The sequence below is a fragment of the Lynx canadensis genome, chromosome B3 (genome assembly GCF_007474595.2).
Source record: "Lynx canadensis isolate LIC74 chromosome B3, mLynCan4.pri.v2, whole genome shotgun sequence".
Classification (NCBI taxonomy): domain Eukaryota; kingdom Metazoa; phylum Chordata; class Mammalia; order Carnivora; family Felidae; genus Lynx; species Lynx canadensis.
The window spans coordinates 114518307-114659434 of record NC_044308.2 but is presented as its reverse complement, the minus strand read 5'-3'; the positions used below and the strand labels follow the sequence as shown (position 1 = coordinate 114659434).

Sequence of the window (141128 nt, the reverse complement as noted above, 5' to 3'; positions counted from 1 at the left end):
TAAAAATGATGTTCCATGAAAAAGGTGGCTAATTTAGCTTGTAACTCAAAAATACAAGTACTTTTCCTTGAGACAGTCATTGCACTTTGGAAGGCGATTGAAGTGCTTTCTGTGTACTTCCCATTTTGTCACACACAATAGTCAAAAGACAGTACTTAGGGGGAGATTTAATAAGATAATAATTCTTGCTGCTTCATCAAGTGAAACTTCATCCTTCAGTGAAACTGGAATCCGCAAATGTATGGTGGTGAGGAAAACAATGAGCATTAGTACAGTTTGGTGCCGCTGTCTTGATTCATGCTAACACATCAACATCTTGGCCCACCATTGCTTTTGTGCATTGATGCAAATGTCAACATAGTGAAGAAGGCAAATAACATCTTAATATTATGAAAATAGTTCTAACCTTGAGGGATCTGCTGCAAGGGTCTTGGGGATCCCCAGGGGCCAGCAAACTACACTCAAGAACCACTGCTATAGGGTTGTTGTAAGGATTAGACAAAATAATATACGTCAAGCAGTTGGCATGGTGCCTGGCACATTCTAAGTGCTTAATAAATGCAAGCAATTCTATTTATTATTCAAAATGATTTCACATATTTTATCTCACAATGACCTCTCTGTCCCCCAACCCGTATCTAGCCCAGACTGCTTCATAGTATGAGTTCACTGGATTATACTTATCTATGAGCTTCCCAAGGGCATGTATCTGTAAGCCAGAGGTTTGCCTAGTGTCCAGCTTATTTAAATGAATAAATTGGTTTGTTAAGGTCTATATGCCAGTTTGCATTTTATAGATGAAAAGTGCTGAGTGTCTGAGATAGAGTGAGTTTTCAGCTAGTCACTGTACCGGTAAGGTCAATGCTGAGGAGCAGGGGAGAGTGTCAGGCAGCAAACCCACTGGAATCCACTGGGAGTCAGCAGTGGAGAAAGGGCAAGGAAAACCCTGCCTCGCATAAAGATTATAAACAGACTGCCCAAAGGCCAAGTTTGCCCACTGATCCCTGCATGGTGCTTTACATCTCAAATAGATCTCCAGGAAAATGATGAAAGAGTATAAATGAGGGATTTGCAAAAGAGGAAGTCCAAAGGCTAAAAAGCATCTGAAGAGATGTTCAAACTCATGAGTAATCAGAGAAATGCAAATGAGAACAATGATACCTCCCTTCACACCTAATAAACTGGCAATACTAAAAAGCTAGGTGGTGCCCAGCTTTGGTGTGGATGTGGGTAAACATCCCAGGAATTCCCATGAACATCTGGTGAACAGGTCAGCTGCTATTCTGAAGCATATTCAGACAGTGCCTAGGCAAATGAGGCATAGCCTTTATAGGACATAGTTCTGGGCAAGTATCCTAAATAAATTCTCAAACTAGTGCATAAGTTTATATAAAGCTGCATGAAACTGCTGAGTGTAGTAGTGTTTAAGGGTGGTGGAGAACCAGAGGCATCTGAGGGTCCATCTCAATTGAGTGAATAGGTAAAATGTGGTGGATGTACACCATGAATTATTGTACCAATTGGGTCCTCGAAGGAAATAGATGCAGGCTCAAAAGGAGTGAATGAGGATAGTTTAAAGAAAAGACTGTTTACAAGGTATGGGCATGGTTCAGAGAAACCAATAAGGAATGGTAAAGCACCAAGATCTAACAAGAGGGACAAGTGGAGAAAGCCACCTGAACCAACCAGACCTGTAGCTTTAAGGGAGGGTCACATGACAAAGGCTGTGACCTTAGGTAGAAGAACGCAGTTACTGACAAACTACTAGCAAGGTGGGAGCCAAGAGACTAATCCAACATCTCTCTTCCCGCCCTCTGACCTCTTGATCGTGCCCCCTGTTGGCCAATCCAATAGGAAGTCAGAGGGCAAGGGAGCCCAAGGCGTGGAGCAGGAAGGAGGAAGGTGGAGAGTAACTCTGAAGAGGCAAACGCAGAATTTCGGTCAGAAATGTAATGCGGTGGTTGCAAATAATGAGCTACCTGTAGACAGAGCAACATGGCTGGATCTTAAAATATAGGACTGAGAGTAAAATTAAGAAGCAGAATGAAATCCACAACACGATGCCATTTAATGTCATCTTAAAAATGCATACAGTCTGGGGCACCTAGCTGGCTCAGTCCGTAGAGCATGTGACTCAAGATTTCAGGGTTGTGAATTCGAGCCCCACGTTGGGCACAGAGATTACTTAAAAAAATGCATCCATCTAATATATAGAATTATATATATTGTATGTTAATACAATTGTATATAATAGCATAGAATACCTGGGAATAATTTAAATGAAAGATGTGCATGACCCGTACACTAGAAATGACAGCACATTTGCTGAGAGAAATTAAAGAACAAAATAAATAGAGTGATATGCCCCGTTCATGGGTTGAAAGAATCAATATTGTAAAGACATCAGTGTTCCTCAAATTCAACGCCATAGATTCAATGCAATCCTAAGCAAAGTCCCCTCAGGACAAGCTGATGCTAAAATTTTTTTAGAAATGCAACGGATCTATGATAGCCAAAATAATCTTGAAAAAGAAGAAAATAATTGTAGAACTCCACACTACCTGATGTGAAGACTTGGGATGAGAACGATGATGATCAAGACAGTGTGGTACTGGCAAAAGCGAAACAAATACGTCAGTGGAACGGAAGGGTCCAGAAACAGATCCATACAACATACAGTTCATTGAGTTTGAAAAAGACATCAAGGCAATTCGGTGGGTGAAATGAAGTTATATCAGCAAACTGCTCTGGAACAACAAGTCATTCATATAGAGAAAAATGAACCTTGACCCCTATCTCATACCAAACACAAAAGTTAGTGTCATATGTATCACAGACCTAAACTTAAAAGCCAAAACTCTAAAGCTTCTGGATGAAAACATAGGAGACTGTCTTCACAAGCTTGGAGTAGGCAACTATTTTTTTTTTTAGAATGGGCACAGAAAGCAGTAACCATAAAAGAGAAAAACTGATACGTTTCCTTTTCCATCTAGAAGATTCCCTGAGTCTCCCTCCATACCTGCCGTGCCTCTTCTGCACCTTGAGGGGCTAACACTCCCCACATGCTCTGTGCAGCACCCCCGGCCCTCCACGGCCACTGCTACCGTGTTTTTCTAACTTTGCCCCAGTTTACTCAACATTTTCCTTTAAAGCAACTCATTCCCTTTTACTGAAATCTTGCCCTACCTTCTTCAGCTTTTTTTTTTTTTTTTAATTTTTTTTTCAACGTTTTTTATTTACTTTTGGGACAGAGAGAGACAGAGCATGAACGGGTGAGGGGCAGAGAGAGAGGGAGACACAGAATCAGAAACAGGCTCCAGGCTCCGAGCCATCAGCCCAGAGCCTGACGCGGGGCTCGAACTCACAGACCGCGAGATCGTGACCTGGCTGAAGTCGGACGCTTAACCGACTGCGCCACCCAGGCGCCCCCCTTCTTCAGCTTTGTCATAAAGTATTGCTGTGAAATCCCTAGGTTGATAGTCTTGTCATTTTTTTCTATTACATATTAATATAAATCTCTATTAAAATTTTTTGAAAATGTGTGAACAACCTCAAGTTAGTTCATGTGCTGCATTTTTTACATGTTCTTGGGAGTACGTGAGTGGGTATGTATGTGTGCATCCAAAGGTGGGGGGGGGAGGGGTGTACGTGTGAGTGCGTGTGAACATGCAAGTGTGTGTCTGAGTGTGTTGATGGGTTCCCGAGTGTGCCTGAAGGTGTGGTGTCTGTGAGTGTTAGATGGGATGGGCTGGAGAAGGACTAGACAGTCTACGTGATGATGAGTCTTTGTGGGGGGTGACCACCCCCCCCCCGCCCCCACCCCCAGCAATGAGCCCCCTCACCAGGAACCATGCAGGGCAGAGAAAAGGCATGTGGCCAGTGCCCCTCCAGTCACTTCCCTGCTTATAATCCACAGGCCTTTTAAGGAGGAGGGAAGTCCCTCCTCGGCCAAGGGAGCACCTGGTTACACCCAGCATCCTGGTAACCATCACCAGGGACTGAGAGTACTTCTGGGAACAGCAGGAGCCAGCAGGCGGGGGCAGATCCTCTGTTGCTATATTTATAGGTCTGGATTTAGCACAGGACCTTGAGACAAGGGACTGAGTTCCCAAGTTTTTCAATGTGCTCAGCCCCCTGGCAACCTTGTGCAAGGGATTATTTTTTAGGAGTTCAGAGAGGTGAGGTAAATTGCCTACGATCGCACAGCAAGGATATTCAGAACCAGAGCAGGACCCAAGTCTTCTGGCTCGAAGGTCAAGGATTTTTCCACAACAGCACAGGCAGCGTGACATACCCAAAAGCCCCGTGCAGCCACTCCCTGGATGGGAGAACCCCGGGCCAGAATGCCAAATGTCACCTGATGTCACTCTGCCTGTGAAATCATATAGGTCAGCCCCTGTGGTCTTAGCTAAATGGTCCCATTCGGGTACAGAAGTGTCACGAGTGGGGGGGGGGGGGATACTCCACATAGCAGCTGGCACACAAGGGCAGTGACCAAACAGAACTAACTTCAGCTTGAGGGGCTGAGGCAGGGTCGAGGGTGAAGGTCTCCAGGAAAGGGCAGCAGCAGCCAGAGCGTTGGGGACACTGAAGGCGGGGGGAGACTCGGGGCTGTGACTAATAACCAACCAGAATGGAAGCGTGTCAGTGTTTAAATAATTCTGGCACATTGTGGCTGCATGCCAGCCTTGTGCCAAAGGATTTCTGTATTTTCACTGTTCTCGGAGGTAGAAGATGAGGACGTTCCTCTCTCTTTCCCTTCCTCCGTGCCCAGTCCCCTGCATCGTGGACTGAGCCCTTTAGTGCCAGGCGCTGTGCTAGAAACTAAAGATATTAAAATTTGCATCTCTGCTTGCAACCCAGGAGCTCCTGCTCCACTTTTCTAAGAGACACTCTCTCAGAAATCCAGCCCCAATCCTAGACTGTAGAGGTGCCAGGTTGGTATTGGGTGTCATGTGTCACCACCACATGGGTTCCAGGACAGATGTGTTATATACACAGGGCAATCCGGCTGGCTCTAGAACTCAGTCCCCCATGGTCTACTTTAGACCTCATAGCAGCAAACATACCCATGAACTCTTCGGGCTAAGGTGGAGAGGCTTCATATTAAAGAGAGTGGAATGGGGCTCCTGGGTGGCTCAGATGGTTAAGCAACCGACTCTAGATTTCAGCTCAGGTCGTGATCTCACGGTTCATGAGATTGAGCCCCATGTTGGGCTCTGTGCTGACAGTGTCGAACCTGCTTGGATTCTTTCTCTCTCCCTCTCTCTGTCCCTCCCCCTGAGGGCAGGTGCACTCTCTCTCTCTCTCTCTCTCTCTCTCTCTCTCTCAAAGTAAATAAACATTTTTTTTAAAGGGAGAGAGTGGAATAAATGCTGCAGCAAACAAGATCATGGCCAACTCAGGGTGGATGGCCCAGACTCCTGCATGGGCACCTGCCATACTCTCGCTTCGTGGTTCTCAGACTTGACTGAACACAGAATCACTCTAGGGGGTTAATAGTTAGGGATTTATGTTAAAATGAAATGGAGAGAAATGACACATTTATCGATCCAGAGATCTTTACAGTGGAAATTCAGGTAGGAGTTATGTTGCAGTCCTGAGTCCAAAATCCACGGGGTAGCAGGTTGGGTTTCTGTGTTGTAGATTTGAGGCAGAATTCCTTCTTCTGAGACCTCAGCCTTTGCTCCTAAGGCCTTCAACTGACTGGATGAGACCCACCCACCTTGTGGAGGGTTGTCTGCTCTACTTAAAATCCGCTGATTGTAAATGTTAATCACATCTAAAATAAATACCTTCAGGAGCGCCTGTCAGCTCAGTCAGTTAAGCGTCTGACTTCGGCTCGGGTCATGATGTCATGGCTCATGAGTTCGAGCACCGTGTGGGGCTCTGTGCTGACAGCTCACAGCCTGGAGCCTGCTTCGGATTCTGTGTCTCCCTCTCTCTCTCTGCCCCTCTCTCGCTTGTGTGCTATCTCAAAAATAAATAAACTTAAAAAAAAAATTTTTAATAATAAATTAAAAATTAAAAATGACCTTCACAGCAATATAACTGGGTACCACAGCCTAGCCAAGTTGACATGTAAAATTAATCATGACATTTTCCTTGACCTCTAGGGAAGATGAGCACCCCCTTTCTCCCCCACTCTGTACTTACATGTTATTCTCAAACTGTGTACTTCTCCTTCATAGAACTACAACACTTTCGGATACTACCTGCTTGGCTTTGCTGTTCTCCAGATTTTCCACCCTGTGCCTAAGGTATGAATATGTGTTGTTTATTTTCTCCAGACTCTTGGGTGGTTTTCAATCTGAAGATTGAGATTTTTCTTCAATTTTGATCAATTTCTAGCCATTTTCTCCATTCTTCTGGCTATGTTCACTAAGGTATGCTAGATCTTGTCATTTCTTTCTCTGTATCTCTTAGCCACGGTTGCGCCCATATTTTTCTTCTCTTCATTTTCTCGCTGTGTGCCAGCAGAGTGATTTGTTTTCTAGAGGTACTTACTAACTTGCTAAATGTCCTATTCTGTTGTTCAAACTATCAGTTTTAAATCAATAATTTATTAAAACTATTTTTTCATTTCTACAACTTCTTTTTGGCTTGTTTCCCATCAAGTTTTTCATATTATTCTATTCTTTATTACTGTGTCTTATCTTTCTTTCTTTTTTAAGATTTTATTTTTAAGCAATCTCTATACCCAACGTGGGGCTTGAACCCACAGCCCCAAGATCAAGAGTTGCACACTCCACCAACTGAGCTAGCCGGGCATCCTTTCTTTTAAAATGGCTGATGCCTGAGTGGCTCATTCAGTTAAGCATCCAACTTTGGCTCAGGTCATGATCTCCCAGTTCCTGAGTTCGAGCCCTGTGTTGGGCTCTGTGCTGACAGCTTGGAGCCTGGACCCTGCTTCAAATTCTGTGTCTCCCTCTCTCTCTCTGCCCCTCCCCCACTCGTGCTCTGTCTCTGTCTCTCTGTCTCTCAAAAAATGAATAAACATTAATTTTTTTTTTTAATTCTTTATAATGGGGGCGCCTAGGTGGCTCAGTTGGTTAAGCATCCAGCTGTTGATTTTGGCTCACATCATGATCTCATGGTCTGTGAGTTTGAGCCCTGCATCTGGCTCTATGCTGACAGTGCAGAACCTGCTTGGGATTCACTCTCTCTCCCTGTCTCTCTCTCTGCCCTTCCTGCTCTCTCTCTCTCTCTCTCTCTCCCAAAATAAATAAATTTTAAAAAAATTCTTTACAAGCACATAAAATGTTTATTTTATTTTCAGATTTTTCTATAATTTCTACTTCTGCGAGGGTGAATTCTTCTGTATTTTGTCTTGTTGTGTTTTTGTGTTTACTGATTATCTCTTATGATAGTTTTTTTCCCTGTGTGGTTTGTAATTTTGATTGGGAACTCATCTTCATCAGGAGTTGTTTTCGCTGTGGGATGTTTGTGAGCCCTACGTTGCAAAATGTTCTTACATAGGACTTTGGGGTTTGCTTCTGTCGGGGCCCTAAGTTCTGAACTAATTTTTATGTTAACTTTTTGGCACAAGAGTCCTGGGACCAGTAGCACAACAAGAGATAGGGATACAGCAGTCTACCTCTTTCTTCCATACGGTTCAGGCCTGGACCCTCCACTTTTCACGGAAACTTTTCTCCCATCCTGGCTCAGGATGGTGAGAAAGTTTTGCTGCGCCTTCTGCAGGCCTGGTTGGTAGAGTTTGCCCAGCCTTCTTTTTCCCTGACTAGGACTCCTTTTAAGGCTTCAAGCCTTAAAAGGATAGGTTTGGAGGAATTCGTTCCAGCTCTCCTGCCTCAGACAGCCTGGGGCTACCTCCTGTCTTTGAAAGGGCCTTAGACTCCAGGCTCCAGGTCTTAGGGCCTTTGTCTAGTCAAAACTCCATGAATCATCGGCTGAGCTCCCCTTCCTTATCCTGGCTTTGAGTTCTTGCACTATCTCTGGAATCTGAGGATTTCTTTTCTTTCTTTTGAGCTCAACTGTGTATTTTCAAGCGTTTTCTTATGCCTTATGCAACATTTCTATATGGTAGCAAGAGAAAGGCTACCTGAAATAGCTCAATCTGACACGTTGCCAAAAGTATTCTGATACATCGATCTGTGTGTTATATAAGTAGTATCCATCTCCCTCACTAGACTGTGACACCATGGGGCAGGGACTGCCATGGCGTTTGCTCCCCAAAAAGGCTGAGCATATGGTGAGAGCCCAATAAATATTTTTGAATGAAGGAAGGAAGGAAGAAACTCTCTCTGGGGCCATTAGTGTCTAATTCATGGTTGGTAGAACTTAGCAAGAGAAAGTCAGATGTTTGATATGTAGTGGGAGCACAGAGATGTCATCTATTACACTAATCATGTCTATTAAGGCAAAGCCTCTACCATGATGGGTGCCCTGTAATTCAGCTCCCACCGCTCATCTCAGACATTAGATCTGGCCTACGATGGCAGTTCTGTGGGTGTGGCCTCCTCACTCTTCCTCACTCTTCCTCAGAATACAAAGATGAGCCCTTCCTGCCAGAACAGCATCTTGTTTTCACCTGAGCCCCAAGGCAGGACTATGAAATGGCTAGAGTTGTCCCACCACTACATCCTGATTGCTCCTGTCCTGTCCAAGGGTCCCTGACCATGCCATTACCAACGATCCCTCCTTTGGCCAGGATTTTTTTCTAGAAATCTTCATGTTTGAGAAGTTTGTGGAGGAAGTATGCATTTAATGGGTAATCATTGATCTATTTTTATATTTTCCTTATTTTTTTTTAAGTTTATTTATTTATTTTGAAAGAGAGGACATGGGGCAGAGAGAGAGAGAGGGAGAGAGAGAGAATCCCAAGCAGGCTCCACACCATCAGTCCAGAGCCCAACACAGGACTCCAACCCATGAACAGGTGATGTCCTGATCCAAAACCCAGAGTCAGAAGCTCAATGAACTGAGCCACTAGGTGCCCCTATTTTTGCATTTTAATTAATCAAGGGTATCTAACTGCCAGGACTTCCAATCGGTATGAGGTAAGATACTTTTAGCCCAAAGCAAGGAAACAACATTTCAGTCAGGCTCTGCAGCTTTTCCTGGGTGAATGACTGCATGGGGGACCCTCTCCCCATTCCTAACTCAGGTATTTGAAGACTCCAAATGATTAAGTCCTGTCCCATGGAGACCCACTAGAAACAGCAGTGCCTTGCAAATCAGACCCAAGGAGGACACAAAGAAGCTTCTAAGATGGGACCCAGGAGCAATCTTATAAGCATTACAATAATCCCAAGAAATTAGTTGGCAATGGTGTGAGGCAAGAGTGGAACAGACAAGGCTTACAAGTGGATTCATGCGGCCTCAGGAGAAAGAATTTAAAATTTTTGGCGGGGGGGGGGCAGGCTGCGGTTGGTGTGAGAAGTGAAATGATTCATTTTCAGAAATACCAAATAAAAGCTGTGCTGTCTAGTTAACAATAGGTTTACAACCTATTGGAAATATGTACAACCCTCCCCCCACCCACACACACACACCCAACAGTGGACTCCCAAATCCTTAGACACTTCACTTCCTGGTTCTTCTTCTCCTTTCCATTTCGTGGGCTTAGTTTTTTGCAGGCTTATTTTTTTCACAGGCTTTGCAATGAGCATGCACCAAAGAACTCAAGTCTCTGCATCGCCTCAAGGAATGGACATTTGTTCCAGTCAGACTACTTTTTGCCTCACGTGGGCATAGGCACTTCCGGGTAAGGCTGTGACCTCTGTAGTACTCAGCCAATGAGGAACCGGGGGAGGGGCTTGAATGCTAGGAGATAAATTGTCTGCTGTAACTGCCGGGAGTGTGTCTGTCCATCATACGCCCACTCGTGCAAGAACATTGATTAAAGCCTCACTTTACTGTGCTCAAGGTCTCCACGACCCTCCTTTGATTGGGTCGCTGGGCTTATTCCTCACAAGTGGATAATATCTTCTTGAGCATGTTAGAAGGTATACCCAACCATTGAGGGGAGCGTTGAGTTATGGACTAGAAATAATAACACATATTAAATTCCTGGGACACATGGGTGGTTCAGTTGGGTAAGCGTCAGACTCTTGATTTGGGCTCAGGTCATGATCTCACAGTTTGTGAATCTGAGCCCCACACTGGGCTCTGTGCTGACAGCGCAGAGCCTGCTTGGGGATTTTCTGTCTCCCTCTCTCTTTGCCCCTTCCCTGCTTGCTCTCTAACTCTCTCTGAAAATAAATAAAAATAAACTTTAAAAAATACATGTTAAATTCCTATTATGTATCAGGCACCCTATTTAACTTCAGGCTATGCCTCAAAACCCAACCGTGAGGTTGCTACGGCCTCCATTTTATCAATAAGGAAATTGAGTCAGAGGATTCTTAAGTAACTTGCCCAAGGTCATGTGGCTAGTAGGTCAAGAGCCACTTGTCTGGCTCTCCAGCCAGTCTCTGGCCACCAGAGTACTGCCTCTCCCGTGCGTGAGAAATGAGCGTTAAGCACTAGATCTCAATGTTGGCTGCTGGTTGGAATCTCCTGGAGAGCTTTAAAAAATATTGATGCCTGGGTCTTACCACGAGAGATTTTTATTTTAATGGGGCATCAGGATTTTTAAAAGTTCCCCAGGTGATTCTAACATGCAGCCACAGCTGAGTGCCACTGGTCTTGTCGATACCAAGTCCACCAAGGTCATTGGCTCTAAATGTGACCTGGTCTGACCAGCCCCAGGATTAAGAAAAAGGCCAGAGAAGCCCACGGCAGTGGCCCAAGTTCAGAGTCCAAAATCTGTAACCGGGGCTGGCCCAGAGCCAAATCGGGAAATAGGCATCAACAATAATAATATGATATCAATAATAGCGACAGTTGGAACAATAATTTATTGTGCTGTACAGGTGCTCTCCATGCTTTCTCTCACACCAGCATTCCTCACAGCAATGCTGTGAATGTCTTCATTTTATAACTGAGGACACTGAGGTTAAGTCCACCATCACTCAGCTGGGATGGTTTGGTTCTTGACCCCTGGCTTCTCTATGCCACCTCTCCAATCCAAGGCCCGCCGGGCCCACTCAGAACTCTTGTGCCCCTGATAGCCGCCTGGTACCTGATTTGCTGGGTGTCTGCTCTGCACCGGAGAGGTGGGGTGGGCAATAAGGGTGGGTAATGGGGAATCCTGTCCTCCACCATTGGTGGGTCCCACAGTCTGGTAGGGGAGGTAAGACCAGAGTACCCAGGCTCTTAGAGCAAGCAGAGTGAGCCAGGGCCTTGGGTGGATGGGGTCATGTGGACACAGAGGACCTGAGGGGGTTGGGGCTCTTCTTGACCCCCAGCTGATGCAGGGATCCTAACCTCCGGGCGGCAAGCATCTAAGCACCCCTCCAACCCTCAGGGGCAAATGTCAGAGGCTGTCTCTCTGGGCTGTCTTTGTGCCCGCACATAGCATCTGGACAGAGACAGAAGCTGGGTTCTGGGCCAGTCCTTCAACTCTGTGGCCCTTGCTTCCTCTCCCATAACACGCCCTCCCTGCAGGTTTGCAGGGGAGGAATGAGCCAGCTGGCAGATAGCCGGCACCAGAGCCAGCCTGGCACTGGTCACTGCCCCCTCCCCGGCAGCCATTTCCTCCCCTTACCCTGCACTTCATCGCCAGAGCCCAGCGTGGCTGTGGAGCCACTTCCTGAGCTCTGACTTTCCATGGTGAATGGAAACTCTGAGAGGGACCACATCTCTTAGCATTTCCCCAGCAACAGGCAGGGCCTGGCACCAGGCTTCTTCAGAAACGCTCGCCAGGCTGAATTGTTCACGGCTGGCGGTGCGGCTGAGTGACTCAGCCCATCCAGAGAGATGCCCACGTATCCAGGGCCTTCGTTCCAGTCAACGCCTATTAGCCAGCCCGGAAAGTCAGTGGCCCTCGGCCCTGACTGCACAGGAGAGTCCGTGGGGGGTGGCAGGGGGGCGGGGGGCAGAGAGCATTCAAGTCCTGAGACCCAGGGCGCCCCAGACGAGGCAGATCAGGGTCCCCGGGGGCAGAGGCCCAGGCAGCAGCCTCTCTTACAGTGTCACCTGAGGGTCTCTGTGTAAGGAGACCAGAGTGTTTGCTTGGACTACAGCCTCCAAGCATAGGCTCCAAACCAGATGAATCTACACCTTTCATCCATTCCTGAGGGATCGCTTTTTTCTAATGATGGTATTTGCACAGTAAGGTATGGAAACTTCTGGAAGACGTGTGAGGAATAAGCAGCCTGGGTCCCTGGGCCTACCTGGCCACCATGAAGAGGCCCAGGTGGTGAGGCCTGGGAGAGAGAGGAGGCACTTTTGCTGAGGGAGGGCTGGGGGGCGGGGCAGGGGGACAGCAGGGGTGTGGGCTGGGAGACTTCTTGCTGCATTCCTCTCATTTCTTGAGAATTTCTTTCTTGGGGCACCTGGGTGGCCAGTTGGTTGAGCGTCTGACTGTGGCTGAGGTCATGATCTCGCAGTTTGTGAGTTCAAGCCTTGTGTTGGGCTCTGTACTGACAGCTCAGAGCCTGAAGCCTGCTTCAGATTCTGTGTCTCCCTCTCTCTCTGCCCCTTCCCCGCTCATGCTCTGTCTCTCTCTGTCTCTCAACAATGAATAAACATTAAAAAAAAAATTTCTTTTTCTTTCTTTCTTTCTTTCTTTCTTTCTTTCTTTCTTTCTTTCTTTCTTTCTCTTTCTCTCTCCCTTCCTCCCTCCCTCCCTTCCTCCTTCCCTCTCTTTCTCTCTTTTTTTCTTTCTTTCTTTCTTTCTTTCTTTCTTTCTTTTCTTCCTTCTTTTTTGGAACTAAAAGAGGAAGTTGTTTACTGAGGGAAGGAGGGTGCAGGCAGTATAAAAATCAAAAGTTTGTTTGGCTTTCACTGACTTTTCTTCGTCTGCTTCTCAAATGGGGGTTGGATTTTATTGTACATTTTCCGAGGGCCCTGATCTGCTCACAGAATCCTTTATCCAGTGGGAAGCAGTGGGGCGGATTCATTAGGCGACCCTCCGAGGGAGCTCTCACTGGGCACAGGGTTGCTCAGTGTTGCCTCCTGTTTCCCTTCTGCTTCGTGGGTACTACAAAGTAGTCATTCACTGCAGGAGATGGTGAGCCCAGTAGTTAGTGAACAGAGTTCTGGAAGCCCGCTTTGCCATCTTGGCATGGGTCCACGTCCTTCACTATTTTGTCCACAGCCAGAGGGTCTTTTCCTTTCCTTTTCTTTCTTTTCTTTTCTTTTCTTTTCTTTTCTTTTCTTTTCTTTTCTTTCTTTCTTCTTTCTTTCTTTCTTTCTTTCTTTCTTTCTTTCTTTCTTTCTTTCTTTCTTTTATGTTTAGTTATTTATTTGAGAGAGAGAGAGAGAGAGAGAGAAAGCATACTTGTGTATGCATGCAAGCCAGGGAAGGGCAAAGAGAGAGAGGGAGGGAAAATCCCAAGCAGGTTCTGTGCTGACAGCACAGAGCCTGATTCGGGACTCGAACTCATGAGCTGTGAGATCATGACCTGAGCCAAAGTTGGATGCTGAACTGACTGAGCCACCCTAAGAATGAGTTTCTAAGGGTAGAATTTCAAGGATAGTAAATAGAGAGGCAAGAGGAGCTGTTATTTATCCATCCATCCATCCATCCATCCATTTATCTGTTTATTTCCTCTGAAGCACTTCTGGGAGAGGGGCACCTGGTGGCTCAGTGGGTTGAGCGTCCGACGTCAGCTCAGGTCATGATCTCGAGGTTTGTGACTTCGAGCCCCACATCGGGCTCTGTGCTGACAGCTAAAAGCCTGGAGCCTGCTTCACATGCTATGTCTCTCTTTCTCTCTCTCTGCACCTTCCCCACTTGTGCTCTCTCTCTCTCTCAAAAATAAATGAATATATATATATATATATATATATATATATATATATATATATATATAAAATTCCTGGGGCTAATCAGTTCACCCTAGGGCAGCCTCCAAGGTAGTCTTCTCTAACCTGTCCGCCTGGGCTGAAAGGACTCACACTATCCTCCAGGGAAGCTAGATGCAGGACAGAGAGGGTGTGGGGGTGGCTTTCAGTCCCAGAAGAGCTCCTGCTCCTAGTCCACAGCTCTGATCTAGGCCTGTGGAGACCCAGGACTGGCAATGAAAGAAACCAGGGTCCAAATGGCCCCCAGGGCTGGCTGAGCGACCCCTGGGAGGCAGACACAGGGGTGGCGGCCATGGCTCTGGGGACCACAGGACATGGGAACAGTCCCGGCATCTTCTCTCGAAGCAGCTCTGAGGCAGACATGTGGTCTCTTAGGTGGATTAGCCTGAGCCAAGGCACCTTCCTCACAGCATGTGTCAAGTGCCCGAGGCAACACAGGCCCATTCATTCATTCATTCATTCCACACTTGCTACGTGCCAGGCACGGAGCTTGGCTCTGCAAGTTAGCTGTGAAGGAAGCAAACAACGCCCTGCTCTCATGGAGTTTACATACCAGAAGGGGAACAGACAACAGAACAATAAACAAACCAATATGGAACCTAGTCCAGCCGAATGGTGTCAGGAAGAAAGATGAATCGGGATAACGGGAGAGAGAGTGACTGGAGTGGAAAGGTGAGCTATTTCTACTTGTGGGCTGGGGAGGCCTCTGAAGAGAAGACCCTGACCTGAGCAGAGGCCTGAGGGAAGGGAGTGGGACAAGGAGATTTGGGGGAAGGAACAGAGGTCCTGCTGTGAGAAGGAACTTGAGGCATGATGAGGAGGTCAACGCGGCTGCAGCTTTGGAAAGGAGAGTGTGGTGGCACCTGGGGGTGCAGAGGTAGGCAGGGCCGCAGCTCTGGGCCCGTGGAACCCAGCTTTCTCTATGTGACCGACAGGAGGCCAGGGACTGGCTTCGGAGGCGCCCAGAGCAAGGGATTCGAAAGCTGCTGACATACTATGGAAGTTGAGCTGACGGGATTTGATGATGGAATGGAGGCAGGTGTGAGGAATGAGGAGGCAAGGCGGATTCCTAGGCTTCCCTCATGAGCTTCCAGGTCAACGGTGCTGGTAAGGGGACGTTGAGAATTCCGCTCGGGACACGTGACGTTTGAGGTGCCCGTGGGCCACCCCTGTGGAGATATTAGTATGCACCTGAAGCCGTGAGGCTCGTGTCTGGGGTTGGGCATGGCTTGCGGGTGGGGCTGACAGTTACAGGAGAGATGGGATCCCTGGAGAAATTTAGAAGGGAAGGGGAGGGAAGTGAGCACTGAACCCTGGGCCTCTACCAGGGAGAGGAGGTGGAACCAGCCCAGGAGACTGAAAGAGAGGAGGCAGAGAGGAAAGATGAGCTGTACTGACCAAAGGAAGGCACACCGGCAGGACAGGGGAGGCTCAACTGTGCCAAAAACCGCTGGCAGTCTGGACTGGCACGTTGGAGGTCACGGGTGAGCTGGACAAGAGAGCTTCAGCGGGGCGGTGGGGACCGAGGCCTCAGAAGAGTGAGCACAGGTTGAATAGGACAGCAGGGGACCGAGATGCTAGGGCAGACGAATCTCCTCGAGGGACGTTGCTACACAAGGGAACAGGGAAATGGAACCGTAGACGAGCCGTTTGGACCTGCGAGCAGAAGATGGAGAAGCTGGGTGGTCACTGATGACCTTGCCGAGGGACTTCAGAGCTGCAGAGGTGGATAGGGGACCACGGTGTTAGTTGGGAGGCTGGCACGTCCTCCCTGAGACTGGAAGGGAAGAGGGAAGGAAGGATAAATACTCAGGCAACCCTGAAGGGGTTGGAGGGCCTCGGCCGGTGCTCTTCCTCTCTGGCCTGAAATTTCACCTTGACTGTTTCTGGAAGCCTGACTGTTAGCAACCAAAGAGAAAGATGCTACCTTAAGCGCCACCCACTCACTATCAGCTAAGAGCAGAGCCGATATGGAGGCTGGTGGAGGAAGGCCCCAAAATGAAGGGTGAGCTCTAGTTAGAGCCCTTTGGTCAAGACTGCTTATGCCTGGGTGGGTCTGGTCGGAAAAGCTGGCTTGGCAGGGGATGGGACATCAGCAGTCTACAGCCTTGCAGCCCAGGAGTTCGCTTGCTACTGGATGAGCATTCACTTAGGAGCCCATCAGCTCCGGCTGGGGGCCTGGTGACACAGAGGGGCTAACAGGCCTCTGGCAGGGTGAAGGCCCTCCTGCTGTCTCCCCCTTCCCAAAGGGCCGCCTCCTCCCACACCAGTGAAATGAGGATGACTTCGACATCTAGAAAAAGGATGTACCAGTTAGGATGCCTTAGGCCAATGGGACAGTGATGCTTGCTACTCAAAAGTATGGTCCCTGAACCAGCAACATCAACATCAACTAGGATCTTGCTAAGGCTATAGAAGCTAAGACCTACCGAATCAGTCTTAGTTTAGTGAAATTCCCGGATGATTCATAAGCACATTAAAGTCTGAGAAGCACTGGCTTATGCTACAGGTTCTCAAATTTGCTACACCTTGGAATCAGCAGATTTTTAAAAGTTCTGATGCCTGAGTACCACCTACCTTCCCCACTCCTCCCAGGGATGCTGACTTTACTGGTATGAGCTATGGCTTGGGTATCAGGAATTGTAAACCTTCCCAGGTGATCCTAACATGCTAACTTAGCCACAAACTTTGAGAACCCTAACTTAAACCGTAAAGATATTTATTTTGGGAGTTAGATTCCAGGGTAGGCTCAGCAACCCCCTGATGTAATTGAAGACAAATGATTATTAGAGTTTTTTGTTTTTTGTTTTTATCCTTAGGCTTGTCGCCTCATGGTTATAAGATGGCTGCCACAGCTCCTGGAATCATTCACCCACATGACAGCGTTCAGAGGTTGGGAATGAGGTGCAGGGCCAATGCACTAAGAGTTTGCTTTTTGACTTCTTTTGTCAAGCGGGGAAAAAGCTTTCTTAGATCCTTGCAACAGATGTCCCCTTGGTTCTCACAGGGCAAAGATGGGTCACCCTTAACTGCTGGGGAGACTCGGAAAGTGAGTTTTGGGGTTTTTCATTGTCCATGGGGGGAAGCAGAAAGTGGAGAAGAGGACTGAAAAGGATTACTGGGCAGGTAGTCAGCGGTGTCTGCCCTAAAAGACACATCTGAAGTACAAATGCACATGTGGAAACTTAACACATAAAATAACTAAGTAATTAGTTAACTAATTATTTAACACAAGCAAACAGGAAAGGTCCGGGTCTTCTATTAGCTTTCTGTTTTTAATTTACTTGACCAATTAGTTAATCATTCTTTCTGTTTAATTGATTTGCTTTAGGTTTGCCCGGATCAGAAATCAAAAAGGTTTTCTTTAAAACACAAGCTCCTTGGAAGGCAGAAATTCCCATCTGAATGTAAACTGTGCGTTGTTCCTCGCTCGGTGTCACTACACTCAGTAAAAGTGTAGGTGGAGAAAACAAGTATTAAGGTAGCAGACCACACCGATCAATGCTCCTCAAACTAACAAATGTGCTGTCCACAGCAGGTGCATAGAAAAACCCTTAGAATTTTATGTACACAGAAATTCCACTTCTGGGAATTAGTCCTAGGGAAATAATCATGTATGCATTTCAGAAATAGTCATTGATAAATTGCTTATAAAAGTCAGGAACAACTGGGGTGCCTGGGTGGCTCAGTTGATTAAGCATCTGGCTTCAGCTCAGGGCATGATCTCCTGGTTTGTAGGTTCAAGTCCCACATCAGGCTCTCTGCTGTCAGCGCGGAGCCCGCTTCGGGTCTTCTGTCTCCCTCTCTCTCTCTCTGCCTCTCCCGCACACTCTGTCTCTCAAAAATAAGTAAACATTAAAAAAAAAAATCAGGAACTTACATTTTCAATGAGAGGGCATTGCTTATATGACACAGCCATACAATGAGATACTATACAGCCATAAAAAAAAAAATGACAATGTTGGGTGGTATTTAATGGCATGGGAAAATGTTCACAATATGTTATTAAGTTAAAAAAAAGCACTTTATAGAGCAGTGTATAGTATAATCACATTAAAAAATTTAAAAGGAGTGCCTGGCTAAGAGTGTGTGACACTTGATCTCAGGCTCTTGCGTTCAAGCCCTACATTGGGCCTAGAGCTTACTTAACAAAACAAAATTAAAATAAAATAAATAAATAAAATTATTTTTTTTTAATTTAAAGTATATGTGTGCTAAGAAAATAACCACTGTAAGAAGACATTACATAAATATTGCCTTTCTGAGTGGTAGGATTATGTGAGGTTTTGATTTTTCTTTTGACTCCTCTGTAGTAAACATATTTTATTTTGCTATAAGGAGAAAAGTTAGAGTTCTTCAGCCCAAACAACTTAGCATGTGTTTGTGGAACTCTGATCCAGGCTTCCCTTTCTCCCATCTTCTCCCTAACCCCCACTCCCCATCCCCCTGCACCCCAAACCCCCCACCGTCCTTCCCCACCCCCCATCCCTAAGCAAGAAACCTCTCCCCCACTCCCCCAACTGGGAATTTTCATGGAAACTTCTGGAGACCCCGCCCACTTGGCCCAGTTTATGTTTTGGTGGAAACTCTTAATGTTTCCATTGTCTGCCTTGAGAGTGTTGAAATTATTCATCTTAATTAAGTGTTGCCTAGGTGTTATTTTGACAGACTCTCACCTATTGAATTTTCTTTACCTCTTCTTTGTTTTAGAAGCCAAGAAGGAAAATGCTTTAGTGGGAGGGTAACTCTCCCGTTTGCAGTCATTGCATCTGAAAGATTGCTGGAAGAAACGACAGTCAGGTTGGCCCCAGGCTGGCCTGACTTCCCACTCAGCCGGTTTTTTGGAGTCTTGAAAGCCAGCAAGAACTCTTTCTTTGCAGAAGTACCTGCCAGGGTTCCAAGGTGAGTCAAATAACATCCCTTACCTAAGTAACCCAGGTGCTGTTTTCACGAGTGGATGTTTATCCTCTAAACTAAAATGTGCATTCCTACTGCGTGCCACAAGGTTCCATGGGGAGAGGGAGCAGGTCTAGACAGGTGACCATGGGCAGCCTCTCAGAGGTGGTGGCATTTGAGCTGAGACTTAAGTGGACATCCAACCATAAGCAAATCTGGGGAAACAGAGTTCCAGAGGAAAACAACAAGGGCAAAGACTCGTTTGGGAATGAGCTTGGCCATTTCTAGGAAAAGACAGAAGCCTGCGGGGTCTTTTCCTGGGATAAATTCCCACACTAGGGTGACAGGACCAAAAGTTAGAGACATTTTTATGACTTTTGATTACCACCCCCCACATATATGACTGGCTTGTTTTCCAAAATGAACATATACAGGATCATGTGTCCAATTGTCAATGGTTGTTATTCCAGGGGCGTGGGATTCAGAGGTTGACACGATGAGAAAAGGGACTTTAAAGTTCCCATCGTCTGCATGATTTAACTTTTGGCTATATATATATTGGTATACATAATTTTATTTTACATTTAAATTGGTTTTAATGTTTATTTTTGAGAGGGAGAGAGAGCGTGCAAGGGGGAGAGGGGCAGAAGAAGAGGGAGACACAGAATCTGAAGCAGGCTTCAGGGTGCGAGCTGTCAGCACGGAGTCCCACACGTGAATTGAACTCACCAGCCACGAGACCGTGACCTGAGCCGAAGTCAGACGCTCAACTGACTGAACCACCCAGGTTCCCCAGTATATATCATTTCTTTTTTAAGTTTATTCATTTGTTCTGAGAGAGAGAGAAAGTGCAAGTCGGGGAAGGGCAGAGAGAGAGAGGGAAAGAGAGAGAATCCCAAGCAGGCTCTGTGCTGTCAGCACAGAGCTTGATGAGTGGCTGGAACCCAGGAACCATGAGAGATCATGACTTGAGCTGAAGTCAAACACTCAACCAACTGAGCCATCCAAGTGCCCCTGGTGTATATCATTTTTAAAATTTAAAGTGACCTAATGTTTTAGAACCCTAGTAATAAGAGGGTGGTAGATAACAGTGTTTTATTATTCTAAATATCATACATGCATTATATGAATTCCATTGTATCTCTGAAATATTTCATATCAAGCACTTGATTTTTGTAACATGTATTAATTGAGGGGTCCCTGGGTGGCTCAGTTGGTTAGGTGGCTGACTCTGATTTTGGGTCAGGTTAGGATCTCATTTGTGAGTTCGAGCCTCATGTTGGGCTCTGCTCTGACAATGCAGAGCCTGCTTGGGATTGTGTCTCCTTCTGTCTGCCCCTCCTCTGCTCTCTGTCTCTCAAAATAAATAAATAAACTTTAAAAAGTATTAATTTATACACACAAGGATTGCTGATTATTTCTTTTTAACATTTTTGCTTCTTTATTTGGTTTGCTTTGCTCTGATGTTAGATAAACCACTTTATACTATGTCAGTTTCAGTTTTTTGTCAAATGGGAAGAAATATCTGACTAACCTCTCAATTCCCTAACAGAATTGTTCGGAAAGTTAAATAGAATAGTAAATGGAAGGCACTCTACAAATTTTTAAATGCAGTAAAAATAGAACAGAGGAAAGAAAATTAGGAATGAATTTTCATCTGGAATGGATTTCTCCTTTTTCCACATCTCACCAAGGCCAGTGGCTTCTCAGTGCACCTTTCCCAGACTCTCCCATTCACCCTGATCTCTCCATCCTCTCAAGTGTTCTTTTTTCTTTCTTCTTTTTTTTTTTTTAAATTTAATGTTTTTATTTTATTTTTGAGAGAGAGAGAGAGTCAGAGTCTGAGTTGGGGAGGGGCAGAGAGAGAGGGAGACACAGGATCCGAAGCAGCCTCCAGGCTCTGAGCTGTCAGCACAGAGCCTGACGTGGGGCTAAACTCATGAACCACGAGATCGTGACCTGAGCCAAATTGGGACGCTCAACCGACTGAGCCACCCAGGTCCCCCTCCATTCTCTCAAGTGTTCTTAAACCTAAGGCTACGCGATGTGGCACTTTAATGGTTTTGTATGTATTGATGATGACACAATATCCTGCTGGTGGGATTTGAGGCATTGGTGAGTAGGTAGAGGAGAGGAGATAATTTGGGGAAAAGGGTGTTTTTTCACGGAGAGTTGTGTGTGTCAGGAAGGGCTTCGAGTTTGGAAGAACCAAGTCCTGGTGTGAGTATTTCAGTGACTAGCTCTGAGCAAGTCAAGTCTTTTCACCTTCCTGGTTTCAGTTTCTTGAGTTGTGGAACACCTTCGCTCTGCCATTTACTACTTGGAGGTCGTTAAATGTCCTGTGGTCACCGTCCTCTACGCTCACCACTGTCCAGTCCTTGTAGCCCTCCCGGAACATGGGAGGCTTGGCGCTCTTGTGCTTGGGCGGGGTCGTGGGACTAGTTGCTGGCACATGAAATGACAGAGGAAGCACACTTCCAGGCGGTGAGAAAGGCACGCCTGCGTCTCTAGGCTCCCTCTTGCCCCGCCATGCTGTGGAGGAGGCCCGGTGGCGACATGCTGTGCCAGAAACTTGTGCTGACGCGGTGTGCCAAAAGGTCAAAGCAGCCGGGGTCCCCGAGTCACTGCACGGAAGGCTGCTGGTGAGTGGGAAATATTCTGTAACCGCATAAAACCGCTGACATTCTTGACACTGTTACCACAGCACAGCCTAGCCTATCCTAGCTAACACACAAACTGAGTCTGAGTTTCCCCTCCTCTGGGAGAAAGACGCCTCGTTCACATGGTTGTGGTGCAGATGTGACGAGAGGACGTATGGCAGGTTCTGAGCCCAATGTGGTTCACGGAAAGAGCTCACTAAACGTTCGCTTCTTGCCCTCCCCTATCAAGATGGTCATTCTTGGCAAAGGCAGACAAGGCCACCGGACCAGACCTTCCCGTGGATCTCTGGGGCATAACAATGAGGTCAATAGCTCCCTATGGAAGTAGGCAGCAAGTATTATGAGTTCTGTCTCTCCACACTCCCCGGCTCCTTCCATGTAGATCCTGGGGCAGTAATTTGGGGTTGTTGAGAGATGTGGTACTGACGGCTTCTGGCATCCACCTTCCATTTGCCACAAGCTGTGGCAGCCACACTTTCTCCCCACCACTGCCACCACTGCCACTGCCACCAGCTGCCTCCATCTTGTGGTGGGGGGTGGGGGTGGGGAGGGTGCCTTCCTCATTTACCACGAATTGTCCCCCTTGGTGCCATGCGACAGGAAAGAAACATTTGGGAATATCGGCATCTGGTAGGGCCCCTCCCTTAGTCTATGCCTTGACTCTAATACAAAATAATAAAAGTAAATAAGTAACATGAAAACAAACCTCTGGGCTGTAAGTGCCTTTTTTTTGGAAAGAGGCAAGTTTAGTGAGGTGGTGGTGGTACGAGGAGGAGGACGCGAATATGGGAGTTCAATGGGGAGAAACAACCCCCCAAGGGAAAGCACCTGGCCCTTGTTAAAGATGGCTGCCTCCACTCTGGAAAACAGTGTGGAGGTTCCTCACAAAATTAAAAATAGACCTACCCTATGACCCAGCAGTAGCACTGCTAGGAATTTACCCAAGGGATACAGGACTACTGATGCATAGGGGCACTTGTACCCCAATGTTTATAGCAGCACTCTCAACAATGGCCAAATTGTGGAAAAAGCCTAAATGTCCATCAACTGGTGAACGGATAAAGAAATTGTGGTTTATATACACAATGGAGTACTACGTGGCAATGAGAAAGAATGAAATATGGCCCTTTGTAGCGATGTGGGTGGAACTGGAGAGTGTGATGCTAAGTGAAATAAGCCATACAGAGAAAGACAGATACCATATGTTTTCACTCTTATGTGGATCCTGAGAAACTTAACAGAAACCCATGGGGGAGGGGAAGGAAAGAAAAATTGAGGTTAGAGTGGGAGAGAGCCAAAGCGTAAGAGACTCTTAAAAACTGAGAACAAACCGAGGGTTGATGGGGGGTGGGAGGGAGGGAAGGGTAGGTGATGGGCATTGAAGAGGGCATCTTTTGGGATGAGCACTGGGTGTTGTATGGAAACCAATTTGACAATAAATTTCATATATTAAAAAAAAAAAAAAAAGATGGCTGCCTCTGTCTGAGGCATGGCTCTACACAGCACTTTCTGCAGCCAGGCTGATGCTTTCCGCGGCCCCAGGAGAGCAATTTCTTGAATCCCACAGTGAGGGACCCGAGAGGTTAAAGCCTTCTTAGGAATTTAAATCAGTGCTATGGCAGGATCTTCCAGGACCAGTGACTCAGGACTGCTCACCTGGATACCTTCCCCACCGACCCCCCCCCCCCCCCAATCTAGCTACGGAGGAGAGGATGCGAGCCATTTGCAACTGCTTTTAGCAAAAACTTTAAAGACTCAAAAGAAATTCAAGTCCATTTGCAAAGTCTAGGCCTGGCTGTGGTGGGGCCCGGTCCTACTTCAGCCACTCTCCTGGCCCACAGGAGCTGTGGCCAGACTAGTAATGAGCTATCCTAGAGAGTTCAGAAAAATGGATTCTGCTGCCTGCACTCCATCTTATGAGAAACAGATGACTCCTTGCTCTGAAATGGCGAACGCCTCCAGAAATCCATCCTTGTCCCTTCTTTGTTCCAAAGCAAACACTTGCCTTGGCTTCTGTTCTCACGCCCAGGCGCGCTCTACGGGAGCGGAGCTCCTGAGCCAAGGACCTGAGACTTGATTTTGAATGGAAGTCAACAAACGTATCCATGAGCTGTAACCACAGAGTAGTGGGATGGCTTTCATAATGAACATTCCAGACTTACACATCCAAGTAAGCGTTGTCCCCTTCAACACGGTCACCTGGGCGGGCTTCAGATCGACATCCAAGGTGATAATAATAGTAAGGTGTCAACATTTATGGAGCATTTACAAATGTTAGGCTCTGTGCTAAGAGCCTTATGGGTATTTCTCATTTGACCCTCACAGTCCCATTAACAGATGAGAAAACTGAGGTTTAGAGAGATGAAGTCATGTGACTACTAGGTGATAAAGCTGGGATTCAAACCCTGGCCCAAAGCTCCCCACTCCAGAGTTAGAATGATGTTCAGAAGTTGGAATAAATGCTGTCCTTTCAGGTCCTCACTGATGGTATGAGGATTCGCTGTCATTCAGGTTCAGCCACAGGAATCAAAAACTTTCACATGCCTTCGTGATGCTCTTGAAATCTCCCCACAGCAAGGTGTGTGGACAACCATCCCAACCGTCCTTGGGAGGAAGGCAGTGACACTCAGAGAGGTTAAGGAACTTGTAGTAAGTGGCCCTGCAATAACTCTTGGGAATGAACTTGGTTTTTTGAAACAGCCAAAAGCTATTTGGAGCAAAGTCTACTAATCTGGGTAATTCATCCAACTTGGCAAAATTAGGCATGTTCAGCATAAATTTGCACAAGACTGATCATCTTGTGGGGTTCATAGTCTGGTCATGAAGGCAATTTCAGAAGAGGTTAGAAATTTCTTTCTTGTCTGGACTAAAATTTGCCTCCTTGTAATTTGCTTCTGTGGCTCCAGTGTGAATGCTGGAACCACAAAGACTCAGCCTCATCACCACCACTCTCCACACCCCACTACATCCTCACATACTTGGTTATCTGGTTGTAACCCAGGCAGATTAGAAAAGATGGACACACACTTTAGAATCACCGGGGACATCTCTAACCTACAATGCCCAGAGAGTCTGGTTTTATCCATCAGTCCGATGGATAAAAGCATAGTTGGTTTTTTTTGAAGTTTCTCAAGTGACTTGTACACAGGGTTGAGAACCACTGTGAGAGGAGGAGGATTTAAACCCAGAGAAGCTCAGTAACTAGCCCAAGGTGTCACATGTCCCGGAGCTGGACTTCAAGCCACTGCCCAACTGCTTCTTGCTTCCTCTGGACACGGCCACTCTCCTTGACTCACAAGGGTTCCTTGAGCTTGGGGTCCCAGCAGAGACAACAAGGGAGCAGCAGTCTTTGCAGTATGCCCCGTTTGGAAGGTGTTACCTGTCGCCCCCAACAATGCTGAATTCGTTGTGTCAAAGGTATCTGTGTGGGATGTGCTGTCTGCAATGCCGGAAAGCTGGGTGTGGAAAATACTCGGGTACTCCCGGGTTCTGACTCTGCTTAGCCCCCATGTGAGGACATGGCCCTGGTGACACAGATTGGTTCAGAACCAGGAGAGGCCCATATCTGTAAATATTCTCTCTTGATTGCCCTGGATTGTTAGAAGTGCATTCTTCTAGCACTGTGATGTATGCTCTCTTGTAATAGGGTAAGAAATCCAACTTTCCAGTGAGATCTTACCTCCCAGGGGTTAAGGCAGGCATCCTCCTCACCTCTTCCAGAATTCTGCAGTGCCAAAGGAAGCTGGTGGAGCGATGCTGCCTCTGTTGCTACCTTTCTTCTTGTAAGATTTTGAATTCTTGTCTAATTTAATTTAACCTAGCCTTACAGGGATTGCATGTAGCCTCAGCGCCCATAGCCTTTAGCTGGGGACATGAGGAAGGGCTGGCCTCCTGGCCCTGGCCCTCAGCCGGAGAGGAATAACAGGCTGAAAGGAACCAAAAGCAGGAATGAGCTGGGATTGCCTCGACCACAGCTCCTCAGGGAGAGTCTGCCCTCTAGGCAGGCCTTACCTGCTTGGTCCCTCTCTGTTGGCTTTCTGCGGCTAACAGAGACCTTTTTCTGGCTTCTACTCCCCTTCCGTTTCTCTTCCATGGCTGTCCCCACACCCTTCCCTCAAGTCAAGGGCATACTTGGAAACAATAGGAGGGAATGTCAGGCCAAGAACAAGGCACAGTTGTAGTGATGAACTGAACTGAGGACCATCTATTTACGTGAATACAAATGGTACTGCTTCCACAGTTGGTCTGCCATCAAAATAGCCTTGTGTGATATTTAATTTTATGGGTCTACTTGACTGAGCCACAGGTGCCCAGATGTTTGGTCACATTTTATGCTGGGTGTTTCTATGAGACGTTTCTGGATGCGATTAACACTTAAATGAGTAGACCGAATGAAGCAGATTGCTTTCCTTAATGTGGATGGGCCTCATCCAATCAGTTGAAGGTCTGAATAGAACAAAACGGCTGACCCTACCCAGAGTAAGGGAATATTCTTCTTGTCTGATGGCCTTTGAACTGGGATGTTGGCTTTTTCCCTGACTTTGACTTGAACTGAACTGAAACACTGGTTCTTCCTGGGTCTTGAGCCTGTTGGCCTTAGCACTGGCACTACAGTTATCAGCTCTCCTGATTCTCAGATATTCAGATTCAGACTAGAACTAACCATCAGGCTCTCGTGAGTCTCCAGCTTACCAACTTGCCCTGAGGATCTTGGGACTTGCCCGCCTCTACAATCAGGTGAGACAGTTCCTTATAATAAATCTCTTTCTCTCTGTATACATCCTATTGGTTCTCTTTCTCTGGAGACCCTGGCCAATGTCCTTGCCTTCCAGATACTACTAATATCCCCATTTCACAGACGGAGAAAAGTTTCAGAGTCACGACCACCAGCACCCAGTCAGGTGCCCTGCCCTCTCTAGCAGCACCGTCTGGATCCCACTCACTCCAGCTCTGCCCGCCTCCTTCCCTCCTCTCTCCACGTCTGTGCAGGCTTCAGCTCACCCCGCCTCCGTGGAAGCCCCGCCTCCATTTCCCTGCCCCATTTGGGCCAGCAAGTATCTGGAACTGGATCCAGGATCTGCGTGGTATCTGCTTCTTTCACAGGCGAGTCGATATTCCTGGGGGAGTTAAAACACACTTGCTGGCCTTCGCTGTCACTTCCTTTTTAAACAGTTGGAAATATTTCAGAACCCACATGATCCCATTTGGTTGTCAAGCCACATCATTGTTTTGGAGAGAAGGCTGTATTTCCCGGAGACTGTGTCTTTCTAATCTCCATTTCTTTCCCCGCCTCTTTACACATTCCTTTCTCACTCCAGATAATCTCCTCGGGCCTGCAGGTTTATTTCCAAAACAACTGAGGGAAAGGTGTTTGATGGGGGCCCATCCATTTTGACCTGCTGTGTTTTCCCAAAGTCTAGGGGGTAGATTAACTTCTTCTTGGCCACAGGCTGGGTAATTCTTGTGCTACAGCAAATGCATTCTGACTTTTAGATGGTGGAAAGAAAGGAAGAACAAAGGAGAGGAAAGAAACCAATAGCAACACCCAACAGCCAAATTTATATGCACATTATGGTAATAATTCTGCAAGAACAGCTTGTACTTGCAGATAACTTAGCCTCTGGCCAACCAGGAACAGGGGGTTACCAACAACCACAGCAAAGCCGCATACCAACTACAAGATTGTATTTTTGGTTTTTTGGGTTTTTTCCCATCCCTATCCGAAAACACTTCGACACATCGATTTTTCTTCCTTCTGAGCAGACAGAGGAACAGGTCAGTGAAGGGGAATATGTCCAGGATGGTGCCCCGAGGTGGGCGACAAGAAGAGCTTTGAGGCCTGGACTGTGTTCTCCACGAGGCTTCTCCTCAAGGCCGGAACCCGGGAGCAGGGGCATAAGCTGTACCGCAATGAAGTTAGGGAATGTGGAGGAAGGCTTTCCAGAGGTGGGAGCATGAAAGAGGGATTGAAGAAAAGGCTTGTGGGAGGCATGCCAAGAGGGCCATGAAGTAATGTTCCCAGAGCCCTCCAGCCCTCTGGTTAAAGGACCATTAACCACGAATTATTATCCTGGCTATTATTTCTGTCTACAATAACAGCCACGACAATGGATGCTGCAAAGGTCAACCCTGGGGCTCCTGTTGCCTAATCCATTTAGTGAGGGTTGGAGGCGGAAACGAGCTGATGAAGTTTGTTGTGGATCCAGACACGTTTCAGCTGGCTGGGCGGGCGGCGGGGGGCCTGTGAGAAACTCCAGATGGAGTTAATCTCCTCTGTGCGCCAGGCAAGGATGGCAGCTAAAATTTAACCTGAGCACATTCGAGGTAAGGCACACGGAGTGAAAGCTCATCTCTGCTTCTTTGGTGAGGACTCGGGGTAGAGTCCTGGCAGGGAGTGGGGTGCTTGCCCGGTTCAGGGCAGAGGCCCCCCGTGGTCACTAGAACTAGGGCCCCCGGACCCCAGGGTTCCAGCCTCCTGAGGAGCTCCTGGATCCACAGGGGCCTGGGCTGCCCCTTTTATCTGGAGTCATCTCAAATGCTACCTGGCATTGCAGACCCGCCCAAGGTCACCCAGTTAGATGGAGGCTGAGCCAGGACCAGAAGCTGGGGCCCTTGGCTTCTGGTTGGAGTATTTCCACTCTACCTGCCTGCAGCTCCTTCCCCTGCTCCCAACCTGGAAGTAAACAGCAGCCTTGAAGCCTCCAGCCGGACACGGACACGGACACGGTGGGGGATGGGGAAGCTGGGGCCACCCAGTTCTCATTCACTCCAGTCAGGCCTTCCAACATGCATACTGAGCACCTACCTAGTACATCTCAAGTACTGTCGCATGTAGGGGATGAGGGCGTGGAGTCCGGCCTCAGACCTTGGTCCTTTAATCCTTCTGAGCCTTGATTTCCTCATCTGGAAAATGGGCAACATTAACCATGCAACATTAATGCAGTGAGTGCTCCATGAAAGGTGGCTATACACGATGAGGGCCAGGCCCCCAGGAAGTTCTTGATCTGTCAGGGGAGCCGGATTCGTGGATAACTATACACAGTATACACGACCACAGTGTTTAGGAGCGGAAGAGGAAGGAATAACTAACTAACAGGGTGTGCCAACATGTGCTGTGTTGCTCACCGGCCCGATGCCTGCAAGGAAGCTCCTCACCCTTTTTAGAGGACCCCGGATCTGTATACTGGGCCCTCATTTGTATATGGGGATAATATAAATAGCACATAAATTCAGGGTTATGGATTTGGACACAATAAATATGAAGGGCCTGAAGCTCAGTAGTATCATCAGTTTTGGGGTGAAGTCAGAGAAGTCTTCACAGAAGAGGTGACATATGAATCGGGTTTTGAGGAGAGCTTTACATGGAGAAGCTAGAACAGCATGGACAAGGGCACGGAGATGTGGAAATATGGCATATTCAGAGAAAAGCAAGCAGCTAGGAGGGTCTGAAGCAGGGAGGTTTTAGGAGGGTGGTAGGGAGGGCACAGGGAGCAAGCTGTGGTGGCTATGTGCCCGATGTAAAGAAATCTGAACTTTATTTTTAAGATTTTTTTTTAAGTAATCTCTACACCCAACATGGGGCTCGAACCCACAACCCTGAGATTAAGAGTCTCATGCTCTACCGACTGAGCCAGTTGGACCCCCTCAAGAAATTTGAACTTTTGGACCACGACGGCCATTGGAGGTTTTTGAGCTTACCTAGGACAGGATCGAATTGGCATCTATAAGATGTACGTTGTTAGCACGTTATAGGCGGCTGGGGTTTTTTTGTTGTTGTTGCTTTTGCCAAGAGCCATGTTGTAACAGCCATAATACAATTGTGATAAACTCCTGAATAACTGTCAGAACTCTAGTGGTTGCGAGTGACAGAACATCAAGGTTAAGCCAGGTGTGGTGGTTTTCAGATATGTCCACAAATTCTTTGATCTTCCTCCCTTCAAGAGGAGGGGTCTGCTTCCCTCCCCTTGAGCGTGGGCTTGAGGTAGTAACACTTCAGAGTTACTTCAGGGACGAGCTTATAAAGGGCACGCCTCACTTGCTCTCTTGGATGTCTCTTCCTCAGGGGATGTCAGCAGCCATGTTGTGAGGACACTCACCCAGCCTATGCAGAACCCGCGTGACAGGGAACTGAGGGCTCCTGCCAACAGCCATGGGGTGAACCACTGTGAAAGCACATCCTTCAGGCCCAGCCAGGCCTTCAGAGTCCTTGCTACCACCCCGCCTGAAAGCCTAAGAGAGACCCTGAACCAGGATCACGCAGCTTCGAGCACTCCCAAATCCCTGACCTAAAGAAACTGTGAGGTAATAGATGTTCTTTTCAGTGACCACGTCTTGCAGCAAATTACTGTGCAGCAATAGATAACTGACACACCAGCTTATGCAGCAAAACAGGGAATTAGTTGGTGCACATAAACTGGGAAGTCCAGAAGTAGATACAGCTTGATACAGGGGATCAAAATATGTCTCCAGGATTCATCCCTGTGATCTTCCTCTGCACTGGCTTTTTTCTCAGGTTCCAAGCGGGTGGCTCCGGAAAGCACCAGGCTCCTATCATCTTTACTGCTTGGATCTCCAGGGGGAAAAGACTGTGGCTCTCTCCCAAGGGTGCCCGCAATGCCATTGTGTGTTATTCATTCTGATTGGGTCCCACGCCGAGGCCTAAACCAATTGTTTTGTTCTGATTGGTCGGGCCCATCATTTGCCCAGCCCTGGTGGTTAGGGGTGGGGTCATCCTACCAGCAGGGGAGACCAGGGACAGGGGAGGTGCCTCCCCAGAGGAATATCACCACAGAGTTGCCAGGAGGGGAAATGGTTGCTGGGCAGTGAAACAATGGTATCTACTATATATCCAGGTTTGCATTGTGCTTTTCCGTGTGTGTGGGCACGCGCGTGCGCACACACACACACACACACACACACACACACTCGCGCTGCTGTGTGTTATTCCAAAATAGACACCTGACCTCCTGGCTGTTCCTCAAATGCTTTAGCTTCCTCCAACTCGCTTAGGTCTTAAATGTTACCTACTCTATGAAGCCTCCCCAGAACATGCCATTTTAAAAATGTAACTTCCCTCTACTTCTCCCCTGAGATATTGTGATTTATAAGAACAAATATATATTTGGTCTTTGTCCCCATTTCTGGCACAAAGCTCTTCATACCCTTGGAACTTCCTATGTGATAAGAGCAAGGAAGGTGTCTTGATATTCACAACGAACCCTTTTCAATAACACCAGAGTTTGTGTTAATGGGGTGCCTTTTATTTATTTATTTTTTATTTTTATTTTTTAACGTTTATTTATTTTTGAGACAGAGAGAGACAGAGCATGAACGGGGGAGGGTCAGAGAAAGAAGGAGACACAGAATCTGAAACAGGTTCCAGGCTCTGAGCTGTCAGCACAGAGCCCGACGCGGGGCTCGAACTCACGGACCGCGAGATCATGACCTGGGCTGAAGTCGGCTGTTTAACCGACTGAGCCACCCAGGCGCCCCATGGGGTGCCTTTTAGAAAGCACCTAGGAGTGGGGGCTGGTTGCCAGGAGAGCCAACCATGTGGTGGAAGGCTTAGAACCTTCAGTCCCACCTCCCTGACCTTCTGAGAGAGAAGGGTTGGGGATTGGATCAATTGCCAGCAGGCAATGATTTAATCAGTCATGTAATGAATCCTCCATAAAAGACCCCAAAAAAGATGGTGTTTGGAAAGCTTCTGGGTTAGTGAACATGTGGAGAACCTAGGAGAGTGGCACACTGTCCCCATACCTTGCCCTAGGCATCTCTTCCATCTGGCTCTTCCTGGATTATATCCTTTTATAATAAGCCAGTCATCTAATACGTAAAACATTTCTCTGAACTTTGTGAGCCACTCTGGCAAATCAGTCAACCCCATGGAGGGAGCTGTGGGAACCGGGGATCTATAGCCAGTCAGCCTGAAGCAGAGGTGCGATTGGCATCTGAAATCTTGCAGGCCTGGGCACTTAACCGGGGGACCTGATGCTGTCACCAGGTAGACATTGTCAGAATGGAGTTGAATTGCTGGGCACCCAGTTGGTATCAGAGAATTGCTTGGTGATGTCAGAAAACCCATATATTGGATCCCCATACTCTGTTCCCATCCCTGCTTAATTTTTTCCTTAATATTATCCTATTATTTTCCTCATTTCTCCTATTATCAGTCTCTCCTATTGGAATGGCAGCTCCACAGGGAAGGAGCTTGTCCATTCTGGTCACTGCTACACCCTCTGTACTAGATAAATGATGATAGGATGAATGAATGAATGTTCACAGTCATCCTGTGAAGTAGGTAGAATCAAGGTGATTCTCCTTCTCTTGAAGGTAAGGACAGTGAGATTTTGTTTTAAAGATATTTTAATTTTTTTTAAATGTTTACTTATTTTTGAGAGAGAGAGAGAGAGAGCGAGCGCTAGAGCAGGGGAGGGGCAGAGAGAAGAGAGGGAGACACAGAATCTGAAGCAGGGTCCAGATTCCACACTGTCAGCCCAGAGCCCGATGTGGGGCTCAAACTCATGAACCTTGAGATCATGACTTGAGCAGAAGTTAGATGCCTAACTGACTGAGCCACCAGGCACCCTGAAATTTTTAAATTAAAAAAAAATTTTTTTAAGTAAATTCTACCCCCAACGTGGGGCTCAAACTCATGACCCCTGAGATCAAGAGTCACATGCTCGGGGTGGGGAAAAAAAACAAAAACAAAAACAAGAAAACAAGAGTCACATGCCCTACTGACTGAGCCAGCCAGGTGCCCCAAAATTAAAAAAAAATTAATTGAAGTATAGTTTACATATAATATTATGCTCATTTCAGGTATACAACATAGCATTTCAACAATTATATATATTACTATATACTTAACCATAAGTGTAGTTACTGTCACCACACAAAGTTATTATAGTATTATTGACTATATTCCCTATGCTGTACTTTTCGTCCCTGTGATTTGTTTATTTTATAACTAGAAGCGTGTACTTCTTAATTCCTATTTTGCCCACCCCCCACCCCAGGACATTGAAACTTGAGAGAAGGATCCTGTTGACAAAAAGATTAAAAAGAACTTAAAAAAAAAAAAAAAAGGAAACACCTTTAATTGTGGAATGCTAATGAGAACACAGGAGAAGGGAACTGAACGCATAACGGTGTGTTCCCTCCAAGGGTTAAGTGATGCCCTGATGCAGCAGTTCAGAGACAGTAGAACAGAGTCACGGGAAGGCACGCGGGAAGACAGGCGTCCTGAAGGCAAACGGGCCACCTACTCTGTCACCGCCAGAACTTCAGTCATGCTGGGAGGAGCAGTTTCATTTGGGCAAATAGCAACAGTCAAATTTAAATTAAAGCGGCTAAGGTGAGTCTTACTGCTTTTATAGTTTCTTTTAGATGGGAATGTGTAAGCTTGTTTTTATTCTATGTTAATTGTAAACCTAAAACCTTAACAAGTGTGTACCTAGTTTTCCGTTGGTATATATTTAAGGAACATTAAAACAAAAATTAAGTAACTTTGTGAGACGCTGTATCTCTTATAGAGGAACTTGCTTATTTTTTTTGTCAATGTTTATTCATTTATTTTGAAAGAAAGAGAGAGAGGGAGAGTGAGCAGGAGAGGGGCAGAGGGAGAGGGAGAAGGAGAATCCCAAGCCGGCTCCACACTCAGTGCGCAGACCGACGCGGGGGCTCAGTCGATGGATCCCACAACCGTGAGACCATGACCTGAGCCAAAATCAAGAGTCAGACGCTTAACCAATTGAGCCACCCAGGCGCCCCTAGAGGAATTTGTTTATATTCAAGATTGGACTCAAACCCACTTGTCATCGCAATATAGAGAAGGAGCCTGAGAAAGATGTTCTTAGGGTAGGGCTCAGGGCTTAACCACCATCTGGTGAGTCCAGCCCTCTTACTTTGCAGGTGAATAAACCAAAGCCCGGGGGGCACAGGTCTCCTGGCCCCGAGTCTTCTTCTGAGGTTACCTTGCTGCCAGAAGATTTTTCTCTCATTTCTAGGAAGCGCCCTGGGCAGGCCTCTGGGGCTCAGCTTCTGTGGGAGACCAGTGGGACCCAGTAGCGAAGAAAGGGAAGCTGAGGTTAATCAGACTTCCCTGCAACGCGTTCCCCCGGCCTGGATTCTGCCTGCCAGCTCCTAAAACGGGGCAGGGGCGTGTGTTACTCAACAGGAATTTCCCAGCTGTGATTTGCTGGGAGCTAGAGGTAGCTGGGGGAGCTCGCGGCCCTCCTTGGAGGACTCAGGTTTGGCAGCTAGCAGGCATGACTATCTCTTGCTCACAGAACCCATCTCAGGGTAATAATCGGAAGTGAAGACTTCTGAGGGTCCTGCCTGGATTTCCTCTGGAATTTGGGGTAAAGATTTATGCCAAAAGATGAAAAAGAGGGCACCAGAGAGGCCAGATGTTCCATCACTTGGCACCTAAGACCCGAGAACGAGGCAGAGCATGGAAACAAACTGCTGCGTGCTCTAGGCCTGTCCTTTACTAGAGATTCTGCTAGAGGGAAACTGTGTTCTCTCCTCCCCTGAGCCGCGTGTAGTGGGAGGGGCAGGAGCTGGCCTAGAGGCAAACAACCTTTCCCTGGTGGTGAAGAGGTAGGCCTGGTGAGGGCTGGGAGCTGCTGGCTGAGGCATGTGAGCTAGATGGCCACGTCCGTGTCTCCAGCACTGGCTCCTTGGGTGGTCAGAAGACTTAGGAAAGGCTTACGTAGGCTATGGCAAAGGACTGGACTTCCAGGGCCTCCTACAGGTTGATGAGGGAAACTGAGGCACCGAGATGGAATTTGCCTAACGCATTGTTTCATTCAGCAAAGATTGAACTGGAGCACCTATGGTGTTCTAGGCCCCGTGTGGGGGAAGGAAGAGGGATGAAACCACAGTGTGACAATAGGAAATAACATGGGGACAAAGAAGCACAATAGAGAACGCTATAGTATATGATATATATTAGAGAGACAACCATAAATGGTGTCTATGGGAATTCAGTGACAAAGGCGTGCATAAATTAGACTGCTGTTGGGACCGGCAATGCAACTGAGATCTCTGACCTATGGAGCCAGAAACCCAAGAAACCATGGTGAGTTCCCTCCCTCCTTTTAGCCTTCTGCAAATACTACTGTCCTTAGTTCTCTTAGGAAGAGCCAATAAAGAACCCATGACCATTAGGGTGTAAGGTTAGAGATTTGGGACACGCTGAAGGAAATCCCCGGAACTCTGGGCTGGGAGGTCCACAGAGCTTTTACTTTCCAGAATCTTGCAGATGCTGCTTTTTTTGTTTCCTCATGGGGACTTGCACGGCCAATGAATGACACATAGTGGGGTAAGAAAAAGAAACTGCTGAGCATCTAGGTGGCCTGGTGCATGTCAGGCACTGGGCTGGTACTCTACATTGTTTATGTCACCTCATGTGGCAGTCCAATTCGTTTCTATTCTCTCAGCCTGTCAGTAAGTATCTGATGGATTCTTGGATGATGAATTCTAGAGGCGGAAGCCCATTGTTTGGTCGCAGCTAGTCCAGAAGGTTTGGGAGGAATAGGGCTCTTCTATGGGTCTCCTAGAATTCTGCCTGGCACAGAGTAGGTGCCCAATAAGTACTCCCAGAACTCATAGACATGATTTCTTCTTTCCAAGGAAATTGGGTCATCTACTCCAGACCTAGGTTCTTTCAATAGCAAAGCACTTACGGCTTTCTGGGTGACTCATTACCGACTAGATTGGGGCAGAAACAGTTGTCTGCAGTGCTGGTGGTGGATTCGGCTAGTCTCAGAGCCTGTTACTGCTGAGTCAGGAGATCTCCCATCCAGGGAAAGGCCTGACTGGTGCCTGAAGGGACATCAATGTTGTCTGCCCTGCCATGACTTGAGCAAACTTCTTGAGCCTCAGTTCATGGCCACTGGCCATGGCAGAGAATGGCAAGAATGGCAAGAATTCTGCCCTCGATCTCGGTTCCTTTGTCATCGCACCTAGAGAAATGCAGAGAATGAATGGAAAAGGGGTAAAAGAGGCTGAGCCTCTGGAAAGAGAGGAGTCAGGACTGCTTCCCAGATAAATCCTCCAATTTTCCTTCATGATCTTACCTCACTCCATTTTGGCTGCCCACATGACCCCAGGGATTTTGTTTTGTTTTTAAAGAGCTGTTTGGGGGGCACCTGGGTGACTTAGTCGGTTAAGCGTCCAACTTTTGATTTTGGCTCAGGTCATGATCTCACAGTTGGTGAGTTTGAGCCCCGAGTCGGGCTCTGGGCTGACAGCACGGAGCCTGCTTGGGATTCTTTCTCTCCCTTTGCCCCTCCCCTGCTCCCTCTCTCTCTCTCTGTCTCTCCCATTCTCTCTCTCTCTCTCTCAAAAAAAAAAATCTGTTTTTTTTCTTAAACTTTTAATTGAAAAGTCACATGAAATGGCCATGGCTTCCCACCAAAACAAGTCCAAAACAAAACAGCTCCTACTAGGGGCTGAATAGCCTCGAAAAACAATTATTCATGGAATATTTATTAAGCATCTACTGTCTATTCTAAGAGGGACATGACCATTCTTGCATCTTTATTCTCCAGCACGGTGCAGGTCATAGAGCAATTGCTTGCTAAATATTTGCTGAATGAATTAAATTTGGTGAAATCGATACAATACACATACCATTGTCTCCTTATCTCAAGGAGCTAATACATTAAGAATCAATTGCTATTAATGGCAGCAAGAATGGAAGTTTTTTATTCAAAAGGTTGATAAGCCTATGGCAAGATTAAACCCATAAAAAGAGACCACTCTTCACCCACCATAATGGCTAAAATTAAAACAAAAATTGACAATAGCTTGTAGTCAGAGGATGTGGAATGACTGAATTCCTCAGACCTTGCTGCTGGAAAGTCAACTGTTACCGTCAATTTGAAAAAGTGTTTTGGCAATAGCTACTATAATGAAATAGAGACCCACCCTATGACCCAATCCATTCCTAGGTGTATACCCAAGAGAATGAATGCATATGGTCACCAAAAACACACATAGAAATGTTCATGGCACTTACGTATGGTAGCTCCAAACTATAAACGAGGCAAGTGCCCGTCAATAAGAGAGTGGATACATTACTTGGGATATACTTATACAGTGAAATACTACACAGCAAAACCAGAAAAAAACAAAAACAAATGAGCTATGGATACAATACACAACACACACACAAATCTCATAGACATGAAATCGCGTGAAAAATCCAGAAACCAAAGCATACACACTGTATGATTCCATGTATATGAAGTGCAAAAACGAGTGAGAACAATCACTGGGGGTAGGAAGTCAGAATAATGGCTTCCTACGTGGATCAGGGGTATAGATTGGGAAGGGGCATGAGAAAACCTGAGGTGCTGAGAATGTTTTATCTCGAGCTGGGTAGTAGTTTCATGGGTGTAGACCCAGGAGACATTTCACTGAGCTGTACGCTGAAGATTAGCACCCTTGGGGAATGCATTTTACTGTACATTATACCCTGACTGAAGGAAAAGAATGGATGTTAGAAACACGCATATACCTTAGTATCTGTAAAAAATCAGCATGTTTAGTAATTCTGTTTTCTCTGTGGGAGATGGCGTTATATGGAACTAGTATCACAGTGTGATGGCCACCAGTGAGTCCTGGATGGAAAGACCGGTCAATTCCACACCTTCAGTCCATCCTGCGGGGCCTCTTCCCTATTGAGAAGACCAAGATCATCAGTTATTGCTTCAACCCACTCCCGTACTCTCTTGAGATTCACTTCTGGACACCCTCGCCCATCCTCATCCCCCACCCCCCTTCTCAGAGCACCAGGGCCTTTTCCTCTTTTTTTTTTTTTTAAAGATTTTATTTAAAAAAATTGTAATGTGTATTCATTTTTGAGAGAGAGAGAGAGAGAGAGGGAGGGAGAGAGAGAGAGAGAATGAGCAGGGGAGGGGCAGAGAGGGAGACACAGAATCTGAAGCAGGCTCCAGGCTCTGAGCCATCAGCACAGAGCCCAACGCGGGGCTCAAACTCACAAACTGCGAGATCATGACCTGAGCTGAAGTCGGGCGCTTAAGCAACTGAGCCACCCAGGTGCCCCAAGATTTTAGTTTTAAGTAATCTGTCCTCCCAATGTGGGGCTTGAGCTCATAACCCCAAGATCAAGAGTCATGTGGTCTACTGACTGAGCCAGACAGGCACACCCCCTTTGCCCTTTTTATGGGCCCATCTTTTCAGCCTGCACCCTTGAACCCACATGGTCTTGTCTCCTCAAAACTGTGCCACCTCTCACCTTTCACTTGCTTGCCTTTTCAGTTCTTTCCTCTCAATGGAATCCTTCCTCAAGTTTCTCCTATTCAAAGAAAAAAATTCCTCCTTTGGACCCCCCTCTGGGACTTCTATATTCACTGTTGTCCTTTATTCCTGGCTAGTGTCTCTTAAAGTCACAGCTTTGGCCACATTATTGAAATTCCACAGGCAAAGGACACCAGTGAATTTTCAATGATCACATGCAAAGAATACTTCGTTAAGCCTTATTTTCCTGATATATCTGATGTTGCTGACTCCCCTCACTTTGAAACTTCACACCTTTGACTTTTATGACACAGAGTGGGCCAGGCTGTCTGTGTTCCTGCTGACCCCTTCCTCTCTGTCTCCATCAGGGGACCTTGTTCTTTATACTTCCTTCCAAGTGCTGCTTCTCCTGGTTCAGCCGTGGTCCCTTCCCAGTCCCTCTTAGGCATTCGTTATTCTTCATGGGTGGTCACATAGGGTCAATACCACCTGTACACAGATGACTCTCAGATCTGTTTCCTCTGAGGTCAGGGCCATGCGGTCACCTGCTTGCCGGACCACCGAATCTGAACATTCTCCGAGCCCTTCAAGCTCCGTGCGTTCAATCCAGGATTCCATTCCCAAATCTGAAATTCTTTGTCAGTTGGTCGTACTGCCACCATTCACCAGATCATCCAAACTAGAAACCAATAATTAAGGCAGGGGTTCTCAACCCTAGTACTGTTGATATTTTGGGCTGGATCATTCTTTGTTGTGGGGAGACTGTCCTGTCCTGCTTGTTAACAGATGTTTAGCTTCTGTCCACTGCATGCCAGTAGGGATCCGCCAGTTGTGACAACTAGAAAGTGTCTCCAGATATTGCCAAATATCCCCTGGGAAGGAGGGTGTCAAACTATCCTAGGGTTGAGAAACACTGGGGCCAAAGCATGGGTTTAGGTGTCACATGTATGTGTGTTACGTGTATATGGGGCTAGTTAGCTACCTCACTGAGCTTTGGTTGGTTTTCTCTGTAAGGCAGAGACAGCCCTCATCTCATAATAGAACTTACCTAAGATAATATAGATAAATTGCATGGTCTATTCCATATGGGACATGGGTCGAGAGCAGCAAAGACTCCTCTGTTCTCACACTGAAACTCTGAGGCTGCTCAGTTTTATTTTCTAGGTATTTCTCGTCTATCCACTCTTCTGCATTTGCAAGAGACTGAAGTTCATGTCCCGCCCAAATTCACATGTTGAAATCCTGCCCCCCCCCCCCAGAGCGACGGTATTAGGAGGATGAGTGGGTGTCATGAGGGCAGAGCTCCTACCACCGCATGAGGACACAGAAGATGGCTGTCTAGGAGCCAGGATGTGGGCTCTCACCACACCGAATCTGACCTTGGACTTCCCAGCCTCCAGAACCCTGAGAAATAAACGTTCTTGTCGAAGCCACCCAGTCTATGGGATTCTGTTACAGCGGCCCAAATGGACTAAGGGGCCATTCCTACCCGGATTATTGCAATTGCTTTGCACCTGGTTCTCAAAGCTTCTGTACAGCCTCATTCCCCTCAGATCCACACTTCACACGGTACACCGGGCCTACGTGGTCTGGCCGCTGCCCATCTCCACAGCCCCATCTCTTGCCCCTCCTGGCCTTGGATTTCTAGTCTAGCCGCAGTGAAATGTTAGGCATTCCTTTTATACCCTGCAGTTTCCTGCCCCCATGTACTAACTCACACCGCTCCTTCTGCCTGGAATAACTTCCCACACTCTTCATCTGGCTGACTCTTGTTTTCAAGGCTCCCTTGAATTTCACCTACTCCAAAAAGTTCCACCTGGAGCCTCCCTTCCCCTGCTGGGCTCAGTGGTCAGAGCTGTCTCCTTGCAGTATATTTTTGTTTCTGTATCTGTCTCGGCTGGGCTGCATGGGGAAGGAATTGTGTCTTTTTCATCTGTATATACATAACATCTAGCACATCCCCTGACACACAGACGGTGCTCAGCAAATATTTATTGAGTGAATGGATGGCTACAGCACGATATTACCCTCTATGTTAGGTTTAGAGCCATAGTTCAGAAATGGTTATAAAATAGTCTATAAATCTACCCTCTCTGGCTCCAAGGCAGTGCTTCCTCAGCCAGGGGCTGGTGGCAGGCACAGTGCTGGCCGCTGACCGGTAACACTTGCAGAAACATGAGGTTGACTAATGATACAGGGAGTGACAGCGCAACAGATAGCGGCTTACAGCAGCATCAGCTAGCTGTTCTGAGAGTCGGAGGCACTTCACCTTTTCCCTCTGTGGCCTCTCACGTATCCTAATTCATGGCCCTACCTGGCAATGCACTCTTCTAACTCCTTCACTCCCCTCTGGGGTGACACGCTGGAGTCCCTGAGTTGGCTCAGCTAATCCTCAGGGCACCAATATAAAAGCCCCACCATGCCCATGACCTGTCGGAGGTCTGCTTGCTCCTACTGTTCTTCGGTCTGGGATCCCTCAGAGGAACCCACCAGGAGGTCAGGGCTGCCTCTTCCCAGTATCTGTCACAGCTGGGGCAGTGTGTTTAGGCCCTCCTTACTAGGCCTGGGGAAGGAAGCCCAGGCAGGCACCAAGAAGTGAGAGGTGTTTAGCCAATCCCGCCCTCTTTCTTCCTCCAATAACAATAAGGCTTTGTTTATCAGGCCTAAGGTTACAGGTCAGTCTGTGGAGTCCTGAAAACCTGCTAAATACCTTTTCGAACCCAACTCTTTGAGCCTCAGTCTCCCCTTTTGTCAGGTGTGTGTGTTGGCGGCGGGGCGTGGAGTGGGTAAACCACTCAGGGCCCTCCGTCCCAGTTTTCAGGGTGCTGCCCAGGTGTATACGAGGGTAGATCCGGCCCGTCCGCCCGCGGGGACCGACAGAGGATCACAGAAAGTTGGGGGACGTAAGCGCTGCCCGGGAAGCCCCTAGGCAGAGCGGTCCCCTGAGACCGAGATCGGGCCAGAAAGGAGCCGGTGGCGAGGCGGGAAAGCTCTGAGGCTCCCGAGTGCCATTCAGTGGCAAGATACGGGCTCTCTCTCGTAGGGCAGGGGTCTGCCCGGTCGCGACGGGCGGGGCCGGGCGGAGGCGGGAGGGATGGTCAAGAAATTCCCGGGAAATTCCTTTCCATTCCAGCATTCCCTGCCCCCTTTCCTTGGGTGCTGACCTCTCCGGACCCTGGGAAGGAGAAATGAAACGCTTTCCGGGTTTCCTCGCGTCCCTTCTCCAGCCGCGGGCCGCCTGGGGTTTGGAGCGCGTCCGGGGAGCAGTAAGGCCGGCGCGCCGGAGTTCGCCGCCTTCCCGCGGGCGGGGAGCGTGTCCAGTCCCAGGCGGCGACTGGGGCTCCGGGGCGCGCTGCCGCTCGGTCCCACAGCTCGGGGAGGCGTCCCCCGGCTTCGGTCCCGTTCGGCTTAAGCCGGTGTCACATGAGCGGCGGGGGAGTGGGAACCCGGGGAGTGGGCGGGGGCGTGCGCGCCGGGAGGGGGCCGCCCAGTCCACCTATATGCGCCGCGGCCCGGCTGACGGATGCCAGGAATTCCCAATGAAAGGCGATGGGGGGAAGTTTGGGCAACTCGGCCTGGCCAATGGAGAACCTCGGGAGGGCTCTGCCCCTTCCCCCCGCCCCCGCCCGCCTCTGCTCCCGCAGCGCGAGTGTGTCCGCCTCGCTCACTGTGCGTGGAGATTAGGTCCCAGGCAGGCAGTCCGCGAGCTCCAGCAGCCGGCCGCCGCCACCGCCGCCAGCAGCAGCTACCGCGAGCAGCGCCGCGGCGGAACCGGGCGCAGGGGAGCGAGCCCGGCCCCGCCAGCCCAGCCCAGTCCGGCCCGACTCCCTCCCCACGCCGGGGCAGGAGCAGCAGCCGCCACCGCCGCCCCGAGAGAAGGTGGAGGAAGAAATCCAGCTTGTAGCACGCGCGCACCATCATGGACCATTATGATTCCCAGCAAACCAACGACTACATGCAGCCCGAAGAGGACTGGGATCGAGACCTGCTCCTGGACCCGGCCTGGGAGAAGCAGCAGAGAAAGGTCAGCAGCAGCCCCAGCACGCCGTAGCACCCCGGCCCGGCCCGCTCCGCTAGCCGCGCTCCCGGCTCGGAACGGATTCCAGGCTCGCACGAGCGGGGGCGGGGGATGCGCGGCCGCCGCGAGGTGGGGTGTTGGGTTACAGGCGCGGGCGGAAGCGGGAGAGCCCCTTTCCCAGAGCCCGCGAACGCCGGAGCCCGAACGCGGGGAGGTGGGGCCGCCGGCGGGCAGGTCGCCTTGGGGTCCGCGATTCAGGCCACCCGGCTGCAGCCGCACCGTCCCCGCGTGGGCAGGGGGTGGAGGGAGGTGCTTGGGAGGCTGGGGCTGAGCCGTGGCGCGGTGGCTGCTTGCTCCGGATCGATTTTCCCTTCCCTTCCCCGCCCCCTGGCCGCCTCTCCATCTGGCGTGCGGTGGCAGCGCGCTTCCTGGGCCACCCTGGGCTCCGTACCTGCAGGAGGCGAGCTGCACGCGACTCTGCACCTCCCAACCCCAGCCCGCAGGCCGAGGGGAAAGCGGGCGCCGCAGGGGTTGGCAGCCGCCTCCGGGTCTGCCTGGAGGTGGACCTGCTGGAGTGGGTTGGGGCTGAGGAAACTGGGGGGGCATAAGCGGGTTCTCCAGCTGGCCCTGTGGGGGCGGGGTCAGGACGACCAACCGTTTTATTGCTTAACTCAGCTGCCGGCGGAGATGGGGGTTTTGCGTCTGCGTCCTGCCAGTCCGACCCCCGCTTATTCTCGGGAGAAGGCGAATTTGGGCAACTTGATCTGAGTTGAAGGGCTCCAGGGCAAGAGGTTGTTTACTGAGATATTTGGGGTCAGTCAATGGGGAACCCCTGCTCAGGCACCTTCCCCAAGAGTCCCAGACGAGGTGTGCCGGGTGCGCACCCTCCACGGGGGCTGGGCTCAGAGCTGGTGATGGGACCTGGGCACAGTGGCCGGCGGCAGGAAGAGGTCAGAAACCACTCTTGTGGGGAGGGGGAGGAGGGTGCCCCAACCCTGCCTCTGCTTCCTGCCCGCGCTGTGAGCTCTTGCCCCAGGCGGCCACGTACCCTGAACACCCTCCTCTCCCCCCTCCCCCGCTGTCCGCTCCCATCCGGTCCCTCCTCATTTCATCCCCCCCCCCCCGCAGATCTGGGAATGGGGGGGACAGGATGGCGCGTCCCTTTGGATAGTGCGGTTAGGGCTGGGCTTGAGGGAGAACGCTCATGTCCAAAAATGGTAACATTCATTCCCTTTTTTAAACTTAAAAGGGGGGGAGTTTAGGGAGCCGACTGAAGTTTTTTTTTTTTCAGCCAAAGGCATCCTGTATTAGCTCACTCAGGAATCCTAAGCCCTGAATCGGCGCCCTTTTTACTCACTTCATCAGACAAGCAGAGGTAATTTAAAACACACGCACAAAGGGCTTCCTCAAAGCCCGGCGACCTGAGACCCAGGCCGAGGCTTCTGCTGGGCCCAACCCTATAGGGCAACGGCAGAAGGTCCCCGGCTTCCAGCTGACTTATTTGCAGTGTGGCAGTTGCTTAAACACCCCTCCCCCTCTTCCTGTTGGCCCTCCAGGGGGAGCTGCGGGGAGAGGCTGTGACAGCCCCCCACTCTGGGGGCTTATTTCCTGGGGCATTCGGGCTGTTGGTGGAGCTGAGAAATGGAGTGGTAATTTGGAGATTATCAAGAGGCCAAGGCAGGGGGCCCTTTTTAAATTTCAGGGTGAGGCCTTCATGAGACTAGATTTTAAATTGGACAGGAGGGGGAGGGAGTAGGGGGGTGGATGTCTTGGGATCTTCCATGGGAGTAGAAGAGACATTCCTGTTTACTGAGCACCTACTGTATGCCTAGTTGGGGCAGGAGTGACAAGACTGTGGGATGAAGTTCCTGGGGGGCAGAAATTCCTGTCTCCTCAGCGTTGCCACTGGACCTGCTCACAGTATTCCGTGGTATCGAATGAATGAATACATTAGATATAGTTGGGGAGGAAAATTGTATTGTTTCTATTTGTCTGTGTGTATGTATACACATATAGACTCACAAACCCCTGATCAGGGTGGTGGGGGTGTGCACCAGGCCTCTGGGTAGCCAGGTGGGATCAGGGTCATCTGGGAAATGTGGTTATCTGGAGGGCAGACTCAACAGTTCTAAGAGCTGGCTCTGGCTGATGTGAGCCTGGCACACCTGAGGTTGAGGAAATGAGGGGCAGAGGGAGAAGTGACCAGCCCCGAGGCCCAAATGGTGCATGATGGGACTGGAATGCAGCCATGTCAGGGGCAGGAAGCTTCCCCTCACTTGTCCCTTGGTGGGGAGGAAGGCAGGAAAGCTGGGCTTGGCATCCAGAGCCTACAAGGATCTCTGGACCAAGGGGAGTCAACCCGTGCTTTGGTGGGTTGATGGGATGGGGGTCGGGGGGGCGTGGCACAAGCTCCGGGCCTCGCTTTGAAAATCCAAGGGGTTTTTTTTTTGGCCTGCCATTGATTCTGTTACCTTGCATGGGCCTCAGTGAACTTGTCTGAAAATTTCACCTCGTTTTCAGCGGGGTGGTAGGTATATAAGGAAGTGGTATTAGGTGTGGGGGATCGGATCTGAAGTAACTGGCTGCTTTTGACAGCCTCCCTGCTGATCGTGGGAGGTCAGAGTTGAGTGGGATCAGAGCAGACGGGTGGACAGAGGAGGCTGACCATTGCAGATGGAGGCAGCAGAGTGAGTGTATGTGGGTGGGTGGGTGGGAGGACCCAGTGCGGTAGGATACGAAGGCCTCTGGGTGGGAGGCAGAAGGCCCTGTTTTTAGCCCTGGTGTGTTCACAACAAGAGAGACTTTGGTCCAGTCGTTTCACTTCTCTGAGCTTTTATTAGACTATTCAACACATAACTTTGAGCAGCTACTCTGTCAGGCCCAGTTCCAAGGGCTGAGGATACAGCGCTGAATGGTACAGACAGGTGCTTCCGATCTGTTTCCTCCTCGGTAAACGGGCCACATTCCCGTCCTGCCCTGCCCTGCCCTGCCCTGCCCTGCTGATCCCCAGGGCTCTTACGGGCATCAGATTAAGTGATGTGGTAGGAAGCACTTCCTTGGTGAATGGTTAGGCCTGATGCAGATGCAGGTAGAAGTCTGTGCAGGCAGGAGGCATGACTCAAAAACCTGCATTGGTTGGCCGTGGCTTGTCCCTTCTTCAAAGAATGCTTTCTTGCAGCGTTCCTGGGGCTTGACTCCCTGCCTCCAGACATAAAATGCAGTGGATTAGGGAGTTTGCTGGCTTTCACAATCTTCCTGACCTTTGAGGCTGAGCTCTAAAGCCACCTTTTAGAAGGTAGCAGGTCTGAACGCCCGTCTTTTTGAGATGACCATAGCCCCCAGTTTTTTCCCTCACCCACACCCTCATGTGAGGCCTGCTGGATGCCAGGCAAGCTGGAAAGAGCATGGACTTTGAGTAGCATCCTGGCTCTACACTTTCAGGCTTGTGACCTTGGGCAAGTTACTGTAACCTCTCAGCCTCCGATTCCTTATTCATAAAAAGGAGCTAATACCCCCACCTGCTGGGTTGACGAAGATTTGTAAAATGGCAGCTTTTGGTTGTTAAATTTTATTTTCTCTCTTAAATCTTGGAGGCTCTGGTTTAATGTGGATTTCCACAGGTGCCAGTCCTGGTTGTTTTTTTTTTTGTTTTTTTTTTGTTTTTTTAACATATGTAACTTAATCAATATTTGTTGAGCTAATGGTGTTGAAACAGAGAAGCATTCACCTGGCAGGTAAATGAAGGTGGTTGTAAATAGTTCCTGCTCCAGAGTCTGTACCCACATCATTCCAGGTCACAGGAATATGTACCACCTTGTTTTTTGTTTTTTGTTTTAAATGTTTTTTCAATGTGTATTATTTTTGAGAGAGAGAGAATAAGCAGGGGCAGAATGAGAGGGAGACACAGAACTGAAAGCAGGCTCCAGGCTCTGAGCTGTCAGCACAGAGCGCAATGCAGGGCTCGAACTCACAGACCACGAGATCGTGACCTGAGCTGAAGTCGGCCGCCAAACCGACTGAGCCACCCAGGTGGCCCTGTACCACCTTGTTTGTACTCACTGCTGGTCTGCAGGACCATCACAGGAGCTAGCCAAGGCCACTGATGAAGGTGGAGGCCTGCAGAGAGGGGGGGCCTGTTTTGGAGGGGTTTACATGGGGAGGAACAGGACATCCACCTGCCTTGGAGGTTAGGACTGCAAAAACCAAACTGATGCCTGGTGGAAGTAAAATGTCCAGGAGGAGAGAATTGGCTCTCATTCCCATCCTCCTACCCCTCACTCTTGTGCTCTCCTGCCTGCTTCACTCCGTGCCCGTGGCCATGGGCCCAGCGCTCAGCCTGTCCTTTTCTCTGCTGAATCCCTAGTGTCTCCTGCGGGGTTAGGCCTGTAGGTGGTCAAGAAATAACACTGAATAAATAATTGACATCATCCTGGGGCTGTATCTAGACATGCTCTGGGCACACTGGGTTCAAATCTCAGCCCCTCCACTGACTACCTATGTGATCCTCGGGGGATCGCTTACCTGCTCTGTGCCTGATGATGCCAATGGGGAAATGAGTCTAATAATCGCTCCTGCCTGATTTAGTTGAGTGGAGGTTTAAACCAAGTAATGTGTGTAGGGAATTTAATATAGCACCTGACAGCACGTGCTCAATAAAAATGCATGTTAACTATTTTGAGGAGCCAGAGTTTCTGTGGCCTTTACCCTGTATTCTTTGAGATAAGGTGTAGTATATAAACCCATCTTAGAAGGAGCCCACTCCTAGTTGGCTAGGAGTGTATGGAGTTGTGTTCTCCTTGACCTCGGACCCTGACGTCATCTCTGGCTCATTCGGTGTCACTTGACCCTTCTGATTGCTCAGTCCCTTCACTATAGAATGGTGTAGAATCCCTTGCTTACCCTTTGCCTACATTTTGGGTATCCAGGAGAAACAAATGAATGTGACGTGCTCAAAAGCTTTGTAAGTCGGTCACAGTACAGGTAAAATGACCTCAAAGTATGAGCGTCTTCTAAAGGAGACAGCCTGGGGGCCCCTGGGTGGCTCAGTCGGTTAAGCGACTGACTCTTGATTTCAGCTCAGGTGATGATCTCACGTTTCATGAGTTTGAGCCCGGAGTTGGGCTCTGTGCTGACAGCGTGGGGCCTGCTTGGGGTTCTCTCTCTCCCTCTCTCTGCCCCTCCCTGGCTCATGCTTGCTGTCTCTCTCAAAATAAATAGGTAAACTTAAAAAATACACTAAACTAAAATAAAGGAAATACACTAAACTAAACTAAAATAAAGCCTAGAGTGTCTTCAGGCCCTACAGTCAAATAGCTGAGGGCATTCTTTAGGCCCTGCGCAAACCTCCCGGTAGCCTACCAGCCCTGCTTTGCCCCAGGGAGCTGTCTCTGGCTGCCACCCAGCCTACCCTGGGACAGATGTGAGAAGGCCTGGAGCTTCCTGAGAACCAGCTTGTCCAGTTTTGAGGAATGATGAGATCTCCAGGAGCTGTTGGTCACTGAAGATGGGCTTGTAGGAGTGACAGGCTAGCAGGCTCCTGCAAGGTCCCTGGTCACCAGCCTTTTCAAACAAAAAAGGAGCAAACTTGTTTCCTGAAGCTCCTTTCTTGAGAAGGGGCTGCTAAGGCTGTGCTCTGTGGAGTGGGGGTGGGGTGGGAGGAGGCCTGGGCCCCCGGGCCCTTCCTTGTGGGGCGGTTTTAAGTGTGAAGAGGTCAAACCAAAGGGGTGTCTTGTAGTTTGTTGTTTGTGGTTGGGATTTGGGTCTCCCCTTTCCTTCTCCAGGAAGGCCTGGGGCTGGGCGCCTGGCCAGTGGCCACAAACCGTAAGCCTGGCTTGAGGACTTGTCACACAAGACCTGGTGCCTCCTGTGGGTCTGGAACCAGGGCGGGGCAGCCCAAGTCTGAGACTTGAGATCTGCTGCTGGGTGTCTCTAGAGAAGAGCCGATGTCTCTGCTCGTCTACCTTCTAGTCCCTTCTTAGTGTGAGAACATTAGTAATTTCTCTTGGTAGACTCAGTCAGTGAGCACTGGTTGAATCCCTGTTGGGTATCTGATGTTCCACCCACCTGGGGTCGTGGAAAACCCACGGTTTAGATGGAGAGGGAACTGGAAAGGTAGAAGTCACACTGGGCAGTGCCACAAATGGCCAGAGATGTGGTGTTGGTCTCTGTGGGGCAGGAACCAGCACTGCTGCCTGGGCTGATGGCATTTGAGTTGCATCTAGAAGGACAGGCAGGATTCGAAGGTGCTGCTGGGAAGCCTCCCCTTTCCCTGACATCTGGGCTGTGTGTGCGTGCGTGTGCATGCGTGCGCGCGCGCGCGCGCGTGTGTGTGTGTGTGTGTGTGTGTGTGTGTGTAAAGGAGGGTAGGGAAGTAGGAGAAAGGAGAAGGCTGGAAGGGCAGACCAGAGGGCAATGATGTGTAAGCTGCTGCAGGCTAGGGAACACCCCCTCCCATTGTTCTCATCCTTTGTCCTTCTTTCCCGGTCAGCTTTGTCCCTCCCAGAGCTGAACTCTCACCTTTCTGAGAGGCCAGTCTCTTTGTACAGCTCGAGAGCCCCACACCTGTGCAGGTGTTGTTGGGACTGTCCCAGCCAGTTAACCCCACCTGAGCTGCCCCAACGTGTAACCTACCCAAGCTTTTTCTAGGACGGGATGTGCAGCCAAGGGGCTGTGGTCTCAGGGCACCTTCCCCACCAGCCCTACTTTTCTCCCCTTTGTGTTTGCTCCTTGGGCACACAGCTCTGCAAGGGCCCAGGGAGCTGGGCTCAGTTACTCACCAATGACCCTGGAGAGGTCCTGGAGCCCACCAGCTGGTTTAGACAGTTTAGTCTGTAGCTCCCCAAAGGGGTCATGGCTGAGTTCCTTAGTCCTGGCCACTCTGGGTCAGCCCGATTGGACTCCTTTTTTTTTTTTCTTAAAGATTTTATTTTCAAATAATCTCTGTACCCAATAATCTCAGGTTTGAACTCACAACCCTGAGATTAAGAGTCATATGCTCCACTGACTGAGTCAGCCAGGCGCCCCCTGAGTGGACTCTTGATTCAGCCCAGGGTTTTGTCTCACTGCTGAGGCACTGGTATCCTGCTAAGCACCACTACCTGCCCAAACCTGGCCCTGATGGAGGCTCAGGGGACCTTGGGAGCGGTGGGGGCAGGAGACCCAGCAAACCAGGGCTCAGAGTCACCCTGGAAGCCCACCTTCCTTTTTTTTTTTTTTAAATAGATTTTTTAAAAGTAATCTCTATACCCAGCATGGGGTTCGAACTCACAACCCTGCGATCAAGAGTTGCATGTTCCACCAGCTGAGCCAGCCACCTTCTTCTGAACCATCAAGTTTTCTCACTGGGTCCCAGGTTAGGCATCAAGTCCCAGCTCCCAGAAGCCTTCCTTCTCAGTGGGTAGGGGGTACATTTACAGAGAGGGCTAGTTAGATGCTGTCTTCTCTGCCTTGCCTAGCCCCTGCTCCCATTTCCTGGCTGGGGATTATCCGGCAGATTCTCAACACAGTGGGCCCCTTAGGTCTGGTGTAGTGATGCCCAGAGCCACCTAGGCGATAGTCATGACTCCAGCCTACCCACTCTGGGTGCCCCATTCAGCCCTCCCAGACAAATAAGCAAAACTGATGGCAGTCCCCAATAGCCTGGGTATGGTCATCTTCCCGGGGACCGGAGCTGGGAGCAGAGCTGTACTTAAAAAGAAAAAAATTCTTTTTCTCATGATCTCCATAGTGGCTCACCTTTTCTGAGCACAGGCTAAGTATCGGGCACTGTGTCAGGGACTCTGTGTTGTGTTAGCACGTCTAGTCCTGTGAGGTGGGCACTTTATCCACATTTTATGGATGAGGGAGCTGGCTCAGAGCAGCTGCATAACTTCCAAGATCACAGAGCCCGTGAGAGGTGGGCAGTGTGGCTCCGGCATTTCCCTCCTCACCACTTTGCTGCTTATAAAAGAGATGCTTGCGTGTCTGGAACACTGACCAGAGAAGACATATACAAAAAACAAAACCCAGTGATGAAAACATTCTGGAATTAGATAGTGGTGATGGTGGCACAGCCTTGTGAATACACTAAAAACTATATACTAAGTAAACTAAAACTTCCTCTAAATATGTATACACTAAAATATATGTAAATATAATCTAAATGTATCTAAATATACTAAAACCCACTCAAACGGATGACTTTTATGGTATAATTCCATCTTAATTTAAAAATTTAATTTAAAAAGCCCCAGAAAATGCTAAGTAATACAGAGAAGAAAATGACAATTACCCATCCTCCCACCTCCGAAGCTAAGGGACCTCACGGGAGCTTCTGGTGCTCTCTGCCTCCTTGTCCCTCTTCCTCATTCGTGTCTGTCCACCTGTTCTCTCCTGCTGACCGTTTACTCTAAGGTCGGGGATCCAGGTTCATGGTGCGTGAGTGGGAGAGCCGCCGAAGAGGTAACTAATCAAGAGGGCAGCTTTCATAAAAAGCTTGATGTGACCCTGTGCTTGGAGACTGCTTAAGAATGGATCACAGATAAGCCCAGGCAAGTAGAAGGCTGGGGTGGGGAAGGAGGGGGTGGCTTTCCTCATTTCCCCCAGGTGGAGTCCCCACTGCACCTGCACCTATAGACCCTGTTGCTCTGGGAGTGCTTCTCACCTTCTGCCATTCCCAGGGTTAATGGGGTCCACGTGGGGCAGCTTTCCCCAGTCCCGAGAAGTGGGGGGGGGGGGGGGGGGCGCGGTCCTCCCCCAGGAGGCAGCTGCACTGTGCTCAGGGTTGCCTAGCAATAGTGGGAAGAGGTGACTTAGCCCACTACAGAGGCGGGAAGAGAATTAAAAGCAGCTGGGGATGGAAATCCGGAGTAGGTGCAGAGGATGCTGTTGCCCTGGAAACTGCCTGCTTGGTCCTTGGCTGTAGCGGGCTACTTTTGGGCTAGTGTCTGCTCTTTATTGAGAGGTTTTGGGGTCGTGTCCAGGCCTGTCATCTCTCACAATGGGGGGGGGCACCACAGAGAAGCCCCCGTTGCACGTGGCTTGTATGGTAGATGTGTTCTGTCGATGGGCCCCGTTTAACATTCACAACAGCCTTGTAAGGGATGTGGGATGCTCACACCTGATAGACGAAAATCCTGAGCTTGGAGACATAACATGCTCAATGACTGCAGAGCAAGAAGGGCCTGGGAATGAAGGTACCCTCGGTCCTTAAGGGGAACCTTACGTTTTGGTTTAAAGCATTGCCTGGGGCGCCTGGGTGGCTCAGTCGGTTGAGCAGCCGACTTCAGCTCAGGTCATGATCTCGCGGTCCGTGAGTTCGAGCCCCGCGTTGGGCTCTGTGCTGACAGCTCGGAGCCTGGAGCCTGCTTCGGATTCTATGTCTCCCTCTCTCTCTACTCATGCTCTGTCTCTCTCTGTCTCAAAAATAATAAAAACATTAAAAAAAATTAAAGCATTTCCAAACCCATGATAGGAGATAATGTAAACACTGTCCACCTCCCAGAAAGGAAAGAGAAGGTGAGAGAAGGACGACTAGAAAGGAGAGTTAACTGTTTTGTACCAACCAACCAGTATTTGGTAAGAATGTTCCCCAAATAATAATAGTTCATACTGTTTGAGGGTTGCATGGTTTGGATTACCTCCATCCGTCAACCCTTTGAGGAAGGTACTGTTACTTTCCTTTTTGCAGACAGGGAAACTGAGACTCAGTGAGGTCAAGTGTCTTGCCCCAGATCAAACAGCTAGTAAGCCAGGTTATGCATGAACCCAGGCACACTGACCTTGGAACTCGACCCTTCACTAGAAACGGACAAACCTTTTGCTATTCCGTAGTTTATGTTTTGAGGGACAAGGCTTATATAAATGAAATCGTAAGGAACGATTAAAGGTGCTATATAATCAAGTACTCATTACATGATTCATGATGTTTTAAAAATAAACTCCACCCCCAATGTGGGGCTCAAACTCACGACCCTAAGAACAAGAGTCATGCGCTGTACCCACCGAGCCAGGCAGGCACCCCATGATTCATGATTTTTAATATTTATGCTTTCACACGTGGTTTTCTCTTCGTTAATCATGATGAGCAAACTTGTCAGGCCTTCTCCCCATTTTGTAGACAGGGCAAATAAGGCTCAGAAAGGTTCAGTGACTTTACCAGGGTCTCCCCTGCAACCTGAATGGAGGGGTAGAGTTGGTTTTGAATCCAGGTCTTTGACTGGAGGGTCTGTAGTCTAAGCGAGGTGAGCAGGACCTTTCTTAAGTTACTTTTCTCGGTTGAAAAGGTAGGGGAGCGTTCTAGTCGTATTTCTACACGTCTAAAGAATAACTGACAGGAATACACTCAGGTCCCCTGCACCTGGAGGGCCCTAGGTGTCCCTGGTGGCCCCTGTAAGAGCTGACTCCAGCTTTTGGGGACTGGCTTCCCTGCTTTCAGATTCAACCATGTCCCTCCTCTGTTCCTTCAGCCTCACCTGTTCATCTTCCCTTTGTTTGGTCACCAGGGGAACAACAGGCTTTGAACCAGGTAGCTGAGGTGTTTGTTTTGCTTTTGAAAGCTTGTGCACATGGAACGTGAAGTTGGAGGTTCTTGTTTAAGCCTTGAGGCTGGTAAAAAGTTGGTGAGGGAAAGTTGGCGAGGCTTAGGTTGTTGGGAGTGAGCCGTTCTGGCTTTTCCGCACTGTGGACCAGGCCAGAGGACGGCACAGGGTAGGACAGTGTCCTTCCTGGCCCCCGGGGTTGAACCTTTCGTCTCAGGGTCTAAATCAGAGGCCCCGGGGGGGTTCAGCTGATGGTGGAAAAGCGATCCTTGGGGGAAGGGAGCTTTTGACAAGCTGCCTCCTCTCTACCTTGTTTTTCCTGTTTCTTGGTGGTTGATACTATGGGGTTGTTCCGAGCCCAGTCACAGGCCTGTGATTTGAGGCCAGGCCGGGGCTTGCAGGGGAGCATTTTTATGGGCCCAAAGATTTATTTTTTAAAAGCCATCTGTAAAGCTGATTATAAACGGATGGGAACAGAATGGAGTGATGCTGAGCTCTATTTTCAGATCGTCTGTAGGTGAACCGACAGGAGGTGGGGGGGCACGTCAAGGTGGGTGGCCTGCTTCAGGCAGGTCTCCTCATGGAACTTGGCTTTGCATCTTGGAGGACAGGCCGCAAGCCTTGTGCTCGGGTGGGTGGGGGCTTGTTCCAGCCAGACTCTCTTTTCTCCTTGTGTCCAGCGTGGGAATGGCCACACAGCCTGTGGCTTGGGAACGGACGGAAGTGGGGCTTTTACTTCTTCTAAGTGCCAACACCAGGAAATAGGGTCCCCGCCTGCCCCCCAGTGCAGCGTCTGCAGGGGGGTGCAACTTTATGGAGGTTCTGTGGTCCCGACAGCAGTGTCTGTCCGGCTGTGTGAGCACGGCTGTGCATGTCGGTGTGAGTGCAGGCACACGTGTGTGCCTCTTTGGCTCTGAGAAGCCCCCCTGTTGATTTTGGCCACTGATTTGACTTTGGCAGAGGAGTGGCTCCCTTTCAAACGCCGCAGACATCCTCCAGATAATACATAATGGCACTTTCCAGTAGAGCTCCCCGTTTTTCGGAAAGGCCTTTCTTTCCAGGAACCCGAAGTGCTTTTCCAGGCTTGGCTCTGGGAACCAGGAGGAGGCGGCTCATGAATCCTGCATTCCCGGAGCAGGGGAAGCGGGGCCAGACCCCCGGTTTCCTGCCCTTTATCCTGGATCCTGGCTGGGACTGTTGGGAGGTAGCTTTGCCTGCATGAAGCCCGGAGGCCTCTTTTTAATTTAGATGTTTCCCCAAACTTTCGTCTCAGGTGAAAGCCACTTTGTTGTTGTGGTTGTTGTTTGTCTTAAGCTATAGTTAATTGAGAGGTTCATTCTATAATTAACTTTCAAAAAATTAAGGAGTGCCACTCTGGGGTTTCAGTTCAGTGGGCCTGTCTGGAGCTCCTCTACTAGGGGTGCTTGGCACAAGGATTAAGGCCACAGCGGGTGCAGGGGGGTCAGGCTCGGGACCGGCCCCTGATTACCTTTTCATGGAAGCCCCTGGTTCAGAAGGCCCCAGCTTAGGCCCCAGGCCCAGGGAAAGCGGAGCTGAGCACCCACCCCCAGCCCGCCCCCAGCACGTGCCAGCCCAGTTCTGTGCCGTGGGCCACGCACACTCTGTTTCCCAGATATTAATTCATTTAGTCTTTGCAACACCTTATGCGATGGCTTAGCTGGAGGTAACGAAATTTAGAAAGGTTTGCAAAGGCTCAGTTGGTTACAGCTGTTTTTCTAGGTTTTCTGCTTTGGAGGCCAGTTCACAAAGGCCTTATAGGCAGAGGTAGGGTTCTGGTGTTCCTGTCCCCAATGCTGTTCCCTTCCTCACTGGAATTAACCGCTGTCCCGCATTTGGTGTTTTCTTTCCTCAACGTTGGTTTATACAGTTCCTGCCTGTGTAGTTGTCTGTATCTTTGTGCCTGTTGAAAACTACATAAATGGGGGCGCCTGGGTGGCTCAGTCGGTTGAGCGTCCGACTTTGGCTTAGGTCACGATCTCGCGGTCCGTGAGTTCGAGCCCTGCGTCAGGCTCTGTGCTGACAGCTTGGAGCCTGGAGCCTGCTTCGGATTCTGTGTCTCCTCTCTCTGCCCCTCCCCAGCTCATTCTCTCTCTCTCTCTCTCCCCCCCCCTCAAAAATAAATAAACATTAAAAAAAAAAAACTACATAAATGGTGTCATACCCAACGTAGCAGCGTGCTCACATGCTGTTCTTTCTGCTCACACGGTTCCTGTGGCCTGGAGCTGTGGAGGTTGGCCTGGCTCCGCCCTGTTTTGTGGATGAGACAACGGTTGAGGCCCAGAGGGGCTGGGACTTGAGGGACTTGTCCGAGTTGCACAGTGGCTTACAGATGGCAGGTGGGACCGGAGGCTGCAGGTGGCTCTCTGTGTTATACCTGCTGCCATGAGCCCCCTCGGGGTTCGGAGACTCCCTGGTATTTGAGGAGGGAGGGCAGAAGCAGCCAGCCTCAGTTTCTTCTTTTCTTTCTTCCCACATGTGTTTTTGGCACCTGGCTCCCATTTCCTGGGTGGGGGGGGGACCTACACCCTTGCCCGCTGCCCTCTTCCTGGGGCTCCAAGAGTCAGCTTCTTAGGGGCTCACTGCTTTGCCAGTTTTTCTCCTCCCAGGATAGCAGTTGTCCTTTTATTGCTTCTTGATGAAGCAAATATGTAATGACAGAAAGCTACTGTGAATTTGGGAATGCTTCTAAATGAGTTTGCATTTTATGTCTCACAGTGGTATCTTGCAACATTTGGAAGTCAGTCGTTCTCTGCACATAGAGTTTTGGAAGAGGCAGAGGTGGGGAGCCACAGCTGAGCCCTTCTTGGCCGGGGCCGGGGGGCAGCCAGTGGGATTCCAGTTATGTCTCCCTGTCCATGCCTGGTTTCCTGGCTCTGGCCTTTTCTTCCTTCTCTGCTGGCTCTTGGCTGCTCAGCCCTTGCCTCGCTCACTTAGCGCCTGGGTAGAGGATGGGCAGGAGGGAGCTGGAAAGGACAGGCGAGTTGGCAGCCTCTTGGCAGTCCTCATCAGAGTCGCTTTGGGCATTGTTGTGAAACTCTTGGCCCTGAGGACATTTGGAGAGTTCTCAGGGGATATCACTGATCTGTGAATGACTTGGGGCTCCTTGGATGATTGGAGGTGGGTCTGGGGGTCTCGTGGGAGCCTCCCTAGTAGGGGGCTCCTGGAAGGCTGTGCCACCGGGATCCAGACACATTCAGGCCACCTCATCTCAGAGCCTTGAAGCCTAGAAGGGTGGTTCTCAAACTTGACCGTGCATCAGAATCACCCAGAAGGCTGCTTAAAATACAGATGCTGGACCCCATCCTCAGGGTTTATATAGGTCTGGGGTGGGGCCTGAGAATTTGTATTTTTTTTTTTTTTAATTTTTTTTTTTTCCAACGTTTATTTATTTTTGGGACAGAGAGAGACAGAGCATGAACGGGGGAGGGGCAGAGAGAGAGGGAGTCACAGAGTCGGAAACAGGCTCCAGGCTCTGAGCCATCAGCCCAGAGCCCGACGCGGGGCTCGAACTCACGGACCGCGAGATCGTGACCTGGCTGAAGTCGGACGCTTAACCGACTGCGCCACCCAGGCGCCCCTTGAGAATTTGTATTTTTAACAAGTGTGAGGGCACTGCAAAGCTACTCGCAAAGAAGATAGATACAGGCAAGGGAAAGCATTGGGGCTACTTTTGCAATCTGCCCTAGAGGTCTTTATGTAGATGGTGACTTTGCTGGTATTTAGTACCTAGTGCCTCCTCCCTCTTCCCCCCCAAATAAGGGGAAGTTGTGTTCTTTCTCTGTGGGGGGTGGGGGGGCCTGGACCTGGGGTGGGAGATGTGCTCCTGTACCCCGCGAGGGTGACTCCTCAGGAGCCTCCTGCTGGCACACAGTAGGTGCTCACCAAATATTAGATATGCTGAGCGGTGACCGTGGGTGCCTTAGAGGGGGTGGGGCAGCCACAGTGCAGCCGGAAATGTCTGGCGGATGCTGAGGTGTTGGGTGGCGATAGTCCAAGGCATCAAGGGCCGCTTTGGTGATGGGGCTGAATTGAGGTCCCAGAGGGAGCCCAGGCTGGCCTCGCAGCCTCAGAAGTGTGCCCCGGAGTCCAGAGGAGGCCGGGGAAGCTGGCCTTATGCTTGAGCTGGGGTCCGAGCTCAGGATGACCTCAGCCCTGCCATGCTGCTCGACACCCCCTCCCAGGTGTCTGACCGAAGCAGGGTGGCTGGGAGCCAGTGCACCCACCCCCCTCCCCGGCTCCCTGGCAGGCACTCCAGCTGTGTGTTTTCTTCTTTTGGCCAGCGGCCCACTTCAGATTCCTCTCCTGAGGTACTGGCCATGCTGACACGTCCTTCTGTTCCCTGCCCTTGTTGGATTTGGCTACGGCCCCTACTTCAGAAAATCTTAGGGAGTTTCTGGTCCTCTTATGTGGGCTTGGGGGCCTCAAAGGAAATAAAACCTTCCAGCCCCAGCACTGAGGGTTCTCTCTTCGGCGGTGGACGTCAGCAGCCTGCTGTCTTTAGCCACAGCAGCCGGGGGGGCATGGAACCAGACAGAACCTTCAGACCCCCCAGCTCCCCAGCATGTGGGGCCCAGCAGGACCCTGGTCCACCTGCCTCCTGCTCCCTTCCTGTTGGGACCCTGGTGGGTGGCATTTAGGAAAGGACTAGATATGGAAAAACTGCCCTCTTTGAACTGTCAGTCCAGAGAGCTGCCTGGGAGGACCCTGTTCTGTCCCTTCGGAACAAGAACAGCAGTTGTGCCTCAGGTACCAGGGCCACAGGAGACCCGAGGTCTGGTTTTAGAGCTGCTTATGGCTGCTGTGTGATGCTGGACAAGCCACACCTGATCCTTACCTATAAAATGAGAGGACTGGGTTGCGGGGAGTGTGGTGTTGGAAATGCCTTGCCTGGATTAGCACATGGAGATGATCTCTAAGGTCTGGGGCCAACGCCAGCTTTCTGTGTTTCTGTCCCCTTGATGGGGGTTGCTCAGTAGAGCCAAGGGCTTCTGGAGGTGATCTTGAGGTTGATTCCTGGGCTTCCCAGCCTGGCCCTGAAACTAACTATTCTGCTCATACACGGACTCTTATCTTTAGGAGTCTTCTGTGTCCTCAGCTGTCAGGAATTTGTTCCTACCCTCTAGGGAGGGTGTGGGTGGGGCCCGGTGAATGAGCTTCCCTTACGGGATCCGGTGGTGCTCTGTGTCTTGGGATCTGCATGCACTCTCTTATTCTGGAAATGCCTGCTTAGGGTGTGGCCATGTGGGAAGCCAGGTGCCTGTGGAGGGTAGGGAGCCTTATTTGGGATTGGTGAAGGGTCTCTTAGCTCTGCCTTCTAGCCTGGGTGCTCCAGGTGTGGTCCTGGGGTGGGGAGAGTATCTGGGCCCACTGCAAGGTGGGCTGCTCATCATCGATCCGTCTTTGGTGTAGGCTTCTCTGGGTCACAGGATCGGTGTGAGGTAGGAGAGACTGCAGGCTGAGCGGAGCCAGGGAGCAAGGATTTCAGCCTGGAATCTGCCCAAGGGACTGGTGTCAATAGGCAGCCTTGTCTTCCACTTTGTTTACTCCCAGGACCCAGCTCTAGCCCTTCTTTCTTCTGGAGCAGTTTGAAGAAATCGAGTCACAGAATGCCAGAGCCCGAAGGGAACTATACCGTCACCTGGTCCTCGCCACTTAGGTGAAGAGACTGAGGTCCACGATGGTGATCTGACTTGTCCAAGGATGCTCTGCCATGAGTTCATTCCTTGTGGGGCTGGTTTTGGTAAGGACTGTTTATTCCAGGCACATATAAACCCTCTTCTGAGGTCATACTTGTGGGTGGGCTCCAAACACCTGCTGACAGACAGGCAGCGTGAGCCTCTGTGCTCTGAAGGCAGATGGATGGAGCCGCTGGGGTTCTGGCTAGTGTGTGGGTGGTCGAGTTCAGGTGAGTTTCACACATGATGGCAGCTGTCCTCTGCCAGGTTGGAGGTGGTGAATGACAGGTGGGTCCTTTGCATGGCTGCCCTTGTACCCAGATGTTCCCGGGACTGGCTCCTGAGATTACAGCTGAGGAGGGGAGAGAGAAACGAGCCAAAGGGACAGGTGCAGGTGGCGCTGGTGGCATGAGCGGTGCCGGTCCTCACATTAACAGCTAACGCTTACTACATGCCCAGCCCTGTGCTAATTCCGTAACGTGCATTATATCAGTCATCCTAACCGCACTGTCAAGTGCAAGTACTATTTCATTTTCATCTCCACTTTGCAGAAGAAATGGAGCTTTGGTGAGATTAAACCGTTTGCCCCAAGCCACACAGCTCTTGAGTGGTGTTCCAGACTTTGAAATCAGGGCTGCCTGGCCAGAGCGCACGGTCCTCGCCAACTGCCCTGGCTGTCCCCTCCCTGCCAGGTTCCCTCTGCTCGGCAGCGAGCACCAGCTGTCTTCCCTGACTGCAGACCGGAAGCCCCTCACTAGAGATAGAACTGGGTCTCCACCCTCCTTGGGCCCCAAATACCTCTCTTCTGACACACACATTCCTGCACTTGCCTGTGGAACCCGGAAGTGGTCCGTTCATAAGAGCTGTGCCTGTGGCTGCTGTGCGATGCTGGACAAGCCACACCTGATCCTCACCTGTAAGATGAGGGGACTGCGTTCCAGGATGGTGGGCACGCTCTGTTGTAAACGCTGCGGGTTCTGGTCCCTGACACCGCAAGCCCCGGTGCCATGCCAAGCAGTGGAGGTGGGGCAGCCCAGGGCTAGATGGGGGCTGCTCCTTCGCCTCTTCCTTTCTTCCCCGTGTCTCTTCTCTTTCCTTCTTGCCTTGCGTAGCACCCCAGGCACTGGCCACCCCCAAGGAGGGTCTTGGGAATGAGGCTGTACTGGGGAGGGGCAGATTTCCTCGCCCTCCTGGGAGCACGGGGGTGCTGGTCATGCCTTTGCTGGCTGCCCCCGAGTATGGCACCTTCTTGGCCATGGCAGGGTTGGGCCGGTTCTGTGGCTGTGGGGGTGTTCCAGGCTCCACCCTCTGACATAGTCACGGTGGTTGTAGGCCCTGTGCCAGCTGTTTGTTTGTTTCACATCACACTATTATTTCATCCTCAGAGCAAGGTAGGAGGCATTAGCTCTGTTTACAGGCGAGGGGCTCAAAACCCTGAGAAGTCAAATAACACGCTGAGGCTGGCATACTGCAGGCTGAGATCCGCACCCAGGTCTGTGGGGGCTCAAGTGCTCCTACCACCTAATGCCCAGGGTGAGCAGAAATTGACAGCTGGCTGAAAAAGACAAAAGCCCTGAACAGCAAGGACATAGTGCTCAGCCGCGCTATGGCACCCTGGGTGTGGGCAGGCTGGGGGTGATGAAGGGGCATTGCTGGCTTCCTCTGAGAGAAGAGGCCAGATGGAAAGCATTTGCAGGCTCGTGGGCACCATTCACCCATTAGGCTGTGGCTGCGGCATTGCTCGGAAAAGCTCAGGCAGACGAACATAATGGTGCAAAGACAATTGGAGCCAGTCTGTGCCTGTCTCTTGAATCTGGCCTTGCCTCTGTGATTCCTTCTTTGCATTTCAAGCTCCACTGTCACCTCTGCCTGTTAATAGGCCGTGGGGGCCTGGTGAATAATACTAATACAGGAGTCATACGAAGTAGCTCTTCTAATGCTGCGTGCCTGGCACCGTGCTTAGCTTTTTGCATCTAAGCACCGGGATGCGAATTTCCCATGCACTGACCCATGAGATCCTCACAACAACCCCGTGAGGCGGGCACTATGTCCCCATTTTACAGATGGGGAAACCGAGGCCCAGAGAGGTTTAGTAATTTACCCAGCATCCTGCAGCTGGTAAGTGACAGGGCTAGGATCTGAATCCTGGGATTTCCAGTCACTAGAACCATGATTCCCTTAAGTCAGGGATGTCTGTGTGGCCTTTATTTCTATCTCCAAAGCCGGTCTCGCACCTGATACTGAGAGGGCTTTAGGAGAAGTTGTAATGACAGAATGAAGGGTGTTTGGATCCTGCCCTTTGAGGGGAAAGCTGTCTTTTGCAGGCTTCCTGGGGGCTTGTGAGATCTGCAGCAGCTCTGAGGCCCAACCTTGGTGCCCTGCGGCTACTTTCTGAATGGGGGGCTGCCGCAGTACAGGGGGAGACCCTGTAGGTGGAGGAGGCAGGGCTGGGGAGACAAGCCCAGGGGACACAGTTCCCAAAGCCCCTTATTGGTCTTCTTCCCTCCAGGGAGATCAGCATCATCTTGTCACAAGTGCGGTTAGATGTTAATTTTCAGGGAGGGTTAAGATAGTAATTTAGAATTAAAAAAAAAAATGTTTATTGATTTTCGAGAGAAAGAGAGCCAGTGCAAGCAAGTGGGGGAGGGGCAGAGAGAGAGAGAGAGAGGGAGACAGAGGATCCCAAGTGGGCTCCACGCTGAGCGCCGAGAGCCCAATGTGGGGCTGGAACTCACGAACCATGAGATCATGACCCGAGCCGAAGTCGGACGCTTAACCAATTGAGCCACCCAGGCGCCCCAGTAATTTAGAATTTAATAAAGTTTCAATTCATGGCAGGGACGGGGGAGGGTTGTTTCTTATTTCTCTCTTTAGCCATGATGTCTGAAATGTGGGAGGCACTTGGGGGATATTAGTTGTGTGAATAAGTTAAAAAAACAAAACAAAACCTAATTATCATGGAGAATTCAAGTGCAGGAGTAGAGGATAGTATAACGAATCCAGATTTCCCCTTTCCCCAGCTTCAGCGCTTAGCCACAAAACCTCCCTGTCCTGTTTAGCCATCTGGGCTAGCATGCAGTGAGATTAGCTGGGGTGAACTGTGTTCTCGCGAATGAAAAGGACAAGCGGAGGTGAAACGATATGCCAGTACCAACGCAACCTCGCCCGTGGGGTCACCACTGTGCCGAGCACGATGCAGACGTTCCAGAAGGTTTGAACGGACTACTTGGCAACTGGCCAAGTGGCATTCCTCCAGCCCCAGGGTGGGGGGAAAAGTTCCTGAAGGATGAGTTCAGCCAGATATTTGGGGTGGGCAGACATAACCCGCACCAAAGGCACAGCTGCCGACGATGGTCTACCCTCTCAATTCACATTTACTGTGGATCATTTTATTTTTTTAAATGACATTTGAAATGTAAGAAAAAGTGTAGAGAACACCACGACAAAGACCTATGTGCTCACCACCCAGGTTTAATAAATATGAAGCACTTGCTCTTTCCAGGTCAGGGCAAGGTGCTCGAGAGGCCAGTGGGTGACAGACCTATGAACCGCATTTCCTTGTCACAAAGATGTGACGTGCAGTATGGTGAAGCGAGCCCAAGGAAGGCCCCATCCCACCTTGGAGGAGATAGGGAAGGCTTCCTGGAGGAGGTGATAAAAGTGAGCTAAAAATCAAATCTGGAGTATGTCTGGGTGAGTCAGGCAAGGGGGGTGGTGGCAAAGGGCGGGGGAGGTGGGCCAGGCAGAATGTGACCAAAGGCATGAACAGTGAGTATGAAGCTCTGGGAAGGGTGGGGCAGGGGATGAGTGAGAAGGAGTGGGCTGGGAGCAGCTGGAGAGAAAGAGGCCTGGGGGTGGGTGACAGCGGACCCGGTGAGTCAGCGGACGAGCTCGGCCGTCTTCGGGGCAGCGGCGGGCTCTAGACTTGTCCTGAGTCCTGCTCAGTGCTCGGCTGTCTGAACTGGACCCTGGACACTGGACACTGCCCGGTGGGGTGGGTGGGAGCCGTGTCAGGAGTAGTGGAAGGAGCCTGGCTGTGTAGACAAGGCTGCAGACCACGTTGGGAGGCCCAAGGGGGCAAAATAGTACTTGTGGGGGTTGTGTGGGAGATGGGAGTCTAGCTCAGAGCTTCTAACTGTCACACTTTCCAAAGAAGGAATGAACTGTGGGGTCATGAGTTTCCTGGTCTCGAGTGTGTTGGGTGGACTTGTCGAAGCCGGTGGGGGCGGTGGAGGGGGGAGGGCTCTGCCGTGCCTGGCCCCCAGGGCCCGGGCTCGCTCTGTGCTCTCGGGATTCGGGCGGCGGAGGGCGGGCTAAGTGACCCTTGGCACAGGGCACAGGGCGCAGGCGCTCCAGGGAAGGCGGCTGTGGAGGAGGTGCTGGCCGGTTGCCATGGGAACCACCTCTGCTGTGGGTTTCTGGTTCGAGGATGCCCTGGAAGGGAATGAGCTCACTCCACCTGCAAGGTGGTGAGTCAGCCTCCGAAGACCTACTTGCTCTTCAGGGCTAGGCTCCCCTGCCCCACGTGGGCTGCTGTCACTGGAAAAGAGATGGGTGCAATAGAGACAGCGGCCAGCCACTCTGGCAGCCCCGGGGATCCTGAGTCCAGTGGAGGGAGGAGGAAGCCTCTAGTCCAGTCGCCCAAACCTTGGTCCTCAGCAGAGGCTGAGCCATCCTGTCTGCCGGCCATGTGGCTCATGTGGCCCGGGTGCCATCTGCAACTGCGCCGGCCTTGGGCTCGCAGTCCCCTGGGCTGGATGCACCGAGGACGGGGTTTCAGGTGTGTCAAGGGTTTCGAAGGAGACGTGCAGGCTGTGTGTGAATGCCCATCAGTCAGGTGCGAGGGTCGTTTCTGGGGATGGAGGAGGAAAGCTTCCCGGAGGGAGCGCGTTTGATCTGACATGGGAAGGCTGAGGGGTCACTAGTTTGCCCATCGAGTCCTAGGCATGTAGAGGTCAGAGGTCGTGGCTTATGGCTCCTGCCCCTCCCCACAACCACGTGTGCAGGTGTCTAGTTTGTTGTTCTTATGAGGGTGTGTTCGGAACATGCCCGCTGACGGGTAGTGAGGACAAGAATTTCAAACCGCTGTGATTTCAGGGCACCGGGCATCTTTTGCAAGACCCTAAGAAGTCCAGCCCACCACCTACTGGGTTCCAGTCTCTAAGGAGCCACCTGTAGGCTTGTAGCCTGTCTCCACCCCCAATGTGGCAGCCTTGGGGATGACATGGGAAAGGCCAGGGAACACTGGCTTTTGCTTGCCTTACTTGATACATCTACCTGGGCCTCTGTTGCCATTGGAGAAGAGAAAGCACTTCAGAGGGGGCAAAAAAGATGACATTTTAACCCTCTCACCTACACACCACAATTTATCGTTTCAGAAACCTATTTTTATTTTTGTCCTCATACGTGCGTGGTAACCGTAGCGTGTATGCAGTTCAGTTCCGTTTTTTTATTTCTCCACGTGGCTTTTTATTAAAGATTTGTTTTTTCATATATAGCAACACAGCCTTTGCGTTCCTTCCCTGATGAAAGTGAGATCCAGGGATAGAGTTTGTTTCATGAATATTTTTTTATTTGTGCTTTTCTGCCTCTTTCCAAAAAGCATTTGAGGAGAGCACATCCAAAGGCTCATGTATGGCTAAGTTTTAAAGTCGGAAGATCTGAGCTTTGTCAGGGTGAGGATGAGGTGACTGTTAAAAGAGGTTAGTTTTTCTTAGTTTGCCCTGACCCTCATTCCAAGCTTCCTGGTAGCCACAGCAAAAGGGGAAATTGGAATTATCATAACATTTATTTCCTAATGAAAGGAAGCATATCAGTTCATGGGAAAGAGACACTTATAGTAATTACTGACCACCAGGGACTTTTCCATTTTAGAGTCGTGTTGTGCTTAATGCTGTCGGTCGTAGTTTCACGGAACACACAGAGACCTTTTTTGCATATTGGTTCTTTCTTTCTTTTTTTTTTTTAAGGTTTTTATTTTTAGGGACACCTGGGTGGCTCAGTCAGTTAAACATCCGACCTCAGCTCAGGTCACGATCTCACGGTTTGTGGGTTCGAGCCAGGTGTCGGGCTCTGTGCTGACAGCTCAGAACGTGGAGCTTGCTTTGGATTCTGTGTCCCCCCCCCCCCCCCCGCCCCTCCCCTGCTTGTGCTCTGTCTCTTTCTCTCTCTCTCTCCGTCGAAAATGAATAGACACTAAAAAATAAAAATTAAAAAAAAGATTTTTAGTTTTAAGTATCTTTACACCCAGCATGGGGCTCAAACTTACGACCCCAAGATCAAGAGTTGCATGCTCCGCTGACTGAGCCAGCCAGGCGCCCCTGCATATTGGTTCTTAAATCAACCCTCAGTAGAGCCAAAGGCATGGTGTTAAATCACACTTGTGTGAAGGCATTTCTGTGAGAAGCTGAATAATGAAATCTTGTCCTACTGCTTCGAGAGGTCCACCTGAGGCGAGGCCTCACCCCTTGCTTGTCACTGGAGACCCTCCCTCCTGGTTGTTTGCCCAGGGCTGGGCTCCTGGGCCCTGCGTCTGTTAGAGGTTTTCCGAGGCCTGCGCAGAGAAGAGAACTGTTTGAGGTACCAGGCATGTGAGGACCAAAGCTGCTATTTTGTTAGGAAAATGAGAGGTCAGGGCTGGGCCTGGCATCTACCTTTTCAGAACGAAGATGGTGGAGGCCAAGGCTGTCTTCTGGAAGCACATTTGGATTTGCTCCGAGCCTCAGCAAGGTGCTTCTGGCCTCAGGCTCTTGGCCACAGAGCAGGGATGAGGTCCCCCCGGGAAGGAAATGGCTTACCTGTCGGGGCTGGGCCTGGCATGTCACCTTTACTGGCTGCCTCTCTCCTCAGTGAGGTGTTACTCCTCTCTTCATTCTCCCGGCATTGGACATCTCCATGGTTTCCAGTTTTTGGCTATCCTAGGTAATGCCTCTATAAGTAGTCCTTTCCTGTGGACGTTTTCTTGCCTTTTAGGTTCATATCTGGGATCTGAGTTAATTGGTCAAGAGAGATGACCATTTTACGTATTCATCAGTTGCCTAAGACGGACTGACTTAATATGCCACCGGCAATACACAAACCTGTTTCTTTAATTAAGAAGGAATGTAATGTTTATTGTGAAAAATACAGCACAGTACAAGGAAGAAAATAGAGATTGCCTGGAATTCTCCCACGCTGAGAGCATGGAGGTGTCGGTTTGGGGTGCTACTGTAGTGACCTCCTGCCTCTTGTCAGGCAGGAGTGGGAGCTGTGGCGGTCCCCTGTTAGTCCTACGTGCCCTCCTGCTTGGCAGGGAGGGCACCCGATTTTCCTCTGACCCAGAATAGCTTAGCCACTGGCCTGCCTGGCTGTGGGCTTAACATTTCTAACCTGAAGTCCCTGTTAATATTTCAACCTAGTGCTAGATATGTAGAAGGTGGTTCAGAAAACTGTCAGGACTTAAATATTTGGGAGGAAAATGTGAAATATGATCCTCCGCTGGCAACTTAGTAGATTCTTCAGTAGCTACCACTTGCCAGGCGCTACCTCAGGGGCAGGGCACAAGGCTCATGAGCCTCCGTGTCTGGGAAAGTTCCCCCTCCCCCCGGACCTGGCTGTTGACCACATTGTTGCAAGTTCCTGTCTGTCTGTGAGGCTTGTCAGAAGAGCCAGGGTTCTTGGTAAAGCTGAAGGGAAGTGGGAGAAGTCCTAGAACAGAACCTAAACCTGCCGGCTCTGCGCCCGGCTCTCACTTCCCCCCTTCACTTCTCTGAACCAAATATTCCACGGCCCAGGCGATCTTCTCCCATACTTCCATCTGCAGGAGGAAGCCTCAGGGTGGAAGAGACCGCTTCCTGCTCCGGCTGGGCCCTTGATGAACTCTCGACTGGGGTTGCCAGCACTCCTCAATCCGGCAGAGTTACTTCTGTCCCCGGGCAGCTCCACCGTCCCCTGAGCAGTGATGTGTCTGATGAAATGCCCCTGATGCTGGGCTGGGAAGAGGAAGCTGGACTGTTCATGAAATGGCTTGACCTGAAGTAGGGAACGAGGCCTCAGTCCCTGGGAACTCTTAAGAGCCAGCTGAAGATTTCTCAGGTGGCTTCAAATGCCAACATGGGTGAATGCATGGGGGCACCTGGTGCTGTGCCCACACTAGTGACACACTTGGATGTTTGTGTCATTTTCAATATGGATGCGCAGAAGCTTCCTTTCTCCTGCAGCTGTGGCTCTCCCCTTGTTTCATTTTAACCTAGTGCTAGACGTATGGAGTCAGGTGCGCTTCGGTTGGGGATCATACCTGGAGGTCCACAGGTGTTTCTTGGGGAAAGACGAGATGGAGCTGCAATGGTGGCTTCTTCGAGCCACCCCAGCCTCCGTACCCACGTGTGGGACTCTCAGGCTGTCTTGGAGGTGCACCTAGAGCACGCTTGATGTCCCTAATGCTGAGTGTACTACTGCTGGCCCCTCCGACACAGTGGCAGACTGTTTTCCAATGTCCAGGGGCTGTGGATGATCAGAACTTTGGAGCCGTGGGATTCACCGGAGGGATTTCTCGGTGTTGGGGGCACCGAAGGGGGAAGCCACTGGAATGTCTCAGCTGCTGTTTAAGTTGGTTAGGTCAAGAGCTCCCTGTCAGGGCCTCATGGTACTCCAGCTTGTGGCCATGTGGACAGGCTGGGATTGATTTGTTCTGTCTGGTTTGTTAGACACTCTACCCTCTCTGTCTCTCCCTACCCAGAAACCACAATGAACTGTAAAGGCTGGTCCAATTAAGACTCTTGGTCGTTGGGAGGGCGAGAGGGACTCCTGAGGAGACAACAACATGTACTTAACTTTGCTCTGTGAAGGAGAGGTTCCTTTGCTCTGAGGAGGGGAGGTGGGCAACAGCAAAGGGTGTCCTGCCCACAGTGTATTAATTGAGCACCCGCTTCAGGTGACTACATCTTCCAGTTCTGGTTCCAGTGGGCATGTCCACTCTCTACCACCCAAGTGGAGAATTTCACTCCGATGCCATATTTACTAAAGGGTGGTCCACGGCCCACTGAGGCTTCGTGTATGAACTGTAGCCTCCTGAGCCTTGCCCAGACCTGCCGAACCAAATGCTCTGGGCTCAGAGCCCAGGAATCTGCATTTCTAGCAAGCCCCCTACTTAATTTTTAGAGAACATCTAGGAAGGCTTACGTGGAGAGTATCGTTGCTCTAGTCTGAGTGGTAGGAGTATCCCCAAAATGTGAACCAAGTGTCTCTTCTGGACCCTGAACCCATATTATTACTTAGAGGGAAAGTAAATAAGGAAAGGAAAGAAAATCTGTTCTTGCTTCCCTGACCGTAAATTGTTTTTGGCTTTGGAGCAAGAGGGCCAATAAGGCTGCTTTAAAGCAATATTGCAGTGCTAATGGTGGAGGCCATGCTTTTCTCACCCTGGGCATTCTGAGGGGCCACTTCTATCAGACAGGTGGCCCTCCCTGCTCACCCAGCACAAACATCTGTGTCCTTTAGTGACTGTCCAGCTCTGTTTGGTTTCCTGTGGAGACAGGGCTTTTCAGCGCCCCATATGCTGCCTCGCCCTGTCCCACCTTAGTGACCTCTGACCCTGTAGTCTCAGTTGAGGCTTTGGCTCAGTTGAGCCAAATTCTGACTGTGTACTGTTGTGTGGGTTCTAGCTTTCATCCAGACAGCGTGACAACAGGGGTTTGGGTTGGCTCTAGACTGTGGACGCCTCCTCATTGCCATGCTCCTGGGTCTTTTCAGTCCGGGGGTCTGCCAGCGGCAGTGTGTTTTGTTGGCATAGACTCCAACTGGCCCAGGGAGACAGGCCCAGGCAACAGGGAGCTGAGAAAGCACGTGAGACTCAGTTTAACAGGGCAGTTCCACATCCCTGGGTGTCATTTTGGGGGCTGTAAGTCAAGAACCACCCCCTCTGCCTCTCTGACTATCCGCAGTTTCTCAGGGGGGATGTGGTACCGTGGGAGGAGGGGCACAGTGTAGAAGGGAACCACGACTCTCAGAAGTTGAGGGGGGAGATTGAGTTTGGTAGAGCAGGCCTCAGGGGGCCACAGCATGCCTCTGACATCAGAAAGGACTAGGGTTACAAGGGTTGGTATAGAGAAGGTGGGCCTGAGAGCTAAGGTATAAGAAAAAGGACCCTCAGAGCACTTATTCTGGAGTCCCAGAGGTGATGAACTCTTCCAGGCAATACGTGTCACTGAGACACAGTTTTGCAAAGACAAAAAATACAATCAAGGCAAGGTTTTAGATGAACAGGTGGATGGACTCCTTTCTGAAGGCTCTAGGGATTGTTGCAACTTGTGGGTTAGCATCGTGGCTCATTTATGTAGCAAAAGCTGTGAAAATGTTCATATCCTTTGGCCTGGTAATTCCACTGCCCCCCCCCCCCGCCCCCTCCCCCGCTCCACTGGCCTCCAGGATTTTGTCTGAAGAAAACTGTCCAACTGAGACAGAAACGCCTAAGAATATGCTCTGTGCCATCTGGGGAAAAAAAAAAAGCTTCCGTGTCTAAGCAACATTAGGGGAGGAGTTTAACAAACCTTCCTGATACATGGTAGTGGTGGGACATTTTTTTTCAGCCTTTAGAGTGACATTTATACAGATTATACAGGAATAGAATATCCAATAGACTGTTGAATGTTAGAGTAACACTATATGCTATATGCATTTATAATCAGTTGCAACCATAAAAACCAGTGTAAACAGGTAATACGCAGAAACGAAAAAGACTATGTTGAGGTTGTAGGATGAACTACTTTTTAAGAAAAAATAGTATTCAATTTAATAGCAAGTCAGGGAATTTCTATCTGAAGCACCATCTCTCTCCAAATTTTATTTATTTATTTATGTATGTATGTATGTATGTATGTATTTATTTATTTATTGCTGTAACCTGTCCTTTGCTTGAGTAATGGCAGCTGCATGAGATTTAACCGTCTGTTCTGAGCACGCTCAGTGTGTTATGTGCTGCTAGGCGCTGTGGAGTGCATAGAAGGTGTAAGATGTGGTCCCCTGAGCTTAAGGGCAGGGGATGGATGTGTCCCCTTGCTGTAGAGACAGGATGTGCCTCTGTAGGGCCAACTGATTAGTGCTGGGTGCTGAGGCCTGGCCCTAGCTTAGGGGGCATGGGCAGGTGGGGGGGCAGTTAGGTGGATGGTGGATGGGATGGTCTGGGATTTTGGCTGGGGTTGGAAGGATCTGTAGGACCCAGGTGAGCTTTTAGGACAGGGGAGCGACCAGCCTGGCAGCCCAGCAGAGTCCAGGTCTCTTGAGGTGGGCTCTGTCCGCACCGGCACAGCCTTGAATGAGATCAGAGATAAATCAGATACCTGTTATTCATCCCATTTCTAGAGACTGCAAACTCGAGTCCTAGAAATGGACTCTTCCAGGAATCTCCAGAGTCCCCTAGGACAGGAGTGATGCTCCCTGTGAGCTGAGTGCCCCTGCATGTGCAAACCCTCTCTGTGCCGTCCCCAGGGGCAAATCCCCAGGCACGGGAACCACTCCTGGAAGGTACCTTTGGTACCTTCTGGGCCAGTGATAGAGGATCAGCATTTCTTCTCCAGTGACCTTTCCTTTTAAATCTGTCCCTGGCCTGCATGGGTGCCAGGCACTCCTGGGGGGCCGCCCCATCCACACTTGCCATTTGGGTACTTTGACATTTTGTTTAAGCGGGGATGTGATTGAGAATGTGTGAGGGTGAGAACCGGAGGTGCTGGCTCTTTAAGGCTCGGCCTTCAAGTGAATTTTGGCAGAGGAGACACTGAATGTTTAATTTTAGGGCCAGGAGGGGGTGGGGGAAAGTCCCTACCACATCTGGTTTGTGTTAAGCCCTTCCCTTCAGAAAAGGGCTGTGTTTATGGTTCAAATCCGGCAGAGATGGGGCGGGAGGGGCGCCACTTTCCCCTACTAGGCAGTGCGGCACTGAGAATGCACGAAGCTTCCTTCTGGTCTTCTGACCCCGTCCCGAGCTAAACAGTTCCAACTCTGAGAAAGCCGAGACACCCATTTGATCCTAAAGTTACAGCAGACGTTTGCCTTCAGACGGCCTCTGGCAGCTGGGCTTTGCAGGGCTGAGCCTCTGTCCCTGGTGCCGCATGACTCTCCGGAGCTGGCCGACCATCAGCTCTGCTTGTCTGGAGTCCACAGGGCCCAGATCGTCGGGGTCAGTGGTGCTGCTGGGATCCCGGGATCCCAGAGACGCCCAGGCTGTCTGATCTGGAAGGTCGTGCAGAGACCAGTCCCAGGCCTCTCTTGACAGATCAGGAAACTGAGTCCCAGCGGGCTGAAGAAGCTAGTCCAAGGTCACGCAGCAAATTGGCAGCCGGTGCGGGATTCAAACCACGCTTTCCCTGGCTCTCAGTTTGGTTTGGTGCACTTCTCAGGGCCACGCTTTCCCTGGCTCTCAGTTTGGTTTGGTGCACTTCTCAGGGCCACGCTTTCCCTGGCTCTCAGTTTGGTTTGGTGCACTTCTCAGGCCCCCGTATGGCTTCCCCTTCTGCCTACTGTTCGGATGACTGTTCCAGGCTCTGCTTCCTCAGAGGGCTGGCCTTGGGTCCAGGGGGTGGGGTGGACACAGTCACGAGGCTGTGAGTGCCTCGAAGGCTGGGCTGTTCGCCACTGTTTCCCAGTGCTGGCTCGGCCCCTGGCCCAGGGTGAGAGCTCAAAAAATATGAAATGAATGGCAGGGCGGTGTGGTCTGAGGGTGGGGGTGCTGGTGCTCCGGTTAGAAGCGCTGCGTCCAGGAGGGAGACCAGGCATGGGTCCCTGGAGGAGACTCTCCTTGCTCCAAGGCCATGTCTTGTCTTCCCCAGCCCTTTCCTGGTTCGGGGACATCACCAAGCTCAGATGGAAGCCTTCAGTTTCAGAGCTGAAAGGAAGGAGCCACTGAAAACAAGCATTCCATCCGTTTCAAGTTACAGATGAGGAAACTGAGGCAAGGCCACATGGCCAGTCAGTGGGAACATCAGGACTGGAGCCTGAGTCTGCATCCCTCCTGGTGTCTTCATGGCAAGATTGAGGGTAGAAATTGGAAAGGCCCCTCTTGTCCTTTGTGCCTCCCCCATCCTGCGCCTTCCTCCATCAGGTGGACATTTCTCCATCTCCCTCTTTGCTGCAGCTTCCTGCCCCCCTGCGGTGGAGGATGGGAGGTGATTTCACCAGAGTCCCGTGGGGGAGAAGGCCAGGCATGTAGGGACTGGGCTCAGTCATTCCCTTGTGCCTTCCTCGAAGGGGAAATAGGGCAGGGTGGCTCATTTCCTTCCAAAGCCAGAGTCACCTTGGAGTCAGAGCCTAGGGAGGGGCACACCAGAACCCATCGTCTCTGGCCCTGGGGGCATTTCCCTACTCCTGTTTTCATGAAGTGGGGAGGGCTGGGGAGGCCCCGTGCGTCATTGCTGGCCCCCACCCCAAGTCCTCCTTCACTGCTTTCAAGGGGGGTGATGCTCATCCCTGTCCGGCCCGGCAGGCTGTCGCTGGTGGCAGAGAGGAGTCAGGTGACGGCATTGCCTGCAACATTGTGTAGAGTGGGCAGTTCTCAGACACCGAAATGGGTCACGATTCGAAACGGTTTTGTTGAGAAGTCTCCAGGGTCTCTTTTGGTTTTATTAGGAAAGTGTAACATGTTCATGGTAAAAACAAACAACCCAAAAAATGCTTCCCCACAGGTAATAGGGTTATTTTCCGATGCCCACATGCAAGTTTATGTTTAACTTGCATCTCTCTATATTTATATTTATATTTGTATTTATATTTATATTTATATTTATATTTATATTTATATTTATATTTATATTTAGAGAGAGAGAGAGAGAGAGAGAGAGGGAGAGGTAGTTTGTGGTAAAATATATATAACGTGAAATTTATCATTTTTGCCATTTTTAAGTATGCAGGTCAGTGACATTAAGCGCATTCCCACTGTTGTGCAGCCATCACCACCGTCCGTCTCCAGAACTCTTGGCATCTGGCCAAACTGAAACTCTGTAATCATTAAACACTCACTCCCCATCCCTTCCTCCCCCAGCCCCGACAACCAGCATCTACCGTCTTTGAGAATTTGACGGCTTTAGGTACTTCATCAAAGGGGAGTCAGACAGTATTTGTCCTTTTGTGTCTGGCTCATTCTCTTAGCATAATGTCCTCAAGGTTCATCCATGTGATAGCATGTGTCAGAATTCCCTTCCTTTTTATGGCCGACTAATATTCCATTGTGTGTATACACCACGTTTTGTTTATCCCCTCTTATTTATTTATTTATTTAGAGGGTGTGAGCGGGGGAGGGGCAGGAAGCGAGGAAGACAGGGAATCCCAAGCAGGCTCCATATGGTCAGCGCACAGAGCCAGATGTGGGGCTCAAACTCATGACACCCTAAGATCATATAACCTGAGCCAAAAATTGAGTCGGACGCTTAACTGACTGAGCCATCCAGGCGCCCAGCTGTTCGCTTATTTTTGAGAGAGAGCAAGTGAGCAAGGGAGGGGCAGAGAGAAGGGGGACAGAAGATCTGAAGTGGGCTCTGCCCGACGGCAGCGAACCTGCCGGACCCTCGGGGAGCCCGAGCCCCTCACTTCTGTGCCAGGCATTCTGGCTCAGAACTCTCCCCCAGTTAAGTTGCTGTGTGACTGTGCCCTAGGTGGGTCCCCCTACCTTCCTAGTTTGCAGACTCCAGGATCCCTGTCTCCTTCCTATTTGGGGACAGGAAATAGCAGCCTCCACGTCCAGGCAGTGGAGCCCCCCTTTCTCCTGCAGGATAGAGTGGTGGGGACCAGCCACGCACGGGTCACGTCCAGGCTCGGAGGCGGGGAGGGGGGCAGTCCTGCCTGCAGCTGTCTCCTTTCTAACCCCTCCTCCCCTGCCCCCCTTCCCCGCAGCAGAGTCCATCTTGTGGGGGCCACAGGGTGTTGAGCAGACTCAGCTTCGGTGTTGGCACTTCTGGGGTGAAGAGAAGCCCTCTGCCGTCTTAGTCTTGTGACCTTGAGCAGGTCCTTACTCTGAGCCTTGGCTTCTTTTTCAATCTATCCTGTAGGGTCATTGCCAGGACTAAATGGGATGAGGGATGTAAACCACCCAGGTTAGTGTCCTGTGCCTGGTGGGCTCCCCGAGTGTGGGCAGGGTGGTGATTTTATGTGTGCACAAAGCCAAGGAAGGCTTTCCGCAAACTCCTCTTGTCCTTCTCTACACGGGAGGGGAGGTGATAGAGACTTCCTCCATGTTTCTCCAGCCGAGAGTTGCCCAAACTTGCTCGATTATAGGATTCACTTGGAGTGCTTGTTACTTGTTAAAATTCTGATTCATGGGTCCCACCCAGAACTTGGGAACCAGAGTGCCCGTTGTTGGGGTGGAATCTGCATTTTCAGCATGTTTTATAATTAGGTCAATTTGGGAAATTCACATTTGCTGCTCTCAGAGTCCTCTCCCAGTGGTGGTATCATCTGATTTGACAAGAGCCCATTAGGGCAGCTGGGAGGCAGGTATGGCCCCACATAAAGTGGGAGACTTTGAAGTGAGAGTGTGAGGCTTAAGGGGCAGACCCGAGGCCCTGCGCTCCCTTGTGGTGGAACAGAATTAGAACTCAGATCTTCCAGTGCCTGTGTCCATTGTGTCTGCAAACATTCTACTAAGGCATGGAAAAGGTGGGGGATGAAGAGAGGTGGGGTGACAGGAAGGAGGTGAGTAATATGCCCCAGTGGTGGCAGAGGGGGAACAGGGGCATCCTTCTGCCCCTCGAGGGAGGCCTGCAGAGACCAGCCATGGTGCACAGGTGGTGGGGTGGGGGGGCACCCACCAGGACGCTTCCCCAGATGTGCCTTCTGAAAGCCAGGGCCCACGTGAGCAGGGTGAGCCATGGGCTTTGTCCCAGGGCCACTGGGATCCACAGATAGAAGGAGGGTGGGGAGGCGGCACGGGCCAGGTGGACTGGGCTCAAACACCTTCTCAGGGACATTGGGGGAATCCTGGAACTCCTGAGGGTAGGTAGTGACCATTTCTCCTGCCCTTCCCCCATTACGGTTCTGTCCAGAAAGACTTCTAGAAGCACAGGCAGGGCCGGCCCCCTGGCTCAGATGGTGGAAGCAAAGTGTGCAGGAAGTGAGGAGTGGTATTGCCAGGGTCAGCCAGCCACTCAAGGTACAAGGGCTACACGGCCTCTCCTGCTTCCTTATTCCCCAGGCTGGCTTGGTCCGTTAAAGGAAGACCAGTTTAGGTCCTTGGCGTTCCCCCCAGTTTCCAGTTTCCTCTTTAGAGGCTCTTAATGATTTCAGCCTGATTTTCTCTGGGTTTTGATGGAGAGGCTTCCAGGGGAGAGGGAGGCCCTGGACTTGTTCCCTTCAGGCTGTTCTAAGGCCAAGGTTGTCCGTCCTGACCACATAGTAAGATCACCTCTAGCTGGGAGCTTCAGGCACTGCCTGTGCTGGGCCCACTCCAGGAGGGTGATCTGCCTGGGTTGGGGTGAGGTGGGCTGGGGGTGGGGGGCAGTGAGAGGGGAGGAGCCTCACTCTGGGCTTGTGCACGTGGCCTGTTGCTGGGCTGGCAGGGGAGTCGAGGGAGCGGAGGTCCAGGCTGACTGAGCTTGTGGTTAGAAGCAGGGGCTCTGCAGCCTGAATTCTGGCTCCTCTGTGTACTGTTCGATGTGACCTTGAATGACTTTGTGAGCTTTCTCATTTGTAAAATGGGATTAATGATGCTACCTACCTCATAGGGAGGTTGGGAGGATTGAATTGTGCTGCTACTGACAGAGCCCTCGACAGTGGGCTTGGGAGGGCGTTCTGCTCTCTCAGATCCTTCCATTCTGACCTTCAACTTAGACTGTCCGGCTGAGGGCTGTGGACCCTCTTTTGTAGCCGTGGTGAGCGGCTTGCGGTGTCTGGGTGGGCAGGGGAGTGTGGTGGAGAGCTGGGCTTTAGTGGATGACATCTTCGCCCATCCATCCATCCTTCCATCCATCCATGCATCTTTTGGCTCAGGTGCGAAATCTGGCGGTGAGGTCCCTAACCCTCAAGTGTACTTGTCCGCCTGCTTCTCTGTCTTCACCCTCCCCACGCCCCACCCCAAGTCACCTTTATCTCTTGCCTGGACATTCGTATGGTCTCCTGATTGGTGTGTGCTGACATTCTTGTCCGCCTCTGATCTGTTGTTCACGCCAAAACTAGGAGTCTCTTTCCAAGGTGCGGGCGTAGTATTTGTAAACCAACACCTGATTCCTGGACCCACCTCATTCTCACCCCCGACCCTTGGCTGAAATCAAACAGGGCTCTCCAGTGGCTTCCATTGTTCTCAGGAGAAACCGTCGTAACATCATGCATGAGTGTCAGGCCCCTGCGGCCTGCTGACCACCAGCCTCTGGCCTTCCTCTCCCCTCCTCCTGCACCAGCCCCATGGCCATTTTCTAGTGGTTTGAGCCGGTGTCGTCCCTGAGGACTTTGCCCTTTGATTTCCTCTGCTTGGGCGGCATCACCCTCCTGACCATGCCCGACCCCACACATGTGCGTAGGGACACCATATGTCTTGGTTTGCACCTGTTACCCTGATGTAATTATTAACAGCCCCTCCTTTTGTTTTTAAGTGCCCTGGTTTGGATGATAAATTATATGATCTCTCTTCACATTTACAGTCTTTTCATCTAATTAAAATTCCTCGGCTTTAAAAATTCACTGACTTCCGGGGCGCCTGGGTGGCGCAGTCGGTTAAGCGTCCGACTTCAGCCAGGTCACGATCTCGCGGTCCGTGAGTTTGAGTCCCGCGTCAGGCTCTGGGCTGATGGCTCAGAGCCTGGAGCCTGTTTCCGATTCTGTGTCTCCCTCTCTCTCTGCCCCTCCCCCGTTCATGCTCTGTCTCTCTCTGTCCCAAAAATAAATAAAAAGCGTTGGAAAAAAAAAATTAAAAAAAAAAAATTCACTGACTTCCTCAGGGCAGCAGTTGGGTGTGGGTACACACACCTGCTCACACACACATACGCACGACCGGGTTAGGGCCCTGTTTTAGCCTTACACCTTCTGAAACTTTTCCCGTATGCCTTTAAACTCAGTTTGCAAATATACAGTCATTGATACGAGGTTGTTTTTTTTTTTTTAATGTTTATTTTTGAGAGAGAGAGAGAGTGCACGAGCTGGGGAGGGGCAGAGAAAGAGGGAGTTAGAATCTGAAGCAGGTTCCAAGCTCTGAGCTGTCAGCACAGAGCCCGACCCGGGGCTTGAACTTGTGAACTGTGAGATTATGACCTGAGCCAAAGTCAGATGCTTAACCAACTGAGCCACCCAGGCGCCCCCATTGATACGACTTTTTGATTAGCATTTGGCATCCCCGGCAGACTAAAGCCTCCTTGAATTAGGAGCTCATCGTGTGACCCCCATGCGAATCTGGCTCCCGGCTCACAGGCCAGGGGATCCTAGAGCCTGCGCGAGTCAGGAGCACCCACAGTGGACCGCTGTAGGGGAGGCTGCTGACATCAGGCCAGTCCAAGCCCCAACAAGCCAGTTGCCCACACTCTGGCATACACACCCCCGCCTTGGCTGTCCTTTTAATTATATTCCTGGTCTCTCTCAATGGGCTTTGTGTTCAGAAAGCCAAAAGAGACAGGAGTTCAAACCTCTTTCCACCTCCCTAAAACTGAGACTTAGAAGAAAAACTTGCCCAGCCCATTCTGCATCCCTTGGGAGCCACCAGGTCCAGGACCTTCTCTCTGGCTGGATGAGCACTGGGGGGGGGTGGAGGTGGTGATTCTTAGCCTGGTGTCCTGGGCTGCCCTTTAGCTACCTCCCTGATCCAGGCCCAGGGACTGCCTAAGGACAGCTGCACAGGTCCCCGAGTGGCACTGAGCAGACCCGGGACTGGTGCAGGATGGTGGGCAAAGCTGGGTGGTGGGGGCAGGTGGTGCTGTCAGATCCCTCATTACTTGCCACTCTGAAGGTAGAAGGCTTGCCTGGAAGCCTCAGCACCAGCATAGTGGACAGGGCTCAGGCTTGGGTGTCCTATAGACCCCGGTTCAAATATCAGTTCTGCCTCTGCCTAGCTGTGTCTCAGGGAAGGTTGTGTAACCCCTCTGACCGTCAGTCTCCTCTAGCATAGGATTGTTGAGCAGATTTGCTGAGGTGGTAAATGCCTCTCTGAGTGATAATAATAGCCACATCTTTGATCTCCTTCCCTCTCTCCTCCCCTCTGGACCAGAGGTCCACTTTGCTTCATGGCCCCCATCGTGAGGGCTGGACACTGTTTTTCTCTGGACCGAGGTTTGGGGGCAGCTGTGGTGCCCACTGGCTGTCCCTGCTCCCTGCAGCTTTTTTCTCCCATTGCACAGTTTCTGAGGGTAAGTCCTATGCTGGGGGACAGAGGGTTGTGGATCTCACAGCTTCAAGGAAGGCTCTGAATACATTCACTCAGAAGCCCCCGTGTCCTGCCCTGTCCCAGCAGAGTTGGAGGGTCCTGGTCAGATCTACCTGCAGCGGCCCTTTCTCACCCTTCTGGAAATGTGGACTTCTCTGCAGACACATTCCTGTTCCCCAGCCTCCTGCTTCCTGCTTCCTGCTGCTGAACCCCTGGCTGCCCTGTCCCTCGAGCCGGGCTGGCCACGCTGACTTGTTGGCTGGCTACCTGGCCAACAGGCCTGCTGTGCTGGCTGCCGGTTCCCACACTTCTGACGGGTCTAGTGGACAGGCTGCGGGGACAGTGACGGCAGTAGGCCACACAGTCTGGGCCTGGGTGGGGTTTTCCTTGGCTCACGTGTTGTCTTTGGCCCCTTAATAAAGGGGTTTTGGGATTTCTGTGTTGCTTTATGATGTGCTGATCTGTGTTTGGGTTTGGGGAGAAGAAACTATTTTCTTGGACTTCAAGTAAAGAGAACGGACTTAATTAGGCCCTCGGCTGATGGCCCACTGTCATTGCAGGTCTGTGCAAGGTCACATGAGTCACATTTTTACCCCACGGTCTTCCTACAATGAACACGGAAATCATCCCCGACCCCTCCCCTGCCAGCACAGCTAATGGAATGATGAACATTCTCCTACATACCCAGCATTCCCCACAGGAGGATTTCTTGGAGGGGGACAGATTTCCTGGCAGGAATTGTGGGTAGTGGGGTAGGTGCACATCCTATTTCACAATACAGTGCTGGACTGAGCTCTAGAATGGCTGCAGTGTGCCCTCCAGCAGGGCGTGAGGGCTCCTGGGTCCCTCCACCCCAGTGACATCCTAACTGCTTACCAGTCTGTTCAGTGTAGAGAGATAAATTATTGTTTTATATGCAACTCAGGAGGAACTCAAAGTGCCACGCCTCTTGTTCCCTTCCTCCATTCAGTGCTTCAGGAACCAGAAACTTCCTCTTAGGCAGAGGGTAATTGCTGTCATGGATGAGAATTATGGAGGTCTTCTGTCACAGGGAGTGGCAGGGTATAGACACGGTCTGTTGATGCCTCTTAGGAAGTCTGTGCTCCACCCCGCCTGCCAGGCCACCAGTCACTGGGGTGATTCCTTGTGGCTTGTCACACTTCCATACTTGTGGGGCTCTGAGCTTGTGCCCCCAACCCTGCTTTCTTCTCGGGGTGTCTCTGCCTTCCTGAGGGCTCTGGATTCCCCCGGAGCTTTGAGCTTTCCCTTGGGAGGCCATGTTTCTACCTGTGTTTGGTGTGAGGTCCTGTGGCTGCTGGGTGGCAGGTCCTGAGGAGGGAGGTGGGTAACACTGTGGCATTGGCTTAAGTCTGGGGTCCTATTGGTCATGTGCCCTTGACTGGGTCAAGGAGTCTGGGGCCGGGAGGAGCTGGGGCACAGTGCCTGCTAGATCCTGCTGGCCCAGACTCAGGAACACTCCAGGCACCGAGGTGACCTTTTGGCCAGCTGACCATTTCGAAGACAGTTTGCTTCCTTCCTCTTGCAGGACCATTTCTGCTGAGCGTGCTTTCACAGATCGAGGCTCTGAGATATGAAGTCGAGGGGTCACCCCTCAGCTACGCAGAGGAGTCCAGTTAGGGTCCACTCAGTCAGACCACAGATCCCCATATTTTCTGAATGCCAGGCTGGGCCAAATCCTTTGTCATCCGGGAAGTTTTCTGTGGAACCGAGTGGCCCATAGTTGTCAACATCTGAGCCAGAAAAACCAAATGACCTCACTTTTGGGTGGCTTTTCCTTCTTTGGGAAAGGAATGCGTGGGCTACTTCTGTGAGCTATGGCCTGCCGAGGCCTGTGCGTTATCAGACCTGCAAGGGCTCCAGACGTTGGACTCCAGACATGGGGGAGGTGTTACAGGCGGGACCAAGCCCAGGGGCAGCGGTGGGGGCAGGTTAGGTTGTTCTCACGGTGGCCTCCAGAGCACGGTGTCGCCCTGCTGTGGACTGGTGTGAAGTGTGGCCCGAAGGAGGAGATGCCCCGGGCTGTGACCTGCCCTTCAGAGTAGTTCCTCCTTGGGGAGGCTTGGTCAAGGCCAGTGGTACGTCAGGCTCACAGTTCAGGCCTGGCTCAAGTGCTCCATGTGGCCAAAGATGAGAACAGCCCCTCTCACCTTGGAATCTTCATCCTCGCTTGCTTTTGGGCCACTGTCAGTAGCTGGGTAGTCCCATCAGTGACCTCAGTGCCTGGAGAGGGGGATGGTCCAGGGCCTGCCTTTTTGGCTGGTTTCTTGCCAGTGGGACTAATGGGTAAAGAACAACAACAACATCTTGGTAAAAGGCTTAGTGGGGTCTGGATATTTTATTTTATTTTATTTTATTTTATTTTATTTTATTTTTTATTTTTTTATTTTTTTATTTTATTTTATTTATAACTTTTTTGAGATATAATTTACATACGGTTCACCCATTTGGAGAGTATGGTTGAATGGTTGTTAGCATATTCATAGCTTTGCAACCAGCACCACTGTTCGTTTGAGAACATTTTCATCACCTCAAAAAGAGACCCCGTGCCCCTTAGCTGCACCCCCTTTCTCCCCTGCTTCCAGCCCTAAGCAACCAGTACTCTGCTTTCTGTGGATTTCAACATTTAGTGAGCACTTCATCTGTGTCCAGCACCGGGCTAAGACCATTGCAGTAGCTCACACAACACTCCCTCACAACAACCAAGTAGAAGAGACACTCAGATGTGTCTTTATCTTACTGATGTGGAAACTGAGACTCAGTGAATCCGGCTTACAAAGGCCATAGTTGACAGAGCCTGCTGATGGCTAGATGGTCGTCGTTTGGTCTCTGGAAGAAGCCAGGCCAGGCTGTGGAGGTGGTAGATTGGCGGGGGCAGCCGACTCTTACTGGCTACGAGCTAAGAGGACGGTCCTTGCTGCTTCACTGAGATCATGTGCCACCTGACTTTTTTTTTTTTTTTTTTGAAATGTTTATTCATTTTTGAGAGAGACAGAACACAAGTGGGGGAGGGGCAGAGAGAGACGGAGACACAGAATTTGAAACAGGCTTCAGGCTCTGGGCTGTCAGCACAGAGCCCAATGCGGGGCTCAAACCCACGAACCGCCAGATCATGACCTGAGCCGAAGTCGGACACTTAACCTACCGAGCCACCCAGGTGCCCCACCACCTGACTTTTAAAACGGCTCCAGATTATCTCAGGAGCCTGCAGGTTCCATCCACACTGGCGGAAAGGTGCTGAGCTATCCAGGCCACGATCTACTTTCTGGGGTCCTTGTCAGGAAGGGGGTGCCTGGGCTCTCTAACCAGGGCGTGTTCATTAGGTCAAACCACTTTGCAGGATGAGCCATGTGGCCCCCTTACTCCGTGGTGACCCTTTTGTCTCCGGACCTGGGCTGCAGGTGGACATAAACCAGGAAACAGATAGGTTCCTGCTCCCCTCTCTAGTCTCCCCACTCCGGCTGGGAGGCTGGTCTCGAGGTTTCCCCGTCAGTGGTGAAATAAATAACAGGACCTCTTTCCTTCGGCCTGTGGAGCTCTGTGAATGATTAACCTTGATTAAACAGAAAGGGATGGGAAGTGAGAGCCGTGTGACCGCGGACATTTCTGGGCTCTGGCTCTGTTCTGTTTTGCTTCCATTGCCCTCATTTTGACAACAATCTGCAAAGTAGGGATATTATGTGTCCCCATTTGTCAGGTGAAGCGACTGAGGCCTCGACAGGTTAATTAAAGTCACGTTGCCAGCGAGTGACAGAGGCCAGCTGGATGAAGATTTTTTTTTAATTGTATTTAAATCCAAGTTAGTTAACATATAGGGTAAAAATGGTTTCAGGAGTAGAATTTAGTGATTCATCACTTGCATTTAACACCCAGTGCCCATCCTAACAAGTGCCCTCTTTAATGCCCATCCCCCATCTAGCCCATTCCCTACCCCCTACGCCCCAGCAACCCTCAGTTTGTTCTCTGTATTTAAGAGTTTCTTATGGTTTGCCTCTAGATTAAACATTTTTTTAAGTGCCTGCTGTGAACACAGCACCAGGATGTCTTTAATTGAGCATGTGAGATATAATTTGGTCCTTTCTGATGCTGGGCTGTGTAGGTCTTGTTATTCCCATTTTACAGGTGGGCATCTTGAGGCTGAGACTGAGAATCCTGTCCAAAGAGAGCTAGTGAGAGGTGAACCAGCTCCGCCCAGTTCCAAAGTCTAGCTAGCTCCCTTGGATGTCCCCGCCGCTCTGAGTTTCCAGGACCCCAGCACTTACATGACCTGGGGTGGGGGGTGGGGGGGCCAAGCTATTAAAGGTACCCTTTCCAAACAGAGGAAACTGCCTGGTGGTTCTCAACTTCGTCAGCAACCACTCCCAGGTGGGGAGAAAGTAAATAGATCTGGGTGGAGATGTTCTTGAAGACTCTGCTTTTCATCTTTGAGCGAGCCAGCTGACAGCTTGCTTTGAAAGGCTGGCAGCGTGCCCTTGATCAGTTAACCAGATACTCCTGTTTATGTTACCAGAACAGTGGGCATCTGAGATCACTTCCGGGCAGCTTTTCGCCTAGAAACACCGACCAGTGCCCACGCCCTGGCGCACTGGCAGCGTGTGGGGACCAGAGGGTCTCCAGGGTGGCCCGAGGGAGAGAAGGTACCCTGGCTGTGCCGGCAGCTGCTGCAGAGAACTGAGCCCTGTGCACGCGTGCTGGCCTGGCCCTTTCAGGGGGGCCCTGGCCTGACGCTCTCCCACTGCGGCCAGCGGCGGCAGAGGAGGGGTGGACCCTGGCTGGCATCTGGGCACCTGCGGGGCGGGGGGGTGGGGGTCTCGGGGTTGAAGACCTGACGTTTTACTTAGAGCCTAGATCAGGTTCCTGGTTGTTCTACTGCAGGGAGGGGGATGGAGAAGGAGAAGCCATGTTCCGTCTTTAAGACGCTTAGATCCTAGATGGGGGGTTTTCTGGGGCCACTTGGCCAGGGGCGTTTTGCCCTTCATCTTCCTCCACAGTTAACGGGTACTGACTATCGGGGTGGATGGTTTATCCTCGTCTTCGCCCCTGACGATGACTTTCTTGGTAATAGTGGACCCTGATGAAGCACTTGAAAGTTTTTCACATCCCTTTCTCTATGTAATATTTGATTGTCTTGCTCATTCTTTTAAGTAGATGGGATACTCTTTTCCTTTTTTTTTTTTATCTTTTTTATTGTTCTTTTTCGTTTTGGAAATTTCTGTGTTTCCCTCCCCCCCGCCCCCCCCGATAATACATGAGCACTGATCCCTCTCCCCGACAAAAAAAAAAAAAAAATTCCCAGAGAAATGGGAAGTTCCCTATATCCTACCCCAGAGGTCTGACTTAGATAAATGTACATGTTTTCAGGCAGACTTTTTTTTTTTAATTTTTTTTTTTTTAACGTTTATTTATTTTTGAGACAGAGAGAGACACAGAGCATGAACGGGGGAGGGTCAGAGAGAGGGAGACACAGAATCCAAAACAGGCTCCAGGCTCCGAGCTGTCAGCACAGAGCCCGACGCGGGGCTCGAACTCACGGACTGAGAGATCATGACCTGAGCCGAAGTCGGCCGCTTAACCGACTGAGCCACCCAGGCGCCCCGCAGCCAGACTTTTTAAAAAAAAATTTTTTTTTTTTTTTTTTTTTTTTTAGCATTTATTTATTTTTGAGAGACAGAGAGAGATAGAGCATGAGCAGGGGAGGGGCAGAGAGAGAGGGAGACACAGAATCCGAAGCAGGCTCCAGGCCCTGAGCTGTCAGCACGGAGCCTGACGCAGGGCTGGAACTCACAAACTGTTAAGATCATGACCTGAATTGAAGTCGGATGCTCAACCGGCTGAGCCACCCAGGCGCCACCTCCCCTAGGCACACTTTTCTAATATTTGCAGAGCTCTTTTTTTTTTTTTTAAATAGGTAATGACTGTGTATGGTATAAAATTCAAAAGAAACAAAAGGGTATTCTGTGAAAAGCAAATGTCCTTCCCTCCTCAGCCAGGAGGCCCCAGATCCCTTCCCTGGAGGGAGCCACTGTTGCAGGTCCTTGTGTGTCCTTCCAGGGATACTCTGGCATAAAGCCTTTGTGGATGATCCTGTAAACTACTGACAGTATCTGCTTGTGAGGGTAGGAGCTCGCGGTCTTGAGACGGAAACACCGATCATACTTTGAGTCCTTTGAGATGAGACTATCCCTATGGAATTTATTGGCCTCTTTTGATAAGCAGTGGAGCCCGCCCATCAGAATCAGCCCTACACAGGAACAAAAGATTGTCCCTGGTGCTCTATTTGGCTGTGCTGTCTTTTATTGTTTAATTGAAGTCTAGTTGACACACAGCATTCCATTAGTTTCAGGTGTCAAATAGCGATTCTTGATAATTCTATACATTATGCTGTCTATACATCACAGTGTAGCTCCCATTTGTGCTGCTTTTATTTTTTTATTTTTATTTTTACATTAAAAAAATTTTTTTTAACGTTTATTTATTTTTGAGACAGAGAGAGACAGAGCATGAATGGGGGAGGGGCAGAGAGAGAGGGAGACACAGAATCTGAAACAGGCTCCAGGCTCTGAGCTGTCCGCACAGAGCCCGACGTGGGGCTGGAACTCACGGACCGCGAGATCATGACCTGATCCGAAGTCGGCCGCTTAACCGACTGAGCCACCCATGCGCCCCTATTTTTATTTTTAATTTTTAAAAATGTTTATATATATAGAGAGAGAGAGAGAACGAGAGACAGAGCACAAGCTGGGGAGGGACAGAGAGAGAGAGAGACAGAGACAGAATCCAAAACAGGCTCCAGGCTCTGAGCTGTCAGCACAGAGCCCGACGCAGGGCTCGAACTCACAAGCCGTGAGATCATGACCTGAGCTGAAGTCGGACGCTTAACTGACCAAGCCACCCAGGTGCCCCTGTGCTTCTGTCTTTTAATTAGGCATGTTATGCTGGGGAAAGTTGCTGGATTCCAGCCTGCAAGGTGTGAGGGACTTATTTGGGGTCACATAAAGGGGTGGAGGTGACTTATCCGGGATGGCACGCACACCTGGCTGACCAGGTTTCCTGACCCCTGTCCTCTGAACAATAGCTCCCCCAGAATGATCCCAGGAGAGGAGGAGGATGTGCCTGGGAGAGGCGTGGTCAGCACGTGAGCCTGGGCCCTGGTGGCTCAGTGAGGCGGTGCTGCTCTCCCCCCACCGCCGCCACGCCAGCCTTATTTGGCTGCAGGTGGGTTATCTTGTTTACTCTGTTGCGCCACCAGTAGAAAAGGCACCTTTGTCAACGGAGGCTTCTCTGGTGAGGTCAGCCAAGAGTGGACGGCCTGGATTGTGCACAGAGGTGAGTAAACATCAGAAAGGAAAGTGCTAGCAGGGGGAAGCAGATCGTTAACAACCAGCGACGTTTGCGGACGCCTGGACAAGGGAAGCAGACAAAGTCACGGACATTAGTTACTTGAGTGCCAGCACTGTGCACGTTCGGATGTGTTTTGTTTCAGGTGCTTTTCCTGCTTGTGTGATCCCTCACGTAGTTTCAAACCCGCAGCACACACAGTTCTGTATCCCGCTTTTTGTTAATTATATCTAAGGTTTTTGGTTTTTTTTTTCCCATAATAGTCTATGATTTCAGAACCCCTCATTTTGGCTGTATAGTGTTCCACTGAGTGGATGAATCATAATGTACTTTACTGATACTTTATTAATATAATTTGGGGCCATTTCTGATCTCTTCCTCTCCAGTAATGCTGGCAAAAACATTTTCACACGCGTGGTCTTTTCTGTCTTCAGTGTCATTTGCCCAGAATAGTGCCTCCGCCCTGGGCATGAGCCCATTGTAGTTCTTTCCCCGGGGGTTGTACCCAGTCGGCCCACTGTGACGTGTTGAGGCCTCGTCACTGTACCCGCCCTGCGGTGGGAATTAGCAGAAACTGATTTTTGCAAATGTAGTAAATGAACATTGGTTCCTTTGTTTCAGTTCACAAAGTGTGGCGGTGTGCGTGGCACATCTAATTGTCATCCCTAGTGACAGGGATCAGTCCTTGATCAGGCCCAAATGAGGGGAGCCCCTGCTACCTCTGACAGGAAGTCCCGTCAGCCTCTACTGCCAGATCCCTAGATGGCTGGTGTCAGCTGTGGTGTGAGAAGGGGACTGTGCTAAGAAGCACTGCTGTGTTCTTATGGTCAACACACTGGATGTTCCTGCGTGTGCTGCTTCTATTGTTAGGAGACTTACAGAGATTTCATGGTTTCCCACTGTGGAGCCAGAGTCCCTGAGTCTTTTCTTTTTCTTTTTTTTTTTTATCAAAAAAAATTTTTTAATGTTTATTTTTGAGAAAGAGAGACAGAGCACCAGCAGGGGAGGAGCAGAGAGAGAGGGAGACACAGAATCCCAAGCAGACTCCAGGCTCTGAGCTGTCAGCACAGAGCCCGATGCAGGGCTCAAACCCACGGACCGCAAGATCATGACCTGAGCCTTTTAAAAGGCCCTCCCCCCCCCGCCTTTTAAAAAAACATTTTATTTTTAAGTAATCTCTACATCCAACATGGGTCTTGAACTCACAACCCCAGGGTCAAGAGTCGCATGCTCTGTCGACTAAGCCAGCCAGATGCCGTGGGACCCTATGAGTCTGAATTCAGACTTATCCTGGTGACAGCTTTTTGGGGGCTTGTGGGATGTCTTATTTTTAAATGGTATGAGCATTTAAAAACTAGGGGATTCATATAAAAGGGCCGGATTTCTAGCTCCCCTTCATTGGAGAGCTGGCAACCGAGGGCCCATGTTCCCATGTGAAATGGGGCAGAGGCTGCTCCTGTCCCCTCGTCACCCCCACTCTCATACTGAAGCTGGGTTCCAGTTGTCACCTGCCGTCTTGTACCCTGGCAACCTCTTGTCTGTGCCCGTGTTGCTGTCCCCAAGAGGGCCAGTGTTTTTTGTTTTTGTTTTTTTTTTTTTGTTTTTTTTTTCAACGTTTATTTATTTTTGGGACAGAGAGAGACAGAGCATGAACGGGGGAGGGGCAGAGAGAGAGGGAGACACAGAATCGGAAACAGGCTCCAGGCTCTGAGCCATCAGCCCAGAGCCCGACGCGGGGCTCGAACTCACGGACCGCGAGATCGTGACCTGGCTGAAGTCGGACGCTTAGCCGACTGCGCCACCCAGGTGCCCCAAGAGGGCCAGTGTTTTAAGAAAGATGCGTGAGGGGCGCCTGGGTGGCGCAGTCGGTTAAGCGTCCGACTTCAGCCAGGTCACGATCTCGCGGTCCGTGGGTTCGAGCCCCGCGTCGGGCTCTGGGCTGATGGCTCAGAGCCTGGAGCCTGTTTCCGATTCTGTGTCTCCCTCTCTCTCTGCCCCTCCCCCGTTCATGCTCTGTCTCTCTCTGTCCCCAAAATAAATAAACATTGAAAAAAAAAAAAAAAAAAAAAGCAAAGTATATTCAAAAAAAGAAAGATGCGTGAGCATACATGGCGGTGAGGACTAGCCGGTCCTACTTTTCTTACATTTGGCCCTTTTGCTCATGCATTCAACCTCCTTGAGCCTTAGTTTCCTCATCTGTAAAATGGCAAAGAATAACAGGACCTGCTTCACAGTGTTGCTGTGAAGATACAGGATTTGAAGGGGGTACAATACCCAGAAGTAAGTGCTTAGGCGACGTTAGCTGCTAATCTTATTATTTAGGGCATATGTTTGTCTCCTGTAGGTTCTCAGCTAGGGGTGAGTTTTGGTTGTCACAACTTGACATGGGGAGATGTTGCTGGAGTCTCACAGGAGGGGCTAGGGATGTTGCTGAACATCCTGTGATGCATAGAACAGGTCCCCCACCCCTAACAAAGAAGTCACCAGCCCCAAATGTCAATAGTACGGAGGCTGAGAAGCCCTGTTTAGACATTTAAGTGTGACTCTTGGTAACTGAGCTCCTTAAACATATCTCTAAGGGAACAAGGACTGCCTTGGTCTCTCAAAGAATCAGAATTATAAGGGACCTTACTTAGTACGGCCTCCAGGGGTACTTGGATCCTTTCCTAGCACCCTCACCAAGCACATACCTTTGGCAGATAGCACACTGTACATCCAACATTAGGTCTGTTTATTACATTGAACTCCAGCCTTCCCGGAAGCTTCCTGTCCTCCACCTAGTAACGGTGGCCACCATTCATTGAACCTGATGTGTGCGTGGTTGTCCTCCACCTAGTAACGGTGGCCACCATTCATTGAACCTGATGTGTGCGTGGTTGTACTTAGCAGTTGCCATGTGTTGCTGTATTGATCCTCACCATCCTTCAAGGTGGGTTCTCTTCTTATACCCATTTTACAGATGTGGAGATTGAGGGTGGGAGAAGTGACGTCCCTTGTTCAGGATCACTCAGGGGCAGAGCTGGGACTAGATGCAGGTCAGGCTTGCTCTTTGCTTCTGCCTTGTCCCGCCTGGGGCTGCACCCAGCAAGCTGATTTGCTCATCCACAGGAAGATCTTTCAGCTATTTGGGGTGGCCTCTGAGCCCTCTCTTCTGTCCTCCTGGTCAAAGAGCCCCAGTTCCCAGAGTTCCCTGCAAAGACGTGTTTCTGATCCGCTCACCATCCAGAACGCTCTCCCATGTCTTGGTGGTCACCTGCCTGTGTTGTGGCTCTGCTCCCCTCACCTCTCTCCACCACACTGCCCCCGGCCCCCGGAGAGGCTGCCCACCCCACGCCAGCTCTGTTGACGTTTCGTCAGCTCAGACTCTGTGCCAGTGCTGACCAGAGTCATCCAGATCCTGTCTAGTTGGTATTTTCACTTCATAGTGACCCATTTTCAATGATACTCCACAAGATTCAGCCCATCTGTACCTGAATCTGAAATCTACGATGTCCTGGTGGAACAGAAAGTGTGTGGGGTGGGGAGTCAGGAGGCTGGCTGGTTTGTGAACACACCCAACTTTGTGGCCTGGGAAAAGCCACTCGCCTTCTCTGGTCGTGTGTCCTCCATTGTGAAGTGAGGCTTTGACTTGGGTGATGTTAGCGTCTTTCCCAGCTCTAACATTCTTTGGTGAAATATGTTGGGCAGCAGGAGCTTGCAATAACTCTAATTAGTGTGGTAGCAGTAATGATAGGTAATTATTAAGCAGTCACTCTCTTCCAGGCTCTTTTCAGTGTTTTGAACAGATCGTCTTACTGGCCCCTCCAACCCCATGCTCTTATTACCCCCATCATATTACCCCCCATTCTACAGATGAGTGCCTTGAGGCAGAGCCCTGTTGTGTCACTGGCCCAAGGTGCCCACCTGACCAGAAGTGGTTGCATTGTCTTCTTTAGAATGAACCCTTCCAGGCTCTTAGATGCTCACTCTGTAGAGTGACCTTCCTGTGCTTCAGCATCTCGTGTTTTGCACTCCCTTCTCCCACCAAGATCAAGGCTATGAACGCCGCTGGACTTTAAAGGTTCAGCCTCCAAGTCATGCCTATGGGGTAATCCAGATGCGATACGGGTAGATAATTCAAGGTCAATGAGAGGTTGAACAGGGTCCAGGTTCTCCGCTAGCCCCCCTCTCTCTGTCCAGCGCCCTCAGAACTTGCCGCAGGGCTGGAGGAGGGTGAAATGGGAAAGGGAACCTGTGAGCACTTCCAGCATGGTGCCCCAAGCATGTTTCCCGAGCCCATTTCTGCAACTGCATGCATCCACAGAAAGCCCACTGGTTCCCTCTATCTCTTTAGGCTGTGAGCTAAAGATGGACCCAGTGATGATGCAGTTGGAGCAAGGGGAAGGTCCAATGGGGCCTGGCCTGGCGGGGACTAAGGCAATAAAATGGCCCTCTGCCCTTCGTTTGAATGAGACTGGACCATAGCCCTGCTGGGATAGCACTGCTCCCCGCACTGGGGGTCAAGGGGCCCTGGGTCTCTAGCCATGGACTTCCATTGTGGCTGCTGGTTTTTCCTCCTTGCTGGACCCCTGGGGCACTGCTAAGGGGCAGGTGTCCTCCTCGGTCATAATGTTGGAGCTTGAGCATCAAGACCAAGGTCTGTTCATGCGTCTTCACCAGCAATTGAGACACCTCCACCCTTCGTGTTTCTTGTGGAAATTACTTGAGCTCTGGGCTTGGAAACCACAGTTTAATAAATCCTTTACTAAGGAGCTCCTGAAGCACTGCCCTGGCCAGGGAAGCGTGAATCTTCAGTGTCTCAGACACAACAGGTGGGGCCATACGCTGGAGGAAAGAATATCACTGCGTGGTGTGCCTGGATGCCCACGTTGCTGGTGCTGTACTTCCCCCCCCCCCACCCCGCGCTCCCCCCCACACACTCTTTACCCTATTAGTCTCTCCTCTGTCGAGGAGTCACAAGGCCACTGTCAAAGTCACATGCTTTCTGCACCCCACACAATGGTAGTCCTTTCCCGTAACACATCCGCGTTCTCAGACACACTAAGTGTCTTCTTGGGAACCCAGGGCCGCACTTTTGGGGTGGGCCCCAGGTGCAGGCTGGGGACACAGAGTGATGGGTCCACTGGGAGGTTTCAGGGGAGCTACCCTTTCTCCTCCTTTGCCATGGATTGTGCACTTTTCTAAGTGACAGGCACTTTCTAAGTGTTTTCTAGTGAATCCTCCTGACTTAAAGCATGCCGTCACTGTCTCTCTTTTACTGTTCAGGAAACTAAAGTTTAGGGAGGGTAGTCTGAAGGTCACGCAGCTTGGAGAGAGTAGATCTAACCACTGAATCCAGATCTGGTATATCTCGAAGGCACGTTCTCGGTCACCAAGTTACCTCCGCCATTTCCTACGTAAGCCTGAGTAGCGTGATGGGTGCTGCTTGTTGGTGGAACTGTCTTATTTGGGAGGTGCTCAGACGCCCCTTCAAGGCATCATCAGTGGGGCCCGGGATGCAAGACTGAGGGTTTTAGCGAAGCGCAGTCCCGGAGGCCTCAGAAGCAGGGTTTTGTGTGGGAGACGTGAGCAAACACAGGTGCATTTCTGTCTCCCAGGGCTCTGAGCCTGGCTTCCCCAGGAAATGGGGCTGGCTGCTTTCAACAGCATTTTCCTCTTGCAAAAGCAGTGTCTTTTTTCAAAACCAGCCTCTTCCTCTCATCCCCAACCCCTCTCCACAACTGGGTGATAAACCGTGAGATTTCACAAGCCCCAGCTGTGCTGGTGATTCCCACCAGGACTCTGGCCGCATTAGGACTGAAACTGTCCCCTGCTTGGGGGGGTGGGAGGGGTGTGGATCCACTTACCCTCCGGTCTGTAGAAAACTCCAGGCAGTGGCAGAGTGTGGGCCTGGAAGGGAGATGAGAACAAGGCGCTGTGGAAATCCAAGATGGTGGTAAATGAAGAAAGACTCCCCCCCCCCCCCCCCCCACTAACTACACAGTGTGGTGACATCCGGGCAGTAGTATATGGACAGGTGCAGCTGGGGGAGAATATGGAACCACAAAATAAATTATCTTCAAGATAAAAAATTTCTCTAACACTCTAATATTTTTTACAACAACCAAAATAGTCTTAACAAAATGAAGATAAAGGCTAAGTGCCCTCTCATTTCCTGCCAGGTTGTAGCACCAACACAAAGGAAGGGCACCCAGTAAATATTCCTTCTTGCCCTTTCCTCTGAGCTGTCGTCTCACACTTCCGGAGGGTCCCTGAGGGCACTGTGTGGCCCCCCTGCTCTGATACCATCCGGCATCACCCACAGGCGCAGTGGGATCATCTAGGCCCCCTCACTTCACATCAGCTTCTCACTGGCTCCTTCCCCAGTTGCCCAATTTTCCACTAGAATGTCCGTTGTACAGGGCAGGGGTTTTTGCTCTTTTGGTCACTGCTGTGTCCCTGACTCTGTGCCTGGGACTCTGGGGAGAGCATTGAGTCCACACCTTCAGGAGCTCCCATTCTGTCAGGTGGCCAGGCAAGGAACATGCAGTGGGATATGGGCAAGGATGGAGTGGGTGTGGGGTGCTTTGGGCTCTGTGCCCCAACCCAGATGTGGCAGTTGGCTGTCAGGAAGGCTTCCCGGAGGAGGTGATATCTTAGCCTGATCTTGGGAGATGAGCATGAGCTAGCCAAGCGTGACCTAGAGGATATTCCAGGCTGAGGATTCGTCTATGCCCCCTGCCCACCCTTAGCCTATGCGCCAACCTTCACAAAGCTTTTGGAGAGCACATACGCGCCTCTTCTCTCTCACGGGAGCAGACTGGCCTACAGAGTGGAGGTGTGTTTGCAGGGACAGAGAAGTAGCCCATGTTGGTAAATTCCTAGTGAGGCATTGTTTAAAGGTAAGGTCAGAACTGGGGGTGTCATAATACTGCCTCTTCTCCCCACCTACGTGAACGGTTATCCCTTCTTCCTGCTCACAGGCTCTGTAATTCTTCCTTATAAACCTAAGCAACCATTTCTTTTCCCCTGATGGTCACCGGTGTGGCGATCTTCCCTTCTGCCAGTTCATTGCCACTTAACTGTTCCTCCGGGGCAAGAGGAAGTGGTGGGGGAGAGGGGGTCATGAGTCTGGTGACCTTGCTGAGGAGGAGGGTAGTTCTGGGGCAGCTGCTGCTGCTGAGTAACACACTGCTCACTGTTGCAACTTCGCAGGGCAGGTGGGAAGAATGCTGACTGGCCCTGCTGTGGGGGGCTGGACGTTGGCTCTTGAGCCCCCATGTAGTTGAGTGCCGTTTGGTTGATGCATAGAAGTGTGGCGTTGCCAAAAGTGGATTGGATCTGAAGCAAGAGAGTTCCTCTCTCTGTTTCCCGTGGAATGTGGCAGCTGGGGAGAGACCCCTGCCCAGATTTTAGGCGGGCGTGGGAAATTGAAGCACGTGCTTTTTTTTTTTTCTCTGCTTGTTGAGTCACCCTGTTCCTTGTTTGAGCCACAAGGTGGTGCTGTTGGCACAGGACTGCTTGGTTGCTACAGAAGAGGCTTCAGTGTTGCTGCTCTGTCCCCACCGGCTAGAAAATTACAATATAGACGGTCTTTCATTTTCTCTCCTTAGATTCCCTTCCTGGAATTCTTCCTCACGCTCTTGCAGCTTGAGGTGGCTCCACATCCCTACCCCAAACATACACACACGCGGGCATCGGAATGCTCACCGTTTTCTCCTTTATCCTGATCCCGGGCCTCTGAACTCTGATCCCGACAAGACTTACTAAGTCTTTCCCTTGTCCCTGCCAAGTGGACAAGGATTTAACGAACTGTTTTGCCCTAATTAATTAGTGAGGCTTAATGTGTTACCTCTGGGGTAATCTGCCTTGTAACTGTGAAGATCGAAACTAAGCCTTATACCCCAAGAGATAAGTTGCTGGCCCTTCTGCTGTGGACGGGGTGGTGTTTTTGGAAGAAGGTTGGTTGGGGAGGCGTTAAAGGACGTGTTACTTTGTCCATCCCACTGGTGCCAACACAGCAGCTGGAAAGGGCATGAGGCACGTGGGTCCTGGGGACCCCCGGAGGCCCCTGTGAGGGCTTCAGAGACCATGGGACCTGTGGGGAGCCTGACCGCCTGCTCGTCTTTCCTTTGCCCAGACGTTCACGGCATGGTGCAACTCCCACCTTCGCAAGGCGGGGACGCAGATCGAGAACATCGAGGAGGACTTCCGGGACGGACTAAAGCTCATGCTGCTGCTGGAGGTCATCTCAGGTGAGGTGGGCCGCCCTGGCCAAGACGGGGTGCTGCCTGCTGGGCTCGGCCGCTTTGGGAGCATTGTCTGCCACCTGCTTCTGCTGTGCCTTTGGTCGTGGTGAGCTGTGGGTCTCTTGAAAGAAGTCAGGGGCGACCTGTGTGAATTAAGACGAGGAGACCGGGTTTGCTTCCGGCTCTGCTGCGGCCAGCCGTCCATGTGTCCTTGGACATGTCACTGCCTTTCTGCCTTAGCACCCTCATTTGCAAAACGAGGGAGTATGGAGGGTGGTCTTGGAGGTCCCTTCCCCTCCAGAGTGCTTGGACTTTGGGGTCATTATATAACCATCTCCAAACCTCAGCTCCACTAGAACCCATCTGCCTATATCCAGATGATCCCACTCGCTTATCTGGCCCCCCGTGTAGAATTTGGATGTCCAGAAATCTGGAGGGGCAGCTCCCTTTGAATGCACATTTCCACTTTCTTATGAGTACCTTTCCTCCACGATGCCTTAGGGGTCAGTGGTTCCAACATTCTCACCTTGGTTCATACACTGGGTAATCACAGCTACTCTCTTCACTTTACCTTCTACCTTGACCCTAGTGAGTCCCAGACCTGGTCTCAGTCCAGCCTTTTCTCTCAAACCCCATCTCCACCCACATGCCCCCCAGGGTCCCCTCAGCATGTCCCAAACTGCGCTGACCAGCCCTGGCCCCGGCAGACCTCTTTCCTCTCATCATCTCCATCTTGTCCTTCTGAACCTAATGTAGGAATCAAAGACCGCTCTTCCTCTGTCTCCAACTGGGCATTCGAGTTCTGTCCGTTCTGTTATCCTTTTTTTTTTTTTTTTTTTAATGTTTATTCATTTTTGAGAGAGAAAGAGCGGGGCAGGGGCAGAGAGTGAGGAGAACAGAAGATCCAAAGCGGGCTCCGTGCTGACAGGAGCAAGCCCAGTGTGGGGCTCGAACTCACGAATCGTGAGATCATGACCTGAGCTGAAGTCGGACGGTCAGCTGAGCCACCCAGGCGCCCCTTTCTGTTATCCTTTTAACCTCTGCTACCGTGGTATCAGTGTGGCCCTGGGTCAGCTCTCACCTAGGTGGTCCACAGAGGCCTGCAACCCCCACCTGGCTCCTTCCCCGCCGCTGCAGTCCATCACCCACAGCGTAGCCAGAGGGACCATCTGACGGCCCAAATATGGTCTCCCTGTTCCCTGCTCAGAGCCCTTCAGTGCCTCCCCAGGGCTCGAAGCCTGTGGCCCGCATTCCTTAGCATAGCTTGAAGGATCCTTTGTGAGCTGGCACCTGTTTTGTTTTCAACTAACTTCCCAAAAAGGTATCAGACCTCAGACCCTCTGCCACCCCAAGAGACATGCAGTCCTCACCAATGACATGCTTTCTGGAAACCCTCTGGGCTTTTGCATAAGCTCCAACTGACTTTTTCCCCCCAATACTTCTAAATAACCTCTTGCAGGTGAAATCTGTGCATTGGGGGTGGGGTGGGGAATGTGTGTGTGTGTGTGTGTGTGTGTGTGTGTGTGTGGTAAAATCTGCATAACATAAAATTTAGTATTTTGAACATTTTTAAAGTATTTATTTATTTATTTATTTTTAATTTTTTTTTTTCAACGTTTATTTATTTTTGGGACAGAGAGAGACAGAGCATGAACGGGGGAGGGGCAGAGAGAGAGGGAGACGCAGAATCGGAAACAGGCTCCAGGCTCCGAGCCATCCGCCCAGAGCCTGACGTGGGGCTCGAACTCACGGACCGCGAGATCGTGACCTGGCTGAAGTCGGACGCTTAACCGACTGCGCCACCCAGGCGCCCCAAAGTATTTATTTATTTTGAGAGAGACAGCATGAATGGGGGAGGGGTAGAGAGAATGGGAGAGAGAGGGGGGGAGAGAGAGAGAATCCCAAGCAGTCTCTGCACCATCAGCATGGAGCCTGATGCGGGTCTCGAACTCACGAAACTGTGAGATCATGACCTGAGCTGAAAGCTTAACCAGCTGAGCCACCCATGCCCCCATCATTTTGAACATTTTTAATTGTACCCAGAAGTAGTCAGTATGTTCCCAGTGTTGTGCTGCCATCACCACCATCCATCTCTAGACTTTTCCATCATCCCATGCAGACTCCAAGCCCATTAAACACTAACTCCCCCATCCCTTCTCCCTCGAGCCCCTGGAAGCCACCATTCTTTTAGTCTCGGTGTGTTTGCCTGTTCTCAGCACCTCATAACAGTGGAATCATACAGGACACGTGTCCTTTTGCGGCTGTCTTATTTCATCGTGACGTCTTCTGCGCTCATCCGTGTTGTACCATGTGTCGGAATCTCCTTCCTTTGGCAGACTAATATCCCACTGTATGTACGTGCCACGTTTTGCTTATCCACTCATCTGATGGGACATTTGGACGGACGGCTCCCACCTTGTGGCTATCGTGAAAGATGCTGCTGTGAACATGAGTGGATGATGTCTGTTCGAGTCCCTGCTTTCAATTCTTTGGGGGTATAAACCTAGAAGTAGAAATGCTGGATCATATGGTAATTCTATGTTTAACTTTTTGTAGAAACTGCCATACTGTTTTCCTTTAACTGCCTTTTAGAGCATCCTTCCCTGCCTCCTCTTCAGCATTTCTTCGTTTAAACAAACCTGGTGTTGTTCTTTTTCATTCTTTAAAACTCAGCTCGGGGTTTCCCTCCAGAAAGGCTTTCACCACGTGAGTGGCCACCCTCCTTTGGGCTCCTGTCACACCCCATTAATTCCTCTACTGTGTTAGTTTCCCCGTGGCATGATCATTTTTGGCTCACTTGGTTTTTTTCCCCCCTTCTACCCTGAGCTGTTTGGGGACAGGGATGGTCTCATCTTTGTGTCTCAAGTGCTTCAGATTATACTCGGCATGTAGGTGATGCTTGGCAAATAGTAGGTGACCGGATGCCCTGAACTGGGCTTTTCTGTGTAGCTGCCAGTGTGTCCCCACTGAACGGGACCGGTGTGTGTCCGTGAAGCGGGCTTGTCTCTTCCCATGGAGTGGGAGAAATGGAGTCACTGAGACGTTGCCTTTTCTTCCTTGAGTGTCTTGAGGTGGATAGAGTGACGGAAGGAAGGGGCTGCTGCCTGCAGAGGTCCTCTGAGAAGCGTCCCTGGACCACCCACACCAGAGTCCACAGGACTGCTTGTCAGCTTGCAGATTCCCGGAACACGCCCCAAACTTCCTAAATCAGAAACTTAGGAGGCAGGTGAAGGCTGGGTGTCTGAAGTTCGAGAACTGCTGGCCTGACCGCCTCCGCCGTCCTGTTCCAGCCGGTGTGCACAGCCGTCAGCTGGCTGGGGAGCCTGGGCTTGGTGGGACCTAACGGCTGGGTCTTTAGCAGGAGGGCCTTCGGGGCGGGGGGCGGGATGGGGTGCCGCTTCCATCCATCCTGTGGGAAGATGTGGCGTGTCATCCGCCCGGGAGGACGGCGGGGTACCTTGCTGGAGAGGCTGAGCAGCAGCCGCGAGTGGAAAGTCCTGATTTAATCACAAAAGCCCAGCTGTGCTTCCCTGGGAACTGCCTCATCCCATCTGTAGCAGGAAGTCTGTTCCCTAGAAGCTGGGGGGCCGGGTGGCCCCCTGCAGAAGCGCTGCTCTGACCTTGTGGCCGCCCAGCCCCTTGAGCTCCCTCAGCCAGGCGGCTCACGTGCTTGGTGTGGCACAGAGGAGTGTGCAGCTGGCTGTGCTGGAGACCGTGGCAGGTGCAGGCGTACTGAGTCTGGGGCTCTAGGACGGTATTTCTCAGCCCTTTGGTGCCCCTGGCCTCTTAGAGACTTTACTGCTCTGTGCCCTTCCCCCGGTATGGGCGCGCGTGTTAGGCATATGAATTTTTCAAATAGTTTCGAGAAGGCCCCGAGTGCCTCTGTTCTGAGCCGAAAGTGCTCTTAGTGGGCTGTTGGGGGCACCATCCTTTCCCCACAGCTTTCTGAGCCTGACACCTGAGTTGGAGGAGGGGGTGGAGTGAGGGTGGGGGGGTTGACTTGGAGCCAAGCCAACGATGTCCCTGCGGGAGGCAGCGGTTTCAAGTGAGAGAGGGAGGCTGTGGGCAGCTCCATTCAAACGCCAGGAACTTTTCCAGAATATTCGAGAGTGCCGACACACCTTCCCAGGCCGAACGTTCCAGACTAGAAGGGATTCAGGGCCTTTGCATGTGCTGTTCCTTTTCTGCCTTGAACATCACTCCCTGCTGTCCTGGCCTGGCTGCCCTCCCACTCACAGGCCTTCCCTGACTTCCCTAAGCCCTTTGTCCTCCTCCTGTGCTCCTCTGCATCCTTTTGTTAAGTATTTATCCTTCTTGGTGTTTGCTCATTTGCATATACTTGTGTGTTTCTCTGTTGAAGCTCCTCCTGGTCTGTAAGTGCACAAAGGCAGGAAACGGTTTCATTCACCCCTCTATTCCTAGCACCCAGCCAAGTCCCTGATGGGGGGGGGGGGTTGCTTACTACAGATCTGCTGGGTGGAGGCAAGCAGTTCAGGTCTGAGAAGTGGCAGAAAAGAGGCAGGGTCGGCTCTCTCTGTTGTTTCCTGCCAGCGTGGCCCTCGCTCGCAGCCAGGCGAGGGGGTCGTGAGAGCAGCAGCCCGGGTCCCGGGAAACAGCATCTCACCCTTCCTGCCCTCCCTCTCGGTCTGTATTCAGGGGAGCGCTTGGCCAAGCCGGAGAGAGGCAAAATGAGAGTGCACAAGATCTCCAACGTCAACAAGGCCCTGGATTTCATCGCCAGCAAGGGAGTCAAGCTCGTGTCCATTGGAGCCGAAGGTGAGTGAGGCCTGCTGGTGGGCTGGCTCCTCTGAGGAGCCTGAGTTTCTGCTCTCTGCTCTCCTGGCCTTTTCTGCCCTGACTCCCAGAGTCCTGCATCACTGGGGGCATTTGGAAGTGAGGCTGCCGGCACCTCCACCTGGTCGACCTGTGGATTCTGCATGTAACAAATACGCTTTCCATCCAGTCTCTGTGCCCCCCACCCCCGGGTCTGCCTCCTGGAAAGCCAAGGGCCAGCTCCCTGGTCCTCACCCCAGTGCCAGCCCCTCCTCCACACGCCCAGCCTAATCCTGGTGCCGTGGGGTCCCATGTGAGCGGAATGCTACTTCCCTCACCCGAAGGCCTGCCTGCACTTTGCTGCCCGGGGTGGGGAATCCTATTGCCTGGAGAGTGTCAGACACGGACTGGGTTGGACAGTGAGGGCTGCCCCAAGGCCCCACAGAGTCCCGGGAAGACTGATATCCAGAAGCCTTCTGGGACATTCAGGGACATTCCGAATAGCATTCCTCTGCCTGTTAGCTTCTTGACTCTTTTTTTCTTCACTTGAGAAAAACAAAAAAACAAACTTTAAAGCTCAGTATAAATTGTTATTAGCTTGTTCTTAATGGTTTAGAAGAGGCAGTGCAGTTTCTTGTGTGCACTGGGGCGGCTCTGAAGGATTTGGGGAGGGTGGAGGTGATTAGAATAGGACACCCTAACCAGGCCGTTGTCAGGACTGTGTCCCAAGGACTCAGCCAGGACTCAGCGGGCACCTGCCGTGCAGCACCAGAAATCTAGAGATGGAAAGAGTCTCCGTCCATTCATTCATGATTGAAGGTGTGTGCACGGCTGCGATCGCTGAGCACATATGCTGTGGAGGGGGTGTGCCAAAGCCCCGTGTACCAGTGATCTCATTTAACCCTCACAGTGGCCCTCTCTGGTGGCCCCAGTTATCCTCACTTGATGAGAAGGAAATGGATGCCCTGACGAGATGAAATAACTTACTTAACATCCCAAGGGCAGTAAATGGCAAAACCAGAACTCAGACCCAGTCTGCATGACCCCAGAGAGATGCCCCTGGAGAGCAGCCTTTTCTTAAAGAGGGTGGGGGACTTGCTCCAGTAAATCGCAGGAGCAGATCTCTCTTCTGGTTGATGAATTGAAAGCCCCTGGCGCCCTTCTTTTCTAGAAATTGAGGGATTGAATATTGCTACATCAAACACAAATGTTAGCACGGTGTTGGCAAAGTGTAGCCCATGATGTCAAATGCGGCTGACACGGGTTTTTGTAAATACTGGAACGCAGCCACACCTGTCTGTTTGCATATTATCTGTGTCTGCTTTCCCGCTACAATTGGCAGAATAGTTGCGACAGAGACCATATGGCCTGCAAAGCTGAAACTATTTCCTGTCAGGCCTTTTACAGAAAAATGTTGCCATCCCCTGCCTTACTGGGGACTCAAGCTAATGCTTGAGCGGTCATGGGTAGGGCCTCGTGTGGCCCGGCACACCTTCAGCTGTGGAGCAAAGACTGCATCTTCCACATCCGTGTGGCGCCGGCTCCTCACAGTGTGATGCACATAGTAGGTACTCAGTAAATGTTTGAAGGACTTGCACACGGCAGGGTACTTGGTTTTCTGAGTGGGGACGTATTCTCTGCTTTTTAACAAGAAGAAAAGAAAAGAGTAGGTTGGTCTGTTAGGGAGGAATAAAGACGTGGCAGAAAAAGTTTCAACCGAGCAGGGCTGGGAAACCAAAGAAAATGGCACTCACTCAGCTGGTCTGGAGCAACCACACATGTCCCCTGGGGCCGGGAAGTGAAGGATGGAGAAGGTGGGTCAGGGATGACTGTAGGGATGGGTGGGGATTGTGGAGAACTGGGAGAGCATGTCCTTCTAAGCGGGGCACCTGCCATGCATCTCTAATCGTTTGTTGCTCTCTGGGAATGTGGGTTCCAGCATCGCCACATCTTTCAGTGTTTTAAAAGAAGCCAGAAATCCAGATTTTTAGAAAGAAAAATTTAATAGCTATCTAACAACAACAAAAAAAATGTTTTTTTTTTTTTTTTTTTTAAACTCTGAAGTCCAAAGGGGAGGAGGGAAAGGGCAGATGGGAGGGAATAGCGCTTGGTTCTGGCTCTTTGCCTGGTTGGACAGGATGCTTTGCATGGGATATCCCCTTTGACCTGAGGGCAGGCCTGTAGGGTGGGTATCACTGGCCACATTTTACAGTCAAGGCAACAGAAGCTTACAAACGTTGCTAGGGTTTTGAACCCAGGGGTTTGGGCTCCAGAGCTGAGGTCTGAACTTCTTCCTGTCACTCCGGACACCGTTGGAGTCCCATGCGGGGGCCAAGGATAGGACTGTCCCATCAGCGACCAAGTGGCGGGCCAGGTTGGCTGTGCTCCCCCCAGCAGGGGGTGAAGAGCAAAGACAGACACTGGCTCAAACTCCACCCAGCACCTCTGGCCTTCCCAGAAGTCTGTTAACCAAGCTGGCCACAGTTTCCAATTTTTTTCACATGGGCTCACTCCTCTAAAGATTTTTATTATTATTTTTTAAAGTTTATTTATTTGAGAGAGAGCACACCCGAGCAGGGGAGGGGCAGAGAGAGGAAGAGAGAGAATTTCAAGTAGGCTCCATGCCATCAGCCATCTGGAACAAGATGCTGGGCTCGAACCTGTGAACCATGAGATCATGACCCAGGCTGGAAGTTGGACACTTAACTGACTGAGCCACCCAGGCGCCCCTCCTCTAAAGATTTTTAAAGGGTCCTTTAAAATGAGATCATCCTTACCTTCTCTCCGCCTGCAGGAGTCAGGGCTTCAGGCTGAGCCTTCCGCTTTGAAATCCTCTCTCCCGTTTCACGGTGAGCACTGAGATCATGCTGTGATGGCTGCCCTGCTGTGCCAGGACACTGGACGAGGCCACATGTGGGCTTTGTTTATTTTAATGAAATGAAGTTTACCGCTGTAGACTATATAACAAAACGCAGTGGAGCGGATCACCCGGAATGAGCTCTCCTGGGGGCTGGGCTGGCGTGGGGGGAGGTGTTGCTGGTTGCCCTGAGGAGCCATTCTGGGCCGAGGGGAGCAGGTCTGGCGTGGGCAAGACCTTTATTTTTTTTATTTTATTTAAAAAAAAATTTTTTTTTTCAACGTTTATTCATTTTTGGGACAGAGAGAGCGTGAACGGGGGAGGGGCAGAGAGAGAGGGAGACACAGAATCGGAAACAGGCTCCAGGCTCTGAGCCATCAGCCCAGAGCCCGACGCGGGGCTCGAACTCCCGGACCGCGAGATCGTGACCTGGCTGAAGTCGGACGCTCAACCGACTGCGCCACCCAGGCGCCCCAAGGGCAAGACCTTTAAAGAACTATCATGTGGTGCAAGAACTAGACTCCGGCCAAGCCCTGAAGGGCAGAACCAGGCCCGGGAGCCCCCCTGGGCAGGCTGATTCTGCATGATGGGCAGAACCCACGGGAATGGAATGGGTGCTCCCCGGCGGGGGGGCATATGGCCCCTGTCCCTGAAGGTGTTCAGATGGAGGCCGAAGGCAGGGAACTTCCGTACATCCCGAAGGGATTAGGATAGGTCCTCACGGTTTCCTTTACCAGACTTGGTTTAGTGTCCAGACTTCATAGAGTTGAGGCTTGTCCTAGGTGAGTGGTTGGGATTTAAGCAGGTGAGAGGACCCGGGAGGATTTATGTTAAGATCTTTGGGCAGGGAAAGCTTGATGGCTTTGGGGGCCAAGAGCTTGGCGGTGCTCTTGATGATTTCTCACGTGTCCTCGGGGTGGAGGGGGTAGTGGGTGCAGTAACTAAAGCATCGATCTGGGAGGTGGTGACATCCAGGTCTAGTTTCTGTCAGGTGGAACGTCTTCATTCTGCCCTCTGAATCGTGTGCAGGCAACCGCATCCCTGGAGTGGGGGCAGGGGGTAAATGCAGGATGCGAGCAGCTCCTTGGCTGGCCATAGACCAGAAATTCAGAAACATGCCGCTTCTTCCCACACCCGTGGCACACATTGTAGTCTGTCATTGTGGTTTTGTCCACAGGGCCCAGTGGTGGCCTTGGGACCCTCCTTTTGGACCCAGCATGCGTGGTAGCCCCCTGATGTAAAGCTGCTGGTGAGATGGGGTGTGCCTGCTCCAAACATACAGATGCCTGGGAAAAGGGTTTGTTCTGGGGCTCCTCTGGGGAGGGCTGTTCTCTGGGGGTGGGACCGGGAGCCAGTGGGCCCTGAGGCTGGGGTGGTGCATGGGGTATTAACACCCCTCCCCCCTTTTTGCCTGTACTTGTCTCTCCTCTTTCCTGGAGGATCAGGTATGAGTGAGAATTCAGGGAGCAAAACTCCCTGGGGGTTTCTAGGGGAAGGAGGGAGAGAGGAGTAAGCAGGCAAAACCCAAGAAAGAAGGCACTCTGTCTCCCTGAGCTCGTCTCCCTTAGTGCTGGGAGGGTGCTGAGCTCCGGGCCAGCAGGAGGCACGAGTGTTTGGCCTTCACGGTTGGGGCAGAGGCGGGAACCCATGTAGCGGCCTCTCCTCCGATGGGAAGGTCACGTGGCCCTGTTACCACCGGAGCCTCTTCTAGGCTTTAAAAAAATGCCCCCTGTATTTGAAACACCGTCCCTGAAATTTCATACTTGCTTTTTCCACTTTCCATATTACAAAGATTTCTCCAAGTCATTAAAAAGTCATGAATGTAATATTTAGTGGCTGTGTTAATTGTTGAGCCCAGCTGTGCTCTGTCCCAGACCTGGGTCCTGCCCTGGAGGAGCTTGAGTGTGGTTATGTTCTCCCAACCCCAGGCCTGGGTGACCGCCACCCATTCACCCACATGTGTGTAGTGACTTCCAGTATTCATTCATTCATTCATTCACTCATTCATTCATTCAGCAAATGTTGATGGAGGGCTTCTTCTGTGCCAGGCACCATGCTGGGCTCTAAGCAGCGATGCAAAACAGAAAAATTGTTCCCCCCTTGGAGCTTATGTTCTGGAAGGGGAACAGAGAAAATACACACATACATGCGTCAGAAGGGGAAAAACCAAGCAGGGAGTAAGGTGGGAGGTTTCTAGGAGAAGATGCAGTGGGGATGGGAGGGAGGTGAGGGACAAGTCACATGGGGGCCATGTGACTGGAGGAGATGGGGGGACCGTGAGGACCTCACTGGCCACTGGCTTTGACTCTGAGTAAGGTGGGAAGCTATGGAGGTTCTGAGCATGGGGGTGCCAGGGGCTGGGGATTTACTCAGTCACACCTCGAACTTGGTATATTCTTGAAGTTTCCAACTTGGGGCCATGATAAATGACCCTACGACAAACTCCTTTATGCAGTAACCTTACTCTGCATTTCAGATCATTGTCTAGGGACAGATTCCTAGAGGTGGATTTCACCGTGAAAAAGTCGAACAACTTCAAGGTGCTTGATCCTGTTGCCAAATTATTTCCCAGAAAGTGTTTTTTTCAACCAGTTTATACTTCTAGCCACAGTGTGGTAGCCTTGTTACCATCATGGTGTGTGTTCCTTGTTTTTTAACTTTGCTAATTTAGTAGCTGGGAAAATGTTATCTTCTTTAATTACAGGGAGAAGGAACATGGTTATAAATTGGTTATATTTCATATTTTGTGAAGTATTTATTCATGTTTTTTGCCTATTGTGAATTTAGATTTTTTTCCTTATCAATTTATATAAACTCTTTTATTTTTTAAATTAAAAAAAGTTTTAAATTTATTTGTAATGTTTTATTTATTTTTGAGATAGCGCAAGCAGGGGATGGGCAGAGAGAGAGGGAGACAGAGGCTCCAAAGTGGGCTCCGTGCTGTCAGCACAGAGCCCGATGTGGGGCTCGAACTCACAAACTGGGAGATCATGACCTGACCCAAAGTCAGACGTTCAACCGACTGAGCCACCCAGGTGCTCTCCCTGTATAAACTCTTTAAACATTACAGATACGAAACCATCGGAAGTCACTAGTGAAAAGGCATTTTTGAAAAACCGAATCTTTATGAACTGACTCCTGACTGATTAACTGCCTCTACTTCCCCCCAGCATGCTCTGCAAAGAGCTGGCTGGCTCTCTTACCTGTTAAAGAAATGGTGGTATGCTACTCAGTTGTCTGTCTCTAACCCAGGTCCTCTGACTCGGGTCTGTGTCCCGCGGGTATCTGGGGCTCTGGGAAGGGCATTTAAAGCCGTCATTAGCAGGAAGGGTTACATCCTGTCCCCTGTCCGACGTGGACACTGTTCCTTCTAGACCCCACGCCCCATGCAGGCTCCACAGAGTTACCTCCCACCCCCCGCCCCCCGCCAGGAAGCAGCAACACTGCTCTGTACCTTCTTGGTCACGTGGCAACATGCAGTTTTGCCCTCACTTTGGAGGGGATAAGATGTTAGAATCTTAGAATGTCATCTCCTTAATGGAATCTACTCTTGTTTAAGGGGTTTGTGGGAAGCAGACCCTAGTGGACATGGGCTCAGGATATCGGGAGTTCCTGGAACTTACTCCTTCTCATGGTTCTGGTAGGTTTGTCCTACAGTTAGCTTTTCAGGTTGGGAAAAAAAAAAAAAAAAAGATATTCTTTGGATGCCAAACTCTTAGCTGAGAGTACCTTGCCATGGGGCCGGGTTACTGTCTCCTGGTCTGGAAGCAGGTGAGGGTTAGGGATCAATGTTTGTTGGGTTGATTATCTTCTGATGTGGACACTGGCTTTTTGGGTATGGGTGGCTATTTTGAGAGCTGTGATCGCCCAGACTTCCCTGACTCATAGAATTGCCAGAACATTTGCGATGATTTAGAAACATCTCCCTTTTCTCTGTCAGGCTGGTGAAGACACCCCCTTCTCTCTTGCCTTCCCAAATGTACCCCATTGGAATTGATCACACCTGCCTTGTGCTCAGGGTCACCTCCAAATAGATTTCTCTCCTGTTACCTGTGGTACCTGGTTGTACTTTAAAAACCCATACCCACTTTTCCCTAGAAGTGGAGCTGTGTGGTCCTTGATTTACTACATGGTACACCCATGGATGTGGGCACTCCGGGAATTTTAACTCTGTCCCTGCCAAGAGCCATCCTAACATGTCCTGATGCCATTTCTGTAGAAATCGTGGATGGGAACGTGAAAATGACCCTGGGCATGATCTGGACCATCATCCTCCGCTTCGCCATCCAGGACATCTCTGTGGAAGGTGGGTCTTCTGCTCTGTTCCATTAGTCCCTGAGCCCCCTCCACTCCCCTGCCCTTGCCATCACATCTTCTTTCCTGGACTCAGCCTGGAGAACTCCCTGACCCCTGGCAATGGGGGCTTAATCATGGGCCACATCTTGGGCTTCTGACCCTTTGCTGTTATCTGCCCTCCCTCCTAGTCTGTAGAGAAATAAGAACTGATTGGGGTTCTGGTTTCCACTGGTATGTTGGCCCCTGGGGAATCCCCCTGACGCTAAGCCTGCCTGAGGTTGCTCTGGGGAACTGGAAACCCCACCTGGTTTGTGGGCTGTTAAATCCAAAAAGGTAGGGAGATAGCAGCGTGGAGGGAGTGTCTTGGGATTCTGAGTTGACCCCAGGTCCTCCACTTTGCTCCCACAGCACCCTCTGGTGGCCACTTCGCAGATCTTTAAGAGGCCACCATAGTTTGGGGCTGGGAACTCTGAACTTTTGGTTCCACACTCCAGCAGTTTCTGAGCTTTATATCTGATATGCGTGTATTCATTTTGTAATAAGTTGTATTTGTGTATTGGAATTCATATTATGAAACCTATACCAAAACAAATTTCAAAAAGATGACACGGAGATAATATTTTTAAAATATTTTTTATTCATGGGGCGCCTGGCTGGCTCAGTCATTGGAACATGTGACTCTTATCCTGGGGTTGTGAGTTTGAGCCCCACATTGGGTGTAGAGATCACTAAAAAAATACACTTTAAAATTTATAATTTAAATTCATTTTATCAGCCAGGAATCTTTTTTTTTTTTTTAATCTTTATTTATTTTTGAGAGAGAGATCACAAGCAGGGGAAGAGTATAGAGGGAGGGAGAGAGAGAGAGAATCCCAAGAAGGCTCCACACTCCCAGCACAGAGACCGTTGTGGGGCTCAAACCCACGAACTGTGAGATCATGACCTGAGCCAAGACCACAAGTTGGATGCTTAACCAACTGAGCCACCCAGGTGCCTCTATGGCCCAGGAATCTTATAAAGACTTTTATTCAAAGTAATTTTTTTTAATGAGAATAATGCAGATTAAATTGTTTGCTTATAGAAATCTTGGTTTGACACATGATGACACAGCCATGTGAAGGTCTAAGTTTGATTTATAGATACTTGGTATTTAGGGCTGAAGTGGTTAAAAATGTGTCCACAATAGTCACTTCGAACATGGTTCTTTTTAGTAATGATGGATATAAATCCATTTTCAAGTTGCCTTCTTGATAAGTTTGATTTTTTTTAAGTATTTATTTATTTTTGAGAGAGATAGAGACATAGCACGAGTAGGGGAGGGGCAGAGAGAGAGGAAGACACAGCATCTGAAGCAGGCTCCAGGCTCTGAGCTGTCAACAAAGACCCTGATGCGGGGCTCAAACTCAAAAACCACGAGACCATGCATGACCTGAGCGGAAGTCAGATGCTTTACTGACTGAGCCATCCAGGCGCCCTGATTAGTTTAATTCTTTGGGGCTGACCTTGTCGGCTCTGGTTAAATTGTCGTTGTTTTAATCTTGTAATATAGCTGATGAAAAGCTGGAGCTGAGTAGAAGCATTAGCTTTGCTGATTTTTTAATTGTTTGCTTGTGCTTGAAATCTTATCTTTGCAGGAGTCATTTAATGTCATTTTAAAGTCCATTTTGTGAATTGAAAGGAAAGGAGATCATCCATGAACCCTCTTTGCTGGGTGCCGTATCTGCAATTCACAGATGTGAACACGTGGGGGCAGTGTCGTTTGCAGCCCTTCTGTGTTGGGAGCTCCTGGGGTCCCCTCAGATACCTGCCTGCTTTATCTTACAGGCACCTGTCTGCTTCACACGTGCAGCAGTGGTGTCAATCCGTGCATTAAATACAAGGCAACTTTATGTTTTAGATGATCCTAATGCTTTTGCCCCGTATAGCTGTGTGTACTCTGCATGGCCTATGTACTATGTACCCCTGTCTGGAGATTCTGGGACTTCAGATTCCATAGACCAATCAAACATAGACCTGATACAGCTTGCTGATTGATTTTGTAATGCTCCCATGTCTTTGAATAACAGGGAGTGATGGGGGAGACCTGAAATTTTGAAAGGTCATTGTCTCAGTGTTTGAATGTGGAACGTGGCCAGCCCTGAAAAGCTGCCTAGTTTGCTTCTTTGTTTCTCAAATAGCTACTCAGACTTTGTCAAGGAAATAGACTTGATGGCCTGGAAGCAGCAGGGTTGCCATCTAGGGGGTCTTTGTACGGACCCTGGGGTCATGGTGGGGCCTCCCCATGAACCAACACCCCTCCCTCCACCAAGCCAGCCCGCTGACCTCTCTGTCCTTCATCTCCCTCCTCACAGAGACTTCCGCGAAGGAGGGGCTGCTCTTGTGGTGTCAGAGAAAGACGGCCCCTTACAAAAACGTCAACATTCAGAACTTCCACATAAGGTGAGTGGCCAGGGGCGGAGGGGCTCTTGCAGAGCGTCAGCTGCTCCCCCAGGCCCCTTTGGCTGGGTTAGCCTCAGCTCCAAAACAGAGCAGGGGTCCTTGGGGAAGAAGCTGCTATCTCAGGGTGTGCCGCAAACCCTTTGATGTGGCTGCTTCTACGCACTTTGGGTCGACGCCCCAGCTGCTGGAGAGCTCCCCAAGGAGCGTGTCCTGTAGGTTCCAGCCTAGGGCACTGGAACAGAGCAGAAGGGACAAAGATCTTGGCGGAGAGGATAGTTGGATATGACAGGTGTGCAAACGTCCTGTGCCCCATAGAATCTTGACCCCAGAGCCTGGGATTGTGGCCAGAAGGAGTGTGCCTTCCCATCCTGTCTTCTCACTCCTGCTCCGAAGCACTGTGGGTTCACCTCTGGTACAAAGTGGGGGACCCCCCGCCATCCTTGCTTAGAGCTTTACCCTTAGAGCCCGGCCCTACTCACCAGCTTGCCCCCCACCCTTCTCTCTCCCTTGGGCAGCTGGAAGGACGGCCTCGGCTTCTGTGCCTTGATCCACCGACACCGGCCTGAGCTGATTGACTATGGGAAGCTGCGGAAGGTATGTGTGCTTCCCTGACTTCTTGCTGCCAGAGCCCTCTTGCTGGGTCCCTGACAGAGGGTGGGGGTGAAGTGCAGGACTGGGCCCTTATTCTGAGGGTCCATGGCCATGGTAAGGGGGGGGGGGTTGGTCTCCTTAGACTAGTCCAGGAGATAGCCTACAAGAGAAAGAGAAAAACACCTTCACCGTGAGGGCCGCTGGTGTACCCTCTGTGCACAGCACGCATGTACTTGCTGACCCGAACAGCTCACAGAATGTCCGAACCCCTGCAGCCTTTTGTTGGGGTATTGAAACACTAATCGGCATCGCCCCCTTCTATTTTCTGGGTTTTGTAAAGTGGATATAATATTTTAAATTTAAGCTGTTTGCATATTCTTAGAGGCATTTACCCCCGTCCGTGTCCAAGAGTTGCTGTTGGACGGTCCCCGCAGGTTCCTGTCACTGTTGACGTTTGGCTGGGCGATTTTCTTTTTTCTTTTTTTTTAAACTCTATTTATTTTGAGAGAAAGAGAGAGAGCACGAGCAGGGGAAGGGCAGAGAAAGAGAGAGAGAGAGAGAGAGAGAGAGAATTCCTCTGCACTGACTTCCTCTGCACTGACAGTGCAGAGCCTGACTCGGGACTTGAACCCACGAACCATGAGATCATGACCTGAGCCGAAACCAAGAGTTGGACGCTCAACCGACTGAGCCACCCAGGTGCCCCATGGGTGGGGGATTTTCTTTAGCTGCTTCTTGATTTCACTTAGGGTCTTGACATGAAGCTGGTGGATTTTCCTGAGCACACGTATGTGTTGTGGAGCAGACCAGGGCGTGGGAGCTGTGTTTCTAACCTCGAGGTGTGGTGTCTGGGCTGGCCAAGACCTTGGAGAGGCCTGTCTGGGACCACTCTGACCTCACTCACCAGCTTCCCTCTCAGCCCATCCCAGCACCAAGAGGCCACCCCTGGAACCCTCCCCACACCCCCAGTTGATGATCTAGACCTTGGGTTGGAATGTCACCTGTCCATGTGTGTGAATCTCTTGACAAGGCAGCTGCTAGGAATGGCTCTTCTTGTATTTCTCCACTTGACCTTGACACTTGGAGAGCACAGTGTCCCGTGAAGACCCCCATCTGGCCTGTGCCCCCAGAAGCAAGGCTGGATGTTGCCGGTACGGGAGCTGCTCTGGGAACTCCATGATGGTGTCAAGCCCTCCGTTTCCAGGGTGTCGGGGAGGAAAGGAGCAGACTCCCACCCCCTCCAGTTTCTCTAAGTCGGGCCAAAGCCTGAGGCTGGGGTCTTGGCCCACCCGCTGAAGGAGAGAAAGCCTTCCTGCTCTTGCACGTGGCTTTGGACAGCTAATGGGTAGGAGGGTCCCTGCACTCTAAGTCAGCTGCCTTGCAAGGAAGAAAATCAGGTTGAGAACCCCCTAACTTACCTGAACGCTGTGTGGCCACATCAAACAGAGCTGGGGCGAGAAACCCTAGAAGCAGTGATTTTTTTCTTTAAGGGGCACCCTCACGTACTGGGGCGCCTGGGTGGCTCAGTCAGTTAAGCGTCCAACTTTGGCTCAGGTCATCATCTTACAGTTGGTGAGCTCGAGCTCCACATTGGGCTCTGTGCCTCTCTTTCTCTCTCTCTCTCTCTCTCTCTCTCTGCCCCACCCCCACTCGTGCTCTATCTCTGTCTCTCAGTGAATGAACGTTAAAAAAAAATATTTTAAAGAGGCATCATCACATACCTCCTTACTGTTTGCCTGATGTGCTTTGGTGACAAGCGTGCATGTGTCCCTATGGCGGTGTGTGGGGTGACAGCCACTTAATCTAGAGCTGTTGGCCACCCCATACAAAGTGGGATCCTGCTGGCTGTGACTCTATAGTCCCTTCCCCCATTCCACAGACTCCAGGAGCTTCAGCCATTCCAGAGGTGAGGGTCTAGGGGCCTTGGTCTGATACCTAACCAGCCACCCACCCCCGTGTGTCTTTTCTTTTTTCCCTGTTTCACTGTGTCTCCCCTCTCCTTAATTCAGCAGCATCAGTAAAATCCAGCCCAAATCCTAGCACAGACCTGCTCCCACTGAAGTGTGGATGCTTTCCAGAAAGCACAGGTTGCCAGAGCCAGCTGGCATTGGGACACAGGGGAGAGCCATGGGCTCTTGACTGGGAAGCTCTTCCTGCTGTGGCCTTAGGTGGGCACGGGGGCCTGGCGGTCCCTGGGAATCGAGTGGGGCAGGCGGGTGTGCAGGACTGCTTGAGGCCCTGGACGGAAGTGACTTTCACTGCTTGGCAGTGGTTTTTAAATCATTCTGGAAGCTGTCAGAAGCTTTCCCAGAAGGACTCCACCTTCTCTATTTTAAGCAGTTTCTTCCTGAAAGTATCCGGAGTGAATGTATTGATTTCTTTGTAACTTTGTGATTTTCATCGTAGCAAATGGGGAAACGGGGTCCCGGGCTGACAAAACCAGGGGGCACCGAGACGTGGAGGGGGGAGGGTCAGCAAGGAGCTCCCATCACTGGGTTGTGTGTTTTCCCACGTCAAAAAAAATTCTTTTAACTGTGGTAAAATGTATATAACATAAAACGTAACATACGTAAAAACACAGAACACGTATAATCTAAAAGCTTTAACTGCGTCGAGGCGTATGGGGTGGTGACAGTGCATTCACCTGACTGTGCCGCCATCACTCTCCGCCTCCAGGGCTCTCTCCATCTTGCACAACTCCAACTCAGAACCCGCTAAACCATCACTCTCCCCTCCCCCTCCCCCAGCCTCTACCTTCTGACTCTATGAATCTGACTCTAGATGCCTCGTGTAAGTGGCATCGTACGATATTTGTGTCTGGCTCGTTTCACTTAGCGCGATGTGTTCAAGGTTCACCCTGCTTGTGCCGTGTGTCAGAATTTCCTTCCTTCCTTTTTCAGGCGGAGTAAGAGTCCGTTCTATGGATCGCACAGTTGGTTTATCTCTTCATGTGCCAGTGGGCTTTTGTGTTATTTCCACCGTTGTGAATCCGGGGGTGCGCACATCTGCTTGAGTCCCCGCTTTCAATTCTTCGGGAGATATGCCCAGAAGTGGGCCTGCTGGGTTACAGGGATCCCTGTGCTTCACTTCTGGAGGACACTGTGTTCCACAGGGGCCGCACCATTATATATTCCCACCAGCAGTGCCCACGGGTTCTGATTTCTCCACGTCCTCGCCAGTCCCCAGTTTTCTGGATGTGGCGGTAGAAGCCAGAATAGTCGAAGGTTGTGGCTGTGCGAAGGTGCCCTCAGATTTTGTGGAATGTGAGCACCGGAGGGGCTTGAGGGAGCCTAGTCCAACTCTTGAAAAACAGCTGGGGAAGCTGAGGTCGGGTTACGTACCAGTCCCACCGGCTGGTGGCAGAACTGAAGCCAGGAGCCAAGAAGGACGATGCCCAGGCCAGCGCTCTGCTCGCAGCGTGTAGTTCCTAGCAGTTCTTTCTTGGGCTGTAGGCCAGTATTCTCCATCCCGTTTCTTTTTTTAAATTTTTTTTTTTAATGTTTATTTATTTTTGAGACAGAGAGAGACAGAGCACGAATGGGGGAGGGGCAGAGAGAGAGGGAGACACAGAATCAGAAGCAGGCTCCAGGCTCTGAGCCATCGGCCCAGAACCTGACGCGGAGCTCGAACTCACGAACTGCGAGATCGTGACCTGAGCTGAAGTCGGACGCTCAGCCGACTGAGCCACCCAGGCGCCCCTCTCCATCCTGTTTCTGGCAAACTGAGGCTTGACGGGGAAAGATGGCATTTTAACCGCCCACACAACAAGCGCTGGAGGTGAAGCGAGCCTTGTACACACAGAGCTGGACCTTGAGGACCACACCTTGGGGGAGAGAGGACTGCAGAAGTCCCCTCTGCCCCCCAGTCTTTGGTCACCTGCATGGGGGTAACCAGTGACTTCTTGGGCCTCTCACATGCCTTTGTCCTCGTCTCCCTCTAGGATGACCCACTCACAAATCTGAACACAGCCTTTGATGTGGCAGAGAAGTACCTAGACATCCCCAAGATGCTGGATGCTGAAGGTAAAAGGCGTCTCTGTCTGTGCCTCTGGCCCTTTTCTCACCCGGGAAGGGTGGGGCCCGGCAGCCCGAGGTGGGAAGAGAAGAGGTCTGGTCTCTGGGACCTCATCTGGGGAGCCTGGGGGTCACCTGCCGCCGGGGATTCCTCGGTTCCCTGGGGTTTGGAGGGGAGGCTAGCTGGTGCTGAGAAGGGCTTTGAGGCCGTTTCTGCATCAGCTGCCTAAAGATGGTTCTCATCTCTGTCTTGGAGTTGAGGTAGAGGGTGCTGGGGTGGGGCACCGCGTTCCTCTGTTGTTGTAGCCAAGGGAAAAAAATCTTTCCCCTTACCCTCTTAGGCTGTCCAGCTGGGATCCTGCACATTAGACTGGCAAAAGACATATTAACAGGAGAAAAGCAAACAGAGGTCTCTTAACAAGTGCATCGTGTGTACACACATGAGAGCTCTCGGTGATGAGTCCTTCATAGGGTGGTTAGGAGTTTGGGGTCTATATCCATACCCAACTTATACGGGAAATGGAGGGGACAACTGGCATTTATAGAAAAACAAGTGACTTTTTAGAAAGATGAATGGGCCCTTAGAATGGGAGGGAGAGGTGATAGTTTGTGACAATGTGTGTCTGGGGCCATTTTCAAATATATGCAAAAGCAGGGGGATAGTGTAGGAACTTCCATTTACCCAGCATATAGATAAAACAATTAGATTTTGTCACTTTTTTTCCCTTTTGTTTTCTTCATTGGAATATTATCAAATAAATCCCAGACATCACAGCATTTCACTACCACATACCTTAAAAATATTCTTACGTAACCATAAAACAAATGTCATGCCTAGGAAGGCGACTGTAAATCCTTGATATATTGACTGCCTAATTCAAAATCAAATTTCCCCAATTGTTTCTTTTTAGAGTTTTATTATTTTGTTTTTTATTTTTTTTTTAATTTTTGAGAGAGAGAGACACAGCACAAGCAGGGCAGCGAGAGAGGGAGACACAGAATCTGAAGCAGGCTCCAAGCTCTGAGCTATCAGCACAGAGCCCGACGTGGGGCTCGAACTCCTGAACAGTGAGATCATGACCTGAGCTAAAGTCAGATGCTTAAGGTACTGAGCCACCCGGGCACCCTTTAGTTTTTTTTTTTAAGCAGCATTTTAAATAAAAGATACTTTAGAATTCCCTTAAAAATCATATTTATGTAGGGCACCTGGGTGGCTCAGTTGGTTAAGTGTCCAACTTCTTTTTTTAATTTCAAGTTTATTTTATTTATTTTGAGAGAGAGAGAGTGCAAAAGGGACAGAGAGAGAGGGAGAGAGAGAGAATTCGAAGCAGGCTCCACACTGTCAGCACGGAGCCAGATGCAGGGCTCAAACTCACGGACCGCGAGATCATGACCTGAGCCGAAGTCGGACGCTTAACCGACTGAGCCACCCAGGCGCCCCTTGAGTTGGTTTGTTTTAACCAGGATCCAGATAAGGCCTGCACATGGCGTTTAGTTCTGTTTCTTATGTCTTTTCCAATCTGTAGTACTTCCCTCCTTCCTTCATCCCTTTTTTATTCCTGCCGTGAAACTTGTTGCACAGACGGGGCCAGCTGCCCATGGAATGTTCCTCATTCTGGGTTTGTTGTTTGCTTCCTTGGGTCACTGTTTCTCTCCTCCCTCTACCTCTCATGTTCCTGTAAGCGGAAGGAAGCTGAGTCCAGAAGCTGGTGAGGTTCAGGCTCAGCCTGTGGCCCAGAAGACTCGGTGATTCTGCAAGCTTCTTTCCGCATCACATCAGGAAGTGCATCATGTGTTCGCCAGCTGGCTTTTAACTCCAGATTTTTCTTGACAGACATCGTCGGAACCGCCCGACCGGATGAGAAAGCCATCATGACTTACGTGTCCAGCTTCTACCATGCCTTCTCCGGAGCCCAGAAGGTACCCGCCCCCCCCTTCCCCTCCTTCCTTGTGCAGCACACCTCGGGCCGGGACCCAAACCATGCGCCCCCGCCCCCCCCCCCCCCCCCCCCGCCTCTCCCTGGCAGCAGGGTCTGGATGGCGCGTCTCTCTGGTAGAGTTAGCTCCCGGTGCCAACGCGGCGTGCTGCTCTCGCTCGGCTCCTCTCCCGCCCTGCCCCTCTGTTCCTCTTCTCCTCTTCCCCTGCAGTCTCTGAGAGGACTGGGCTCGAGCTCGCCTTCTGGGGCCCAGAGGGCTGGCTTGAGCAGGAAGAGCTGCATGTGTGGAATCAGCCTGGGGGTTCTGGACTCCTGGAAGCTGCAGTAGGCAGCAGTCCCTCCGCGCCCACCTTTGTTGAAGCCACAGGCTTTTTAACACAGCAGCCGGGCTTCCCTTAGGGAGGCGTCTCCTGTCCTCACTGACCTGTTTTACAAAGGTGTCGTGAAGCCCCCCGCCTTTCTCCCACTCATGGGCATGATGTAGCAAATCTGTCCGCAGCTTTTTTTTCAGGCCCTGATGCCTTCTGTATCCTGCCGGGGACCCACATGTGGGGTCACTCTGCATGCTGTATTTACAGACATAAGCACAGCCCCTTGGAGGGGGATGAGAGGATGTGGGCCGCTGTGAGCCCCTTCAAATGTCCCGGCCCAGTTTTGCTCAGGGAGGCCTGAGTTTAAAGTCCAGTTGTGCGGGTTGCACACTGCACAAGGGTACCACAACTAAAGAGCGCTGAATATTTTTGTTACCAGGCTTAGCTCAGGCAGCAGAAGCCTCTCTCCCAGACCCCACTCACAGGCAGGACCCTGGAAACACAACATGCAGGTTGACAGGACCACAGGCTGGGCCTTCACGGTGTCGAGCCGTGGACCTGTCACATCAGGTTGGATGTGCTCAGGCCAATTTCCCACCCTCCGCATGGAGTCTGAGTGACCTGTCTCCAAATGCATGATGGGGGCGCTCCCCCCTCCCACCTCTGCCCAGCCTTCCCCTCTGCTCTCTCTCTCCCTTTCCTGTCTCAGCCTGTGCCCTCCACCTCCTCACCCTTCTCTCCTCCCACCATCTCATTTCGTCTCTCTCTGCCCGTTCCCTCATCTGCTGTCTGTGCGTCTGTCTTGCATTCTCCCTGTCCGCCACGGCTGTTTGCGTTTATTCTGTGCTGCTGCTCCTTTCTCCTCTCAACCTCTTCTCCTTCTCTGTGCAGATGTGTAGGCACGCTAAGGATGGGAAGGCCATGTGACCTAATGTTTCATGTCACTGCCACGCCTTCTTGGGTGCGCAGAAGGTGAGCTCTCCCTCGGCCTCGCCCGCTCTCCCTGCCGCCCTCCGCCCACCTCTTCCTTCCTCCCTGGATGCTCCGGCCGCAGTCCGTGGGCCTGCAGCCCCTCCTCCTCTTGTAGGAGGGCAGGGTGCTCTCTGAACCTTGGCCGGTTGAAGACGCCAGAGAGCCCCAGCCTCTGGATGGCCCCTTGTGTCTCTGACCATGCACACTGGGCTTAGTGGAGGTCACAGATGGGAAAGAAGCTCGTGGTCTCAGCTCCTTCCCTGGACCCTGAGTCAAGAGCCCTTATCCCAAGCGATATGGCTCTGGGCTATGCTTCCTAACTATTCCCTTAAACATTCAGGACCCCTTCATTTTCTCTCCTTCCCGCTCAGTCACAACCATCCTTTCAAAGTACCCAGCAGACAGGGCAGGGAGAAGCCTTCCTGCCTTCTCCCTGGTGTCCAGGCCAGAGGCTCAGAGCCCTTCCCAAGCAGGCCTGCCATGGACGTGGTGCAGGTTGCGCACTCCACAAGCCTGCCATGTGTGCACCATAGACCATGGAGATTTGGATATTTGTTACAGAAGGAATCCTGCAGATGGCAGTAACAATATTCTCTAACAGATCAGTATGACAGTTTTCCAATAGGAATGCCTTGGGAAGAGGTGCCTTTAAAAAGTTACACAGAGGCACGTGGGCTTGTAGCAACCCCGTCCCCTGGCTGGACGGGCACCAGAACCCTCCTCGCCTTCCTTGCAGGCCTCACTGGCACTGAGACGGGAGAGCTGCCCCTCGTGGAGGCTTCCGTGACTCACAGGTGTCCTGGCCCTCCCAGGATCCCCAGCCCCCTCCAACCTCCTCTCCGGCCTGCCTCTTGCTTCCTCCTGTTTCCCTCTGTCCCACCTCTGCTGCTGCTCTCTCGTCAACTTCTTCTGGCCCCTCTGAGCCCCCACCTGTCAGCCAGGTTGTGAGCAGCATCTGTCCCCTTCCTTGGTGGGCCCCCCAACCCTGATAACCACAGAGGGCCTGCTTGCCCGCCTCTGTAGCTAGACTGCTCTCTGCTCTGGGGTTTTCCAGCTCCTCCTCTCTGTCCCCTGCCCCTCCAGGGGTCCTCTCCTGGGCTTCACGCCTGCCGACACTGGCCTTCCCTGTGTCCTGGCTGATGATAATGCTCGGACGGGAGTGTGTGCGTGCGTGTGCGAGAGTGTGTGCACGTGCGTGTGCGTATGTGCGTGTGCATTAGCAGCCTGCTTTTCTCCCTCCCAGATCTCATACCACCTCTCCCCACGCCCCTCTTCCCTCCCTCTCATCCTTGTTGCAACCATTTCACACTCCTTTTGTCCACATTCGAGGACAAGGTCACCAGTGTGGGGCTGGGGGCGGGGGGGCGGTGGCGTCCATCTCATGTCCTGGGTCGGGGGCCTCTCCTAGAGTTGCCCGTAACCACTTCTAAGGATTCAGGCAACTGCTTAGAGCCAAACAGACCAGGGGGAGGGGAAGCTTCCTCCTCTCCTTGGAAGAAGGACGATTCATTCCGACTCACACACTCTTCGTGTCTTGACTGTCTCCGTGTCTGATGCCAGTGGGGGGCCATATTCTGAAACCCATGCTCAGTACATACATGCATGCACCATACGATGGTATACACATGCGCGCACACGCATGCACATGTGTACACGTGTGCACGCGTGTGCGCGCGTGTGTGGCCGTCCACGCACCCACACAGGGGCGCGTCGTTGGTTTTCCTTGTCAGGTGAGGACCGACTTCTGTTTGACATGTTGGTTTGGGTTCTGACTCTTTCTCAGTTTTCCTTTGCCCTCCTCGTCCCCCGCGTCGATTTAGAATCAACAGAAAGCACCAGATTTTTGTTTATGTAGTTTGTGCCTTAAAGTTCACGGTCTATTGGGAATGTTGTAGAAACAGCCATTTAAAGCACAGGCTAGATCTGCTGCAGGTGTTTCTGGATGCTTTCAGGAGTAGATGGTGACGTTTGCATCTCTTCGTTTGGCCCCTTGCTTGCTTTTGTCACATCGTGAATCTCCTAAGGGAAGGAAACAGCCATTTGTGCCCTTGAAGGAGTATGGTCCATCTGGGGAAACCCTGAAACCTGGAAGCCAGCAATGGCTGCGGTCTAGTCAGTGCCTTCTGTGCTGTGGGCCTGAGCAGGGGATGGGCGGGGGGGGGGGGGGGGGGGGGGAGGGCCACGGGGCTGCACCACACGGAGGCTTTCTTGAACAGGAGGCACCTGGTCTTGGGGGTCTTAAGGGTGGAGTAGGGGTCCTCAGGTGAAAGTGCGGCAAAGATCAGGAAGGCGGTCACAGCTTGTGTGACAGCTTCGAGATGTCACAGGTCAGCCTGTGAGGGGACAGCGAGTTAGCCCTGGTCCTCTGCCTGGGGTGAGGAGCACAGGGGGAGCCAGAGACGGGGAGCAGGCTGTGTGCCTTTGCCTGCGGGCCTGGCTGGCAGGGGTACTGGGGCTGGGTGCTGACTTAGGCACAGGGAGAGGCTAGGCTGTGGGAGGAAGGAAATGGGCAATTCTAGATAGATCTGGGAAATTCTCGACTAAAAAGGTCACAGATGACATTTTTGTGGCATTCATGTGAATCTGTGGCTTGTGGGTGGCAGAGCCATTGTGCGTCATTTGGCCACATTTGGGTGTTAGATGTTACCTTAATTAACTACCTTGTACCAGCGAGTTCGATGCTGCGTGTTAGCACAGCAGTGTGGCTTTGGGATAGCAGAGTTTCAGTTGGGATAGCTAAGTTATTAGTACTCCAGGAATAAGAGTCCATAACTTAAAAAAAAAAGTTACTAATATAAAGCCAAACAGATTGTTCTGTGTTAAGCTGTATAATAATATAACTTAAAGTAAGTTGTGAAAATATAAACCAAGGGAAGGCAAATGCAGATTTCTAGAAGTCTCCCTTTTTTGTGTGTGTGTTTATTGCCTAGTGTTACAAAATATTTTCTCAGCCCATTTACGATATTTACGCTTCCACCCCTTGTGCAAATTCTGCCAACATCGGAAAGGCCTGGGCACTCTGTTTGCTTCTTGGGTTCTGGAACAGCCCATCTCCTCTTGCGGGAACTGCCCGAGGCCAGGAATCTCCTATGGTTGTTTTTCTGATGGCGTTTCAATTTCTGTTTCTCTCAGAGAATGAATCTTTCCTCCCCTAGAACAAATCTCTCCTTTGGGCAGTCTCTTTAGGAGCTGGTGGTGCTAAGTACATCTCTCCTAAATCCCTCATGGTGATGGCGTTCTTGTGGCCACGGAAGAAACAGTTTCTAGAAAACTAGAAAGTGGGATGCTAGGGTAAGCCTGGGTCCCACGCTCAAGAGTCCCGCTTGCCTTCCACCCCAGGGATTATGTCCTTCAGGCCTTACCACATTGGTCTTTCCTGCATGGTCTCTGTGACCTCCTGGGCTGGTGGTGGTGGATGACTGAACCCTTCTTTGTAAAGGGACCTTGTAAAGGGTGAGACTGCCAGCCAGGGGGAGGGAGTTAAGCAGTGAGTGAAAGAGATGGGTCAAGGTCTTGAGGTTTCTACTTTTTTTTTTTTCTTTCTTTTTTCCCCTAACGTTAAATCTGGGTTCCAGGAGTCTGCTTCCTTCCTAAAGGTAACCGTGGAAGCTGGGCTGTCCCTCGAGGGCAGAGGCAATCCAGATGGAGTTTGCAGACAGCTCTCTTAAAGAAAGCTCTCTTGTTCCATGATGCCCGTGCTTTCTTTCCAAAGACAGATTTCCTGGTTATAATGAGTGGTTTTCTCAGTCTCTGCTGGTGAAGCCACCTACGAGTGGGGCAGGCTGAGCCGCAAGCTTGGGAAAGAGGTGGGTCTCTGCAAAAAGTCCCCAGGTGGCCCACTTGGGAACGTCCCCCAGACGGCATCCAAAAGGAGCCTCTGTTGATCCTAGAACAGTCCGTCAACAGGCTCTGCGGATGGGTGAGGCTCCTGAGGCTCAATGGATTATCTCCTAAAATCCCATGAACGCCGGCCTCACTCAGTCTGCCAGTTTGACCGACTGACACACAAGTCAAAGCTTATGACCACCGAGCCCAGGATTTCAAGACGCGTCGGGGGTAACGAGGCCAAGGAGGGCTTTATCCTTGAGACATCTCAGTGACAGCTGCTTCTTGCCTATGATGCGTGGCCATCTCTGATTCTTACCCACTTGGTCAGCATGTTGGGCGTAGCTTACTTATGTCAGCACAGAGACCACTGGCCCCTGTGTCCCCTTCCCCGGCCTTCACAGGAAATGGCCCTGGTCGCTTCAGGCAGATTGCTACCCCCAGCCCTCTTCATGGGGCACATTGGCATGTTTCCCATGACCTTGCTCTTTCCAAGGGCCCCACGTCTTCTGGCACAGTCTCCGGGAAAGAATATCTCTCCTTGTCACCTTTTGGTATTCCCTGTGGTTACTTGTTGGTTCTTAAGAGGAAGGACAATCAATCAAGAGCTCCATGGAAGAAATGGTCATGGCATCTCCAGGGCAGAGTTAGGTCAGAGGGCAGTGGGGTGAAGGTCTAAGGATGTGACTCCTTGCCTCAGTTTCTTGAGACCCAAGACTCAAAGTGCCCATCTTGGAGGCCCTCTAGCCATTCCCAGTTGCCTGGTGGAGGCCTACCTGCTCTAACACCTTGCCTGGGGCGGGGGGTGTGATCTCCTGACTTTGAGTTTGAAAAGACCTTTATGCTGACCTCATTCTGCACGCCCCCCCCATCCCAGCAGCCACTCCCAATCACGGGATTTGGTGGCTGTGTATCCTATTTGAAAAGTTTTGCAAAGAAAAAACATTTACATTTTAATTACTCCTTCTCAGTTCAAAGCACCCTCATTCTCAGGAAGTTCTTCTTCATGCCTAGCCTCAGTTTATCTTGCTGCAGTCAAAACCCATTTTGCCTTGTTCATCAACCAGTTGTGAGGTCCCATCTTTCTATCCCCTAAACCCTTGTCATCTGTAGGCTCACCCTTCTCTAATAGGCATTATCTGCTCCTACTCCCAGGCTGTCTTTCTATCCCAGGACCCCAAAAAGGCTTTGAGTTCCCCTCCCCTTGGAGTTGGGTTATGATGTACACAAGAAAACAGATGAATTTAAAGGTTACCTGAGCTCCTGGTGGTTTAGGACCACCTGGCCCTTACTGGTGTTAAGTCCACGGTGCCTTCCATGGCCCAAGAAGGTGGTGTCCCTGGAGTTTCCGGGCCTTTGCATCTGATTTCCTTTCAGTCGTCTTGTTGCCAAAACCTGCGTCCTGTGTCTGTTTGCCCGGCACTCACTGAGCATGAGGCCTCCGCTTTCCCAGAGGTGCCAGTGCCCAGCTTTCTGGACATTCTGTGCATGCTGGCTTGATCCTGAAGTCTTGCCCTTCATGCAGTAGGGGTCCCTGAGTCTTCTCTAATGTTCTTTGGGCTTTGAGCCAGGAGCAGATTCTGTAGGCCCCTTTGTTTCTCAGTCAGCACCTTATTCTGGACTCCCAGCTTTGAATACCTGCATCTCCTAAGATCCTGGCAAATCCAACCTGAGAGCCTGAGCCTTGGGGACCCCAGGGCCTCCACTTGGGAGTGTAGGCTTGGCATGAATTTTTCTCCCCTCTTTACCTGAGCTGACCGTTTTGACTGTATCAGTCATCACATTAGTTACTTCCCAACGTGCATGGTTGGCCTCAAACTCTGGTCCTTCTCCAAGGGCCCCGGTTCAGCCACCAAGATCTCTCTTCGGGCTCACTTGACCTGTGGGACCCGGCATGGGCTGGCAGAGGATGAGGAGGAAGATGTGGACTGAAAGCCTCAGGGGCTGACTTCCTGCTGGTAGAGCTGCAGGGCGGGAGCTCCTGCTGCCCAGGGCTGACCGTGACACCCACGCCCTTTCTTGTTGCCAGGCGGAGACAGCAGCCAATCGCATCTGCAAGGTGTTGGCCGTCAACCAGGAGAACGAGCAGCTTATGGAAGACTATGAGAAGCTGGCCAGCGATGTGGGTACCTCTTGAGTTCCCCCAGCTGGCTCCGGCAGGGCTCTGCTACCCCACCCCGGGAGAAGAGGGAGTCCCCAGAGCCTGTACCTCCAGACCCATCCCTGGGGTACAGTCCCAGGCTGGGCGTAGTCCTTGGTCCCAGCACAGCTGACCCAGGGCAGAGGTGGGGCTCATCTCTAGGCTCCAGAAAGCCGAGTCGTAGGCTGTGTTTCTTGCCAACAAAGAGTGAGCCCGGGAAACTTTTCACCTCTCTGGGTCTTGGGTTTTTTCCCCTTGCCAAGTGAGAGCTAAGCCAAGGGATCTCAAGGGCCTTTCTAGCCTGGTATACTGTTGTTCTGTGAGTTGTTTGGCCTAGAAAAACAGTATGCCTGGTTCTGAGAGGATGTGATCTGGAGATGGGATCAGTGCTGCCTCAGTCTCGCTAAGCAGCTGGGCCCACCCAGGGGACAGGAGGAGACAGGGCTGGGTTTGCTGTTCTGCCGTTGACTATATTTGGGGTAGGGCTCCACTTGCCTAAAAGAATTCAGCCTTCTGAACAGCTCAGCCCAGCCTCTTGGTGGATCTGCCATCCAGCATAGTAAGAACGCAGGTGCCAGGTGTAAGCCCAGCTCTGCCATTCCAGCTTGGTCACCTTGGCAAGTCACATAACCTCATGGCGCCTCGGTTTACCTCTCTGTAACCTGGGGCAGGAGTCACAGCACAGAACCCCATGGGATCCCAATCCTCATTCCGATGAGTCCATCTGGGGGACACGCTGGCACCTTGCAGGTGCTCGTTCTGTTTCCTGTCACCCATTCCACTCCTCCTCCACTTTCTCCACCGTCATCACCTCATCCAGGCTGTTCCCTGCCTGTGCCCCAGAAGCCAGCCTCTTCCTTTTTGAGTCAGAGGCCCACATTCCAGAATTCTAGATCCCGGCTGACAAGGGCCTCAGGAAGCGGCTGTTATGGCTGTTACCTCCCCGGGACAGAGGACACCGAGGCCCAGCCAGCTGGTGGGGCTGGACCCAGAGCTCGGGTCTCCTCCTGGTCTGGCTGACTTCCTACCAGGTCCACGGTTCTTCCTTGGGCAGAGCTTGAGTTAACCCCTTCCCCTGGGAGAGAAGAGGCTGGTGGCCAGGCTGCATGAAGCCTGTGACTCTCCTGGAGCCTGGCCTCTACTGCCGGGGAGTGGTAGCTGGGAGGGGACATGCTGTCAGGAGAGACATCCCCCGGCTCCCCCTGTCAGGGAAGGGGCCAAAAGGCCGTAGGAGGGAAGGGAGGCAGCCCCGGGCCCCCCTCCCAGCATCCTCACGCCCTCCGCGTGCCCCTCCCCCCAGCTGCTGGAGTGGATCCGCCGCACCATCCCGTGGCTGGAGAACCGGGCGCCGGAGAACACCATGCACGCCATGCAGCAGAAGCTGGAGGACTTCCGGGACTACCGGCGTCTGCACAAGCCACCCAAGGTGCAGGAGAAGTGCCAGCTGGAGATCAACTTCAACACACTGCAGACCAAGCTGCGTCTCAGCAACCGGCCCGCCTTCATGCCCTCCGAGGGCAGGATGGTCTCGGTGAGCGCCGGGGAGCCGGAGCTGCTTCCGGCCGAATGCGGCACTGTGGGCGGGACAGGGCGGGATGGGCTTCCTTCCACCTGCATACGCTGTTCCAGAAATCGTTTCTCCCTTCCAGATTGCCACCCAGACTCAAGCCCCCTGTCTCCTGACCATCCCAGGTCAGACCTGTCCTGCCAGACCCCTGAATATCCACCCGGGCCTCCCAGCACCCCCTCCCCCCACCTTAGAAAAGCATCTCTGCAAACTAAGTGCTTCTTGACATATTGAACCAAAGAGGGCGTAATTCAGTAGCAATTAGGGTGATTTTTACTTTTTTAAACATTTTATTACTTTATTTATTTGAGAGAGAGAGAGAGGATGTGAGCATGAGCAGGGGAGGGGCAGAGAGAGAGACAAGGGGAGAAAGAATCATAAGCAGGCTCCACTCTTAAGTGCCAAGCTGACCCGGGGCTCGAGCCCACGACCTTGGGATCATGACCTGAGCCCAAACCAAGAGTCAGATTCTCAACCAACTGAGCCACCCAGGTGCCCCTCTGTAAAATCTTTTTTAAGCACTTAAAAAAAAATGTGTTACCTTAAACAAGTAATGAGTTGGTGGTTTTTTTTTGTTTTTGTTTTTTTTTTTTTGGTAGGATATTTCAAAGATACAAATCTGCTAAATACAGAAAATAGAAATTACTCATAATCTTAACTATCCAATATCAACTTAAAAATGTTTTTTGAAATAAAGTGTCTTTTGGAAAAGATTCTTTTACTCTATGTAAATAGGATTTTTTAAAAAATGTATTTATTTTGAGAGAGAAAGAGTACAAGTGGAGGGAGGGGCAGAGAAAGAGAGGAGGGAGAATCCCAAGCAGGCTCTGGGTCATCAGCACGGAGCCGATGTGGGGCTTAATCCACAAATCCCTTGAGATCATGACCTGAGCCGAAGTCAGAAGACACTTGGGGCGCCTGGGTGGCTCAGTCAGTTAACTGTCCAGTTCTTGATTTCGGCTCAGGTCATGATCTCATGGTTTGTGAGCCCTGCATCTGGCTCCACGCTGACAGTGTGGAGTCTGCTTGGGATTCTCTCTCTCTCCCTCTCTCTCTGTCCTTCTTGCACTGTCTCTGTCTCAAAAAGAAATAAAATAAACTTGGGGAAAAAAAAGGAGTTGGACACTTAACAAACTGAGCCACCCAGGCGCCCTACGTAAATATGATTTTTGAGGGAATTCTAAAGCATGTTTTACTTAATAAGCTGCTTTAAAAAAAAACAAAAACAAAAAAACTAAGGGGTGCCTGGGTGGCTCAGTAGCTTAAGCATCCAACTTTAGCTCAGGTCATGATCTCACTGTTCACGAGTTCAAGCCCCATGTCGGGCTCTGTGCTGACAGCTCAGAGCCTGGAGCCTGCTTCAGATTGTGTGTGTGTGTCTCTTTCTCTGCCCCTCCCCGCTTGTGTTCTCTCTCTCTCTCCCTCTCTCTCACAAAAGTAAATAAAACATTAAAAAATATTTTAAAAACCCAACTAACATTATATTGTGAATGGCTTTCCAAGTTGTTAAATTATCTTCATTTTTGTTACTTATGTTATTTCCCCTTCCTTCTTGCCCTCTCTCAGACTCAGGGAGAAATGTTATGAGACAGACAAACATGCAAAAGAAAATTTAAAAACCCACCAAGATAGAGCTTTTGGCCTTCAAAATGAGAAATCATGAGAAGGCATGGACATAAAAGGGAAGGGCAGGGAACGGCCAAGCCAGCAAACAGCATTGGAAGCCGGCAGGATCCCAGGGAATCTGGAGGAAAGAAATAGGCCCTTTCCATTGTGTATGCACTTTGGAAAATTGCAGTCTTTTTATAGATTCCAGGCTGCATCTGCAGCTTTTAGGTGGCCAGAGCCTCAGCTGACCAGAGGGTGTTCTGTGCGAGTTAGAAGTGCCCCCTCTGGGTAGATGCGGCCTGTCCCCTGGGCCCCAGGTGGCGGGCAGGCTGGCTTCAGCCCACATGGGCCCAGCGGGCACGCTTGTGCTAATTGTAGAGACGACCCGGTAGGTGGCTCCCTGCCTGAAGGGCTGTGGGTTGTACTCAGCAGCCGCCACTGTCCTCAGGTGCGTGGCCAGCTCGCCCAGGCCAGGGTCCCTGCAGGCTCCAGGCTACTGCCCAGAGCCCATGAACAGATCCAGAAATGTGGGGAGGCCGTGAGGTTCCCATGCCTGCTTGCTTCATTCAGTTATTGTTCTTTTCCACTGGCTGGCCCTCCAGCCTCTGTGATTGGCCAGAATCCTGGGTCACAGAGGGCCTTGGGCTCTTCACAGAGCTGCACGCCCACAGCCCAGTAGCTGGGTGGCCCACGTGGACTTGGGCCTCACTCCCTGCCCGGGAGGCCTGGTGTCCAGAAGCCCAGGTTAACACCAGTAGAGGGCTGGGTGGGTACAACTGAGATGGGAAAGGGGCTTCTTCCAGAAGGCTTGGGGCAGCTCTGCGGGTCTTGGGGGCCAGGTGGGGCTGACCCCATGCCTCTCATCCCTACAGGACATCAACAATGCCTGGGGCTGCCTAGAGCAGGCAGAGAAGGGCTATGAGGAGTGGCTGCTGAACGAGATCCGGAGGCTGGAGCGGCTCGACCACCTGGCAGAGAAATTCCGGCAGAAAGCCTCCATCCACGAGGCCTGGACGGACGGTAAGGCCAGCCTGACCTCCTGCCTCCTGGAGGGTTTGACCCTCGTGCTCCGCTGACTGAATTGCCAGGCCACGACTCCTTTCTCTCCTGCTTTTTGGTTTGTTTTGCTTTGTGTCTTACTGGTTGCTTGATGTTAGACAAGTTCATCAGCCCTTTGGTTGCCTCAGTTTCCTCGTCTGTAAAATGGGGATAATCAGAGTATCAACTTCATAGGTTTATGAGAATTTGATGGATTACTACATCTGAAGCATCGAGAAGAGTTCCTGGCATGGTACGATGCTGTGTATGTGTAATTTGTTGATGGTTCTTGTCACCGTGATGATTTCTTCTTCCCTGAGTCCGTTAGGTTGGGGTTTGAATCCGGACTGTACCACCTAGAAGCAGAGTACATTTGGACCAGCAACTTCTGTAACATGCAGATGATCGTGTGTCCTCTCCTGTGTTAGCTTCCTAGGGCCACCAGAACAAATGACCACACACTGGCTGGCTTAACAGAAACGTGTTCTCTCACAGGTCAGGAGGGGTTCTAAGGGGAAGCGTCGGCAGAATTGATGCCTTCTGGAGGCTCTGAGCCGGAGGCCATCTGTGCTGCTTCCTGGCGTCTGGGGTTGCTGGCCATCCTTGGTGTCACTGACTTAGTTCAGTCCCTGCCTCCGTCCCCACATGGCTGCTTCTACGTCTCAGTGACGGAATTTCTCTTTCCTTTGCTAATAAAGACACCAGTCATTGGATTTAGTCGCCTCCCTAATCTCATATGACCTCATCTTAACTAATTGCATCTACAAAGACCCTGTTTTCTTTTTCCTTTTTTTTTTTTTTAATGCTTATTTATTTATTTTTGAGGGGGGTGGGAAGGGACAGAGAGAGGAAGAGAGAGAATCCCAGGCAGGCTCTGCACTCTCAGCACAGAGCCCGATGTGGGGCTCAAACTCACAAACAGTGAGGTCATGACCTGAGCCGAAATTCAGAGTCAGACGCTTAACCCGACTGAGCCACCCAGGTGCCCTGAGACTTTATTTTCAAAGAAGCCCAGATTCTGAGGTTCTGGGTTGACATGAGTTTTGGGGGACACTGTTCAACTCAGCATACCACCTCGTAGGATCGTTGTAGGCATAAGTATCACAAGTACCTTTTATGCTTAGATTAGTGCATGGCACGTAGAATGTACTCAGTAAATGGTAGCCCTGGATATTCTTCCTCCACTGCCTTCTGGCCCCCAATTATAGTGACCTAGAGCCTTTTCCCTGTTAGCACAAGTGTGTTTCCATTACTCCAACTCAGAGGCATTTGGGGCCATGTCTGGTGTCTGCTTGTTGACGGCCGAAGTTAACTCCAAAGAGAGAGAATCACACCTGGAATCGTCTTTTCCTCAGAACCTGGGCCAGGGCTGGAGAAGAATCCACGCCGCCCGCCTCCTAGGGTTCTGCAGCCACTTCGGCTGGAGCCCCTGTGGCAGACCCTATTGGCTGCTGGGGCACAATGTCCCCAGACTCCCCCATTGGGCTCCATTGGGCTCCTCCGATCTCAGGCTGGAGACGATTAGGGACAGCCGTACGCTGTGGCCACTCAGGGGCCGCCCGGCTTGGTAGGAGACGGGAGTGTGCTTGACTCAGCCTGAGGAGGTTGGGTTTTGCTCTGTGTTATAAGAACGCTAGGATGTGAGGTCGCTGTCCCCCCGCCCCCCGCCCCCCACATGCACGAAGTTCTTTATGTAGGTACGGATGGTGCAGAGTACTAGAAACTGTACCAGTTCACCCATGCGCTTCTATCGTGTCCTCTCCAGGGCCAAGGAACCGCTCACAGAAAGGTACAGAGCAGGGACCCCATCAGCTGGCCAGCCGCCGGCAAGGACATGAGAAGCGCCGGCACGCTGGCGGCAGATGCGGGCGCAGCCCCTGGGCAAAGCAGTCCGGTGACACACATCCCCACCTAACGGTGTTCTTGCCTGCTGACCTAGGAATTCTTGAGACTGTCTAAAGAATTAATCCTAAATGTGGGGAAATCACACGTCTGCGGATGGTTGCCATGAGACCCTCTATAGTAGCACAAGCCGAGGGCCCTGAATGCCACATGGTAGGGCGGCAGGTGGTTACACCACTGGTGGTTCGGCCACGTGATGGAACGCTGGCCACCGGAGGGGGCACGTGGGAAAGCTGGCGCCAAGGCAGAGACTCTGATGGTGTGCTGCTGAATGTTTGAAAAGCAGGAAACAGAATTTACATATACCCTATGGTCTTACCACAGCCTCCGTATAAGGAAAGACTGAAAAGGGGTAGATAGGTAGGCTCATCTGTAATTTTTTCCCCTAAACTTGTCATATTATTATTTGGACTTAAAGAAAAAGAAAGCGGAGGGGTGCCTGGCTAGCTCAGTCAGGGGAGCGTGCGACTCTTGATCTCACGATCTTGAATTTGAGCCCCACATTGGGTGCAGAGATGACTTAAAAATAAAATCTTAAAAAAAAAAAACAAAAAACAAAGGAAAGAGAAGTAGAGGGAAGGGAAGGAGGGCCACATGAGGCACACAGTCTCCGACCTCACGGCCCAGCTTTCGTTTGCTGAGCAGGGCAGAACATCCCTGGTGGACACAGACGTGGAAGGTGGGCGTGTGGGCAAGACCAGGGCAGCCCCAGTCTGGTACCGGGTGTTTCCCGAGACAGCTGGTGGACGTCATGTAGTGACAGCCCCAAGAGGTTCATTTCTCATCCCATCTCCTCCTGGAAAAGAGGGATCCAAGAAATGCAAGCCCTGCCCCACTCCTAAAGAGAGGGCAGTGTCCCTGACAGGGAATATTCTGGCCAGTGGTGGATTATTTGCAGAGGGCACTAGACATGCTGAGAAACTGAGACTAATTCAGGGGAGGGGTCCCTTGCAGGGCTGCTGGGGGCTAGCAACAATAGCTGGAGAAACTCTAAAGATGGGGTGCCCCTGAGGTGCCTGGCTCGTTTTTTCCTGGTTATACCATAGGGCATAGCCCTGCACAGCCTTTGTATGTAACTGCTCCTCATGGCCATGGAACATGTACCATGTTCCATGGAAGGTAGTAACTTCCCTTACCTGGCCCCGTAGGGGATGTTCAGTTGCACATCTGCTTTCTCGAACTGCAGATGATCGATAGCTATCTGGTGGACATCTTCTGGGGATGTACTCCCGGGAACGGGGCTCCTGGGGTCCCAAGGGGTGGACGGTTGGGGCCAAGAAGATGGGGGGCCCTGGCTTCCGCTTAGCCTTGTGTCCCTCTCTTTGAACCCAGGCAAAGAGGCTATGCTACGGCAGAAGGATTACGAGACCGCCACTCTCTCGGAGATCAAGGCCCTGCTCAAGAAGCATGAGGCCTTTGAGAGTGATCTCGCCGCCCACCAGGACCGCGTGGAGCAAATTGCCGCCATCGCGCAGGAACTCAAGTATGCGAGGCCCAGGGAGGGCTGGGGCTGCTGGGGGAAGTGGGGCGTGGCCGTGAAAAGTGAGGGGGCTGGGTACAGCCGGTGCCCCAGTGGGAAGGGCGTCAATACAGAGGATTCTGAGTATCCCCCAGGTGGAGAAGGAGCCTGTGACCCTTCCCGTGGAGGGTCTCTGGTCTTCCCTGTAAGTAGTGCAGGACCAGAGGATGACCATGTGCACTCTGAGCTCTCGCTGGGCCTCAGTGGCTCCCTGCCATTGGACATTGGGGGCAAGACTGTATCGCCTCCAGCTCAGGTGCAGGGGGGGCCTTAGAACGGGCCTTCATTCATCTCCCAGTGGTCCTCTGAAAGCCACGGAGTTGGGGGTGGGAGGGCACGTGGAAGGTCTTGGTGAAGGGAGCGCACCCATAGCCCCAGGGAGAAGAGAGCAGGCCGTGGAGGTAACCTGGGTCACCTGACTCTTCCTGTCTCTTCCCTTCCAGTGAGCTGGACTATTACGACTCACCCAGTGTCAACGCCCGGTGCCAAAAGATCTGTGACCAGTGGGACAATCTGGGAGCCCTAACCCAGAAGCGGAGGGAAGCTCTGGAGGTGAGGGCCCCTGAGGGAGATGGCAGCTCTGTGTGCCTCTTTGCTTTGGGCCAGAAGGTTCCACTGCGCTGCCTGGACCTGCCGTGGCCTGTTGAAGGTTCACCCTGGCGCTGGATTGGGCTTTGCCTTAATGGAGACGCCTCCTTTGTGGCCCTGACCATACCTCCCCCTCATTGTTCAGTGCACTTCACAGCCCAACCCCAGCCCTTGGAGAATTTTCCTATTTACAAACCAGACCGGGGGCCAGGCCGGGTGATTCCAATGTGGGATGGTCCGTAGACCCCACATTAAGAAGCAGTGTCCCAGAGAAAGTCTATTCTTTCGGTCTGACTTAGTCTGGTGCTTCCAGACTTGGACCCCTTGTGGCTGGCCGGGAGGACCTTGGGCGTTCAGGGGTGGGGGGAGCAGGGAGTGGCGATTCTGGATCTGACTCTGCTGCAACCCTTCTATCCACCCCCTCCCCTCAACTGCCATTCCTAGCGGACAGAGAAACTGCTGGAGACCATTGACCAGCTGTACCTGGAGTATGCCAAGCGGGCTGCACCCTTCAACAACTGGATGGAGGGGGCCATGGAGGATCTGCAGGACACCTTCATCGTGCACACCATCGAGGAGATCCAGGTGCGCTGCGGACCCCTCACCCCTGGAAGCTGCACCCCCACCAGACACCCGTGGAAGCCTCACTCTGCAAACCTTACTCCTGCATGACTGCTCTCTAGGGAGAGGATGGGGGAATGGAGATAGCGAGCAAGGAGTTGATAGGTTTGGAAAAATTGCATTTTATTTATTTTGACTAGGTAATTTATGCAGGTCGTGTAAAACCGAAAAGGTAAAAAGAATATACGATAAATTCTCCCTCCTACCTTTGTCCCCCAGCCCCGCAGTCTCTGCACATGCAGGCAAATAGATTTATTTATTAACACGTTCTTCCCCATACCCCTTTTTAACACAAAAAGTAGCTTTTGTTGGGTACTGTATTCTGAACCCTTTATCTTTAAATATTTTGGAGCTCATTGCATTGTAATAAACCACTTCCCCATTCTTTTATACAGCTGTGGTGTATTAGGTTTAAAAGATTTTGCAGAGGGAGAGCCTGGGTTGGGGGAGGTCACCTGGGGAGCAGACTTGTCCCCGACCTGACTGCGGGGCGGTGCGCACTCTAGGGTGGTCGCCCCTGACTTTACCAGCCACAGGCATGAAGCGGTTGCTTTAATGGCTCTGCCTTCACCTCCCCGTGGCCAGCCCTGCTCTCCTGGTTCTCAGCCATGAGCATCCTTGGTTGATGCACCAGGTCTCCCCGCTGGTGTGGGGCCATGCCTTCAGTGGCCTTCCCACCCACCTCTACCCTGGGACCTGTGGGGCTCCCGTAGTTCATCTTGCCCACACGAGGCACCAGTCACTGTGTTTCTCTTGTATCCAGGGACTGACCACAGCCCATGAGCAGTTCAAGGCCACCCTCCCTGATGCCGACAAGGAACGCCTGGCCATCCTGGGTATCCACAACGAGGTGTCCAAGATTGTCCAGACCTACCACGTCAACATGGCGGGCACCAACCCCTACACAACCATCACTCCTCAGGAGATCAATAGCAAGTGGGACCACGTGAGTCCAAGGGCTGGTGGGACATTGTGGCCGAGCCATTGCAAGTTTTATGAGGGCAGGGATTTTACCTTTTTTGTTGTTGATTTTCATTGATTCTATTTATTTATTTATTTCATCATTACATGGCAAGCGTTCATCTGCCAAGTTAATGAATGGCTGAATTTCTGGAACAGGTCAACATGTTCACTCTTGTTCTATTTACTGACTGGCCCCTTCCCTTCATGGCTCCTCCATTCCCTGATCTGAAGAATGGGGCAGGTGGCTGGTCCATTCCCAAGGTTCTGTGATTGTTCCCACCCCAGGTGCGGCAGTTGGTGCCACGGAGGGACCAGGCCCTGACGGAGGAGCATGCCCGCCAGCAGCACAATGAGAGGCTACGCAAGCAGTTCGCAGCCCAGGCCAATGTCATCGGGCCCTGGATTCAGACCAAGATGGAGGTAAGTCCCATCATGGGAGGCAGGGATAGGGGTTTCCACCCCTTCCCAGCACCATCCCAGCCAGTCAGGCTTGCCCTGTCTCCTCCTTGGCGAGACTCGTGGAGGAATGCATTCCTAAATAGGTTCAAGATTGGTCTGCTGCCCTACAGAGGGTGTGGAGCCTGTCAGGGAAGGCCGGTGGGTTGGTCCCAATGTCTGGTTCAGGAGCGAAGACCTGCACATGGATGCCACTGAAGAGCCACCTGAGAAAGTCCCACGGAGGGATGAGTGCCTGGGGAACTGACTAGCTTACTTCGGCTTATTTGGCTAACCAGGCCTCCCTTCCTCTTGAGCAAAGAGCAGGATCTTTCCAGAGAGAGAACCGAGGCTCAGGCAGGCATAGAACTTTTTATTGAATCGTTGGGCCAGATATTGGGGTTCTGTAGATCAGGGAAGGGGGCCCTGCTAGGGTTAGAGCATGGTGTCCCTCCGAGCTCCTTGAGGGCAAAGACCATCTCGAGGTCATGTTTGTGTCTCTCCTGTACCCCAGCCCTATCTGCTTAGCACATTGTGCATAGTAGGTGCTCAGGAAATATTTGCTGGGTCGAATTGAGCGCACAGAAAGGGCTTTTACAAATGTTTGTTTACATGGATGAAGGACAGACAGGAAGGGGGATTAGGCCTGGCCCATGGGGCAGGTGGGATTGAGGCAGGCCAAGGCAGGCATAGCCACTGAGGAGGTAAGTCCGGTGCTCTGAGGCTGTGAAGAATCTGGCTCCCTGGGCACAGAGAGAGTCCCTGAGATGGGTGACAGTTGGGAACAGGCTTGGGCGGGGAGTTTGAATGGCAAGCAGAGGAATGAGCATTTAGGTTAGCAACTGACCTTGCAGCCCCTTTCTGAGGTTGAGAGCTACTTGAGAGACAGGAAGTATTTCATCTGATGATGACAGTGTTTTTCATACCCCTTTATGATGCTATTTCCATGCCAAAGTGCATCCCTGCTGAATGTGTCTTGCTCTCGGCTTACTAATTACCACTGACGGGTTCCCTCGTGCTGGAGTAGGAACTGAGGAATCATCTGAGGGGCTGACTGATGACCTAGGCACCCCAGTCCTTACCCTAGGGGCGCAGAGCGGGGTAGTCTGACCAGGGCTTCCTTCTGGGTGAGCAGGAGATTGGGCGGATCTCCATTGAGATGCACGGGACCCTGGAGGACCAGCTCAGCCACCTGCGGCAGTATGAGAAGAGCATCGTCAACTACAAGCCCAAGATCGACCAGCTGGAGGGCGACCACCAGCTCATCCAGGAGGCTCTCATCTTCGACAACAAGCACACTAACTACACCATGGAGGTGGGTGGCACCGACTCTGCTCCTCCAGGAAGGGAGCCCCGGATCCCATTCTGCTCCCTGCCCCCTGGACTGGGGCAAGGGACAGTTACTCATCTTCCAAGGAAGCTAGCTGGTCATACTAGGAGGACAGACTCTTTGGAGTGAGGGGATACACACTGCTTCTCACTCCTAGAGCTCGGGGTCTTCAGTCCTCAGGGCCTTCTGATTTTCCAGGGAGCTTGTTGAGTTTGCAGACTTTCAGGCTCCATCTCCAGAATTTGATTCACGAGGTCTGGGGTGGGGTTGAGGAATCAAAATTTTTAACAAGCACCCTGGTGATTCAGATGCGGGTGGTCTCCAAACACTGGCTTAGGCACCTGCTTTCCAGGCGATGAATTGTTCGGGCCATGAAGGCACGTACGTGAGGTCACAGAGCAGGATATACGGGGAATTACCCAGGCTTTGTTCTTTAATCCTTCCCTCTACCAAACCTGCCCTCCTTTCTGACCTGACCCACGCTGTCAGTTCTGGTCTCTGCTGTCCCAGGCAGAGGCCACCGCCCTGCCTGAACTTCCCTGCTCATCATCTGGGTTCTCTGTCCTAGAGAGTGTGTTGTCCTTGTCCTGGTGATGCTGTAAATCTGGACAGAAGGCTGGATTTGATTGCTTGGGCCATTTTGACAGTTGGGGGAAGGGAGTAGCCATGAGCGGCCTGGGTCCGGGCCTGGGGGGGGGGGCCCTTTGATGACAGGCCCCTCATGCACCCCTAGCACATCCGTGTGGGCTGGGAGCAGCTCCTCACCACCATCGCCAGGACCATCAATGAGGTGGAGAATCAGATCCTGACCCGAGATGCCAAAGGCATCAGCCAGGAGCAGATGAACGAGTTCCGAGCTTCCTTCAACCACTTTGACCGGGTGAGAGCCCCTGCACTTAGAGCAGCCCCCAACCCTTGCCCCAGGGCCCTGGAGGGCACTGCCCAGGGGATGGGCGGCCATGCCGGGCCAGTTCCTGGGCAGGAAGTGCTGTCAACCTGTCCTGGTGTCCTGTGAATTTCCCTGCTTTTCTGAAGCAAGAGTTGATGTAGTGGGTAGAGACAGGCTGTTTGGCCCATGACGCTTGCTCTTCTGCCATGAGGGGTCAGCCCTTGGGAGCAAGGCTACCGTGGCCTTAAGGGCAGGCCTGATGTCCCCTGGCTGTGGGTACTATCACTTGCCTCTGCCTCAGGACAGAGGAGCAGAGGCTTCCTCCCCACCGCACCCCCCATCCCCACCCCACAGCCTTCAGGAGACGCTATGGGGGTGTCAGTGATGTTAGGTCATGGGTTCTCATCCTAGCTCAGGGACAGGCTGGGTTCTGTGTGGGCTGCCCCTCCCAGTGCCCTGGGGCTCCGGGGCGGCCAGAGGGGTGGAAGCATGGGGCCAGGTGCTGCCCACCACCTCTGCCTGCTTCCCTGTCCTCCAGCCTCCTGGGTGAGGTGGGTGAGGCCCTCTTAGAAAGCCGGGTCTGGGCATTGGGGCTGGGGTGGGCTGGGCACCCCCACGGCTCACCGTGCTCCCCTCTGGCCTGCTTCCCAGAGCAGGGCTGTGTGCGCCAGGGAGAGGGCACCCTCTGGACCTGGTCCGTGTGTCTAACCGTGTGCACTTTTATTTCCCCTCCTCCCCTGCCCCTTCCACCCTCCACCCTCTCCGTCCGCATGCCTTTGTCCCTGTGTCTCCCCACACACACCACCCTCCACCCGGGGCATGGCCCACCCCCCTCCCCTCACGGCCTCCACCTCCCTGGCACCGCATGGCTCGCTGCCTGGCGCACGGCGGCCCCAGGATCACTCCGGCACGCTGGGTCCCGAGGAGTTCAAAGCCTGCCTCATCAGCTTGGGTTATGATATTGGCAACGACCCCCAGGTACTCGCCTCCTGCATGGAGCACGCTCAGGGGTGGCATCCGGGGCGAGAAATAACGCGTTTCTCCTTTTTCTTTTCTCTCTCTGTCTGGATCTCCCTGTCTTCCCTTTCCTGTGGGCCTCGGGGCTCGTCTTCTCCTGCTGTCCCGGCCTGGCCTGCGTCGGGCTCCTACCTCTGACCTCTGCCCTTGGTTGTCTTTCGTGGGAACCTGCTCGGGGCCCACCTTCCTCTCTCCTCGTTGCCCTCCATCCTGTGGACCAACTTTTGTACCTCCCTATTCTTTCTCCTCCCTGTGGATGTGTCTCTTCCTGTGTTCCTTTTCCCCTCCAAACCTCCCAACCGTATACCTTGACCTTCCCTCTGGCCATCTGTTCCCTGTCTTCCTGGCCCCGGGCCGGCTCTTCCTCCTCCTGCCTCTGACCCTCGCTACTGCCCCACAGAAGAAGACAGGCATGATGGACACGGATGATTTCCGCGCCTGCCTTATCTCCATGGGTTACAACATGGTAATGTAAACCCCACCCTCTGTTCTGGCGAGGGCCAGCCAGTTGGCCAGAGAAGCCAAGTCCTGGCCAGGGCAGGCTGGAGGCCCCAGGCTAGGGGCTGCTCTCCTCAGAGGGCCCTCAAGATTCTGGTCGGTGGGGAAGATGGCGCCCTGAAGTCTGGGCCCGGCCTCGTGGCCTGTGCGTGTCCCCGAGGCCTGGCCTTCTCCCCTCTGTCTCGGTGCTGGCGTTGTCTTTTGGTACTTACTGTGGAGATGGGCTTTTTCACTCCCATGGCAGATGGCGGGGCTGACCCCAAGGCCAGCAGGAAGGACTGGTAGTTTGGCCTTCCTGGCCCCGAGTTGGCTCTGCTTCGTCTTTTCGTGAAGCAAGAGATTTCTGTCTCTGCCCTGGTGGGGGCTCCAGCCACGCCTGCCGCCCCTTGGCCTTCACAACTTTCTCAGTGGTCTGCTCCCACACAGGCCTTCTGAGCAGAGCAGGGGCCTACCTGGGCGGCCGGGCAGCTCCTGAGCCATGATGCAGAGCGCAGAGCTTGTGGGCTGCCCAGGGCAGAGCAAGGTCGCAGGCGTGTCTATGTGGGGAGCCCAGGAGTAAATCCCAGCTCCAGCTTGGGGACCAGGGGAACCCTGCAGGCCTGTCGTAAGGGTTAAATGAAGGAACTTCCCTGAATGCTGGGCACACAAAGTACGTCTGACACACAAAGTACGGGGTGGAGGGGAGAGCACAGGCTGTGGAGGCAGACCATCCAAGTTCAAGTCCCAACTCTACTACTTACTGGTCGTGTGACCTTGAGCAAGTCTCCAAGCCCGTCCGGGCCTCGGGTTTCTCATGTGGAAGCCTGATGGAAATAATAAATGCCCGTGTCCTATGGTCGTGGTGAGGGTTAAGTGAGATGAAACGTGTGTGGTGGTTAGAGTAGCGCCTGGTGTGCAGTGGTTGTGATTACAGCTGTGACCGGCATTATCAGCATTTGCTCCCCCGGGAACCTGCAGGGGGGCGGGAAGCCTGAACCGGGTCTCCACTCCTAGATGTTGTGTCCCTGTCATGCCCTCAGGACAGCCCAGGTTAGGTCAGAGGGCCGCTGTGCCCCACCTCTGACAGCCTCAGGCTACTCTGAGCCTCCTGGGGCTTCAGGACCATAGGAGAGATTCCCAGCGGGCTGTGGCAGAGAGGCTGACAGGCCTGGGGTTGGCTCTTCTCTCCAGGGAGAGGCAGAATTTGCCCGCATCATGAGCATTGTGGACCCCAACCGCCTGGGGGTAGTGACGTTCCAGGCCTTCATCGACTTTATGTCTCGGGAGACGGCCGACACGGACACAGCAGACCAAGTCATGGCCTCCTTCAAGATCCTGGCTGGGGACAAGGTGGGTCTGCTATGGCGTGGGCACCGTGCAGGGGCCACTCTGATCTGGAGGGGAGGCCACTTGCACCCCATAGCCTCTTCCTCCCACTGGGGCCTCCCAGTGCTGTCCACTTCTACCCATTTCTGTAATGCCTGGGCATCTGCTAAGGTGTTAGGACACATATTAGCTTAAAGGGGTCTCCTGCCAGGACGTGGGACTCCTTCACACTTGGGATGGAGTGATGAGTGGCAGAGGTGGGTAGAGTGGGGGTCGGGGGGGTATGGTTCTGAGTGATGTAAGGGTGATGTCACCCTTACATCACTCTGGGCATAGGTGTGGAAGGTTGGAGGGGAGCAGGAGGGAAGCATGTCTCGCATTTGTCTACCCCAAGCAGCAATCCGTTTTGGTTTCCAAATTTCCCAAGTTCCCTGCCTGGCAGTGGAAAAGTGGGAGCACCAGGGGAAACTAGCAAAGCAGGGATTCTAGAGGCCAGATTTCCTTTAATCCTTAATGCCATCCTTTCCTTTCAGACGGGAAAGATTCAGTTATAAAAAACGAAAGCCAATAGGGATTTATGATTTTGGAAATGCCTCAATCCATAAGGGAAAAAAGACTGAACCTATAGAGGTTCCTAAAGGTCTGATTTAAGTTCAGGGACACCTTATCAGAGTCATACCTAGAGCTGGAATGACCTTCAGAAACCACCTTGTTGAAGTGACTCTGGGGCCTGGTCTCCTGACTTCTGGAGGGATCTGATCAACCCCACCGTCCTTGAAACTGGTTCCTAGGGGACTCTGGCAAGGAGTAGGGCATGGGGCTAGGGGCCCACCTTGTGGGTCAGATCCTGTGAGTGAGCCCTTCTGGAGCATGAAGCTCCCAAGAGAAGCAGCTTCCAAGGAGGCCTGTCATGGGCAAGCAGATAACCTGGTCCGGGAGCCAGGCCGGGTGGGGGCGGGGGCAGGCCCAAGACCTGCCAACGCGGTGGAGGAGACAGCAGCCGGGTGTCAAACTTGGATGCTCACTGTATTTGCTGAAATGACACGACCTCCACAGAGCCCACCTTGAGTGGGTGTGGGGTCCCCTGTCTTCCACCAGAGTACCTGCTGGTGTTGATCCTGCCCATGGTTCCTGCAGACTAGAGTGGTACATGAAATTACAGGTGCAGTTCCCACTTGGAATTAGCTTGGAAGCGGGCCAAAGTCGGTGTTGAAATGGCAAACAGGAGATTTTAAATGCCTGTGTATTTCGTGGTGTATATGTATGCCTGTGTATGCATAATAAACACACGTGTATACTTGGTGTACACGTGGATATGTGTGCACACACATGCCTGCGTATCCAGAAGCGGGAGGGCGGGGCACTTCCTGCCGCCCTGAGTGAGGGTCCCGGCCGCCCCGCCCGCTCTCTCTGCAGAACTACATCACCGTGGACGAGCTGCGCCGAGAGCTGCCGCCGGATCAGGCGGAGTACTGCATCGCCCGGATGGCCCCCTACACCGGCCCCGACGCCGTGCCCGGTGCTCTGGACTACATGTCCTTCTCCACGGCGCTGTACGGCGAGAGCGACCTCTAACCCGCCGGCCCCGGCCAGCGCCCTCGCCCTGCCCGCTGTGCGCCCCCGCCCTGCGCCCCCGCTGCTCCCCCCCCCGCCACCCCAGCCCGGGTTTGGTCTCCTCGCGCAGCCTCGAACCCTCGAACCGGGCGAGCCGGGACCCACGTGGCGTCGAGCCGCCCTGCCCGCAAAGTGACAGTTTACAAAATTATTTTCTGCAAAAAAAAGAAAAAAAAAAAGTTACATTAAAAAAAGTAAAAACAAAAAACAAAAAAAAAACACCAAAAAACCACATATTTTATTATAGAAAAAGTATTTTTTTCTCCACCAGACTTCAATGGAAAAGAGGAAAAATTAACTGTTTGCACCGAAATGTTTTGTTTTGTTGTGACGTAGGAAAATAACCAAGCACAATGTTATATTCCATACTTTTTATCGATTTTTTTTTCCCTCTCTGTATCATCTGCTGTATTCATTTTGCCAATCTCATGTCCACCTTGATGTGGGAGTGGGGGTGGGGGTGGGGGGATCTTGTCAAAAGGCACATTGGTGCATGTGTGTTTGCTAGCTCACTTGTCCATGAAAATATTTTATGATATTAAAGAAAATCTTTTGAAATGGCTGTTTTCTAAGGAAGAGAATTTATGTGGCTTGTCTTCTCGTTTTTAAGTCCAGAAGTGTGGTTAGGTTCTTTATCAGCACACACTATTTTCCCTTTAATTTTAATATTGCCTATTAAAAATGGTCAGAACAAGATCGGAGAGTGTGGACAACTTTGGTATTGCTTGTCACACACCATATTAAAGCGACAGCGTTCCCATGACCGCTTTTTGCTTGCTCCTTGCTTACTGTTTTCCAGAAGTGTGTGTGTGGGGTCAAGGATGATGGGGGCCACCTGTACCCAACCTTAATATGTTTATGACCTTGGCATAGTCAATCCAAGAGTTAGACACTTTACTGAAAGAGCCACCCAGGCGACCCCCTTTATTTTAAAAGGTGGTTTCCTCGGAAGGCTCCTGTGAGTTGAGAATAAGGTCACAGATGTGACCCATTAAAGGAAGGGGCCATTTAATGATAAGTCCTACCTTTGTTTTCTGTGGCATGAAACAGCTCTGTGACATCTCTATGCCCCCCTTCCTTGTATCTTTGCTACAAGGGAATGCACTGAGGTCTCAAAAACCCCTCCCACCCCTTGCTATTCAAAATGTTCCACAGACAACAGCTGTCCAGCATCACCTGGGAGCTTGCTGGAAATACAGAGTCCCAGGCCCCACCCCAGACTTTAAGACTCAGAATCTGCATTTTTTTAAATGTTTATTTATTTTTGAAAGAGAGTACAAACAGGGGAGGGGCAGAGAGAGAGGGAGACACAGAATCCGAAGCAGGCTCCCGGCTCTGAGCTGTCAGCACAGATCCCAATGTGGGGCTCAAACCCACGAACTGTGAGATCATGACCTGAGCCAAAGTCGGACGCTTAACTGACTGAGCCATGCAGGCACCCCATAATCTGCATTTTAACAAGATCCCCAGGGGATCTGTGTGCACTGCTGTGGCTTCTGTAGTTTTTTCTCCTTACCTGTCTCTCCTCCCTGAGGCTTTTACTTCAAGTACAGGGAGTAAAGACAATTAGTGATCATACCAGTAATAGTGCAGTAGACTGCCATTTCCCAAATGGGTAAACTGCACTACAGTTCCCTTATCTGTTAAGTGGGAATAATAGTGCTTTTGGAAAGCCATCACGGTAACACATAGAGCTCCAAGAATATTAGAACATTTTGGAATACTCACTTCCCAGGGAAGGAGGCAAGAAGGCCATTCAGAAGGAAGGACCTGGGGTAGAGGTTGGCATTTGCTTTGGGAAACATTCCTGCCAGTGTTACCACTGGCTGGTAAAAAGTCCAGAAAATGCTCAGCGTCGGTCTGCTGTGGGTATAGCTGCACGGGGAGAGCCGTGGAACAAGGCCAGAGGCTGGTCTCGGAAGGTCAGAGTCCTTTGAGAGAGGCCAATACATAAGATGGCTTCTTTTAGCTATTTATACGCAAGTCTAACCAAGGGTACAGTGGGACAGGAGTTGAAGAGAAGGGGAAATCGTTCCAACCAGAAAGTTTCCTAAACCTGGGGTGCAAGCACTTTACCATACCACAGTTTCCAGAGGTACAATCAATCAACCTTTTCACTGCTTGCTTTAAAAAAGAAATTGTGTAAGAGTCCTTTCAATGCAAGTATGCTTACTGAGTTATTCCACATCCTTTCGAGAAATTCCCTTATTTGATTTTTTCAATATTCAAGCGTGCTTGTATGTGGGCAAATGACTATAGTTACTTTAATGTTCAATCTGTTAAAGAGATAAAAATTTTAAAACCTGTTTCTTAAGCTTTTTAGGTCACCACACTTGTCTTAATATATTGACAATATGATTTTTTCTGTAAAAGTAAAAACACTCTTGCTTGTCCTAATCATTCATACATCTTAAGTTAACCACCCACAAACAACCCCGTTTAAATTTCCCAAAATAATTAAGTTCCTTTAAATATTTTGAACATATTTACGAATTTTCATTCTTTCCAGTACATCAGACTCCTACCAAGGCAAATTCAAATTGAAGCAGCAAAGTCTTAGCACAAAGCAGTTGAAGTATTATAAATGTAAATCAAGTTCTCTGGAGCAGTGCAAAGCTGTTTACTAACAATTCTCTCACACCTCCAAAATTAAAATCATGCATCTAATTTCAATTACACATTCCAGATGAAAATCCCGAAGCAGATAGGTGCTGGGCTCTCTTATGTGTTCAAACTCCTTAGATTAAGCCACGGGTTGTCACGAGTATAAAACTGTGTAACCCCCCCCCCCCTCCAGAATCTTAATACTGAGAGTCTGACTTACTTCATCCATTTACTTATTTCCACATCGGTGATTTTAAGTTCCCCTGTGGCTCATTGCTGGGTTTTCGGGTCACAGGTTCAGAATTGTGACATCTGTCATATGGCGATTCCAAACCAGGACACAAGATGAAGTGCTCACCCACTTCTAGATTTCACCCAAGCCACCGGTGAACTCATGCCCTTGACTCCAATAGTCAAGGGCTGTTTGCTGTGCCCCGAGCCCATGCCCCTCACCTGCTGGTCATCTCTTATGTTTCACCCTTTGCCAATTTTCATTGTAAACACTTTCAGCTTACTTGCAATGATAGGGTAGGTGGAATTTTCTGTCCTGATGCAGGTGGCAGTTGGTTGTTCCTGCATCCTTGGGATGAGCTCATTGACTCTCTTGCCTATGTAGAGCATGCGTTTCTCTTGTATTTTTATCTGCCTCTGTCCA

General features: G+C 51.1%; 1 protein-coding gene, 2 long non-coding RNA genes and 1 other non-coding gene across 11 annotated transcripts; 1 reads left to right on the top strand and 3 right to left on the bottom strand.

Moving 5' to 3' along the window:
• Nucleotides 1-28998: 28998 nt before the first annotated feature.
• On the bottom strand, nucleotides 28999-29071 carry TRNAK-CUU. Its single transcript has one exon. It is a non-coding gene; the product is annotated as a tRNA-Lys (tRNA).
• Nucleotides 29072-33621: 4550 nt separating this feature from the next.
• Nucleotides 33622-42279, bottom strand: LOC115516608. Its single transcript, XR_003969602.1, has 3 exons — nucleotides 42173-42279; nucleotides 36961-37120; nucleotides 33622-35401 (listed from the first exon to the last, which is right to left on the bottom strand). It is a non-coding gene; the product is annotated as an uncharacterized LOC115516608 (long non-coding RNA).
• ACTN1 (actinin alpha 1) lies at nucleotides 41278-138036 on the top strand. 8 transcript variants are annotated; one of them, XM_030319397.2, is made up of 22 exons: nucleotides 41278-41727; nucleotides 92713-92827; nucleotides 97478-97597; nucleotides 104671-104757; nucleotides 107099-107186; nucleotides 107702-107780; nucleotides 111718-111799; nucleotides 113625-113710; nucleotides 120865-120957; nucleotides 122276-122506; nucleotides 125023-125170; nucleotides 128423-128573; nucleotides 129053-129161; nucleotides 129642-129782; nucleotides 130582-130764; nucleotides 131067-131201; nucleotides 132352-132531; nucleotides 133280-133426; nucleotides 134333-134413; nucleotides 134853-134918; nucleotides 136121-136279; nucleotides 137672-137830. In XM_030319397.2, the coding sequence occupies exons 1-22, from the start codon at nucleotides 41623-41625 to the stop codon at nucleotides 137828-137830; spliced, it is 2745 nt and encodes a 914-aa protein (XP_030175257.1). In that variant the 5' UTR covers nucleotides 41278-41622. The 8 variants fall into 8 exon arrangements, with proteins under 8 accessions (XP_030175257.1, XP_030175261.1, XP_030175259.1 ...); XM_030319400.1 differs by lacking the exon at nucleotides 41278-41727 and adding an exon at nucleotides 57955-57999 and having other exon boundaries at nucleotides 137672-138036; XM_030319394.1 differs by lacking the exon at nucleotides 41278-41727 and adding an exon at nucleotides 84363-84581 and having other exon boundaries at nucleotides 137672-138036.
• Nucleotides 87308-88370, bottom strand: LOC115516612. The gene is made up of 2 exons (XR_003969605.1): nucleotides 87455-88370; nucleotides 87308-87399 (listed from the first exon to the last, which is right to left on the bottom strand). It is a non-coding gene; the product is annotated as an uncharacterized LOC115516612 (long non-coding RNA).
• Nucleotides 138037-141128: the final 3092 nt, after the last annotated feature.

Excerpts from the sequence above, each read along its gene's own strand:
- ACTN1 (XM_030319394.1), top strand. The coding sequence starts at position 84,363 with ATGTGCCTGGGAGAGGCGTGGTCAGCACGTGAGCCTGGGCCCTGGTGG. Across the intron at positions 97,598-104,670 it reads CGTGTCCATTGGAGCCGAAG|AAATCGTGGATGGGAACGTG; the intron begins GTGAGTGAGGCC and ends CCATTTCTGTAG. Across the intron at positions 113,711-120,864 it reads CCTTCTCCGGAGCCCAGAAG|GCGGAGACAGCAGCCAATCG; the intron begins GTACCCGCCCCC and ends TCTTGTTGCCAG.